Source organism: Pelobates fuscus, chromosome 5 (assembly GCF_036172605.1).
Source record: "Pelobates fuscus isolate aPelFus1 chromosome 5, aPelFus1.pri, whole genome shotgun sequence".
Taxonomy (NCBI): Eukaryota; Metazoa; Chordata; class Amphibia; order Anura; family Pelobatidae; genus Pelobates; species Pelobates fuscus.
This window is the reverse complement of record NC_086321.1, coordinates 126,203,864-126,348,042: the sequence shown is the minus strand read 5'-3', so window position 1 is coordinate 126,348,042 and position 144,179 is coordinate 126,203,864. Positions and strand designations below refer to the sequence as shown.

The window sequence follows — 144,179 nt, the reverse complement described above, 5'->3', positions numbered from 1 at the left end:
TGTCATTATTTCATGATACTAAGACTGCTGGACATCCTGGTATTTTTTTTAAAACGGTGTCAGCTGTTTCTCTGTATTTTTGGTGGGATTCCTTACGAAAGGATGTCACTGACTATATAAGTGCTTGTACTACTTGTGCCTGTATGAAATCCTCTCATAGAGTTCCTTGTGGGCTGTTGCATCCGTTTCCTGTTCCTGAGAGACCTTGGTCTAACCTATCAATGGATTTTATTGTTGAATTACCCCCTTCGAATGGTAACACAGTCATCCTGATGATAGTAGATCGATTTTCCAAAATGGCTCACTTTGTGTCTCTTCGCAAGTTGCTCACATCCAAGGAACTGGCTCTTATCTTCGCTAGAGAAGTTTTTCGGTTACATGGTATTCCTGTATCTATTGTGTCCGATAGGGGTAGCCAATTTATTTCCAGGTTCTGGAGAGCCTTTTGTTCGGAGATGGGTATTTCTCTCTCATTTTCTTCCGCTTACCATCCCCAGTCTAATGGAGCTGCTGAACGTGCCAACCAGTCTCTGGAGCAGTACCTCCGTTGTTTTGTGTCTCACCATCAGGACAATTGGTCTGACCTGCTTCCTTGGGCTGAATTTGCTCGGAATAACGCCACTCATGATTCTTCCGGCAAAAGCCCTTTTTACGTTGTCTATGGCCAGCATCCCGTTGTTCTTCCGGCTGCATTCTCCTCACAGGGCATGCCAGTTCTGGATGAGCATTTGGCTGGTTTGCGTAATACTTGGGAGCAGGTTCAGCATTCTTTGGTGGACTCTGCTGCGCGCCAGAAGGTTCAGGCTGACAAGCATCGCAGAGCAGCTCCTTCCTATGTTGTGGGGGACAGGGTTTTGCTTTCCACGCGGAATATTCGCCTCCGGGTGCCTTCTATGAAATTGGCTCCCCGCTTCATTGGTCCTTATCAGATTATACATAAGGTTAATCCTGTTTCTTATGCCTTGGGTCTGCCTAAGAATCTGCGCATTCCTAATGTCTTTCACACCTCGTTGTTGAAGCCTTACGTACGCAACCGCTATACCCGGCATACTCATCCTCCCCCTCCTGTCTCTGTGGAGGGTCATGAGGAGTTCGAAGTGTCTGCTGTTCTTGACCCTCGTTTCCTTAGAGGTCGACTTCAGTACTTGGTACATTGGAAGGGTTATGGGCCTGAGGAGCGCAGTTGGATTTCAGTTGATGCGGTCCATGCTCCCCGCCTTGTTGGTTCTTTCCATTCTCGTTTTCCTGCCAGGCTTGGTCCTACCCGCCCGGAGGGCGTGTCCTCAGGGGGGGTACTGTAGCGTTACTTACCTTATCCGGGGGCCGGCCGCGGTCCTCTCTTCAAGCCGCGCGTGGTCCTGCTGCTGCACGAGCCATGCGCGGCTCATCCGACAGCTTCAAATGGAAGGCGGGCAGTGACCGCGAGAAGCGGTCACGTGTCCCGCCTGAATCCAAGAGCGCGCCGCGAGTCTTGGGCGCGCTCTTAAAGAGACAGTGGGAGCCTAAATTGCTAAAAGGATCCCATTGGCCCCTGTCATGCCACACTCCCCATACACTTACCTTTTGGGGGTGTTGATATGACAGGAGCCAATCACGTTAGTTTAGAAGCTATTTAAACTTACCTTTTTTCCTTAGTTCCTTGCCCTATCGTGGTTTCTGTTTCAGTTCCCTTTAGCGCTTGTTGTGTTCAGTTGTGTTCCTCCGTATTTGACCTTGGCTTTGTATTCTGACTTCGTTTTCGCTTTATCCTTATCTGTTCTGTTTGCCGGCTTGCTGTTTCCTGTGTACCAGACCCCGGCTAGTCCTAGTTTACGCTGTCTCTTTGTGCCCTTGACCTCGGATCGTTCCTGACTCTGTACTCCTCTCATATACGTCGAGTCCGGCCATTCTAAGGTCCGGTAGACGTATCTCTCCTCTGTGTTGTCTTCTGTTCAGCTGGATCCTGCGTGTAGGGGTATATTCACGTTACAGTTTCAAACTGATTTGGCAACAGCCTGTTTGGGAGTCCATTAAGGCTTTGTGCCTGTATAATATTCTAGCTGCCCACCACCGAGGCCTAGTCCGCTATCTGAGTACGGGAAGCAACCAATCTCCCAACTGGATCAAATAATGATTCCAGTCCACTGTAACAGCTCTACTTTTTCCCCTCCCTGTTCGACCAGTTCACTCTGCGTGTACTTGAGAATTTATTTACACGCTCCCAGTGTGTTTGCTGGTGACATTACAAGCAGAGTACCCCACATGTGCAACCATACAAGTCGCCTCCAAACACGTGTGTTTTGTGGGTTACTTGTGGGGTTGCGTATGTGTGATGCTGCTTGTGATGTTGGGTTCCTGTATGTCAATGTATTGAGTTACAATTAATTGTCTTGTTTTACCTATTGCACTGCGCTGCACAATATGTTGATGCTGTATAAGTGATTGTAATAATTGCACTTGTGTAAGGAGGCTGTATGATGTATAGCACTGGTGGAGATGCTGCTTGTGATGTGTGTATAGGGAGGCTGCATGAGGTTTTGCATGTGTGGGATGCTGCTTGTGAAATTGTGTGCATACAGTGAGGCTCCTTGTGGGTATGCATGTGTGTGGGGCTGTTTGAAGTGTAATATGTGAGTGGAGAGGGGCTGTCGTATGTGTGTGGGATAGAGGCTGAAGTAGGCGTTTGGGAATACTGGGGCTGTAGTGTGTATTGGTGGAATAATAGAACCTCTACTATGTGTGGGTGATATAGAGGCTTCAGTATGTGTGTGCATGATGGGGATATGGACTGTAGTAGGTGCATGGGGCCTTAGGTACTGAAGTGTGTGCATGGGTGGATAGTGGGTGTAGGAGTGATATGGGATGTATCAGGTGCTCCGCGGTATATGTGCTGTAGTGGGTCCATTGAGGGATAGGGGATGTACTGGTCTAGGGGTGTAGAGGGCGAGTTGGGTACAGGGAGAGATAGAGGCTGAGGTGTGTGCAGGAAGGCATAGAGGTTGTGGTGAGTACTGAGGGGGAAAGAGGCTGTGATGGTTGTTGAGGGGGACGGGGACTGTAATGGGTGTAGGAAGGCATTGGGGATATGGTTGGTGCAGGGGGCATAGGGGCTGAAGTGAGTGAAGTGGATACAAGGAGGCATAGGTCTCATTGAAAAGGGAGGGGGAGACTTACTGTGCAGTAGGTTGCAGGAGCATCCTGTAATATGTGATAAATTATGTCTTTCTGATTTGGGGGATATCTGATCTTCCCAACCAAAGACTGCCTCTAGCCCTCAGCCCATGACTGATCTGCCCGATTAGTCAGTCCGCTTCACACTATTCTATAATTTTACTTTAGAGAGTTCAAGAGGTATTTTTTTTTGTTTTTGTTTTTTTTTATTTCAGTTATGTACATTTTATACTTTTACATTTGACTATTTTAGCCCATTTTGCTATTTACAAAAGGCAAATTCAGCATTTTCGTTTAGTTGTCTGATGATATCAGTTGAATCTACATAACATTGGTGATTCTGCTATTTATAAATGGCCATACTGCCTTTATTCATTTTTTCTAATTCCATTCATACAGACCAGGGAAGAGCCGGATTAAGATTGCCCAGGACCCTAGGCAGAATTCCAGATTGGGGATCCCTCCTAAAGCCTTGGGCTCTGTTTTTTGAGTGGTGTGTATGAGGAGGAGGCTGAGAGCTGGGAAAGGAGTGTAAATGTTCTGATTGCGTGTTGTGTGTTCAGTGGCTGATTTTTATATATGGAGGAGTCTAAGTGTGTATGTGTGGGGGATGACTGAGTGTTTTGTGTGTGTGTGTTGGGGAGTCTGAGTGCCACTGAGTTGTGTGCGGGGATCTTTTACTCTCCTCCTGCTTAGCTTTTGGCATGATGGGCTGTTATCCTTGATGGTCCAGTGGATAAGCTGTGAGCTGGGGAGCAGATTGCATCTATATGCCACCTTACAATTTTCTCCTTAACAATTAGTGTTTAAAAAAACTGACTGTGAAAATAAAATCACCACCTGATGTCTAAGGATGTGACCTCCGTGTGCCTCTTATATGTCTAGTTCACATTGTGTTTCTACAAAGATACTGTAGAGTACATGGTGCATGTGATAGAACTATTTCTAGACAGATATTCTTGGATACATTTGGCATAACCTAATGTAGATCGTAAAACTCACACACAGTTCCATGATGATATAACAGGAGGAATGTGACTGGTATAATGTTTCTTTGCACAGTTGGAATAGTTATTTTTGTAGAGCAGTACTGATCAGCAGACACCCAAGGAACAGGATGCAGGGAATGGAAATAGTACCCACGTTTAATTTGGTAGAAATCAGCTCTTAGAAATCAGCTTTTTATCTATATCTACCAAATTGCATGCAATTCCCATACATGTCAGCTCTAACATACACTGCATGTGGACACCTCTGGTAACTATTGAGTCTAGATCAGTGGTTTCCAAACTTTTTAGGTTCAAGGTGCCCTTAATATTTCAGTATTTTTCCAAAGCACCCCAAGTCAGAATTTCTAGGTTGTATATCTGTACAGTGCTGCAGCATTTACTGGCGCTATAGTGTAATGTACAGTGTTGGTGTTTGAACGGGTGCTTGTATATAGTTATTGTGTTTTAATACAGGGGTGTGTTTGTATGTGATGTTTGTGTTTGATTGCAGGGGTGTGTCTGAATGTAATGTTTTAAATGTGTATTTACATTTGTGTGAAGTATTTGTGTTTGAGTGAAGGGGTATGTGGTGGGACCGCTGCCTAACTGTGAATTGCCCTCTTCTATGTGAGGATGTGCTCTCCTGGAATGTGTGTTTCCCCTTTGCAATTTTTCCCCTTTCTGTAATTTAAATCATGCAAATTACTTTTTAACCACACGGAAGCACTCTGACATCGCCATTTACACGTTGTCTCAGGAACCTGTCATAATCACCCCTTCTTTGGTTACGTTTTACCAGTTCCAACCAGTGCCGGACTGGGGATTCCAAAGCAGCCCTGGAAAAAAAAAAATCTATGCCAGCCCCCAAAGTCATTGCGCCATATATTGTCGCATGTAATATGTAAGGCTATGTCTTGCCACCCTAAATAATATATATATATATTGCTTTTTCCAATATAAAATATTGGTCCTTTCAGAGTAAATTTTTTAATTATACTGTAAGCATACTCACATGCAGACACAGACAATCTCACTGATATATGTAGCGGAGCTGAAATATTAAAATCCACGATCTCCGCTGGTACAGAAGGTAATCCACAGTCAAGCGCTGAAAAGTAAGGCAATGTCCCAAATCCCCCAGTAACCGGACGAAACACAGTTCTGGGAGTCAACTGACGTGTTTATTCACAGCTCCAGTATTTATGCAAGTCCCCATGCAAGGGGTTTCCATACTGACATAACAGGGGTAATACAGTAGGGGACTACATGGGGGACTTAACATTCTGGGCATTTCTTCCATCAGGCACTGCTGCACGAGAGAGATACTCCCACTGGGATACACCGTTAAGTGGATTATCCCTCCGTGCAGCAGAACCGGCATTTCACATTTAAATACATAACTTTCTCATAATTCACCTTATTTGCACGAATGAACGTTCGGAAGATAGCTGGGGTCTGGGGGTACCTTTCGTAAGAATACTGCTCAGATCCCAGCTAAAACAACCGAACGCCGCACGAAATAGACTTTGCCATCGAGTTCGTTTAAAACTACCGAACACCGATGGGGCACCTTAATAGGAAACGATTGGAACTCCGGAATGGCCTGGAAGTACAGCGGAGTTCGTGCCGTCGAGTAGCCGTTTCCAGTTCCAGGCGCTCGACGACCAAACACTGCTGAGGAGACAAAGGATCCAAGGTGGTCGGGAGTCGAACGACGGCCACCTAGGAGAGCCTTTAAGCGCCACACGTCCCTCTATGGGTGGTCTATCAGGGGGACCCGCATTCATTTCATATTTTCTATAGTACCCCGCCGTACCCAGAAAGGCCAGTACTTGGGTCTTGGTCCTAGGGGTGGGCCACTTGGCAACAGCTTCAATTTTGGCTGGTTCAGGTTTCTGGTGTCCGCTCCCCACCCGGTGACCCAAATACTGCACCTCTGCCATCCCGATATGGCACTTACTAGGTTTCAGCGTCAGCCTTGCCTCTCCTATACGGTCAATAACGGCCCCTATGTGGTGTAGGTGTTCTGCCCAGGTCTGGCTATATATGGCAATATCGTCCAGGTATGCGCATGCATATTCCCGGAACCCATCAAGTAGCCGATCTACCATCCTCTGAAAGGTCGCCGGGGCGTTTTTCATCCCGAATGGCATGACCTGAAATTGGTACAGGCCAAACGGGGTGACAAACGCCGACTTGGGGATGGCATCATCGGCTAATGGAATTTGCCAGTATCCCTTACATAAATCTATGGTCGTGAGATACTGACCCCTAGCCATCTTATCCAGCAACTCGTCTATCCGGGGCATCGGATAGGCATCAGACACCGTTTTGTCATTTAGCCTCCGGTAGTCGACACAAAAGCGTGTCGTGCTGTCCTTCTTAGGTACCAGCACTACCGGCAATGCCCAGGGGCTATCTGAATGTTCAATAACCCCTAGCTGCAACATCTCTCCAATCTCTTTCTTCATATGTTCCCTGACTGCTTCAGGGATACGATATGGGGTCTGCCGCATAGGTAGCTGTCCAGGGGTCTCAACCCGGTGAGTGGCTAGTGGAGTGTACCCAGGTAAATTGGATAAGGTGGCCCCTTTAGCCGTGATCAACTCTTGTACCTGGGCTTGCTCCTGAGGGTTTAGCCGCTCCCCCAGTTGAACCCCCGTGGAGGGCTCCATCTGGTCCTCCCATTCTAATAGGTCAGGTAGAGGCAGGTTCTCCTGATCCTCAGAGGCTGAGGCGCAGATTGCTGCCTAGTCCTCTATCCTCTCATGGTAGGGTTTGAGCATATTCACATGGAGCATGTGTCTCTTCCCTACCCCTGAGCAGGGGCCAATCACATAGGTGGTGTCACAGCGCTGTTCCACCACCTGATATGGGCCTTGCCAGATGGCCTGCAGCTTGTCTGTGCGGACAGGTTTCAAAATCAAAACCTTCTGTCCCACTTGAAAGCTGCGGTCTCTGGCTCCCCTATCGTACCAGCGGGGCTGGCGTTATTGGGCCGCATGGAGGTTGGTGCGCACGGCCTGGGTTAATGCCTCCAGTCGGTCCCTGAACTCCAGCACGTAAGATACAATGGGGGTCCCATCTGGGCTACTCTCTCCCTCCCAATGCTCCCTAATGAGATTTAACGGCCCTCGCACCCTTCCCCCAAATAGCAATTGGAAGGGGGGAAAACCTGTCGACTCCTGGGGTACCTCTCTATAGGCGAAAAGCAGATGGGGCAGGAAGCACTCCACGTCCTTATGAGCCTCTCCAAACGTACGGAGCATCTGCTTCAGGGTACCGTTAAACCTTTCACATAAACCATTGGACTGGGGGTGGTAGGCAGAGTTTACTATCGGCTTAATGCCACATACCCTCCATAGTTGTTGGGTGACCTCGGCGGTGAACTGGGTGCCCCTTTCGGATATTATCTCTTGGGGAAACCCAACCCAGGCAAATATTTTCATTAAAGCTTCGGCTACCGTCTCCGCATGAATGTTGGAGAGGGCGACGGCCTCTGGGTACCGGGTGGCGTAGTCCACTACGGTTAAATATATATCTCTTCCCTGAGGGACTGGGCTTGGGCAGGGGCCCTACTATATCAACGGCCACCCTGCTAAAGGGTTCTTCAATAATGGGCAGAGGGCATAATTTAGCTTTGTGGCGGTCACTTCGTTTCCCCACTCGCTGGCAAATATCACAGGAGGTGCAGTATTGCCGTACATCCTTAGAGATCCCGGGCCAGAAAAAGGCGTGGGTCAATCTGTATCGAGTGCGTGTCATTCCCAGATGCCCACACAAGGGAATGTCATGGGCTATCCTAAGCAGTTCTTGCCTATACTTTTGGGGTACTACCAACTGTTTGGTCGTTACTGTGACTGACCCCCCACTCCCCTTTCTGCCATACGGTATAATAGCCCTTTCTCCCAGGTATACCGCTCCCCCTCTAGCCCGGCCTGATCTGTGCTCACTCTATCCCTGTACACCTGCAGTGTGGGGTCTGACTTCACCTTCGCCTCAAATTGGGTGGGGGTATCCCAGGTCATACGTGTCAAGGGGGTGTCATGGTCTCTTACCTGAGCCTCAGTGTGTGCTTGTGGAGCCGTTGTGCGCGCCCAGGGCCGGATTAACATAGGGGCTGATGGAGCTGCAGCTCCAGGCCCAGGCCCACGGAATAGGGGAAGGCAGCAGGGACATATGGGGACACTGAGACACATGTGGACACTGAGATGAGACACTAGGGGACACTGATACATTAGGGGACATATGGGGACACTGAGACACTAGGGGACACAGACACTAGCGGACACATGGGGACACAGACACTAGGGGACACTGAGACACTAGGACACAGACACTGGGAGACCTGGGAACACTGAGGAACTTGGGGACACTAGAAAACATGGGGGCACTGAGACCCTAGGGGACACATGGGGATACTGAGACACTAGGGGTCACTGAGACACTAGGACACATGGGGACACAGCCACTGGGAGACCTGGGGACACTGAGACACTTGAGGACACTGGAAAACATGGGGACATTGGGACACATGGGGATGCTGTGAGACATAGTGACATTGGGAGACATTGGGACACGGAGACACTATGTTCCCATGTCCCCCAGCCAGTGTCCCTATTGACTCAGTGTCCCCAAGTCTCCCAGTGTCTGTGTCCCATGTCTCTCAGTGTGCCTAGTGTCCCTATATGTCCCAGTGTCCCCATGTCTCCCTAAGTGTCTGTCTCCCAGCCAGTGTCCCCTAGTTTCCCAGTGTCCCCTAGTGTCCCTAGTGTCTTAGTGTCCCCAAATGTTTCAGTGTCCCCATGTCCCCAGTGTCTGTGTTCCTAGTGTCTCAGTGTGCCTGGTGTCCCCATGTCTCCCAGTGTCCCTATATGTCCCAGTGTCCCCATGTCTATGTCCACAACTGTCCCCATGTCTTCCAGTGTCGACAAGTGTCTGTCTCCCAGCCAGTGTCCCCTAGTCTCCCAGTGTCTGTGTTCCCATGTCTTAGTGTCCCCAAATGTTTCAGTGTCCCCATGTCTCCCAGTGTCTGTGTCCCTAGTGTCTGAGTGTCCCCGTTTTAACCAGTTTCCCTAAATATCTGTGTCCCCGGGTCTCTCAGTGTCCCCGGGTCTCTCAGTGTCCCCATGTCTCTGTGTCCCCAGTATCCTAGTGACATGGGGACACACTGGGACACTGGGAGAAATGGGGACACCGACACTGGGAGACTAGGGGACTGGGCAACATGGGGACACTGACACTGTGATACATAGAGACACTGAAACACTGGGTGACTTGCGAGACAGACACTGGGAGACAGGGAGACACTGGGAGCAATCCATCTATACAGCAGAATCAAACTGTGAGTAGTTTGTTGGTGATTTTACTGGATTTTCTCTGATGTCACTCCTTGTCATTTACATCATGTGATGTCACGCATAACTAATTAATTATACAAATGATTAAGGCTGGTATTTTTTTCCAAGAAAGGTGGCAACCTTAACTACTCTTCACATACTCTTCACATACTCTTGCTTAAAGGAGCACTATAGGGTCAGGAACACAATCATGTATTTCTGACCCTATTATGTTAAAACCACCACCCTGGCCCCTTCTTGCCTCCCTAAATATAGTAAAATATTACTTGTATTCAAGTCTGCAGCTGCTGGCTCAGAAGTGGTGGTCTGAGCAAATTACAATACTTCCCCATAGGATTGGCTGAGACTGTCAACTAGGCAGATCAGGGGCAGAGCCAGCACAAGTCCAACATAGCCCTGGCCAATCAGCATCTCCTCATAATGATAAATTGAATCAATGCATCTCTATGAGGAAAGTTCAGTGTCTGCATGCAGAGGGTGGAGACACTGAATGGCAGTGCTGCACACTAGGCAGTACTGCCCCAGGAAGCACCTCTAGCAGCCATCTAAGGAGCGGCCAGTGGAGTTATTTTCTCTGAAAAGACAGTGTTTACTGCAAAAATCCTGAATGGAATGATTCTACTTACCCAAACAAATACAATAAGCTGTAGTTGTTCTGGTGACTATAGTGTCCCTTTAAGTTTGGAAGCTTAAGAGGGATGTATGGGAACAAAACTTGTGTGGACTGGCTGACATTAAAATTAGTTAAGTTAATGCAGACGTTGGTCTCTCTAACACTGTGGCATGTCCCCTTTCTTCTACACTCACTACATACACCTTCTCTCTGTCTCAGACTATATACCAGGAACTTCTGCCTGCTAGTAAGAAGGTAAGGAGACAAGTGGACCAGCGAGTGCTAGGGGACAGTCCTTAGAAAGCATGGAGTGAGCGCATCATTAGACACATTTATGTCAAGCTCAAGGTGCTGCCTGCATAGTATGCCCTTAGTTGGACAGCCTGCAGGATTGGCAGGCAGCCTGACATGAATTCATGCCAGACTGACCTTCCAATTCTTTGGACAAACATGCCCCCTTTTTGGGCATGTTCACCACATTTGGCAGGTCTTGTCACGTGATTTGCGCCAGTGGCACACCCTTTTACCCCACCCATTGACTTCCTGCTACTTGAAAGATGAAAGCATAAATTAGAGAGAAATTAGCATAGAGTATGTGTTTGTTTCCCTCCAGCACCATCTCCATCAGATACATGACGCTTGGGAGGTATGACTGTTTTAGTGTTTTTGGTTGATAAGATTATGTAATTAGGCCCATCATAATTGTCAGCACCAGGCCCACTGTGCTCTTAATCCGGCCCTGTGCGCACCTGCTGCCGGGTGGTCACTAGATGGGCTTCCTGGTGTGGAGCCTGGGGTACAAAAACAGAGGTCATCTGGCCCAAGTCATTCCTTAGCACAACATCCGCTGGTAACTTCTGCATCAGGCCCACCTCTACCATCCCCTCCCCCGCACCCCAATCCAAATGTACTTTGGCAGTGGGTAGTCGGTACACTGCTCCCCCTGCAACTCGTACTTCCACTGATCCGCCGGTGTGTGCTGAATCAGGAACCAAATGGGGTGCTATTAGGGTTAAAGTAGCTCCTGAATTCCTGAGCCCCTGGACTTCTTTCCCCTCCAGGGTCACTAGCTGGCGATGATGCTGTCTGTTGTCCGTGGCTCGAACCGACATCACCTCATGCAGGATTCCCAAGGGTTCGTCGGCTTGAGCGGCGGGCTCCATTTGATAATCGTGGGCAGCAGCCCTTGGTGACATGTTCTGTCGAACTTGGTTCCATGCTTGTCTGCTTCGGTTCTGGGTACACTCACGTGATATATGTCCCCACCGCTTGCAGGTGTGGCATTGTATGTTAGCCCGTCCGTTATATTGGGAGGGTGGTGGTGGATTCCCCTGAGATGGACGGAAAGGGGTTGCTGTGGGAGCGGTAGGCGGTAGAGTACTGGGTTGCCCCGTGGGTCGAGGGTAACTTCTAGGTAGGTGCCCATGATGCCTCCTCGCATCAAAATGTTGGTCAGCTAATCGGGCTGCTTCAGTTAGGGTGAGGGGTTTTTGGTCTCTCACCCATTCTTGTGCCTCTGGGGACAAGCCGTTAATGAATTGCTCTAACAGCATCAGTTGTCGCAACTCCTCCATAGTGGTGGCTTGGCTGGCTTGTATCCACCCCTGTGATACTTGATCCAGCTTGTGCGCCCATTCGACATGCAAATATTTCTCCGGCTTGCGCAGGCCTCTAAACTTGCGCCGGTATGCCTCCGGGGTAATGGCATATCTCTCTACTATAGCTCTTTTCACTTTAGCGTAATCCTTGCTGTCCTCTCTGGGTACAGCACGATATGCTTCTGCTGCCCGACCTGCCAGCTTGCCTGCCAGTAACGGTACCCATACTGTCTGTTCCAAATCATGTAAATCACATAGCCTCTCAAAGTCTTGTAAATACCCATCAATCTCATTCTTCTCCTCGCAAAACATCTTAAAGGCATGGTATGGGATTTTGGGTTTTACCTGGTTGCTGAGCGAAGCATTAATGGATTCTGCTCGGGAGGGTGCATTCTGCGGACTGTGTGCCATCACGTACTCCTGCACATCCGCCATCACCACGGACAGCATGTCCTGTGGTACAGGCTGGGGTAAAAATTCCAGCCTGGTCCTCATTTCCCTCTGGTAGAGGGTCTCTTCCATGGCTGATGGGGGTGTAGCGCTGCGAGCGCTGTCTCCTTCCATCAGTTCGGCAATCAGCACAGCTTTGGATTTGTTCCTGGCTATCTTACCCCTGGCTTCTAGCAGTTCCTTTAATGTCTGCCGCTTTAATGTAGAATAATCCGTATCCATTCACTTCTGGGTTTGGTTCTTTGGTTGTATTCTAATTGCCATTCCCTTTTCCTGTTCGGCAGTTTAAATTGCCTGAATCACGCTTTTCGGCTTTAAGGTTGGATCCCGTCGCTTGCCACCAATTGTAGCGGAGCTGCAATATTAAAATCCACGGTCTCCGCTGGTACAGAAGGTAATCCACAGTCAAGCGCTGAAAAGTAAGGCAATGTCCCAAATCCCCCAGTAACTGGACAAAACACAGTTCTGGGAGTCAACTGACATGTTTATTCACAGCTCCAGTATATATGCAAGTCCCCATGCAAGGGGTTTCCATACTGACATAATAGGGGTAATACAGTAGGGGACTACATGGGGGACTTAACATTCTGGGCATTTCTTCCATCAGGCACTGCTGCACGAGAGAGATACTCCCACTGGGATACACCGTTAAGTGGATTATCCCTCCGTGCAGGAGAACCGGCATTTCACATTTAAATACATAACTTTCTCATAATTCACCTTATTTGCACAAGATAGCTGGGGTCTGGGGGTACCTTTCGTAAGAATACCGCTCAGATCACAGCTAAAACAACCGAACGCCGCACAAAATAGACTTTGCCATCGAGTTTGTTTAAAACTACCGAACACCGATGGGGCACCTTAATAGGAAACAATTGGAACTCCCGAACGGCCTGGAAGTACAGCAGTGTTCGTGACGTCGAGTAGCCGTTTTCAGTTCCAGGCGCTCAACGACCAAACACCGCTGAGGAGACAAAGGATCCAAGATGGCCGACCGCCGCGTGGTCGGTAGTCGAACGACGGCCACCTAGGAGAGCCTTTAAGTACAATGTACAATGTTGCAATCGGTTAACGAGCGCCACACATCCCTCTATGGGTGGTCTATCGGGGGGCCCGCATTCGTTTCATGAACAGCCCGTACCGTTGCTGTTCGTGAAACGAACTACATGAATGCTAGTGGCTTACGGCTGCTAGCATACGAATTCTATGGGCAACACAATACACATTCAAGTTATACATACATCACAACAATACATACAGACAACTTTTGGCTACATAATGTCCAGTATCCTAGAAGTAGCTAGGTTTGCCACAATATACATAAGGTCATTGACATAAAAATACAAGCTCACCCAGTAGCAGGCACACACACACACACACACACACACACACACAAGCAAGAACACTCACTAGCAGACGCGCACACACACACAGCTTAATGTAGTGGTTCTGGTGTCTATAACCTGTCCCTGCAGGCTTTCCAATGTAAACACTGACTTTTTAGAGAAAAGGCAGTGTTTACATTGCTTCCTAGTGACAGACACTCAGACGGTCACTAAAGGAGCTTCCTGTGTCAGTGCGGATTGGCTGAGATCATCAAGCTTGATGATCTCAGCCATAGAGGCAGGGCCAGTCGAGGGGAGACCAGCACGACGTGGGGGAAAAAAAAAAGGTGAGAAAAACACACATGCCATGACAGACACACACCATGACACAGACAGACCGTGACACAGACACACACATACCATGACAGACACACACCTTAAAAAAGACACACACACACACACACCTTGACACACACACACACACCATAACACAGACAGACCGTGACACAGACACACACACCGTGACACAGACACACATTACATGACACAGACAGACACACACACACACCATGACAGAGACACACACATACCATGACAGACACACACATATACCATGACAGACACACACATATACCATGACAGACACACACCTTAAAAAAGACACACACACACACACCGTGACACAGACACACACACCGTGACACAGACACACATTACATGACACAGACAGACACACACAACATGACACACAGACACACACACACCATGACACAGAGAGGCTCTGACACACACACACATAACATGACACAGACAGACACACACACACCATGACAAACACATACACACACCATGACACAGACAGACCGTGACACAGACAGACACACAGTACATGACAGACACAGACACACATTGCATGACACACAGACACACACACCATGACAGACAGAGACACACACACACACCATGACACAGACAGACACACACAATGACACAGACACACATTGCATGACACAGACAGACACACACACACCATGACACAGACAGACACACCATGACACAGACAGAGACACACACACACACACACACACACCATGACACAAACAGACTTACACACACACACACACCATGACACAGACAGACACACCATGACAGACAGAGAGACACACACATAATGACACAGACACACACAATGACACAGACACACACACCATGACAGACAGAGACACACACAATGACACAGACAGACACACACACACACAACATGACACAGACAGACACACACACCATGACAGACAGAGACACACACACACATACACTCACACTGACACACATAATTGCTACCTGTGTGCTGGCGGCCGCATGGGGAGCTCTGATGGCGGCCGCATGGGGAGCTGGCTCTTCTGGTGGTCGCAGAGGGAGCTCTTTTGGCCGCAAGGGGAGCTGGCTGTTCTGTCTCTGTTCCCCCGCCCCAGCGTGCAGCTTAATGAGACCGGGGCCGGAATATGACATCATATTCCGGCCCCGGTCTCTTTAAGTAGCAAGCAAGAGCGGGGGAGCAAAGACAGAACAGCCAGCTCCCCCTGCGGCCTCCAAAAGAGCTCTCTCTGCGGCCGCAGGTCAGCCAGCTGTCTGCCCCGCCCCAGGTGCCGACGGCCCACCAGGAAATTTCCCGGTATCCCGGTGGGCCAGTCCGGCCATGGTTCCAACCCACAGAAACACAGAGTCCTTGGGAATCTCCTGAGTGTAATTCCTTAAGAATGACACTTTAATGGTTTTTATAGAATATTGTATAACATTTCGCCAGTCTCCACCATAGAAGGCGTGCGCACGAGGTGTGCCGCGTGTTCCTGGACACACCCTAGATTACCCATGTGTCCCGGTCTGTCCTGGGTCCTGGGCACCTTCATTCCAGGACTATGTAATGTCCCAGAATGAGCTGGGCCCCATATTAGTGAAGAGGGGGCCGCTGGCTTCCCTACTATGCCAGCGCAGTGGGCCCCCATTTGCTTCCCGGCGATGGAGATGTGCGAGGGGCAACCCTGCCTACCTCTCTCCCTCTCTCCCTCCCAGCGCGGTGAGGAAGTGAGGTCACACGCAATGACGTCACTTCCTCCCAGCGCTGTTTGCAGACGACCGCACGTGAGGAAAGTGAGAGGAGCTCCCAGGACCAGGTAAGAGGGGGTTGGAATCTTTATCATGGACTCACTAGTACTAGTAGTGATTCCATGATAAAGATTTCACCCCTCTTCCTCTCAGTGAGTCAGCAGTGGGGGGGAATAGACATGAAATGGGGGGCGGGGAAATGGACTGTGTCTGTGTATGTATGTATGTAAGTATGTATGCAAGAGTGTGTATATGTGTATATATATATATATATGTATGTATGTATGTATATATGTATGTATATATACGTAAGACAGAAAGGTTCCTTGCACTCACGCTTTCCTATTCAATGCTGGGTGCAAAAGCCAGCTGGCTGTTATCCACATAGAGTATCCAAAATGATGGCTGCACTCCTCTGTCTCCATTAAAATCCAAGTAACTTTATAACATATACATTAAAATTAGATCAACGTTTCAGCCCCATGCTGGGCTTTCTTCAGGATTCAGAGTATCAGCTGTAGAAAGGAATCTTTAACCGATTTCAAAATGGCTTGATTTTATCTTATAAAGGGCCAGTTGAAGAACTACATACCTGTGTTAAAGATACACAGACACTTCTCACAAAAATTTCGAAAATACAATTTGATGTACAAAAGCCAATTCTTATAACTATGGACGTGGTAAGTTTATACACTGTCATCCCCCAGGAAGAGGGTGTGGATGCTATGAGAACTATACTCACACAGGCCAAAAATGATCAAGGACCACCCATTGTCCTAGAATTACTCATGTTGACGCTCCAAAATAATAATAATAGTTTCTACAAGTGGCAGGCATGTCCATAGGGTGGCAATGGCCCCCATGTACGCCAGTTCATTTATGTATGTTTATGAAGAAAATTAACTTCTGTCACAATATGGGCATTATATAGTGAAGTATTTTTGCTACAAAGATGATTTGCTCATTATATGGTCTGGTACGCATGCAGAGGAGTCTGCCATGGTGGAAGAGCTCAATAAATTATCTACGCCAGTTAGATTAACAGCGGACATCAGTCATCAGAGTGTTCACTATTTGGATTTGGAATTAAAAGTGGGAGAACATCAAATCGAATATTCCTTATATTCAAAACCTACTGACTGCAACATGCTACTACATGCCCAGACTGCACACCCCCATGCACTCAAAAATTCCCTCCCTAAACCACAATTTCTTCGTGTTATCAGGAATAACTCGAATACAGATGTGATGGAAAGACAATTAGAGGAAATGAACCAAAACGTTCTCAATCGTGGTTATAAAAGCAACATCCTTGAAAAGCAAATTAAAAGAAGCTAGAGAAGCACATGCACCTCGGAAAGTTGACGCTCCACAGAGAATTTTTTTTCCCACGACTTTTCATCACCCTTCAACCTCGGTGGCTAAAGTCATCAGGGACAACTGGCAAATGGTCTCTACGGATGACACACTCCCCAAAGTCTTCAAAGAAGCCCCACTCATTTGTTTTAAAAGAAACAAGAACTTAAAAGACATGCTGGTACAGACTGATCCAGTGAAAAGTTACACTAAAGCATCTATGACAGTTAACCGAGGATCTGTCTGATGTCTCAGCTGTGTCACATGGGCGTATGTTACAAGCTAAATTCTTCAACCATCCACATACTAATAAGAAGTATAAATTAGACACACGATTACGTGTAAAACACCATATGTTGTGTATAAGCTGACATGCCCATGTGGCTTGAACTACGTGGGCAAAACAGAGACCCCATTATGTGAAAGAATACGTGGACATCGTTCAAGCATTAGACTGGCTTAAAGAGATGGTACGTCTGATAAATCAGTAGCGAAACACTTCTTGGCTGAACAACACCCTTTGTCTTCTTTAAAGTTTGTAGCCATTGACCACATACCACAGCCCAGAAGAGGAGGTGGCAGAGGCCGTATGTTGCTCAATAGGGAAGCATACTGGATTCACAAACTTAATACAGTGTCCCCTAGAGGACTCTAATTTACGTTTAGCTTGTGTATTATCAAATTGTTCATACTATCTTATGTAGTGTCTGGTATAGTTATATTTAACTATATATGTATAGATTATACATTCATTTATTTTAGTAATTTTAATATATATAGATCCATGTTATGCACTTTACTAACTTTCTAGCACTTTAAAACACTATAGGCACTTTATTGCACTATTATAAGCACACAACAGCACTTTATATTTCACAGAGTTAGTATAAGTACCTTTTTTCACCACATAAATTTTATGCATTATACCCAGATTGTACCTAACCAAGGTTCCTGTATCATATATATCTATTTGGATACATCACTGTATCACTTTAATTGCTTTCACTTTTAAAGCTTCCACTTTGGTATTGCAAGTGCCATAATAATACTACACTATCTCTGCATTAGCATTTTATGTTATATTAATTGGTTGGCATGTGCCAGCTTTTTTCTATCCATCTTTTCACTTTTCACAGCTTCACCACACTGATCGCTAGTTTCGATCAGTCTGTTGACACTTTGCCCGAACAGCGTCTTCCAGCGTCTCGCGGCAATGTTATTATGTTGCCATGTGTCAGGGTACCTGAAGTCTCTACCTCGGAGGAGGTTAGACTTCCCGACGTCCGTTCTCTCAGCGGGGCTGATTCATCCAATCCTCACAGCTCTCATAGTCATTCCCACGCCGGCCACGATAACCCCACTTCCTTTTATGACACGACGCTCAGGAGCCGACGTCATGACAGTAATCACATCCCGACCTGTCAATCTGGTTCGGAACAACGAATCAGGGCTCGGCAAGGGCGGAGTCATGAATTAGAGAACCAGGGTATAAAAGAGGGATGTGTGTAATGGTTCATTGCCCTGTCGTGGTTCTAGCTTGTCTGGTTCCTCAGTGCTCTCATGTTTATCGTTCTATTTGGTTTTGACTCGGCTTGTACTATCGTTCCTGTTTACCTCTCGTGTCCTTTGACCTCGGCTTGTCTCTCGCTTACCTGTCCTCTCGTTCCCTCGACCCCGGCTTGTCTCTGACTATTCTCTGCTTTCTCCTCACGTTAGTCCGGCCATTCTAAGGTCCGGTATACGTACATCTCTCCTGTTCGTACTCTGCGTGTTGGATCCCTGTCCCGATCCTGACATTACGACAGGGCCATGGATCCTGCAGGTACAAACGCTCAGCTTGGTTCACCTGACTCAAGGTTTGAAGCCATGGACCATAGAATGGACCAAATGGCTCTAGCGCTGCAAGCATTACTATCCCATCCGAGTAATCAAGCAGAGGAGATGCGTACTCCATCTATCTCTCTTGCTAACACAGGCCTAGAGGTAGCCACAGGCGGAATTTCTTCCCGTGTTACTTCTCCTTTACGGTATGGCGGTGCTCCGGATACTTGTCGTGGTTTCCTAAACCAGATAGGAATTCATTTTGAATTACAACCCGGCGCCTATCCTACAGACAGGGCGAAGGTTGGATTCATAATATCGCTACTCATTGACAAAGCTCTTAGATGGGCTAACCCTCTGTGGGAAAATGATAATCCAGTAGTCTATAACTATAATGCGTTCATTACTACGTTTAGGAGGACTTTTGATCCTCCAGGGAGAAAGGCCAGTGCTGCTAGATTACTATTACGTCTTAGACAGCATAGTCTAACCCTTGTGGATTATGCACTAGAGTTCAGATCCTTGGCGGCAGAGGTCAAGTGGAATGAACAAGCCTATATAGACGTATTTCTGAACGAGGTTGCCACAAGGGATCTTCCTGAAAATTTAGAGGAATTAATTTCATTTATTTCTCGTATAGATGAACGCATGAGACAGAGGCAGAACACTCGTGATTATGGCTATAGACCTTCCTTAAGACTAACTCCCGCAGTTCAGAATTCTGAATCTACTATTCTAGCTCTCCCAGAACCTATGCAGATTGGTAACACTCACCTTTCAGAGAATGAAAGACAATATAGGAAAAGGGAGGGTCGGTGTATGTATTGTGGAGTAGGAGGTCACCTACGCCTTAATTGCCCTAACCGTCCGGGAAACGCTCGCACCTAAGTTTCTCCAGAGGACAGGCCTTGGGTGTTTCTATTTTGTCCTCTACATATGATTACAGGGATCATAGGCTACTATTACAGGTTTCTTTAACTTGGGAAAAGGGAGTACTTAAAGCTATGGCATTAATAGATTCCGGAGCAGCTGAAAGCTTTATTGATCAAACTTTTGTCAAGAAACATGCTATCCCATCTCAGTTAAAGGAGAACCCCCTGGCCGTTGAGGCCATAGATGGTAGACCGTTATTAGATCCAGTTATTTCTCGTGAAACTTTACCAGTTAAACTAACCGTTGGTATTTTACACGAGGAGGAGATTTCTTTCATGCTTATCTCATCCCCTTCAGTTCCTATAGTTTTGGGGTATCCCTGGCTTAAAAAGCATAACCCTACTATTGATTGGGAACAAGGTGAAATAGTCTCTTGGGGTCAGGGTTGCCAGAAAGGTTGTGTACGGAAAGTCTCACCGTTGTGCCTAGTGGACACACCTAGCAACTCTAACAAGCCCACAGATTTACAGATACCTTCCCAGTATCAGGATTTAAAGGCAGTCTTTGATAAGAGGAAGGCTGATACTTTACCTCCACACAGGTCCTTTGATTGTAAGATTAATCTCCTACCTGGTACTATGCCCCCGAGGGATAATGTATATCCTCTATCCGCTAAGGAGAACTTAGTCTTAGAGGAGTACATTCAGGAGAATCTAGACAAAGGCTTTATTAGGAGGTCCTCTTCTCCAGCCGGAGCCGGTTTCTTTTTCGTAGATAAAAAAGACGGCACACTACGGCCTTGCATTGATTATCGGGGCTTGAACAAGATAACAATCAGAAATGCTTATCCGATTCCCCTGATTACTGAGCTATTTGATCGCCTGAAAGGTTCTAAGATTTTTACCAAGTTAGACCTGAGGGGAGCTTATAACTTGGTGAGAATTCAGCAGGGTGATGAATGGAAAACGGCTTTCAATACCCGGTATGGCCACTATGAGTACACGGTAATGCCCTTCGGGCTTTGCAATGCTCCTGCTGTATTCCAGGACTTGATTAATGAGGTTCTTAGGGAATTTCAACATGAATGTGTTATAGTTTATTTGGATGATATACTAATACATTCTAAAGAGCCTGAAATTCATCACAAACAAGTCAGAAGGGTATTGCATAAACTTCTACAGCATTGGTTGTACTGCAAATTGGAGAAGTGTAGCTTTGACCAATCTCAGGTAAATTTTCTTGGTTACGTTATTTCTGGAGAGGGGTTTAAGATGGACCCTGTTAAACTCCAATCTATCTTGGATTGGCCATTGCCCAAGGGACTCAAGGCCATTCAGAGATTCATCGGTTTCTCGAATTACTATAGGCGCTTCATTAAGGGATACTCGTCTATTATCTCTCCTATTACCAACATGACTAAACAGGGTGCTGATACTAAGACATGGTCTCCAGAAGCGCTTGTTGCTTTCAGTACTCTCAAGGAACAGTTTGCCTCAGCACCGATATTAGTCCATCCAGACACATCTTTGCCTTTCTTACTCGAGGTAGACGCCTCAGAGACAGGTGTAGGCGCTATTCTGTCCCAAAGGTTAGGTTTGAATAAACCACTGCATCCATGTGGTTTTTTTTCTAGGAAATTGTCTGGGCCTGAGAGCAGGTATGATATTGGTGACAGGGAACTGTTAGCGGTAATTTTGGCCTTAAAGGAGTGGAGACACTTGTTGGAAGGGACTTTACACCCGGTTACTATTTTGACGGATCACAAGAATTTGTCATATATAGGGGAAGCCAAGCGATTATCTGCCAGGCAGGCTCGTTGGTCTTTGTTCCTTACTCATTTCAACTATGTTCTCACTTATAGACCTGGTTCTAAGAATTCTAAGGCCGATGCATTGTCCCGCCAACATGAACCTTCTACTATGCCTGATATGTTTTTTTCTTCTATAGTTCCCAAGCGTAATATTATTGCCAGCACTAGCATTAAGATTCACTCTCCGTTGCTGGATGAGATTAAGAAGTTACAACATCTGGCACCCGGACCTATTCCGGGGGACCGTTACTTCGTTCCTCCTAAACTCCAACTGGAACTTATGCAGTGTTTTCATAACAGTAAATTTGCCGGACATCCTGGCATACGCAAGTCATGTTCTCTGATTTCTAAAGATTTCTGGTGGCCTTCATTACGTAAGGATCTTAAGGAATTCGTCGGGGCATGTGATGTCTGTGTGAGGACTAAACAACCTCATACGCTTCCATGTGGGCTTTTGCAACCCCTAGAAATTCCTGTGAAACCATGGTCCTGTCTGGCTATGGACTTCATCGTTGATTTACCGGTTTCTAAAGACATACGGTTATCCTCACAGTAATTGACAGGTTTACCAAAATGGCTCATTTTGTACCTCTGCTTAAATTGCCCTCTTCTCCCGAATTGGCTGAAATTTTCGCGAGGGAGATTTTTCGTTTACATGGGATTCCTTCTGAAATCGTTTCTGATAGAGGTTCCCAATTTGTTTCCCGGTTTTGGAGATCCTTCTGTTCCCAGCTTGGTATCAAATTAAATTTTTCCTCTGCCTATCATCCCCAGTCCAATGGGGCTGCCGAGCGCACCAACCAAAAGGTTGAACAGTTCTTGCGTTGTTTTGTTTCTGAACACCAGGACGATTGGGTCGGTCTGATTCCTTGGGCGGAGTTTGCGCACAACAACAGTGTTTGCGATTCTACTCGTTCTAGCCCCTTTTTCATGAATTATGGCTTCCATCCTTCCGTTCTTCCGTCGTCCTCCCCCTCCCAGGGGATACCGTCGGTTGATATTCATGTTGCCAATCTGAGAAAGTTGTGGGTTCAGACTCGACAAATCCTTGTTCATAATTCCATGTTGTCCAAATGACACGCTGACAAACGCAGAAGGGTGGCTCCTGTATTCTCTCCGGGCGATAGGGTATGGTTGAGTACCAGGAACATCCGCTTGAAAGTTCCTTCCATGAAATTTGCTCCTCGTTTCATAGGTCCTTACAGGGTTCTGTCTCGGATAAATCCTGTTGCATATCGTCTGGCTCTTCCGCCTGCTTTACGCATCCCGAACTCCTTTCATGTTTCTTTATTGAAGCCTTTGGTATGTAACAGATTTTCCTCCACTGTACCTTCCCCTCGTCCTGTCCAGGTTGAGGGTCAGGAGGAGTATGAGATCAATTCCATTCTCGATTCTCGGATTTCTCGGGGGAAGGTGCAATATCTTGTGGACTGGAAAGGATATGGTCCTGAAGAGAGGTCTTGGGTGGTCCAGGAGGATGTGCATGCTCCTCGCCTTCTCAGGGCTTTTCATGCTCGCTTTCCGTCTCGCCCCGGTTCCTTCCGCCCGGTGGGCGTTTCTGAGGGGGGGGGGGGGTACTGTCAGGGTACCTGAAGTCTCTACCTCGGAGGAGGTTAGACTTCCCGATGTCCGTTCTCTCAGCGGGGCTGATTCATCCAATCCTCACAGCTCTCATAGTCATTCCCACGCCGGACGCGAGAACCCCACTTCCTTTTATGACACGACGCTCAGGAGCCGACGTCATGACGGCAATCACATCCCGACCTGTCAATCTGGTTCGGAACAACGAATCAGGGCTCGGCAAGGGCGGAGTCATGAATTAGAGAACCAGGGTATAAAAGTGGGATGTGTGTAATGGTTCATTGCCCTGTCGTGGTTCTAGCTTGTCTGGTTCCTCAGTGCTCTCATGTTTATCGTTCTATTTGGTTTTGACTCGGCTTGTACTATCGTTCCTGTTTACCTCTCGTGTCCTTTGACCTCGGCTTGTCTCTCGCTTACCTGTCCTCTCGTTCCCTCGACCCCGGCTTGTCTCTGACTATTCTCTGCTTTCTCCTCACGTTAGTCCGGCCATTCTAAGGTCCGGTATACGTACATCTCTCCTGTTCGTACTCTGCGTGTTGGATCCCTGTCCCGATCCTGACACCATGGATACGCGAGTTACGTCATTATGCAGTTCGGTATTGATTGGACAGCACTGCACATGCGTATAGCAATCAGCAGGACACCGGCCGGGCTGTCACACCAGCTGGGGTGAGTTTTTCAATCATTAAATTTCCCTTGTGGTATATAAGGTTGTGTGTCACTGTACATTACATGTTCGTTTGTTTGATCCTGAAGAAAGCCCAGCATGGGGTTGAAATGTTGATCTAATTTTTAATGTATATCTAATAAAGTTACTTGGATTTTAATGAAGACCGAGGAGTGCAGCCATCATTTTGGATACTCTATCTATATACGTGGCGTGTGTGTTTGTGCTTTAGGGTGCACACTCTAATGCAATAGGCTGCGCACGCCTCTGGAAGATATTAATCAATATATCCTGAACTCCAAATTATCGTATATCACAGCTTCTGATAGCTCGTCTTTAAATAAAAAGATAACTTTTGAAAAAGTGAATTGGGCTTTATCCAATTTGGAAAAGTATAAAACTCCAGGTCCAGACAGATATAATAATCTTTTTCTTAAACTCTTCAAAGATCAAACAACTCCACATTTAACAAATACCTATAATTATGCAACCCAAGTAGGATCCTTTCTTTTTTATTTTTTGACCAGATCAAATATCTTGCCCATCCTAAAACAAAAAAAGTGCCCACTGACGTAATGAATTATAGACCTATATCCCTTATAAATATTAATGTTAAATTCTATGCTGCTATTTTAGCTGCAAGAATCAAGAAAGTGTTACCAGTTATTATACATTCAAATAGGCTATGTCCCTGGAAGAACATCATCCTCTGATATTCGAACTATAAACATCTTAGATAATGCTTTTAGTGAAAAGGTTCCATTGTTGACCCTGTCGGTCGATGCTGAGAAAGCATTCGATAGGATCAACTGGAACTTTATAGAAGATACATTAGAACATTATGGATTTTGTGGCTGGATTAAGAGAGCAATAATGGCACTTTATGTTAACCCTTCAGCACGCACAGTGGGTATGAACATTTGTTTCCCATGGTTTCTTTTGAACTACGGTACTTGTCAAGGATGCCCTCTCTGTCCCATTTTGTGTTTAATGACAATTGAAACTCTAGCAATCAATATAAGAAATAACATAAACATTTCCGGCTACAAAATATCAGACAAAGAATTAAAAATCATTCTTTATGCAGATGATATTTTAATGGCTCTAACAAACCCCATTATATCTATTGCAGCTCTTATGGATGAGATCAAAACTTATAGTAAGGTATCCAATTATAAGTTAAATTTTAACAAATCATTGATACTAGACCTTAATCTAAATAAAAGAACCAAATGAGATAATAAAGGACCACTATAGTGCCAGGAAACATACTCATTTTCCTGGCACTATAGGGTCTCTAGGTCCCCCCCACCCTCAGGGCCCTCCTCCCACCGGCCGAGGGACGCTGAGACAATCCCGACAGGGTATGTACCACCCCTCCACCACACCAAACCACTGCTTCCCCGAAGCCCCGTGGGTTCCACTAGATGATTTGGGAGGGGGTAAAGTGGGGGAATTAGCGACACGGGCCAGCCGCCCAGGAATCGCCCACCCTGGATCATAACATCATCCCCGGGTCGATAGCGAGGTTTGGGCGGGGGAAGGGGAATTGGGACGGGATACCCCCGAGGATTGATGTTTCTGAGACAGTCCCCGGACAGTCTTCCGTATATGTGAACTGCTGTCTATCACAAATCCTGGGGGCCTCCCCGGAGGGTGGATGTCAGGCCCTCGGGCCTACGTAGAGGTTTGAATATCCTGCCTGAAAATTAACTAGGACTGGCCACCGAGGGGACCTGATAGGGACCGGGAGGGGAGAGATGCAGTCGGGGAAGGGGGGTTTGTTGGGGAAAGACACGCACCCACCCCGCCCCGATGGCCCGAAGCCCAGGATACGTCGCCTACCAACACCTTACGACTACCTGGCCGGACGGGGTGCGGGGTGACGGCGTCTCTGGGGGAACCACGTAATAGCAATGTATAATATGTGCCGCTATGTTCAAGAGGCATCAAAATGGTGCTATTTTTCAGTTAAGCTATCATTTTACCTAGCACGGTGTACACCATGTTCCCGTTCTGTTAACGTTGCACCGAGCAGGTGCTGTTTATTTCTCCTGATATCATTTTACCTGGCGATATACATAATCAGTACGTGTATTGTTTCTATTGCACAGGATAGTGGTAGTATAATTCTCATGTTATCGTCCTACCCAGCGATATGCATAATCGATACAAATATTGTTTCTGTTACACAGGATAGGGGTAGTATATTTCTCATGCTCTCATCCTACCCAGCGATATGCATAATCGATACATACAATGTTTCTGTTGCACAGGATAGGAGTAGTATATTTCTCATGCTACCATTTTCTCTAGCACTATGCATAATCTGTACATATATTATTTTGATTGCACAGTATAGGAGTTGTGTATTTCCCATGCTATCATTTTAACTAGCAATGTGCTTAACCTGTACATGTATTGTCTCTACTGCTCAGAATAGAAGTTGTACATCTGCTAAACGGTCAGTCTACCCGGCCAAATAAACTATGGGCCCTTTATACAACACACCACAGATAGGGAAGCGGAGGGAGGTAGGACCCCAGCTGGTCGCGCCTTTCTGTGAGCCCCGGAGGGGAGGGAGTAAGATAGAAACCCGACGCACTGCCAGCTGACCGTAGGCTTCGACGGATGTCGAGACAGAATAGAACTAAGCCTGTGGAGTCGGAGAACCCCACAGAAGAGAGGGCCGCAGACTTCCGCGCACTAGGCGTGACGAGACCGGGGGGGGCGACTGCTCCCCTTACGACCCGGGACGGAAGGGCCCACACGACAGACAAATTTGTTCCTATAGCTGACACCACTGGCGGGGAGGGAGCCGACGGAGACTGCTGACTACACAACCTACACAGAGGGACGACACACCCCGTAGGGAGCCCTCCGCGCACCCCACGCAACTGACCTACTCTGTAAATACCGGCCAGAGTTCGGAGAGACGACCCTAAGACGGCCCCGAACAAACCCAACTGACCGAGGTTCGACGTTGCTCTGACTACGCTCACGGACTTTTCAACCCCAGACGTTCACACTTCCCCAGACAACCCCCCCTCTTCCCATCCCTTTCCCCCTAGCCCACGCCGCTCCTGGGTGAGGACCCGGTATCAATCGGGCATGGCACAGTTTCGACCGGCACAGCTTACACTGTGGTCGCACAATGTTCGTGGGCTCAACATACCCGAGAAGCGTGCGCAACTTCTCCGTAGGCTCTGGGCAGAGAGGGTGTCCGTTGCGTTCCTGCAGGAGACGCACTTCAGAGAGAGAGATGCGCCGACACTATCAGATAGGCGCTTTTCGCAAGGCTATTTTGCAAATCACCCAGACGCTCGGAAAGCAGGTGTGACAATTTTATTCGCACACACGATACCGTTTAATCTCACAGACACAAGCAAGGACCCGGGTGGTCGATATATCTTCCTTAAGGGTACCATTGCCGACATCCCATATACTTTTGCATGCGTATACAGCCCTAACCGTAAACAACATGTCTTCCTGGCCAAGACCCTGGCCAAACTTGAGAGGTTCCGGGAAGGCCTACTGGTCATGGCTGGTGATCTCAACGCCCCGCTCGACCCAAATGTGGATTCTTCAACCGGCACAAGCGCAATCCCAGAACACTGCCTGCGCGCAATGCGATGCTCCTTAGCCAAATCAGGGCTCCAAGACTGTTGGAGGGTCGCACACCCAGAAGATAAGGACTTCTCGTACTACTCGGCGGTCCACAAGCGCTATAGCAGAATCGATTATGTATTTCTGCCTCAAGAACGACTGACCCACCTCCAGGACGCGAAAATTGGAATAATGCATCAATCCGACCATGCGCCCATCCTGATCCGGATGCAATCCCCGCTATTTAGACCAGCAGAGCGTCACTGGAAACTCAATGAGACCCTTCTGGACGATATGGAAGCCAGGACATCGGCCTGCCGGTCACTCACCGACTTCTTTGACACGAACGCCACGGAGGACATGTCCCCCCTAACGCTGTGGGAGGCCCATAAGTGCGTCATCCGTGGACACTTTATAGCCCTGGGCTCACAACGGAGGAAAAACAGGAGCAAAAATATATCCGACCTCACCAAAAAGATAGCCAGTCTAGAGGACTCTCACAAAACGTCCGCGGACGACGATGTGTACCTACAACTCACAGAAGCCCGAAGGGCACTGGCCGATCTCCTGTCTCAGGGCCTGTTACACACCCTGCGGAAATCCGCGAGATTCTTCTATGAGCATTCTAATAAGAGCGGCAAGCTTTTAGCGAAAATGCTCCGGGAGAAGAGGAGATCGCAGCACATACATAAAATCCGTAACCCACAGGGACGATCCACAAGGATGCCGGAGGGAATCATGGAAGCCTTTAGGGAGTACTACAAGGATCTCTACCATCAGTCCCAGGCCCGAACAGGAGACGAGGCGAGACTACACCTCCGGAGGGTGTCGGACTACCTATCGCAAACCGTCACACGCAAACTCACGCCGGACCTCGCGGAGGAGTTGGATGGACCCCTGACTCTGATGGAACTCACGGCAGCCTTGAAACACTCAAAACCGCACCGAGCACCGGGCCCAGACGGCCTCCCGTTGACGTACCTGCGGACGTTCCAGGAGATTCTTCTGCCTAGGCTCCTAACGAGCCTCAATGCCATACGCGACGGCGGAGCCTTTCCTTCAGACACCCTAGCGGCAACGATCACGGTGATCCCCAAGGAAGGGAAGGACCCCACGCTTTGTTCCAGCTACAGGCCGATCTCTCTGCTCAATGCCGATTTGAAGTTGTTCACCAAGGCGCTCTCCTTGAGAATATCCAGGATTCTACCGGACTTAATACACCCGGACCAGGTCGGCTTCATCCCAGGGCGAGAAGCTAGAGATGACACCATCCGCGCACTAAACGTTATACACTATGCGAGATCCCAGGACCGGGACACCGTGCTACTCTCGACGGACGCCGAAAAGGCGTTCGACAGAGTAGACTGGATATACCTGAATGAGACGCTACGGCATTTCGGCCTTGGGACACATATGCGCACCTGGATCTCCGCCCTATACTCGACACCGACCGCTAGGATCCGTGTGAATGGGGGCTTGTCGCAGCCATTTCCCATACGCAACGGGACCCGCCAGGGATGTCCCCTGTCCCCCCTCCTGTTTGCCCTCTCCCTGGAGCCATTCCTGGAGGCGGTCAGACGGGATGGGGGCATAACGGGGGTCCGCATAGGTAAGGTAGAACACAGAGTGGCAGCGTACGCCGATGATATGCTGTTCTTCCTTGAACAACCCTTGATCTCCGTCCCCAACCTTCTACAAGCATTCCGCAGATTTGGACTAGTGTCCAACCTGAAGCTCAACCTGGATAAGTCGGAAGCTATGCCGATTTTGCAGAAGGAAGAAGAAGTCCACCTACTTAGTGCCCAATTCTCCTTCTCCTGGTGTGCAGAGAAGCTGCGGTACCTGGGCACCTGGCTGCCCAAAAACCTATCACAGGTCTACCAGCTGAACTTCCTTCCCCTCCTAAAGCGCATAAAGCAGTACCTTCAGCGATGGACGACAAGCTACATCACTTGGTTTGGCCGTATTAACGCGGTCAAAATGAACGTGATGCCGCGGCTGCTATATCTCTTCGCCACCTTGCCGATCTCTATACCACATTCGTTCTTCAAGGATGCGGATTCGACCATTCGCAGGTTTGTATGGAACCACAGAACCTCTCGCATCCGTAAGACAGTCATGGAACGCTCTAAGTTGGCTGGCGGGTTGGGACTACCGTCGGTTCAGTCATATTACCAAGCCACACATCTGCACAGGATAGTAGACTGGCATGTCGGAGACAGCCCGAAGCAATGGGTGGCCATGGAACTCCAGCAAACACAAGGCCAGTTTCCTTCTAAACTGTGGTTGGGACGAGCCACCTTCCCAGAGCTACGCGTAGACAACCCCATGATTGACGCGACCCTCAAGACCTGGTGCAAAACCCGCCACACTCAACAACTGACTACCTCGCCGAACCCCCTGACCCCTATCACCCACAACCCGGAGCTGGCAGGAGGTTTACCCCCAGCAGCGTTCCAGGGCTTTCAGCAACCCGATTGGATATACGTGGGCCGATGGTGCTCAGGAACAACACTTAGACCACTACCCGACTTATTGGGAGATACACGACCCACACAGTTGGACGAATTCCGCTACCATCAGGTGCGGACGTATGTAGCTAAAATTGAGGGTCAGAACCACCTCCACAGGCAACTCACTAGCTTCGAACGGCTTTGCACAAACCGATCTCACGTTGACCACGGAGTATCACTTCTATACAAGACCCTTCGAGGGAACTTGGACGATACCCCCGTGGGCTACAGAGGCAAATGGGAACGGGAAACCGGTTCGCAACTCACAGACCAAGAATGGGACAAAATCGTACTGCTTACTCATAAATGCTCCATTAGTTCGAAGGTCCAGGAGACCGGTTATAAACTGCTGTCCCACTGGTACCGCACGCCTGATATCCTGAGACACTTCACCGACAACAACAATGGCTCATGCTGGAGATGCAACTCGGCTGTGGGAACGACCTTGCACATATGGTGGTCATGTCCCCGACTGGCACCATACTGGCGGCAGATTAATGCAAAAATAAAAGAAATCACTGGAAGCGATCTCCCCCTACTGCCCATGACGATGCTCCTACACCACACCTCAGTCCCCACCAGGAAATACAAGCTCTCACTGACCATCCATATGCTAAACGCCGCAAAGGCGCTGATCCCCTTGCATTGGAACAGGGCGTCGGTGCCCACCTTCAGCCAATGGGTTGACAAGGTAGAATCGATTTATGAGATGGAAATAATGACTGCGTCCCTGCAGGGGCGCTCGGACAAGTGCGCCCTACAATGGTACCCGTGGAGGCATTATATTTCTGCGGGAAGAGCATGAGGACACAGGGGCATGCCGGACTCCGGGAGTTGAGCCCAATGCGGATAGACGTGTGGCCATGACCGTGCACTGTCCGACTTAGAGGCTAGTACACGCCCGGGGGGACCTCACCCGGGCAGTTGGCCTACAGCTTCACAGACCCCTACCCTTCCCCACTGACACCCTAACCCGACACAAATACCTCCTACTGCGCACCCCCCCTTCCCCGACGTCCCAGACGAGAGACGAAACAACCCGAAGGGTTAGGTACTGACCAGGGAATTAGTCGCCACCACAGTAAGGCAAGTCTAGGCTGCCACCTCCCACCGACAGGACTGTTCCTGGCACTTACCGTACCGTTAGGTTCGATAGCCCAATTGGAGGAGGGAGGTCGAGAAACGGCCCTGATAGAGGTCGGACTACCCAAAGTAGAGTCAGGACACAGCTGAACCAAGAGACAATAGAACCGGACCGATAGAGGAACTAAGCAACAGACTATAAGGTTGGAGACTGGGCAGGACACAAGATAGCTATCGTAGGCAGTTATCCGCGTACATGATCCTACCATTACCAGAGCCACGCAGAAAACAGCCCTAGGAGAAACCTACCTTAACATTGTACCACACGCACCCACTAGAACGTTAGCTCAGGATAGCATACACCCGTATGGTCTCTAATCTCTGCGCACACACACCAACCCTGACGTATAGGGAGATGGGTGGAAACCTGGTCTGGAGGGTAGCCCCGCAAAGCAATGTGTCCCTACATACTAGGACACGACCTCCCTTCAGGAAAGATTGTCCAGGTGAACCTGAACGTCAATTAAACTAACCCATACTATGTACAAAATGCCAACTGCAAGTTTAACCGTTTCCATATGTAACCGATGTACCAAACAAAATTGTACCTACTGTGCCTACTGTTGTAACCTTTGAAAATTGAATAAAAACAGATTGACACAAAAAAAAAAAAATATGCATACACTGTCTACGTGTATTTTAATATTAATATATACATAATTATATATATATATTAATATCAAAATACACGTACAATGATATTGATTAAATATATATATAATTTTCATTATATATATATATATTTATATATAATAAAAAATAAATAAATATATAAATACGTTAAAAAAAAAAATAAAAAAATAATAAAAAATAAATAGATAAAAAATATATAAACATGCGTAATTTCGTTCTAACTGTATTTTAAAATTAATATATATATATTGATATCAAAATACATGTAGAACGAAATAATATATATATCTATATACATAAGTATATACGTATATATCACTATGTATATACCTATATATAAATAAAAATAATTAAAAAAATGATATACATATATATACACACATATATATATACACACATATATATATAATAATTCTACGCATATATTTATGTAATAATTTTACATAATTAGGTCATTTTATTAATTACAATTTGCAGGACCTGCCTGCCAACCCAGGCCAAAAGTTCAGGGAATTACATTGTCTAGCACTATATTTAACTCTGTAACTTTCCAAGACACCATGAAACCTGTACATGGGGGGTACTGTTTTACTCGTAAGACTTCGCTGAACACAAATATTAGTGTTTCAAAACAGTAAAATATATTACAACGACGATATCGTCAGTGACAGTGACATTTTTTGCATTTTTCACACACAAATGGCACTTACACTGACGATATAATTGTTGTGATACGTTTTACTGTTTTGAAACACTAATATTTGTGTTCAGCGAAGTCTCCTGAGTATAACAGTACCCCTCATGTACAGGTTTTATGGTGTTTTCAAAAGTTACAGAGTCAAATATAAGGTTTGCGTTTCAGTTTTTTCACATTAAAATTCGCCAGGTTGCCTTTGAGACCGTATGGTAGCCCAGGAATGAAAATTATCCCCATGATGGTATACCATTTGCAATAGTAGACAACCCAGGGTATTGCAAATAGGGTATGTTCAGTTTTTTTAGTAGCCACTTAGTCACAAACACTGGCCAAAATTTGCGTTCAAATTAGTTTTTTGCATTTTCAAATATTAACACTAACTTTGGCCAGTGTTTGTGACCAAGTGGCTACTAAAAAAGACTGGACATACTCAATTTGCAATACCTTAGGTTGTCTACTTTTGCAAATGGTATGCCATCATGGGGGTAATTCTTATTTCTGGGCTACCATATGGTCTCAAAGGCAACGTAACCAATCTGGCGAATTACAATGTAAAAAAATGAAATATGTAACACGCTATATTTGACCCTGTAACTTCCCAAAACACCATAAAACTTGTACATAGGGGGTACTGTTTTACACGCGAGACATCGCTGAATACAAATATGTGTATTGTATTGCAGTAAAAGCAAACAGTATTATGACATTCACAGTTAGAATGTCACGTAGAACTAAAAAAATTTAAAAAATTCTTATTTTCTCCCATTTTTTAAATATTTTTTTCATATTAAATTATGTTCCATACCTAAATATTTGATGTTAAACGAAAGCCCTGTTTCCCCTGAATAAAATGATATATAATAATGGGGGGTGCATTTAATATGAAAGAGGTGAATTATGGTTGGACAGACATATAGCGCAAATGCCAGGTTTTGTTTACGTTTTTTTGGATCACAACTTGTACATTTGGCTGCGGTCTTAAGGGGTTAATAGATGTAATTTGGTCCTGGAAATAATGAATAGAATGTTTCCCAGTGAAGATCATCTGTGCTGGAGATGTAAATTAACTACAGGTACTTAACTGCATGCATGGTGAAATTGTGCTAGGATAAAGGATTTATGGGAAACAATTTATAGTGTTCTAAGTACAATCACTAAATGCAAGGTAGCAAAATGACCTGAGGTTGTCCTACTTCCTTTAAAATGGCCTATTATGTCTATATTGAATGAAATGATTGTAACTCATTTATTTTTAGCAACAAAGATAGTTATTTCAAGACATTGGAAAAGTGAAAACTATATTGCCTGGTCATTAATTAAAAATCAAATTCTATTTCAAGTTAAGATGGAACAATTGATTAGCGAATTAGCGAAACGTAAGCAGGACCAGAAATAAATCTCTATGGAATGTATGCCTGGAAAAAATGAATAGCAATTTAAATACATTCAATTACGGAAATACTTGCTAATCTCCCTGGACATGGAGTCTACCATAGCCACCCTCTCTCCATGGCACAACACAGTAAGATATATGTGCTTTGTTTTTTTCTTTTCGTTGTTTTGTGGTTTTGTTATGTAAGATGCGTTGAAGTTTTGTCGTCGTTTTGAGCTATTTAGGATACAAATGGGATATGGTTACAATAATTGAAGTCATACAAACCATGTCTATTTTATGGATGTCTGTAAAAAAAATTAGAAATATTTTTGAATAAAGAATAAAAAAGAAAATATTGATATTGAGGAGTGTTACAAACAGATAAAAATCTTCAAGAGTACCCTTCCACACTACCATGTCATCTATATATCTGACCCAAAGGTGTATCATGGGGATGTATGATGAAAATTTGTCTGACTTAATAACCACCTCTTCCCACCAACCTAGGTGCAGGTTGGCAAACGATGGGGCACAAGCTGTCCTCATTGCAGTGCCCGGCACCTGGTGGTAAAATTTGTTGTTGAAGAGGAAATAGTTGTGTGAAAGGATAAACTCAAGGAACTTCAAAATTCAACTCGACTGTGATTGGTAGTCTGTCCCCATTTTTTCGAGGTAGAATTAAACATGTTGGATACCTCCTTTATGAGGTATTGAGGAATACAGAGATTTCACATACAGACTGCAAACTCCTGCTGATTCGGGAAAACTCAGATCAGAGAGAAGAGCCAGGGTCTGCTTAGTGTCTTGGATGAACGAGAGTAGAGATTCCACTCGTGAGATTCCCAAGGACTTTGTTTCTGTGGGTTGGAACTGGTTAAACGCAAAAGAAGGGGTGATTATGACAGGTTCTTGAGACAAGGCGAGAGCTTCTGGATTTATTGCCTGAAGACTCTTCAACCTGAAGAGTTAAACAAGGGCTTCTCTTTTGCACCATTTAATTGGCAATACATTTATAAATACATTTTATTATTGGATTCTCTTCTATCCAACATTGACATTAATTTTGTTCTGGTCACTTGTCACATCTGTATATGACGCTCAGACAGCATACATAGATATGTACGTTAATATCTTACTTTCATGTCTAACACTTCTATATTTCATCTGATGCTTACACTGGACTTCCAATTTTAAAAGACTTTCTTTTTTTTTTTTTAAAGTAGATCTTTATTTGATTTTGTTAAGAAATTTTTTTTACAATCGATATCAGAACACATAGATCATACAAAATACAAAAATAGAAACAATTACTACAATAGTAATAGACAATAAACCATTCAAAATATGCCATGTAGCTTCTATCATACTTCATTCATAAGTCATACATCCATACAAAGTGGGAGTAAGCCGCATCATTCATTAGGGTATCAATTTTATCTATTAACATTTCTATGTGTACATCACCGGGGTTTAATAAGATTGCTCACTGATTTCCAAGAGTTTTAGAAATTTTTTCCCCATTTCATATTTCTGTACATTATCCTTCCTCTTAAAAAGCCCTATCTCATTTTTAATCTGAAGTGTTAATTGTTTCTCCCAAAGTTTACCCTCAATTGTCGTAGAATTCTTCCATCCTCTTGCTATCAAAATCTTTGTTGCCATAAAAGAATGACAGACCAAAAATTGTTGGTATACTAATAGATCCGGCTATTGGAGATGTAGAAGGGCCGTTATTGGAGATTGTTATATCAGAATTTTATCCCAAACATACAATTTTCTCATCCCATAGATTCTTAATGAATCTACAACTCCACCAAATATGAATAAAGCTTCCCAAGTTGCTTCCACATCTCCAACATACTTTAGATTCATTGTGATCCATTCTATTTAATCTATTAGGCACTAAATACCAACGATAGCAAACTTTATAATGTGTCTCAAACAGGGTGGTATTGTGGACATTCCTTTTTAACTGTGTCAACATATTTCCCCATATTAATGGGTCTATTTTTAGATTACATTCTTTTCCCCAACTTTTTATTTGTTTGGACCTTATATTTTTGGGGATCGCTCTTATCAGAGCATAACAATTTGCCATATTTTTCCGAGAGCTATTATTTCCAAAGATCTGTTTTATGAGGATACTACTAATTATATTACTCTTGGCAAGCGATTTATCTATAAAGGATTTTATTCTTAAGTATCGAAAAGCTTCTGCCTGAGAGAGGCCAAATTCAGTAGACAAAGTTAAAAAATCTTTGATTTTATCTCTTATAATTATATCATCCAAGTTTTCAATTGTCATATCCTTCCAGAATCTATTTTTAAATCTGGCATTAGTACTTCTAATATTTCTATCTTCATAAACCCAAAAATATTTCCCAAGATTTTTAATTTTTTTCTAATCTTATTCCAATCATTCAATAGATATTTTAAGATTACACTACTGACTTCTTTCCCAATTTTCTTGGGGTGCCAGATATACCTAATTAATTCTTTTCCACTTAGGGCTTGGGTCTCTAATCCAAACCAACCAGATTTTTCCGAATCTTTTTTAGTTAATAACTGAATATGGAATATAATAGAGGCTTCATAATGGCTTATTATATTCGGAAAGTTCACCCCTCCTTGCCCTATAGTATTTGTTAGTTGGTCTAAACTAATTCGAGGTTTTTTCCCCCTCCAGATAAAGTTTTTAATAAGCCTCTGTATTATCTCCAACCATGGCACTGGGATTTTTAGAGGAACCATTCTAAAAAAATATGTCCATCTTGGTACTATATACGCGTTTATCCTTCCCACCCAACTAAGAAACAAGGGATTCCATTTTTTTAACGATATCCCAGTGGACTTCATAAGCCTAGTGAAGTTAGTCTCCACCATTTTATCCAACTTATCCGTTAATATTACCCCTAAATATTCAAAACTACCATTCGCATCCGTAAAGCAATATGTCTTCAAAAATTCATTTTTCCACTCTTTGCTACAGTTCTTAAATAACACAATTGTCTTTTCTGAATTTATTTTATAATTTGAGATAGTACTAAATATTTCTATTTCCTTTATCAAGTTATCAATTGATTTAATTGGGTCTGTGAGAGTCAAAATGATATCGTCAGCATACATGCTTATTTTTAATTCTCTATCAAAAGTTGGCACTCCCCGGATGTCCGAGTTTTCTCTTATTCTAATTGCTAAAGGTTCCATTGAGAGGATATATAAAATAGGTGAAAGTGGACACCCTTGCCGTGTGCCATTTTTCAAAGGAAACCAATCTGAGCATAAATCTATGCCCACTACCCTCGCCATAGGATTTTGATAAATAGAGCCTATTGCAGACACCATCCATCCATCTATGCCCATTGCCCTTAACACCCCCATCATATATCCCCACCCGACCCTGTCAAAGGCCTTTTCTGCATCCAATGACAGGGTCAGGAGAGGGATTCGCGTTCTATCACTCCAGTCCAGAACATTGATCATTCTTCTTATGTTGGTACTAGCCTGTCTAGTTGGGACAAACCCTATCTGGTCTCTATCTACCAATTCCATAATTATTTTTTTCAACCTATCTGCAAGTATAGATGAGAATAGTTTAGAATCAACGTTAATAAGTGAGATCGGGCGATAGTTCTTTAGATCTTGAGGATCCTTATCTTTTTTATGAATGGGGATTATATTTGCTTGTAATAGTTCTTTGGGGCCTGTACCTTTCAGAGAGATTTCATTATATGTTCTAGTCAAATATTCTGCTAAAATATCTCCATATATCTTGTAAAATCTATTGGTCAGACCGTCTGGGCCCGGGGTCTTATAATTCACTAGTTTTTTAATAGCACCTGTAAATTCCCTAATTTGTAAAGGGGCATTAAGCATTATTTTTTGGTCCTCAGAAATCCTGGGAAAATTAATTCCCCTCAAGTAATCATTTATAGCTTCTTCTTTTGCTTGATTTGGTAAATTATACAATTTTTCATAGTATGTTTAAAACGCCTTTGCTATAGTTTCTGGTTTTCTACAAATTGTTGACTCGTTTCTAATGCTGCTAATCCTATTTTTTACCATTTTTTTAATTTTTGAGTTTTTTTGTTAGCCATTTATTAATCTTATTGTTATCATAATAAAAATTGGATTTCAACCTCTCTAGATTTTTCTCTATTCGTTCTTTCTCCATTTTTTCTATTTTCATTTTAATCTCAGAGAGTTGTTTAGATGATTCGTTATTTAACAATCTTTTATTTCTTCTGGCCAACAGATAGTATTCTATATATAGTTTTTCTCTAGTTTGACCTCTTTCTCTTTGTATCCTTTTTTTGAGTTTAATTAGATACCCCCGTACCACAGCTTTAAATGCACACCATACAGTGGTTATCGGGAGTTCTTCTGAAATATTCTCTCTAAAGTATAGTTGGATCAATTCTCTAATTTGTAGTTGGTCTTTATTATTCTTCAGAATACTATCGTCTAAACGCCAAGTCGTATTAGGTCTATATTTTTTGACATTATTTATGACAAAGATAATATAACTATGGTCTGACCAGACATTCTCCTCTATATATATGATTTTTATTTGTTCTACTAAATTAGCTTCCCCCAGCACAAGGTCTATTCTGGAGAGTGAGGAATGTACCCTTGAAGTGTGCGTATATTCTCTTTCCTCTGAGTTAAATACTCTCCATATATCCAGTAAGTTATTTTCTAGAAGTGTATTTCTCAAGATCCTAGCTTGGTTTATCAAATATTTAGTTATGGGTTTATTATTTTTTGTTTTTTTGTCTAAGACTGTATCCACCACACAGTTGAAGTCTCCCGAAATAACTAATAATCCTGTTTTAACTTTGTCTACTTTTTCCATAATCTCTTTAAAATATTTAGTTGGTAGTACATTTGGGAGGTATACGTTTACCAAAGTGTAAACTTTCTCCTCCAACTTACATATTAATATTTGATACCGTCCTTCTATGTCTACTTCTTCATATATAATTTCTCTATTTATTCTTTTTGAAAGGATTATGGCTACTCCTCTTTTCTTTTTCTTATTCAGGGCGGCTTGTGAGATTATCTCATATCCTTCATAGGTCCACCTGATCTTATCTTCACTTTTCCAATGTGTCTCTTGCAACATCGCTAAATCTATTCCTTTTTTTTTTTTTTTAGCAATTCTCTCATCATAGCTCTTTTATATGGGGTATTTAGCCCCTGTACATTTAGTGAAATACACTTCATGCTTTGTGCTTTTCAAGTGACACCTATTCCAGCTGCCGTCCCTCCCACATCATTCACACACATCTGAGCTCTCATATTACAGAGAGACCCATTCCCATTCATTCTTACTTGTTGTTGCAAGAGATAATAAATATTAATTATCTCTTCAACCTGTAAGCCTAGACAATATCTCAAGTGCTGTCTAGGGCTAAGGTCTATCTCTGACCTTAAAGTGGAAGCTCCTTGGGGGCACTCAGAACAGTCTTATATATTTATGAATACCAATCAAAGGTTGCCTCTTTTTACAGAGGAGTGTGTATAACAAAAGTGCTCAAAAAAGTCAGAAAGTGATTTACAGGCAGCTCAATACACTGGTGTGGAAATATCCTCTATTCCACTGAATAAATTTAGTAGATATTGGTGCGGTGTAAGTGACAAGGACCTACACCTATAAGTAGAGCGCTCAAACACAGATAAATCTTACCAAAACGTAGTCTCATTCAATGGTAAAATATGGGGTACATGTCAAAGTAAAATACAGAAAATACAATATAGTGTAGATGGTACTGAAAAATGGCTTCACAGTGATTATAATGATATCGTGCTGAATATTACACTCACATTTCAAGGAGCCTGTATATAGAAAACACTGGCTCCGTATCAAGGCTTGTGTGCTGTTATGGTAGCACCACCCTCCTACTTCGGCTTGAAGAATTTCTCAGGAACACGAAAAAAAGGGAAGAAAGCAGACCAATGTGTAGACTTATGGTGATAAATGACACAGGTATGTGTTCAATAAACGGGGTGCTCACCTGGTCCTGAGCCTACGAATCCCGGCTCTAGGTTTGTAGGTTTTGTGCCAATTTGAATGGGGATGGCACTTCCCCTGTGAGGATTCCTTGGAGGCTCCAAAAAGGACTTGGATGAGGTTTTGAATGAAAATGGTGAATTTATTGGTTTAAAATAAACATAAAAACAAAGATGATAAAAGTCCTCAAATAAAAGTCCTTTAAAAATTTTTTAAAGGACTTTTATTTGAGGACTTTTATCATCTTTGTTTTTATGTTTATTTTAAACCAATAAATTCACCATTTTCATTCAAAACCTCATCCAAGTCCTTTTTGGAGCCTCCAAGGAATCCTCACAGGGGAAGTGCCATCCCCATTCAAATTGGCACAAAACCTACACACCTAGAGCCGGGATTCGTAGGCTCAGGACCAGGTGAGCACCCCGTTTATTGAACACATACCTGTGTCATTTATCACCATAAGTCTACACATTGGTCTGCTTTCTTCCCTTTTTTTCATGTTCCTGAGAAATTCTTCAAGCCAAAGTAGGAGGGTGGTGCTACCATAACAGCACACAAGCCTTGATACGGAGCCAGTGTTTTCTATATACAGGCTCCTTGAAATGTGAGTGTAATATTCAGCACGATATCATTATAATCACTGTGAAGCCATTTTTCAGTACCATCTACACTATATTGTATTTTCTGTATTTTACTTTGACATGTACCCCATATTTTACCATTGAATGAGACTACGTTTTGGTAAGATTTATCTGTGTTTGAGCGCTCCACTTATAGGTGTAGGTCCTTGTCACTTACACCGCACCAATATCTACTAGTCTTATATATTTAATTATATTATATATGCAGCCATTATTTTCCTTCCCTCTCTCTACTCCCACGCAGTGAGAGAGGGAGAGAAAAAAAAAAAAAAACTCCCTTTCCTTCCCCTCCCCCCTTTCTCCCATTATCTTCTTTATGCCACCCCCCAATTTGTGCACATAGCTTTATATCCATCTATCTATTTATGTTAAACTCCTGTGTTCGTCTACTCACTTTATCAATAATCCTCCATAAATCACTAATTACATCTCACAAATCCATTAGTGAAACTATAATATTTCTCCCTTGATACTTAAGTAATCATATTATTTTACCATTACTCCCTTATCTCACCTTATCCATACAAAGTGTTATATTATCGTGTTCAGTTATGTCCCCTAACAAACTCCATCTATTGTATATTATATTTAAGAAATCTCTTATTAATTTATCCATTATTACGTATACATATCAAAATACCGCCCCTCAATTTGTGCAATAACATTATATCCATCTAATTATTTATGATACCTCCTGTGTTCCTTTACTTACTTTATCAAAATCCTCCATAGATCCCTAAATACATCTCACAAATCCATTGGTGAAAATATAATATTACTCCCTTGATACTTAAGTGCTCATATTACTTTACCATTACTCCCTTATTTCACCTTATCCTTACAAATTTTTCATTCAAATTATATCCCCTAAAAATATATATTTGGGAAATCTCATATTAACTTATCCATTATTACATATCACATATCAAATATCGCATTCAACATTCTTATTAACCCATTTAAATAATTATTTTACCATCATTTAACATTTCCCCCTCATGTATTCCACTCATTTAAAACAGTTGTATTTGCCAACCAATCCCCCCCGTGTGAAAATTTTCATAAACCAACCCAACCAATTCCTAACATTAACTCATTAAGTGGGGAGAGCGGAGGAGAAGGGAAAAAAAAAAAAATTCCCTTTCTTTCTCCCCTCTCATCACTTTCTCCACTCCTCTTCCCTTTTTCGCCAGAGCACTTGCATGTTCTCTCCTTATTACTTAAATTGTTGAGATGTCCATTCTTCTAATTCTTTTGGGTTCAGAAAGACTTTTCTTGTGTCATTCCAGTTTATTGTAATAGCCTTGCCTGGTCCCCATCGATATCCAATATTTCTTTCTTTCAATGGTTTCAATTTTTCAAAGTAGGTTTTTCTCTCCATTCTTACTGCTCTGGATAAATCTTGATAAATTTGAATATCTTTGAATTTGTCATCTTCTGAGAATTTTTTGTTTCTTATTGCATTTATTATTTGCTGCTTAGCAATCAGGGAATGAAGAGTGACAATCGTATCTCTAGGAAGAGCATTCTGGATTCCTTGGGGTTTCTTGATTCTGTATATGTTTTCCATACACACAGCCGAAACTTGAGGTTGTAGATTTAATGCTGCAAACAGACCATTCAAATAGTCCTTGATTTTGTCATGAGAAATGGCTTCTGGGATATTTTTTATCCTTATATTTTTAGCTCTCATTCTTTCTTCCATCATATTTACTCGGTCTTCTACATTTTTTATTTCCACCTTTACCTTAGTTTGTTCTTCTGTGATTAGATTATAATGGTTAGCTATTTGTTCTTGACTTTCTTCCACTTTAACTATTTTTCTGTTGATTTCTTCCATTTGTTTTGTCATTTGGGCAGTACTATTTTCTAATTCTTTCTTGAAAATTTCAGTTTGATTATCTAGACTTATCTTTATGAAGTCTTGGAAATTAGTTATTGAGCCTCTTTTATCTTCCAGTATTGATTCGTCCAAAAAAGATACTTCCTCACTCTGTTTATTATGTGGTGAGAAAAAGTTTGAGACAGTTTTTTCATTTTTATTATCTTTTTTGACCTCCTTGTTTTTTTTAGAGATCTTTGGCATCGCCATCTTTACTTACTGTTGTATCAAGAGAAGAAAAAAAAACAAAAAAAACAATAAGGAGAGAGTTCAGAGACCTATCTTTTTTTTCTGTTTCCTTCTATTTTTCCTTCTATTTCTTCTTTCTTTCTCCTCAAGGGTCTGAACAATGTTTACTTGTTTAATTTTTTCCACTTTCTCCCTAAAAAATTCTCCTCTTCTTTCGCTTTCTTGAACAATCAATTCTTGTGGTCAGTTCTTGTGGTCATAACCTTTTTGGAGTATTAAACCCCTTATTATATTTTGACCTTTATGCTGTTTTTCTCATCCAATTTTATATATCCTATTATTTACAAGATTATTTGCAAGAGGTCCAATAATGCCAGTCAGGAAAATCAAACGTTTTTAAATTCAAATCTATGAACTTGCAGTTCCAACAATTATATTTTTAGGGGGTGTCAGCCACTTCATCAAAGTAAACCAAACAGAAATTATTATAGTTATTTACCAGCTGATAGATACGCTGATACATTTTTCCTCTTCTTTCTCTTTCTTGAACAATCAATTCTTGTGGTCAGTTCCTGTGGTCATAACCTTTTTGTAGTATTAAGCTCCTTATTATATTTTGACCTTCATGCTGTTTTTCTCATCCAATTTTATATATCCTATTATTTACAAGATTATTTGCAAGAGGTCCAATAATGCCAATCAGGAAAATCAAACGTTTTTAAATTCAAATCTATGAACTTGCAGTTCCAACAATTATATTTTTAAGGGGTATCGGCCACTTCTTCAAAATAAACCAAACAGAAATTGTTATAGTTATTTACCAGCTGATAGTCAAGTATACGGCAGGATATCCAATTGTGAATCCACACAGCATTTGTGCTTTGTATTTAAATATACCCCGAGTCTTCATCTCCTCATGGTTGCGTCCGCTTTTCTCCAGAGGGCAAACAGGGCAGCTGACGCTTTTCGGTTTCCCGACGGACTCAGCATAAACGCCATTCCCTCGTGGCTGCACCTTCCTCCCGTTCCGTTACCCCCATTAAGCTCCACCTCCTGGTGCGCGCGCTCACGTCACGTCGCGCTTCGTCATCACGTCCCTTTTTAAAAGACTTTCTTAACCCCTTAAGGACACAGCTTCAGAAGCTTGTCTTACGCTTAATGACACAAGCAATTTTTGCATTTTCTTGCTGTATGCGTTCGACTGCAATTTGCATCTCTCTCGTTTATTGCACCGACACATATTATATACTGTTTTTTAAAGGACATAACGGGCTTTAATTTGATGTAACATATATATAAATGCTTATTTATTATTAAAAAAATACAGAAAAATGCAAAAAAAATAGAAATGTTGTGTTTTTTGTATAGTTTTTGCAATAATAACGTGTGCCTAATTAGTGCAGGTTAAAGAAAGTAATTAAAAATAAATTTATTTAGTTGTCCTGATTTACAGAATATATAATGTGTCTGGGATTTTAAGTTTTTTTTTTTATAGTTACAGGTCACAAAGCACAAGGAGTAAAATAAACTTTTAATGTGGAGCGATTTTAGAATTTGGTATGTTTGTCTTGTAAGCTTAATAGCCATAAAAGAAAACAAAATTGCCACACAAAAGTATATATTTATATAAAGTAGACATCACAGGCTATTTACCTAAGGTTGTTTTGACACTTTCTAAGTAGCCATTTCACCGCCAACCTCTGCTAAATATTGGAGTAAAATGTAGTTTTTTTGGGTTTTTAGCACACAAACTTATAACAAAGAACTTCTCATGTGTATTTTGTAAAGTTGGTGTGTGCTATTCCTGTACAAAGTTTTATTTTGTGTTCAGTTACTTCTGCTGAGTACAACGATACCCCCATTGTATGTCTTTGGCACTGTTTTGTGAAGCTACAGTGCCATATAGGAGACCTGTCCGTTTCAACATTTACAGTAGAATTTTGAGAGGCGTATTTAATGAGCCTATGCTTCAATTTGGGGTATTATAACAGTTTGACTGTTCATAAAAAACCCACAAAGGCCTACCATTTATAAAAGTAGACACTCCAGGGTATCTCATATGGTGCATATTGTGCCTTAACATGCCCCCATTCTTTCACCAATATATGCCAAAGTATGTGGTAAAAAATAATTTTGGGCATTTTTTACATACGGATTACATTTTTGCTGGGCATTTTGTACATTTCATATGTGCCACTAAGTTCAAACCCCCAAAGTATGCTCAGCTAAGTCTTCTGAGTAAAACAATATGCCCAATGTATGACCTAGACACTATTTTGTGAAGTTACACTGCTGTAAAAGAGACGTAACAAGTTAAGGTTTTTAAGTGTGAATTTTCATGGAGGGTTTTGATGCGTCCGTGTCCCACTTTGGAGCACTTGAGCAGGCTACATATTACAACTACACCATAAAGGCAACCATTTCTTAAAGAACACATCCCAGGGTATTTCAAAAGGCATATTTTGAACCTTAGCGTGGGATAATTATTCCGCTAGCTTGTACCAAGTGTAATGGTAATAAACTTTATTTGCCTTTTTGACACAAAGTAAATTTGCACAGTATATTTAGCAAATTGTATGTGTGCTACGACTGTAATACTTCATATGTTGCTCAGCTATGTCGACTGAGTACAGAAATACCCCCGTATGTACCTTTGCTTGGTATATGTGGACATTGGAGGGGCACATTTGGGACACAGCCATTCCAGTTCTTTTCAAACTTTGAATTTTTACGCTGTGTCCATGTCCCATTTTAGAGTATTTTACAAGGCTATATAATCCAATTACACCATAAAGGCATACCATTTCTTAAAGAAGACATCCCAGGGTAATTCAAAAGGCATATTTTGAACCTTAGCGTGGAATCATTTTTCCGCTAGCTTGTACCAAGTGTAGTGGTAATGAGCATTTTTAAATGTATTTTTTTACTTTGTAAAACTTTTTTTACTTTGTAAAACCCGTTTTTAAACTTTTTTTTTTACTTATTAAATGTTTTACACTATCTTAACTTTTTTTACACTTTTAAAATGTTTTCTAAACTTTTCTTTTACCGTTAACTCCCACCCACCCCAGCTAGCAAAATATATAATTATAAAATATTTAAATTAATTAATTAAATAAATTGAACCCCTGAGGGATAGAAAAAATAAATAAAAGTTAATCCTCAGGGGTTAAAACAAATTAGATCACAGTATAACACTGTGATCTGTATTTTGATCACTGTAAGCAGTGATCAACTGGCAGGGAAGGGGTTAATTTTTATTTAGACTGGGTAAAGGGGGGTGGTATTTTTTTTTACTTAAACATTACTAAAACATTTAAAAAAAATTGTATTTTACCTTTTTAAAGCTTATTTTAAAACTTTTTTTTCTTTTTTTTTGCTGTGCATGGTTTAACATTCGTATATCAGTAATGCCACAACAGCATTCACAAACAGATTACAAGCACTTATTCACTAACTGCTGAACAGCATCAGAGAAAACGCACAATTTTTTTTGGTTAATAATACAAGCTAAATACAAACTGGGTAACTACGTCTGTCATTGTGAATTATTTGTCGATTAGGAACAGTAGCTTAAGGTTGATTTTTGTTATGTGTCACCGCTTTAGTGTCATTGATATGGTTATGCATGACCATGCTTAAGCGAGGGACATACATTTTGTTCAGCAACAGCATAACATGCAGTAGGTAAGACATTAAATTAACGTTTCAGGTTATGATAGATTATGCAGTGCTGACTAAAGAGAAGTATGCAGTTCTATTTTGGTTTCCAGCTTAGCTAATATTTTCATTAAAGCAGGGTGCCACCAGGCAGAGCATCACACATTCCACTATCTCCCTCAGTACGTATTAAGCTTAAACAAGAATTAACTATATACAAGGTTATATGCAGATGTTGTGTATGTTAGTCAACGCATACTGTACATTATGCTTCATATTGTGAACGGCTGGGGTCACAGCCAGCTCCAACTGAGCACAAAGCGTGAGACAGCGGGGTCATAGTCCATGCCTAGGTGTGGGGAGAGTTCTTGGAGATTACTCTATGAGATCCTATAGCTCCGCCATAGCTTCCCAGTTGATGGGCATCTTTGAGTGCCGTGCCTTGGAACCTTGGTTTGCAGTCGAGGGCTGTAGCACCGTGCGGTCAATGGATGTGGCTGCTTTCCATTTATTCTTCCAGCACTGATCGTCGATAGAGCTTGCTCGGTCTGATGTGGCCCGGAGTGCGCTTCGGGTATTGCCGCTTTGACACAGGTACGTGGAAGAAGTGCTGGCTGAGGTGGTTTTCGCCTGTCAGCATGCATGTGCCAGTGTTGTTGCGTGGGGGCTCAAGAGCCTGAAAGGACCTCCTGTGATATCAACTCAGGTTGTGTGTGTGTCTCATAGGGATTACCGTCCCAGTCAGCAAAGTTGCTGTGCAGCCGTGGGCCATTTTGGTGAGATGCAAAAGCGGTAGCCCACCCGGTGGGGGCCGGGATGACCCCCCCAGCCCACGGGGGGGGTAACGGGACCTGGAGTGTGCCAGGCAAATGATAGTTGCTGTCGGGGCAGAGAGCGAGGCAGCGGCCGTCCGCCCCACTCCCTTTCCGGTTAGGCCTCAATCTCCGAGCCCCAGAGTCTCTCACCAGGACCTAGAGTCACCCTGCTCCGGGCGCCCCAGCTACACCGGGACACTCCAGAGCTTCTTGCCATGGACCCCCGGGTCAGTATAAGCCGGGTAAGGTGGGTATATACCCTGAGTTTCTTCGATTCCTCGGGGAGCCCTTGTGATATGCAGCCCGACCCTGCCCCCTTATTTTAAAACTTTTTTAATGTTAACCCCTAGTTAGTCTAACACCAAATTCCCCAATTCCCCACTAACTTCCACCCATCCCAGCTAGCTAAATATATAATTTTTAAATATTTAAATTAATTAATAAAATAAATGTAACCCCTGAGGGTTAAAAAAAATAATTAACCCTCAGGGGTAGAGATGTCCCGAACAGTTCGCCGGGAACTGTTCGCCGGTGAACATAGCTTGTTCGCGGTCGCCGTGGCGGGCGAACATATGCGATGTTCGGTCCGCCCCCTATTCGTCATCATTGAGTAAACTTTTACCCTGTACCTCACATTCAGCAGACACATTCCAGCCAATCAGCAGCAGACCCTCCCTCCCAGACCATTCCACCTCCATGACGAATAGGGGGCGAACCGAACATCGCATATGTTCGCCCGCCGCGGCGACCGCGAACAGGCTATGTTCGCCGGCGAACAGTTCCCGGCAAACAGTTCCTGGCGAACTGTTTGGGACATCTCTACTCAGGGGTTAAAGAAAATAAAAATCAGATGACATTAAAATGTATACCCTGCCAATTGATCACTGTAGGGAAGGGGTTAATTTTATTAAAACAGGGGAAAGGGGGGGGGGTGGGATTTAACTTGAATTTTTTTTTTTTACACAGGGAGAAGATCAGCAGCACTGATCTGTCTCCCTGCACTTCACACAGAACCCGGAAGTGCAGGGAGGCGGAAGGTAAGTACATTGAGCACATGTGCTCGCTCTGACATGCTGTCAGAGCGAGCACCGGTGCTGGGGCAGCCCGATCGGGTGCTCCCGGTCTGCCTCTAATACAGAGGCAGACCGGAGCACTGTTAACCCCGCGATCACTGCGATCGCGGCGATCTGGGATTAACTTTAGTAAATGACGGAAATTTTCCGTCAACGGTCCTTAACTGAAGGACAAGGTTGACGGAAAATTTCCCTCCGCGGTCGGGAAGGGGTTAATATCTTTCCTCTCCCTATTAGGGATATATACTTTAAGATTGACTGAACTCTTTACATGATTTTTGGCATTAGAGGAGTTATTTTTCTTTGCTTTCATGACCCTCTGGCATTGGAGGGGTTAATTTGTTGGTTCTAATGACCCTCCTCCTCTTTCTCTGCTTAATGGCAGTCCACCCCCTTCCAATCGGATACACAGCTGTTACTGACATCACAAAAAGGCCGGCTTCATTTTCCCTTTAAAAGGAGGCAAGATTTCAGTCTGATCTTAGCTCTTGACAAAGGCGCATACCAGCGCCAAAATGTGCATCGAACAGACGCTCCACTGGTCATTTTTAATACTTGTACAGCTTTTGCATGCCTTAACAACTTGCTATTAGTATAAATCTTAACGGTCTCCCTGGGCAAATAGGCAGTTTCTAGTTTTAGGCTGTAGTTGGTGAGTTAGTATCGGCTCTAATTTAGGTAGATGATAGGCTGCCTTGAAGCAGCAGTCTTTAGCTTATTTCACACTGGCTATATCTAGTTTATGAGGGGTCACCCTGAAGCATTTATTAACAGATTTTTTAGCTATCTTTTCTATACTATTGGCCAGTGGCAGAACTACCGCGGTCGCAGGGGTCGCAGCTGCGACCGGGCCTGCACTCTATGGTTTGAGATAATATGGTTTCCCCAAAAATTCCCTGTTTTATCTCCAAGCAAATTTCTGTGACCACAAGGGGTTTTGGGATGCTACAAAGCACAAATATCGTCATAAAAGATTATCTCTGGGATTATTTTGTTTGTTCTTATTACTTCTGGGTTTTAAGTTACCTTTTGAGAACCAGACTTAGGTTTTCAACTACCCTGTATGAAACATAGGAGTCATGCCCCAAATAATTGTTTGGTACCCTCATTTATTATTAATAGTTGAAAAGGCCACTTATGACCCCAATTTTATCTCCAGACTCCCAGTTAAGACTCTTTAACCCCTTAAGGACACATGACGTGTGTGACACGTCATGATTCCATTTTATTCCAGAAGTTTGGTCCTTAAGGGGTTAAGGGTGTATGCTTATGTACAAGGTGACTTTTTAAGTTTTAAAAAAAGTATGTGCAATATTGATTTGTTTCTTCTAGTAGAAGTGTGGTGAATGCATGTAAATGTCTCCCTGTATGCAATAACTGTGTAGTGTGTGCTGTGTTAATCTGTATCAAGAGTTCCTGTGTGAATAATGTCCCTCTATTTTTGTCAGCATTTCTGTGTGTGTGTGATGCCATTATGAATGTATGTCGGTGTTCTTTTGTATGCATTCATGATTCTATGTCTCCCTACACCATCTAGTCCCCACATATATCTATCTCCACTGGGATGTGCATGGGGAAAATATTTGGTTCGGCAATTCAGAACTTCAACACTTTGCAACTTCGGTACTTCGGCATTTCGGGACTTCGGCACTTCGGATGTTCTCTTGCAGCTGCTTAGTAGATAACTCCCTAATTCCTACGGTATTAGGGAGCTATCGACCAAAAGGTTGAAAGACCTAAATTGGTCTTTCAGCCAAATTTACTAATACTTAGTAAAAATTACTTAGTATTAGTGAATTTTTCCCCTACTCGCTATACCGCGAGTAGGGGCATGTCTAGTACACAGTGAGAAGCCTGTGGCTGCTTGGTGTAAAAAGCTCTGTACAAGAGCTGAAATGTTGACCGTTTGGAATTAGAATAAAGAAGATCTTATCTTTTTTTTTACCAAATCTTGGAGTGCCGGTATTTCTTTCAATATTTATATATATATATATATATATATATATATATATATATAAAGATGATAAAGATGATAAAGACCTGAGGGTCGAAACGTCGATTTTTTCACGGAATAAACTACTTTAAACAAGTCCTCTGGAGTGCTCTACTCTTTTCCTGGATATATATTTACGCTTTGCAGCACCGAGGCTTTTTTTCCCCTTTGGATCTACTTAAAGGTAGAGTGCCAGACTCTGAACATTTTGTATATATATATATATATATATATATCAAAATACACTTCACTAAGAATGACATTAAATATAGTTAAAAACTCCTGTCACGTACCTGATTCCAGCGCCGATGCATTGCATAATGCTTTCCTATGGGGTTTTGGGTGACGCTGGATGTCCTCATGCACAGTGTGAGGATGTCCAACATCAGTTAGACGATGCAGCCTAACCACCCATAGGTCTCTCTAGTGGCTGTCTGGTAGAGGTGGAGTTAACCCTGCAATGTAACTATTGCAGTTTATCAAAAACTGACATAATTACCTTTGCAGAGTTAAGGGGCCTGGGTCACTGCACCAAGACCACTTCAATGAGCTGAAGTGGTTTGGGTGCCTATGGTATCCCTTTAGTCACTGAATACAAATAAACTGTGCAAATCTAGGAACCACCTAAAGTTTGCACCAGAGGGCGCCAGACACCCGCTAAATTAGTGATAATTTACCAGTCCTGCAGCTGTAATGGATAATGCAAAAACTCATATAAAAAATAAAGAGAAAGGGATCATAGGGTAATTAATACACTCTCTTATTCACTTGGTTCCTAACATTTTTCTGTACTTTTTAACTGAATAACAAACTGTTGCAAAACTAACCAAGTCTGCTATTGTTGCATTTTTTTAAATTTGTTTTTACTTTAATAAAGTGTTTAATGAATAAACATTAGCACAGTGAAATAACAATACTAAAAACAATTCTCCATAGAGGATAAAATCTATATGTAAGTGGATGCAATGTGTTTCTTATTAAATAAATACAAATATATATTACAGGACGTTGAAGGGATATACTCACAGTTAGGATCAGGGTTAAAGAGAGCGGGTAAAGGTTAAGTGGAAAAATAATAACGTAGGAAAAAGAAAAGAAAAAACCCAAGAGGAGGTTAGTAAATTCAGTGATAGGAAAAAAAGATATGTTGAGGGAAAAGTTTTAAAACCAGCAGTGCTGGAATAATTACCAGAAATATTGGTAAGTACAAGTGTAAAGCAATTCATACCTCTAGAATGTTATTGCTGTATAGGAATTCCACGTCTTTTACATTTTTCATTATTCAACTGTTTTGGACCATTCACATCTGGTCTAGGATACAGGTGCAGTCATTCTCCTCCAGTGTAGTGGAATTAAAGATATGGTAATGCTGAACATGGTGGATTTTTTATATATATTATTATTATTATTTATTTTTTTTGTCAATCTTTCTTTATTCTTTATTCTTTATTGAAGCATATGAGATGGGGTACAGAAATAAAGAGAGGGAAATGCAAAAACGGTTTACAATAAAGGGTTAGTACATCGATAGCTTTGAAAAAATTACATTTCCTGAGTGATGATTTTTTAATTGTGTTAACTTGTCGTGTAACAAAAGCGTGTTGTAGCTAGTGGCTATGCCTATCCTGATAGACTATTAGAAAGTAATCTTAGACTATGCAATAACTTAGGCACGTAGTAAATAATAAAAAATTATGCTTGACGTTGCTAGATTGGTTATGGTAGGTAGTTAGATCCACATGACTAGGTACATGCTAACTGGGTCATCGCTGTAGACACTTAAGTAGATGGAAATCCTACATTTGCATATAACAGCTGCTCTTAACATTTGCTTATAACAATTGCTTTATCATCTTTACATAGTATTTGCAAGAGAATCAGTATGTAGCCTAAAAGCAGGTAAAGCAAAACATATGGCAAACTATGTGTGTTCGCTGATTAAATCTTAGAGCTGTAAAAATGCATATGCCTCAGAGTCTGCCTCTGGGTTATCGTTTCACAAAGTAATAAGTAAAATAACGCTTTATAAAAATGCAAAAGAAATGATAAGTAAAATAACGCCATGAGGGCGAGTGGGCAGAGAGACTATTAAATACGGATCATGTGTATTAACCACACAGGCTATTAAATATTTGCACATAACATTACAGTCTCGTGGGTGGTCTGCTGCGGTGTGCTACTCAGGACTTACCCCTCGCGGATCAGTCTCAGGGACAGACTCAGCCCATGCCAGCAGGGGACACAACACAGTCTCTGAGTTCAGGGGCCCACTGCCTGTCATCTTGCCACGACATGCTCCGGTAGGTTGGGGCTCGTAGCTTGTGTGTCGCGCTGTTCAGCCTTTTAGGTTTCTTCAACATCATTTTGAGGCTTGGCACTGATCTACTCCTTCTCCGCCGCCATGATGGGAATCGCGCAGCCGGGGATGCTTGTTTAGGTGGAGAGCTTTTGGGTAAGTAGTTTTCTTTGCGTTCGCTTTCCCCTGTGAGCAGTACCTCGTGGTTGGGAGTGTGTTCCTGGTGGGTGCTCTCTCGGGGCTTGTGCCTCCGTTTGCCTTTCCACCAGTTTCCTCCAGAAGGCCGCAAACACGGCATCCAGCCATGTGAGAGCGTCAGGTCGCTTGTGTGCTGCTCGGTGTCCCTGCCATATTGTGCGTTGGTTAGAACCGACCGGCCGTCTCACCCAGGCTCAAGCTTGTAGGCCTCAGGCCTCTACCGGGTTACTTTGGTGCCGTTGGGAGTCTTGTCGGGTATCACCGGAATCCCCATCGCCTGAACAGTGCTGCAGTCATATTTTCAGGTCGGAGTCTGCTTGAGGCCCGCCGTTAGCTCCGATATTTCAGCTCAGAAGCAGGAGCTCAGACGAAACACGTCTGATCCGACTGGCGGTCAGGCCCCGCCCCCATTATTATTATTTTTGACGATTATATAGCACCAACTTTTTCCACAGCGCTTTACAATATTATAAAGGGGGAATTTTAACAATAAATGAGACAATTACAAAATGTTACAGGAACAATAGGTTGATGAGGACCCTGCTCAAGCGAGCTAGTTTAATAAGTTTCAATATATTGTGTAATTGGATTGCAGCTGGTTCAGCATGGAAGTATTTTTTTTATAGTTGACTTTGCATTCCCTTTGTGACACTATAGGCTTTTCATAAAAAAAATAAGCCAACATCTATTGTGTTGAGGTGGCTTAGGAAGCTGAAACTGCAGAACCACTGTGTTAAAGGGACAGTTCAGGTATCATAACAACTTAATCTTCATGAAGTTGTTATGGTGCATGCTTACCTCAAGGTGTTAAACTGTTCTCGAACTGTTTAACCCCAAAGTTGCCTACAACGCCACAGGCGGCATCCGGCATCTGAAATTTTAGTTTCAGCGGTCAGCTGACACATTTAGGCAATCAGTGACCTCTCATTCACAAAACAAGCTTGAAAAGGTAAGTTTCTTTCTAAGCCACTTTTGGCTTAGAAAATGTCAGCTGACTGACTTCAGCCAATCAGAGGTAACACTCCTCGGCAGCATTCTGCGCTTCCCGACACTGAGATTTCAGAAGCCAGATGCCGTCTGGGGGTAAAGGGGGTGGAGTTAAGATTGGCGCTGGAGGCAACTTTTGGGTTAAACCGTTTCAGAATGGTTTAACCACTTAAGGAAACAGCGCGCTAGGCGGCCTCCTGGCACTATAACAAATTAATTTAGATTAAGTTGTTTTGGTGTCTGAAGTGTTCCTTTAACCTCCCTGGCAGTAATCCCGAGCATGGCTCGGGGTTAATTTTCAGTACCAAAAACGGTAACCCCAAGCCATGCATCTGTCTTCCGGGTTCCCTTTCCCTGCAAGCGCGGAAATTAAAAACAAAAAACAAATACACATAAAACATAGTAATACATTGTGATGCATTGTAATATGTTAGGATTACATTACTGTATCAAACCTTCTCACCTCAGTCTTGTCCCAGTGCTTTGTCCAGTGTCCTGCCTGCGCTTTTACCGTTCTTTCTGCCTGGAAACTTGAGAACATCCATGGCATCCAAAAAGCGTCCCTTTAGGTCCAAAGTGGTTTTAGACCAGCTAGAAAACAGCGATAGTGAATTAGAATCACTTGTAGAATTAAGCGATAGTGATTCATGGAAAAAATCGTCATCAGACACTGAAATTGACGACAGAGACGATTCTGCGACTGAGCTCAGTGATGTGCGAACTTGGTGCTCTATTGACTGTGGTATGGATCAGGCAGCGCCCCCAAGATTCCCATTTGCTGGAGCATCTGGTATGAAAGTAGACGTTGAACACAACAACATCTTGCTATACTTACAATTATTTCTGACCGATGAGGTTATTGAAAAAATTGTTACTAAGACAAACCGGTACAAAGAGCAACAATTAGCTACTCTGCATCAGAAGTTTTCAAGAAGCAGAAAGTGGAAAGCAGTGACCAAAGATCACATTTGGAAATTCCTGGGACTAATAATACTTCAAGGGGAGGTGGGGAAACCCTGCAGAAGTGGTATTTTCCCTGATCATGAAACTTTTACACTTCGAAAACAACGAAGAATTTGATGAAACTACTCATCCTGCACCAAAACTAAAGAAAATTTGAAGTATCTCAAACGATTCTAACAAATTTCCAACGGAGCTATGTGCCAGAAAGAGAGATCAGCATAGATGAAAGTCTAATGGCCTACAAGGGAAGGCTGAGCTGAGTACAATACATTGCATCAAAGAGAGCACGATTTGGGGTAAAATCTTACATGCTATGCGAATCGTCAACTGGCTACATTTGGAATTCAGTCATTTACACTGAAAAAGGAACAAAATTCAATCCAAACTACAGCCACTATGGTATGGCAACATCTTCTGTTCTTTCACACATTGAGCCATTGCTAAATCAGGGCTATTGCGTAACAAACTACATCTTTTATACGTCTCCTAAACGTTATAAGTTTCTTCTGCAAAACAAAACAGATGCCTATGGAACCGTTAGGGCTAACTGGTGCGACATCCCGCCAATGTTTGGCAATAAGAAGCTGAAGACTGGAGAAATGGTTGCCTGGTAAAAAGGCAAAATTATGGCACTGCAATGGCGTGACAAGAAAGATGCGTGCCTAAGGAGTACAGTTCACAATACCTCCACTGTTATGGTACGCACGAAAGGTGGGAAAGAAATCATGAAGCCACAAGTAGTGATAGACTACAATAACACCATGGGAGGTGTCGACAGAGTAGACCAAGCAATGACATTCTACCCAGCAATAAGGAAACGGCAAAAGAAGTACTACAAGAGGATCTTCAGGCGTCTTATTGAGCAATGCTTGTGGAATGCCTACATACTGTTAAAAAAAAGAGTGACAAGCCTGAGGTTCATTCTGACTTCATTTGGAAAGTTGTCGAACGTATCTTTGTGAAGCACCAAACACCATCAATGGCTGTGAATAGAGCTGGACGTCGTGCTGTTGGCGTTGTCAACCAAGAACGCCTGACTGGTCGTCACTTCATGGACTACATCCCACCAATCGAGAAAAAGTCAGCACCTACAAGGATGTGCGTGGCTTGTTGTTCGAAGCGAGATGACAGTGGAGAGAAAATTAGAAAGGAAATCAGGTTCCATTGTCCTGATTGTGATATTGGACTTTGTGCAGTCCCATGTTTCAAAATTGTTCATACCCGGGATGTTTACTAAACCAATATGCAGTGTCTAGTATTACAGTGACTAGTTATATTGCACCCTTGTTAGGACAAATTTCTGTGTTTTTAGGTTGATTACATTAGTAATTAAATTTATTATTTTTTATAGTTATTTATATTAGAATTTATGATTTCGTGTTTCAAACTTTATCATACCCGGGATGTCTACTAGACTCTTGTTTGGAACAAATTTACATACAAAACAATGTACCGCTTTAACATTCAAAAATACTAACATAATCGGACCGCCGGGGAGGTTAAGCTGTAGTGTTCTGGTTCTTAAAGTGCTCTTTTAAGAAACTGAGAACATAGACAGTATCTGTGCACTAAAACCACTTCACTACTGTTGGGGAACCCTGGAATATGATATGTTAGACCAGGAAAATGGGGAAAGACAATTGAGTAATGATGAACTGTGAGATAAAATGTACTGGTTTTTATTTTGTTAAGGGCCATGACCAGCCCTTACTTTGCCCAGGTATAGGATAAGTACACAGAAAAGGATCCCCCTTGTTTGAAAGCAGTGCATGTGAGCCAGTAATTACTACATGTTAAACTGTAAGAATGTCTAATAATCTCTCTAGCTGCAGTCGCACGCCAGTTACGTTTGTAGTGCGGCGCGTGTTACGCACGTCACTTCCTGGATTCCGAGCCGCTGGTTGTTTATAGCAACGCTCCCAGACAGCTGCCATGGCTGCTTTACAGAGCTGGCTCATTGTGCTCGCTATCCGCTGGGCAGTGCCGTGCGTGTCAGAGAAGCCAGGGGACTCTACCTACCTAGATATAGCCGAGATCGAGGAGTGGGAGGACACGGCGATATCTTTACTGATGGACAACGAGACCACCCCCCTGGAGGGCACCTCAGTATCCCCCTATAACACAGAACAGGATCACACTCCGACATACTACGCTACTACAACAGCAGCCCCACACACCACTGAACACACTGACCGAGGGCACTCTCTCACTGAGACTCCAGGGACCAGCACCACTGAACACACTGACCGAGGGCACTCTCTCACTGATCTCCCAGAGACTCCAGGGACCAGCACCACTGACCGAGGGCACTCTCTCACTGCTCTCCCAGGGACCAGCACCACTGACCGAGGGCACTCTCTCCCTGATCTCCCAGAGGAGTCTGCTGTTACCCAGCCCCCATTCATCGCCAGAGACACTGAGCTGTCAGTGCAATCTCGTGCTGTGACCCTCCCCTCCCCTCTCACCAATGGTAAATTATAGAAAAGCTTGGCTTTCGAGCAGCAGTGCTTGACTGAATGTATTGATGTAATTATTTAATAAATTCTAATAAATACATGGTTATTTACTGAAACCTAAATTGTCTATAATGCAAAGTGAATGTAAGATTTTACACCAAAGTAGCCGACTGAAAGCATAGCGCATATGTAGATTTTGGCCCAATATTTTGAAATTCACTTTCAGAGTTATTTATTAAAGTAAGAGTTGTGGGGAATTCAAAGTGAATATCAAACGTAAGGCCAAAATAGCTGAATTGGAAGGAAAAAAAATGTTGTCAGCGAAGCTTCCACTATAATTGTTTTGGTCTAAAGTTTGAAATTCAATTTAGCTTCCTGACAATTCAAACTTTAGTGCATAATCTTCTTTAGATTCCTGATAGCACTCACTTTGGTTCAAGGAACACTAAAGTCACCTAGATCACTTCATCTCAGTGAAGTGATCTGGGTGCAATGACTCTGTCCTTTTTAAGGAACACTAAAGTGTTGAGCATCAAAACCTGTATTCCTAATGTTTTAACGTCCTTGTCCCTAGTAATATAGGTCCCCTGTGTGTCTCTCAAAAAATAAAGCTTTTTACTTAAAGCCGTTGTCCAATCAAATGCACCTTATTGAGGAGCATTGGGGACCAAATGCCCATGCGCAATGCCGCCTCATAGGAAAATAGTGACTTAATGCTTTCCTATGGGGGCTTTTGAGTCATGTGACTGTTTTACTTAGTCAATACAGCGGAAGTACCTTCAGTATCTATCAGTGCAGCATTCACTGAAGGTCTGTTTAACCCCTTAAGGACACATGACGTGTCTGACACGTCATGATTCCCTTTTATTCCAGAAGTTTGGTCCTTAAGGGGTTAAACGCTCAAGGTAAACCTTGCAGTTTCTGAAAAACGGCAATGTTTTACCTTGAACTGTTAAATTGACAAGACCACTGCACACATGCCACTTCATTGAGATAAAGTGGCATCACTGACTTTTGTGGTCTTCTAACTCTGCAATATCAAACAACAGATTGCAAAATAAAACATCTCTAGTGACTGTAGAGGCATTTCCTCTACAACAACCAAGTAGAACTCACTAGAGTGTTGTTGCTGGTCATAAGAAAGCATTGACTTCAATGCTTTCTTATAAGAAGTGTTTTTTTCAGGTTTTTACTGAAAAGGATAGTGCAACTGGGGTACTATAGCGTTGACAATACAGGTTTGTATTCGTAGTGCTATATTGTTCCTTTAGTAACACAATGTGATCCCCCCCCCCCCCCCCTCAAGATTCTTGTTAATTGGAATAATAGCTAAACATGCTTGCTTCTTGTAGGTGTAAAACAATATGGATTTACAAACATGAGGCCAGGTAGTATGTAAAACATGGAATAAAGTATGGAAAAATAATCATTTTTTTCTTTGCTGTAACTGGATTCTTCATTTTGTTCCTAAAGTTTCCAGTCTGTGTGTTTGTGATCTGCTCGTGGACCAGTGTGATGTAAACTGCTGTTGTGATCCAGTCTGCACTGCTTCGGATTTCAGTGTCTTCTCTGGATGTTCAATTTCTGTTGTCACGTAAGTGCGCATGTATATGTGTTGAGTTTGTTATTTTAATATACTTCTAAGCATGTTTTTTTTGATTCACGTGGTTATTCAATAAACTCTGAAATGCAGTGAATTGAAATTCAATCTTCAAAATGTAAGGTAAACAATAAGCAATATGTAATTATATCGGAGTTGCCAAATTTCTTCAAATTATATATTTTGCCATGTAGATTTCAGTTTGCTCCACATCATATTTTAGGTAAATAACCACATATCTAAGTTTCTATTAAATGTCTTGTAGGGATAGTTGCGCCAATTTGAAGATGCTGCATATGAACATTTCTAGACTATCGTCTTTTTTTTTTTTTTTTTAATATTCTTTATTTTTAATGCCCAGTGAAACAGATACGTAGTGACAGTGATACACGGTGCAAAAACAACGCCATTAATTACATACTAACATACATTGCACAAAGTTTTTTTTCAATTCTTTATTTTTCATTGTGTAAGTAATAACAATGCCTCTTACACTGCCACGACAGCACATGCAAGCATATTTTGACACGGTTGTACATTTGTATGACAGTTTGGTCTCGGCACAATTTTTAAAAAATTATAAAGATAGACAAGTTGTTATACCAGGTTTGCTGCAGGTCTAGTCAATTTATAGCATTTAACGTTTTACAAAGAAGAGAGGTAATAGACGTGACCTGCATAAAATAATGATTAGCACTCTATATGACACGTTGAAGTTACACGGGATTAAGTCCCAGGCTATAGGTCTCTATGCATTCTGCCAGTGCGTTAATATATTAGCTAGAGCATAATAGGCACAAGTGGAACATATATGTTGGTAAGCATGTTAAGCAGTATTAGTAGTACTAGGAGATAGGTAGTATGCAATTGTGGGTACTTTGGTTGTCATTTGAAAGAAGTGCTCATATGCCCTAATGAAACTACAGATTTTTAACTCAGGAAGAAAACAACAAGTAATGAACGACAGGATAGCATTCGTTTTTGTGTGACTGTATGCCATAGTCCATAGTTATCGTGGGTGGCCATAGAGTTTGTACAGTTTAGACACTTTACCCAATGCCTGCCTGTGGGTGTACAGTGTCCTGCAGCCATGTTGCTTGCCACAGGCTTACCCGGCTCACAGTGGATCGGCAGGTGGGAGCTATCGGTGGAGGAGTTCCACCCGGTGCCTTCTTGGTGATGTGCCTTCTGTTGTATCCCCACCGATGTCGCGGCGGTCTCTCAGAAGGGTTCCCGCCTTTTGCTCTGTAGCAGGCTGGGAGCGTCGTCGTCCCGGGGCCATTTTCCAACACTTTTCCGCTTGGGGATAGCTTGTCGATGGCGGGAGCTGGGTGATGGTACGTTGGGCAAGGCGACTTTTGGCTTGCAGGGCTGTTCCCGTTCCAGTTTGTCAGCTAGTTTTTCCCAAAATGCTGCAAAGATGCGCTCTAGCCGCTTCAAGATATCCGGCTCCTCTGTGCCGTGGCTTGTTATCCATGTGGCGTCCGCCATTGTAGTTTGCCCAGTTGTTGCGGGCTGTCCGCGTTGTCCAGTCGGCTGCCCGCAGTATGACCGGGCTTTCTCCCATGGTTGGACCGGGATAACACCGGTCTGGGGGGGGGAGGGGGGGGGAGTGTCGTGTCTCCCGGGTCGCCAACGAGAGGACGGGTAAAGCGTCCGTCTCTCCCCAGATCCAGTGCCTGCAGGCCGCGGTTGAACATCTCGGGTTGCTGTGCACCGATTCTCAATCGAGAGGTATCAGGAGATTCAGTGAGGCTCTCTGATCTCAGGTATGGCGAGCTCATGTAGATGCGAGCTTTTAACATTGAGTTTTGGGCGATTTTTCAGTTTTGGCTGCAGGAGCTGAGCAATAGTGTGTCTACTCAGGAAGCCAGTCAGGCTCCGCCCCCCATCGCACAAAGTTTTAGTACCCCACAAAGCTGAGCTGTTTTTTTTTATGAAAAGTTGGGTAAAGCATACATGACGGACAGTGCTAATAAACAGAAATGGCACAAGTATAATTCTAGGCTTGTATGGTAGATAGGATTAATTTTGCTAGGTTAACACGGATGAGTAATTTATCCACTGAGATCAAATATATCACTATTCTGCACTTGCATTTAAAAGGAAATCAAAGAAGTAAGGTTGATACAGCAAGCATCATAGAGCAGACAGGCTTAATAGCTCAGGGACAATACAGGGGAAGCCCCTATTACTCATGGGAGGTCAGGCGATGTCTGTTCTGCAGAGCCGCTGAAACAGTGCGTGGGAGCCTTATAAGGTCAGGATCATGGCAGTGTCCAGTACGGCAAGCAGAATCTCATGCTGGGGTCTTGGTCTTGGCCTCTGTTGATTTCTCTGCCATGGAGCATCAGGAGCTTCTCTAACTGGCGTCCGCTCAGCTCAGTGGTCCGGCCCCGCTCCCCCTAACTATAGTCTTTTTTTTTTTTTTTTTTTTAAATAAATATTTTATCTCTAAAATGTGTGATGACATGAATGTTTAAAGGGGCATTTTCACTTGTCAGTTTTTAATATTATGTTTAGTAATCCCTTATATTTAAGTAATGTGTTTACGGTATGTAAGGTCTGAGATACAAAAAATAAATTAATGAAAATCACTATTTGGTAGATATACAGCCAATGAAAATATGTATGCATTTAATCATGCATTTTTTTCCATATAGCACATATAAAGAAAAAAAATGCATTCTCAGCAGATCTCTTACCTGCAGCCTTTGAAAGCCCTCCGCTTCTTCTACAGCACAGATTTTCTTTTGCTGTCCAATCACAGACTTGCCAATGTTGCTCAACGAGAAGCCTTTGCAAGGTATGTGCTCTGGGCAATTGCTGCCTCTTGAGGTTAGTTCCACTGAGCTAAACAACCAGGAAGTAACAGGACTGATTATCTGACAGCCAGGGGTGTAAGAAGGTTAATTTATAAAAGTGGCAATTTCTAGTGAAATTTGCCCTTTTTATAAAATGGGGGAAAATACATACTCCTCGCACTTAGCAAGTTAAAGTGCTTTAGGTGTTTGAAGTGTTCTTTTAAAGGTGTACACTAAAGACCATAATCACTACATCATTTTATAGTGGGTTTGGTGACAGCATTCACATTTATTCTGTGTGATACCAATTTTTAGTAGTTTGACAGTAATTGAAGGACCCACGATGCCTGTGGCCCAGCCCCTTTTTCGGTATTTGGCTAATGCAGGTGTTCTACTTCAGAGAGCCCCAGCTAGTAATGCCCAACCAATAAATCCCTTCCAAATCTGGATGAAATCAACATTTGCTTGTGCAGAAATGTAACTTCTGTAATAATAGTATGCTGAGCAAATGACTGGGCCACGTACTCAATGGGGACACCTGGGTTGTGTCCAACTTGACAGAGAACCTGTCACGGTTGCCGTTACCCTTCCCCCCAGGAAACAAGATACCCACAAAAGTAAGGGTCCAAAAAGCCGAATTACTGGACCTTAGAGTGTCCATATTTAATGTATTACAAGAAAGAATCGAAGTCAAGAATAGCTGAGGTCAGGAATACATAGATAAGGATACATGAAAAACAAGCCAGTTTAGGATACCAAAAATACACAGGTCAAAATACAAGCCGGTTCAGGAAACCAGAAATACACAGGTCAAACTACAAGCCATGTCAAGATACCAGAGGTTAACAGAGTCAAAACGAAACCAAGGTCAAAAACAGGAACTCAAAAGAGTTGCAGGAGCACTAAACATGTTACTGAACAGAAACCACTATAGGGCAATGAGTAAGGGCCAGAACAGACTTTAAATAGGTTCTCATTGGTTCACATCATCTCTGCGTCTCCAAACAACATGGGGTTACCTAGATGACACAGTCCCTCTAAGGGCGTGATGTCATGACTTTCACAATTTATTTTAAGGGGCTGTAGTTCGGGCCACGTACCAGCAGAAAGAGTCGTTTGCGGGACCAAATGTGAGTCTATTTCGTATGCAGGCTACGTGGTCACTCAGTCTGCTTTTTCAGCTTTTTGCAATATGAATGGTTCACATCTAACATTACTTTACGCAAATATAATAGTCACGTGCCATTGGGGATATGATGGAAAAGCTGTCTTATTCTGACCCAGCTACGTGCTGCAGATTCAGCTTGTTTTTGCAGTAATTTGGTTTGTTCCACTTCACTCATCTGGTGCGTAATGGTGTTGAGATCACTGTACCCGTCCTGATGCTGCCATTAGCATAGAACAATAATAATATATTATTTAGACCTGGCAGTGTTTTTTTCCACTCCTCTATTTTTCAGTTCACATTTCAATTGAGTGTCTTAATTGTACAACACACTGTGGAAAACTGCTGCAGTTATTCACTGGCTTGATATATGACTCTTAATTGCAAATCTGGGAAACAAATAGCATAATTTGACCCAAATTGAAATTCAGGTATTCACTAAAAGCAAATTGAGACGATATTTGGAGAGTATCTCTGAGTGTGCAGTTATCATTTGAAACAAACGGATGGCTACTAAAAATAAGCCAAGATGTTTCCTACTAACTATAGGAATTCAAACATTTATCATACACCAAACTGACACATTCAGAGATTACTGCTTGCTTGCGGTTTGTAGACCAAATAACATTTAGTTTGCTATTATAATTTACTTTAAAGGACCACTATAGGCACCCAGACCACTTCAGCTTAACCCCTTAAGGACCAAACTTCTGGAATAAAAGGGAATCATGACATGTCACACATGTCATGTGTCCTTAAGGGGTTAATGAAGTGGTCTGGGTGCCAGGTCCCTCTAGGGTTAACCCTGCCTGCTGTAAACATAGCAGTTTCAGAGAAACTGCTATGTTTACCTTTGGGTTAATCCATCCTCTAGTGGCTGTCTCATTGACAGCCGCTAGAGACGCTTCCGCGCTTCTCACTGTGATTTTCCCAGTGAGAAGACGCCAGAAGACGCCATTGAGAATGCTTTCCTATGGATTGACTGAATGTGCGCGCGGCTCTTGCCGCACATGCTCATTCAGCCGATGATGTCCAAAGGAGGAGGAGAGTCCCCAGCGCCGAGGGAGCCCGGCGCTGGAGAAAGGTAAGATTTTAACCCCTTCCTCCAACTTCAGCCCGGCGGGAGGGGGGCCATGAGGGTGGGGGCACCCTCATGGCACTATAGTGCCAGGAAAACGAGTTTGTTTTCCTGGCACTACAGGGAGTGCAGAATTATTAGGCAAATGAGTATTTTGACCACATCATCCTCTTTATGCATGTTGTCTTACTCCAAGCTGTATAGGCTCGAAAGCCTACTACCAATTAAGCATATTAGGTGATGTGCATCTCTGTAATGAGAAGGGGTGTGGTCTAATGACATCAACACCCTATATCAGGTGTGCATAATTATTAGGCAACTTCCTTTCCTTTGGCAAAATGGGTCAAAAGAAGGACTTGACAGGCTCAGAAAAGTCAAAAATAGTGAGATATCTTGCAGAGGGATGCAGCACTCTTAAAATTGCAAAGCTTCTGAAGCGTGATCATCGAACAATCAAGCGTTTCATTCAAAATAGTCAACAGGGTCGCAAGAAGCGTGTGGAGAAACCAAGGCGCAAAATAACTGCCCATGAACTGAGAAAAGTCAAGCGTGCAGCTGCCAAGATGCCACTTGCCACCAGTTTGGCCATATTTCAGAGCTGCAACATCACTGGAGTGCCCAAAAGCACAAGGTGTGCAATACTCAGAGACATGGCCAAGGTAAGAAAGGCTGAAAGACGACCACCACTGAACAAGACACACAAGCTGAAACGTCAAGACTGGGCCAAGAAATATCTCAAGACTGATTTTTCTAAGGTTTTATGGACTGATGAAATGAGAGTGAGTCTTGATGGGCCAGATGGATGGATTGGTAAAGGGCAGAGAGCTCCAGTCCGACTCAGACGCCAGCAAGGTGGAGGTGGAGTACTGGTTTGGGCTTGTGGGGCCTTTTCGGGTTGAGGATGGAGTCAAGCTCAACTCCCAGTCCTACTGCCAGTTTCTGGAAGACACCTTCAAACATGATTTTCATGCAGGACAATGCTCCATCACACGCGTCCAAGTACTCCACAGCGTGGCTGGCAAGAAAGGGTATAAAAGAAGAAAATCTAATGACATGGCCTCCTTGTTCACCTGATCTGAACCCCATTGAGAACCTGTGGTCCATCATCAAATGTGAGATTTACAAGGAGGGAAAACAGTACACCTCTCTGAACAGTGTCTGGGAGGCTGTGGTTGCTGCTGCACGCAATGTTGATGGTGAACAGATCAAAACACTGACAGAATCCATGGATGGCAGGCTTTTGAGTGTCCTTGCAAAGAAAGGTGGCTATATTGGTCACTGATTTGTTTTTGTTATGTTTTTGAATGTCAGAAATGTATATTTGTGAATGTTGAGATGTTATATTGGTTTCACTGGTAAAAATAAATAATTGAAATGGGTATATATTTGTTTTTTGTTAAGTTGCCTAATAATTATGCACAGTAATAGTCACCTGCACACACAGATATCCCCCTAAAATAGCTATAACTAAAAACAAACTAAAAACTACTTCCAAAAATATTCAGCTTTGATATTAATGAGTTTTTTGGGTTCATTGAGAACATGGTTGTTCAATAATAAAATTAATCCTCAAAAATACAACTTGCCTAATAATTCTGCACTCCCTGTATAGTGGTCCTTTAATTTGTGTGATCTTTACTGCCATCTAGTGGTGAAATGCAGTTTACTGTACTTTATGAAGGTCATATTTGTTTACGTTTAACAACAACAACAACAACAAAAAAACTACAGCAAACATTATATTTACATATATCTACTTCTAATGTTAGTGTGCTGATTTATTGAACTAAACTTGCCTCTCACTTAGCGGCATTCTCGTCTTGCTGCAGCCGCCACTCCTCCTCCTTCTGAGTTCATTTTGAAGATGATTTTAGGCAACTTGGTGTCCAGGCTGTAGTGGTTATGATGCTTAGAATAGCAATGTAATATTAATTTATAAATGTGGTTACTTCCTGTATCTTGTTATATGATTATTTTAATATTCGATTAATAAGATGGTCAGACTATAAGCGGAGACTAACAACACATTAGCATGTTGTTTGCTTTCTTTTCCGATAGATGGCGCACATATCTCTCCAGTGACTCATCTGTGTTTATACAAAAATTATATGATACTGCAAGCTGCACTGTCATCTGCTAGTTTTTTCTAACTTTATGTACATAGTGTAACTAATGTCTCCTATGTGAACTCTGTCATGTGATAAGAGTGATTTTCTGTAGAAAAGACGTTGGAAGTGATAAAGAAGTATTAGAAGGTGAAAGCATTGATTGTATCAATAAAACATTAGACCAAGCCCTTATTGATGTTTCTGCTATGCAGCATCCTTATACCAGTCCCCCCCTTCTGTACTAAATCCCAGTCGTCCCCCTCTATACTAAACCCAGGCCCTTGTTTAAAAAAAATAATAACAATATTAGCCAACAAGCAGACTCCACTCACATTGCTGCTGCAAGTATGCGACTCTGGACCTGGAGTCCAGCCTCTGGTATTCCCCCCAATGGCGCCATCCGCACCCTGTGCCAAAGCAGATCCTCCTTCTACTCCTTGAAAACCTGTGAAGGTGGAGAAGGTAATTTGACGTGGCATTTCATGCCTCCATGCACCTCCAGGTCCTCCACTGTCCAGCCGCGGCCATCGCAACACTCTCCAACAGACAGGATTTGTCTCATTCCTAGGCTTAAAGTTATTTATTCTTTTTTAGTTATTCATTTATTTATTTATTTATTATGGTTTTTTTTATACTTTTCTTTTTTTTTTGTCAATCTTTGTTTATTAGAATATTTTTCAAAAGTATTAAGTGGTACAGAAAGTAGAAATAGAATAGAATTTAAACAACACATTAAGGTAAGTAAATACATCCTTCAGGCTGCTACCCCCATCTAAACGTACACATCAGGGGTTATGTGGCTGGGTATTTACGTGCGTTGGTGGTTGGACTTTTGCATGACCCTTAGTTGTCTAATTCGCTAAGGTTTACTGCGCCTCCTTTGGAGGGTCTAGGGGGTATGGAGGTGTTACAGTTCTATATTTTCTGTCTCTGTCCTACATCCCAGGGCTCCCCCTGCCTTTTCCCTGTGTTTGTTTGTAGCGTGTGTCAGGTGTCCCGGTGTAGTGCGGATCATGTGGATAGCCCATCTTCTTCTGTATTAACTCGTCTGTTCTCTCTACCTATTGTCTGTCCTATGTCACATGCCCCTAAGGGGTGTTATGAGACTGTCTAACCCGTTCGTGCATGGTATGTTTGCCTCCAATTTACGCACCCTCAGATAGAGTCCCCACTATGTGTCCGAGGTGTACCTTGCCCCCTGTGCTTTAGGCGCCTGAAGGAGGAGTGAGATGCCGTGCTGGTATCATTGGTCACTATCAGAGTGTCAGCCATGGATTGAGTTATCGAAAAAAGGCGGATGTACCCTAATAGGTAGGGTCGATAGGTAAGTTCCGCTGTACGTACGTGAAGGAAGAGATAGAGGGAGAGGCACAGTGAAATTAGTGATAGAGAGAAAGGAAGGGGGTGAGAAACAGGCTGGGTTGAAACGCCCGGTCCCGCGGGCCGCCCCCGCCCATCACGCCGCGAGCAAGCCCAGGTCCTCCACTCCTCCTCTTACCCGGCGGGTTTGTTTTCTATATATATATTTAAATATAGGGTAAATTGCGTAAGAGCCGGGATGAGGACAATATGTTGAGGTAATTGACAGTTATAGGGTAATACCTGTACTGTGTTATAATAGTATAATAATATATTGTTAACTGATAGGTCGATTGTTTTGTATGTTTTTGTTTTATCTTACTATAATGACAGCTGGTACAGACAAATTCGTTGGCATATTATAACATTGGTATGGAAACGGTAACATAGCACATTTTTGTTTTTAAGAGTCAAATTATGTAACAAGAATAATAAGCTGGTCTGTGGTGCCGCGACAGCATAACAAACATAACAGACATGGTAGATATCAGTTTCCATTGCAAGGCATATTACAGGAATGCACATTTTTGTGATATAGTAATCATGCTTGTAACATGGTGTTGTAGGAGCCCTATTCATTAATGATACTCGCAGATTATAACAAGTGAAAGCTTATGCAGGGCGTGCATGGTAGTGCCACAGAGGCAGTCTATGTGAGGTGCTCAGACATGAGTTGTATAAGTATGCAATATGATGCATGTGTATGAGTCGCAAGTGTGAGAGGGGCGCAGGGCTTAAATGAGGCGCCAGGCAATCCGACCCTTCAGCTCGATAATGGCAGGTGGCAAGCTCTCTGGAATTATGACAAGTGGGCTAGTGAGACATTATGATGCTATCCAAAAGATTAGTTAGAGATTGCAAAACAAACAAGAATGTTAAAACAATGAGAGTCCCGGGTGGTTGTAGTTGCGTGCACCGATAGGTAGTAACTATCCTCTGGCACAGAGCAAATATAACTTCGGTGGTAACTATTCTATGGGGGCGTAAGGAGAGAAAGGGACAATAAGACAGGAGACAATTGAACCCCTAAGGTATAATCAGGGAAAGTAGGCATAACAGCAGTATGCCGGTTTGTTACAAGTGTCCCGGTTCACCCTATACCAGAGGTCGGCAGGCTTTCAGCATATGTCTGGGAGCATTCAGAGGCGTTCCTTGTATCAGCCATCTCTTGTGTTGCTGCTTTACAGTCCCAGCTGCGAGCAGCCGCTTGAGTTGGCCTCCCGACTTGTCTGCATGCCTGTCCCTGGTCTTGTTGTGCGGGCTGCGGTGTGTAGTCTCGTGAGTGTGCTCGGTATTGCGAGCCGCGTAGACCCTTCCACCTTCGGGTGCCGATATGCCAGGCTTGTTGGAATCTGCCCCTCCCGCTCTTCCCCCTCGTGGGGGTGTTGCCGGGGCCTCCATGCTTGCCGGTGCTCCGATGGGCAGTAGTGGGTGCATGCCCCTTGGGTGTGATGGCTTGTTGTTGCTTTGTGGTCTTTAGACCTGTCCCGGTCGCGGGCTGCTTAGGGTGTACGGCCCTGGCTGGTTGTCGTGCCGTGGGTGTTCTGGGTTCTTCCCAAGGTTTAGTGGCTGAGGCAGCCGGTGCGTACGTGCTAGCTTAGCCCAGAACTGCTCCCACATGGCTTTGAACCATGCATTAGAGGCTGCCTCCCAGTTGCTGGGGGTCTGTTGCGGTGTTTGAGTGATGATGCCATCGGCCACTTTGCTTAAGCCCCGTGGCTCCCTCTTGTCTGCTGCGCGCCCTAGTGCAGCGCTTTGCTGTGGCTGCACCGCCATCTTGTTTGGGCCTGGGCTGCCCTGTCTTGCGGTAGGCGTCGTCGCTTGAGCAGGCTGTGGTGTGGGGGTGATTTGTCCCCAGCGAGGACCGGGATATCCCCCACCGGTCCAGGGGGGGGCAGCAGGGCAGTGTCAGGTCCACACTTACGAGCGGGTCCCATGCCGGGAAATCGTCCGTCTCCCCCGGGCTTCAGGCTTTGCTTGTGTATAGGCTGCATGGACGGTCTGGGTTGTTCCTCGTTGTTTCGGTGCCGGACCGGTATCATTCTGTTGGTCATTCGTTTGTGGGTTAGTCTGTGGTCACCTTGTGCTGCCAGCATCAGCGGGTCGGTCAATAATTGCGTGCTTATGTGCTGCATGGCTGGAGCTCTGGGAATGTGCGACCGGCCATCTTGGCTGTCAGGCCCCGTCCCCCTGTTTTGTATGTTTTATGTAACATTGTGTCAAAGTGAAATTATTGTGAAGAAATTTGTACTTATATGAGTTTTATGTATTTTGTGATAAAACCAATAAAAAATATTTAATATTAAAAAAGCAACATGAGTGTAGATAAGACACAAGTTTGTTAGAAAATAGACACCATTTTTGCAGAGGGTCATAAATATCTTTCTGAAGAGCAGAGTGAGGGGGGAGAGAAGGAGAAGAATTTTATATACCAAGAGATAGATAAGATAGATATATCTTGGTATCCAAATTTAGTAAATGTGGGTGGAAGTATGCATATCTTCTAGTAGTGCTGATTGCGGCATTTATGTGTTGCCAACTGAGGAAAAATGATTAAGTGTACCTTGTATTATCTCTGTTTGAAGTCTCCTTTGATTCAAACAAAGGTTGGGAACCGCTAACTGATTCTACTGTTTGCATTTGTGAAGCAAAAAAAAATCCTTAAAATTGAATTGTAATGTCCCATCAAATGTAGAGATGGTAAATATTCTGGTTGCCTACCACAAGGTGGCATAGATATAATTTTATGTACATTAGATGCAAATGCTTACAGTTGCATCAACTATATAACTAATGGAATTTACCATCAAAAAACAGTTTCATTTTTACTTCATAGTGTTTCATTTAAAGTCATCTCAATACCAGGTGCTTAATATTTTTTTTTCTCATCTAATCTGGAGTGTTGGCTAGTAACACTGTCTGCTAGGCACTCAAGTATTAATAAACAACCATAACATGGTCCCCTTTTGGACACAGTGGGCGAATGACCTTCTACTCTGTCACACATTCAGTGGCGAGGAAAAGTATGTGAACCCTTTGGAATTAGTTTTTCCCTTTTGGATTAGAGGCAGTCCACAATAACAGTGATATGCACCAACACTTGACAGAAAGGCAGGCAGTCAATTAGATTGATTTAGAAGTTAAGCTCCTCCTAATACTCCACAGTATAAAACCATACACAAACCCTCAAAAAGGTCTCCATCTTGTTCCATACTTAGACTATTGGCTCCTCACAGCTTTCCTTAAGAGAAAAACTTCTACAGGATATAGGTCAAGAGACATCTCAAAATTCCTGAAAATCATCAAATCACAGTGCGCTCAAACCAGTGCAATTGGCCCTCCTAAGTTTAAGGAAACCTCTTTAGGGACATTAAATTCAAGTCAGATTGGATAATGTGACCACAGTTGCATATCTACACAGGCAAAGTGGTACTCTGTCTACCTCATTGGCAAGGTTATGTACCAAAGTAAGGCTTTGGGGTCCAAATCTGGATTACCCTTTTAACTTAGCAGGGATCCACCAAAGGGCAAGCTATTTGAGCAATTGGCCATTCTCCGTATCTTCTTGCACCATGTAATTTTGCTCTCCCTAATTTAAAGTGGTAATCAAGATGTGGACTCCTTGCTTGCTGTGCCTAGAGGGGTATCGGCTATACCTCACTGACGAGACATGGCAAGGCTAAAATGTTTGTCTGGGATTGCTGTATCTCTCATGGAGAAACGGCCTGCATTTCGGATCTGGACCACCCTTTTTGGTGGGATCAGTCTGATGTGCAAATGTCTTAGGTTTTCTCTGTAATGACACAAGATGAGCTAAGATCTGAGCAGGGACTCACCAGAGGGCAAGCTATTTGAACTGTTGTCTGTTTTCGTTTTATCCTCTTGCACCATGTTTTTCTTTTTATTTATTTATTTTATGCTGTAGTGTCCTGCTTTCTATTGTGGGCCCCCCCCTGCAGTGTGGGTATTTGAAGGGGGAGTATTGCTAACCTTTCAGCCCTTGCCATACTAGTGTTCATCCTACTGCATTGCATTGAGATGAAGTGGTCTTACAGTGTTCTTTTAGTTCACAAACACACCCTTTTCTGTTTACCAGAGCCATTCTGGAATCCCATAGTTAGTATTTATTTACTTTAGATACATCTGCAGATTTCTTTTTTTGTTGTTTTTATTTTACTTTATTTATTGTTATGCTTTGTATTTGTTTTATTCATGATATAATGTTTTTATTTTTTTCATTTTATACAGAACTGACAGTCGTCTATGTGTGCGGAAAACTGTTCTCTATTCAATCAACTCTTCTTCTGCCACTCCACAGAGAGTTGTCCAAAATGTAGACATAATCAATCCAGATGTTTTCTGCATTCAAGCAACAAACTGTATGTACTTGTATTCCTATACTAAAGAGACATTGTTGGTTCTTCTGTCGTGGTTAACTTTTCTTTTATATAGAATACTTACCAGGAGATCAGAATTTTCATCTAAAGAAGCAATATTATTTTTTGTAATTATATATAAAAGGCATTAATCAAATTTTATTGTCTGGAGTAAGAGTCCGTATGAGTAGCCGACTGATGTATCAGTATCAAACCTTGCTCGCCATAGATGTCTTGAAAGATAAACTTCAAGATGCACACAATGGTTACTCCATCTTTTGGTAGACTCTGTGTGAGCTAAAGAGCACAGAATACAGATTGGATACAAAGCAGAAACAAAGGAATGTTCATTAGATTTCAATACACTTAAAGGTTAGCAAAGAGTCATGGGATGTGTAGTTCTTTAACACCAGGGGATCTACTTTTTTGGACTTCATGGAGTCTAGATAGATGTTTTTAATTCCTTCATAGTCAAGTAAGGGTTTAGCATCTTAAATGGACTGGCACAATGAGAAGACTGTGTGTGCTCCATACTAATTTGTGTAAATAGTGTTTGGTTTTATTTTGCTTTTATTATTGTGCATTTGTTTGTCCTGGAATGTATTGTAAATATCTGTTTATTAAAAGCAGGAGGCATTGTATAAGAAAGACATACTGTGTAAATATTTATTGTTTGCACAGGTGTCTCGGGGATTTGTGTGGCATTAGCAAAATTGATATTGGTCCAAAACACCTTTTTACACTTTAGAAAGACAAGTTTCTGATTTAGTATAAAACATTGACAGGGCGTGAAAACCATGCAGGTTTTTTTCTCAGGAGATTTTAGAGCTTCCCCACCCTCCTCCTGAGAAAATGAGCTCTGAAAAAGAGTCCCCAAATAAATATTTATTTTTAAAAATAAACATTTATTTGTCTCGAGTCTAATCGAGAAGAGATATATACGAGTCATGATGTGTTGAATATAAGATGTAAATATTAACATTTAACCCATTTCAAACTATGCGATAGCTCGGTCGATATCACAGGTTTCCTTTCAGGCATAGTCAACTGAGCTTCTTGTTAGAATTCAATCAGTTCATTACTACTTAATTAGGTAATAACATCTAGATCCCAACTTGGAACTTTAAAAGCTTAAAACATATCTGTCAGAGGTTAGATAGCAGTGTAAAAGTTATCAATGGGTTACTCCTTGTATTCAATTCTGAACAGTTTATTTTTTTTATTTTTTTATTTTTTTTTTTAAATTTGCATTGTACACCTGTCTGTCTTTGCACAGCCATATATATCATAAATTTTCATTTTACTCCCATGGTACAGTTGCAAGAAAAAGTATGTGAACCCTTTGGAATGATATGGATTTCTGCACAAATTGGTCATAAAATGTGATCTGATCATCATCTAAGTCACAACAATAGACAATCACAGTCTGCTTAAACTAATAACACACAAAGAATGAAATGTTGCCATGTTTTTATTGAACACACCATGTAAACTTTCACAGGTGGAAAAATTATGTGAACCCTTGGATTTAATAACTGGTTGAACCTCCTTTGGCAGCAATAACTTCAACCAAACGTTTCCTATAGTTGCAGATCAGACGTGCACAACAGTCAGGAGTAATTCTTGACCATTCCTCTTTACAGAACTGTTTCAGTTCAGCAATATTCTTGGGATGTCTGGTGTGAATCGCTTTCTTGAGGTCATGCCACAGCATCTCAATCGGGTTGAGGTCAGGACTCTGACTGGGCCACTTCAAAAGGCGTATTTTCTTCTGTTTAAGCCATTCTGTTGTTGATTTACTTCTATGCTTTGGGTCATTGTCCTGTTGCAACACCCATCTTCTGTTGAGCTTCAGCTGGAAGACAGAGATGGCCTTAAGTTCTCCTGCAAAATGTCTTGATAAACTTGGGAATTCATTTTTCCTTCGATGATAGCAATCCGTCCAGGCCCTGACGCAGCAAAGCAGCCCCAAACCATGATGCCCGCACCACCATACTTCACAGTTGGGATGAGGTTTTGATGTTGGTGTGCTGTGCTTCTTTTTCGCCACACATAGTGTTGTGTGTTTCTTCCAAACAACTCAACTTTGGTTTCATCTGTCCACAGAATATTTTGCCTGTACTGCTGTGGAACATCCAGGTGCTCTTGTTCAAACTGTAAACGTGCAGCAATGTTTTGTTTGGACAGCAGTGGCTTCCTTTGTGGAATCCTCCCATGAAATCCATTCTTGTTTAGTGTTTTACGTATTGTAGATTCGCTAACAGGGATGTTAGCATTTGCCAGTGACTTTTGTAAGTCTTTAGCTGACACTCTAGGATTCTTCTTCACCTCATTGAGCAGTCTGCGCTGTGCTCTTGCAGTCATCTTTACAGGACGGCCACTCCTAGGGAGAGTAGCAGCAGTGCTGAACTTTCTCCATTTATAGACAATTTGTCTTACCGTGGACTGATGAACAGCGAGGCTTTTGGAGATACTTTTATAACCCTATCCAGCTTTATGCAAGTCAACAATTCTTAATTGTAGGTCTTCTGAGAGCTCTTTTGTGCGAGGCATCATTTACATCAGGCAATGCTTCTTGTGAAAAGCAAACCCAGAACTGGTGTGTGTTTTTTATAGGGCAGGGCAGCTGTAACCAACACCTCCAATCTCATCTCATTGATTGGACTCCAGTTGGCTGACATATAACTCCAATTAGCTCTTGGAGATGTCATTAGTCTAGGGGTTCACATACTTTTTCCACCTGCACTGTGAATGTTTACATGGTGTGTTCAATAAAAACATGGCAACATTTCATTCTTTGTGTGTTATTAGTTTAAGCAGACTGTGATTGTCTATTGTTGTGACTTAAATGATGATCAGATCACATTTTATGACCAATTTGTGCAGAAATCCATATCATTCCAAAGGGTTCACATACTTTTTCTTGCAACTGTATGCTATGAAATGGATGCCAAAGTTTGCATGAGAACCTAGAGCATCACATGGTGCCCTGATAACAGAGGTCCGATGGAGAGAGAGAGATATATTTTTATTTATGTTTTAGTTATGTTTATTGGTGCTACGTATGCCACTATGAACTTCAGTAGTGTCTACTCTGTAGAAAGTGTAAGGAATTTTAAAGCTGGCCACGTTATTCACCAAACTCCAAATTGTAACTCACTCCAACTCTCCTATAGTTATAGTTTGGCTATTGTAGTCTCAAATTTGCTATTTCAATGTCAAGTTTAATGAATAACCCATAAATGTATTTTACAGGTTCAATACTTTAAGTAAAATAATAATATTAAAGTAGAGGTATACAGATCTAAATGTTGATTGATTTACTATGCTTAATACATGCTGATTGGTTAGTTATCCTTCATACACCTATATATATGCTTTACATGGTGTTTGCCTTTTCCTCCCTTAGATGAGCCAGCGTTGTCCTTTATTACTCCTGATGTTCCATCAGAGTCTAACTTTGATAGTCTGCTGAAAGAGTTTGGGGGAAATGTATTTAATAATGAAGAGAACACTGCAAATTTTGTTGGCTCCACTCAAGCACGCACAGCCACAAGATACGAGGTAAATACGTGTGTATTTTCATATTGTGCAGGCCTGTGGAGCGCACAAGCCCTATGGTTACACAAGTCCATTGCAAAGATGGAGGGTACCGTGACAATACTGCTCAATCTCAGTACTCATAGTGAAAAGTGTGGGAATAGCTTAACTACGACATTCAACTGTGTCCCTGCTCAGAATGCAACCTGCTATATGATTATCATCTGACATGATACACTAAAGAAGCAGACAACAAATAAATGTTGCATTGTGAGTGATTGTGAGGTGAGTTATTATAGGTTAAAGAGGGCCCTGCTCAAACGAGCTTACAGTCTATAGGAGGTGGGGTATAAAACACATTAGGACAGGAAACCGCAGTCAAATTATGTGGGAGTGAAGCAGAGCTGGAGGAGAAAGAGGAGTGCTGCCATTTAGGAGAGAGCAAGAGCATTTTGTGTACTCAAGAATGCCCCAAGTGCATTTACACAAACAAGTCTGGTGCCTAGTTCATTCATTAAAGGAACACTGTAGGGTCAGAAACACAAACATGTATTCCTGACCCTATAGTGTTAAACACACCATTTAGGTGGCTGGCCCCTACCTTAAAAGCAATTATAACATACCTTATTTACAGCGCCGCGCTCGCCCCGACCCAATCCGCCTCATTATCATCATCAGAATTGCTGGGCAACGAGGCGGGATGGGGCCGGGGCCAAACATCATTTTAGCCACTCAGCACCTCCTCATAGAGATACATTCAACCAATGCATCTCTATGATGAAAATTCATCGTCCCAATGCAGAGCGTGGAGATTCTGAACGGCAGGGCTGCTTACTGTGCAGCCCTGAGCCAGGAAGCTTCTCCACTGGCCATCTGAGGAGTGGCCACTTGGCGGTGCCCCTAAAGTGGTTATAAACACTGCCTTTTCTTTGAAAATACAGTGTTTGCATAGAAATGCCTGAAGGCAATGATCATACTCACCAGAACAAACACATTAAGCTGTAGTTGTTGTGTTGACTAGAGTGTCCTTTTAACTGGTAATGCCATAAACTGAGACACACCACATAAAAAGACTGAGATCCTCCTCAAATACCTCTTCTTTATAAGTCCTTAGAAAATGAAAACATCTCATAACCCCTACCATAAACAAAGTGCTTTGGCAACGCAGGTATCTACAATATTGACAAAATGAAAAGGGGAATTAAAATCTCTCTATTTTACTAAAGTGAATTTAAAATGTAAGGGTAGAGTAACTGAATGCATAGCTTGCTTAGAGAAATTTTTCAGGTCGGCTATTTCGATTCTAATGTTGAAATTCACTTTAAATTTTCATTTTAGTGAATAAGCCTGTCAAATCTCTACAACATGAAACATGATTTTGGCTTCATTACTGATATCATCTGAAAAAGCAAGTCGGTGATAAAAATGTTGAGAGGGAGATTCGTTTACAGTATTACACAAATAATGAGCAGATAAACCATCAGAACGGAGTACTCCTCTCTGAACCAGGAAAGGATACTTTAAATGTCGTTATTATTGCAGTTGATTAAATATGTGTATATACAATATAATGCATGGTACAAGTCTTTACATTTTCAAATTTCAGTTTAGAAATCAGTAATGATTTTCATTGTGTTTTTATTTTTTTTTTACATAGTATGGATCACCGATCTTAACTTCAGACTCTTTCTTTAAACTTCCTACTCCACTGGGTACCAACGCCTGCACAGATAATAGTCCTATAGGTAAGATTTTGTACTTTCTATTACTTAAAACTGAACAATAGTTCATACTATCCTGGATTTATGAGAATAAAAATCCACTCTGATGTTTCCAAAGAGATTTTTCTGGATAAAGTTGTCCATGCCTTCCTGTTGGTAGTCTTATAGCCTAGTCTTGACCCAGTTGCTCACAACATTCATACTCTGCTTTACAATATAGTGCAAGCTACAGTGGTTATCTAAATGTACGAAACACATCACAGTAATGGAATCTGGTAAGTAGTAGGTTAGAAAATAGGAAAATGACTATGGCACAGCTAAAGAATTGGGCTCCTTACTGCCAAAACATGTTTTGTTTTTTTAGGCCAATCTCTCTCCTATCACCTTTCTCATGCTTTGTTCCTCTTCTCTTTACACATCCATTAATGGTTGCCCCCTCTCTGGGTCCGGGGGTGTGATACACATTGAGCACAGTCTAGTCATTTGTGGTCCAGAGACGCTAATCTTGCTAGACCTCCTCTGAGATTTGTGTATCCCACCCTACTCCTGTATTTACCTGCCTGGATAGGCACATACGAGTACCACTCAAGTCGCTACTGAAAAATTTACATCTACACATTGTTACGGCTCCCGGCCAGCCGCACTGCGTGTCTGTGCCCGACCGGCACGACCGCGCCGATAAAGCGAGCTTACCTGCTCGTCGGGGAGCCGGGAACCGCTCCTCCACATCTTCTGGGTAGTGTGCCCAAACCAAAGATGGCGCCGACCATGCGGTCGCGTCCATCAAAGGCACCGCCCCGAAAAGTTATACAGACGTGCGCGTGACACCACCTGACCAATCAGAGCCCAGAGAGGGATATTTAAATCCCTGATTTACCCCAGTACCCTGTCGTGGTTTCCAGTTCCTGGTTTCCTGAGAGTGCGTTTTTCCCTGTGATATTGATATTCTGGTATTCTGATCTTGGCTGTTCCTGGTTATTCCGATTTCTGGTTCCCTTGATTTGGCTTGTTTAAACGGTATTGTGTATTTCTGGCTTCCTTGACCTCGGCTTTCCCTTTGACCATTCTCTATCTCTAATATATTAGTCCGGCCATTCTAAGTTCTGGTTTACGTTCTGTCCTTTTATTTCCTTTCTTATTTCTATGTATAAGTTTACATAGTTTCTGCGTGTTGGACCACACTAGCAGTTGTGACACACATATGTAAATGGAAAGTTTTCCTTTATTGTGGTTTTATGCAAAAACGTCTTGGAAAATATTGTTCTCTTCAATGAAACCTGTGTGTTTCTCTTTCTGATAATTAGGAAGTTGGAACCTGTAAGTCCCAGATTTTCTATTGACCTTACTGTTTAACTGACTCTTCGCATATATCTTGTCTGCTTTCCAATAAAAAAGATATTTACCAAAAAAAAAGAAGTGGCGGCATCAAACAGGGTTGGAAATTATGATAGAATCTACCACAACAGTTATGTTGGATAGATTCTAGTACAGAAGCCACAATGGGCCTAACCCAGTGGTTCTCAAACTTTTTAGGTTCAAGGCGCCCTTAATATTTCAGTACCCCAAGTCAACATTTCTAGGTTGTATATCTGAACAGTGCTGCAGCATTTACTGGCGCTATAGTGTAATGTACAGTGTTGGTGTATGAAGGGGTGCTTGTGTATAGTTATTGTGTTTGTGTTTGTATGTAATGCTTGCGTTTAATTGCAGGGGTGTGTCTAAAAGTAATGTTCACTTTTAAATGCGGATGTACATTTGTCTGAAGAATTTGTGTTTGAGTGAAGGAGTGTGTTTGTATATATATATATATATTTTAGTTTGAATGCAGGGGTGTGTGAATGTAATATTTGAGTTAGATTGCAGGAGTGTGCTTGTATGTTGTGCTGGTGTTTGCTTGGATGTATGCACATACACTACCACATACATACTTACTTTCATATATTCATGCACATTAACTCACAGATGCATATAAATACACCTACACATACACACAAATTCATATGGACCGACACATACATACATATAGATATACACACATGCACCCTGACACACACAAACATGGATACATGCCCACACCATGACACAGATACACACACTGACATAAAAACACACACTTGTACACAAACTTATTCACACACTCATACTCACACACACTCACACACATACAAGTGATTTCTTTTTTTAATATCTCCAGCCACCCTCCTGTCAGCTTACCTTATGTGCCAGGAGGGTGGCTTGGAGTCCTGCTGCTGGTGGGAGTGAGGGGTCTGGAGCTCTTCAAGCTCCTCTCCCCTCACACTGCCGCTGCCTCCTCCCGCGCTGTCTCCCTGCAGGATGCTGGGAGGAAGTGACAGCCTGTACCATATCACAGAGAGCATAATGCTTACCTTTAGTTGTCTAGGTTACAGTGCACCAAATCCCATGCAGCAGTTATCATTCAACACAGTCATATTTTGTTTTGCTTGAGAAAAGACACAGGGATACTTAATATTTTTCTTTCCAAAGGAATCAATACTGTTAAAAATATTACTAAATTATTTATCTACAACCATTCCATAGATTTAAATGGTTACCTCTGTAGAGAAATCATTTGGAAAGTTTGTCTTTTTTTCTAACAGTATTGAATAATTTTAAAGCTAATTCACTTGAGGTCTTGTTAGGAAGGGTGACACTAAAAAGATATGGACATGTATAATCATGCTTCAGTTTTTCTCCTATTCAATGTTTAGCTCTATTTTGTTTACCTGTTCACAGGTTTCCTCATGAATCAAGATTTCAAATGTAGTCGAAACACAGCGATAACTCAATGTCCTACTGTATTATCTCTTAGGACATACACAGATGTTGGCATTTTGACTGTAAGTATGCAGGAAGTGCCTCACTCAGTAGTCTGATTTCTTTAAACATAATTCCAAATATATACTTGTCAGATCAAACACATGTATTTGTTTATTTATTACAGGTGCCAAATTCTCAAATTGTGGTAAGTACAATATTATTATTATTATTGCCATTTATATAGCACCAACAGATTCCGTAGCGCTTTACAATATTATGAGAGGGAGATTTAACTATAAATAGGACAATTACAAATAAACTTACGGGAACAATAGGTTGAAGAGGACCCTGCTCAATCAAGCTTACATTCTATAGGAGGTGGGGTGTAAAACACATTAGGACAGGAATTTGCAGTCAAATAAGGTGGGCTGCTCTTTAGGAGAGAGCAAGAGACGGGTATGTGAGGTAGAGGTTACTCTGAGAGGTCATAAGCTTTCCTAAAGAGATGGGTTTTAATGCACTTCTTAAAAGATGCAAGACTAGTGGAGAGTCTGATGGCGGTAGGCAGGCTATTCCATAGGAAGGGAGCCGCCCGCGAGAATTCCTGCAAGCGTGAGTTGGCCGTACGGGTGCGGACAACGCACAGGAGGTGGTCAAGGGCAGAGCGGAGAGACCGAGAAGGGACATACCTATGGATCTGTGAGGAGATATAAGAGGGGCTAGAGTTGTTCTTTATAGGTGTGAATTAGTACCTTGAATTGACTCCTATAGCATACAGGAAGCCAATGTAAGGACTGGCAGAGGAGTGAGGTGTGAGAGAACCGACTAGAGAGGAAAATCAGTCTGGCCGCAGCGTTCATTACGGACTTATTTTATGCTTTACTTGAAGTCAAGATCAAATAACAGTTTTACAGCAGGAAAAGTAAGTGCACATGTCAAGTATCCACTTGACATCATTTTCTTTTTTAATTTTAAAATGTAAACCACATAGGAAGGAAGAGAGAACTCTGGCCGTGCATGCGCCTTCGGCTCCACTCAGGAGCTGATGGCGGGGGAGGAGAGGTCACCAGCGCCAAGGGAGCCTGGCACTGGATTAAGGTAAGTGGCTGAAGGGGTTTTAAGCGCCGAGGGAGGAGGGCTCTCCAAGAGCCTATAGTGCCAGGAAAACAGGTTTGTTTTCCTGGCACTATAGGATCCCTTTAAGCCAGCCAGCGACAATATGCTTACCTCAGCTGGCTGAAGCGCAGCACCTTTTGGCAATTCAGCAAGCACTCCCTTCGTCTCTCAGAAGATTCGCTTTCGTGGGCTAGGAGTCAACTGCGGTAGATACCCCACACCCTCATAGGGTCTTGCAGTAGAGGCATTGTCTACCTCGGACACCGCAACCCGCCGAGAACAGTGCTTTGGACTTTACCCAAGTTCAAGACAGTGGGGATATGGTGACAACTTGTGCAGGCCTGGGGCTGGTATGATGCGGTTACAGGATTCCGAGATGGCTATAACACACAGCTGACCATGCATAGGCCATTACTTAGCAGGATCATGGGTTCATACCGTTTTATTTAGTGCCCTCAGCTTAGCCTTTGATTTGTTCAGCCTTTTGTTTTTCCTATTCATGCTACCAAGCTTACTTGTTCTCTCTTAGCAAAATGTGGCCTCCAAGTGGCATATCTTGTGGTCATACGCATTCTCTGTTTTAGTTAGATACCACCACCTCTAAGTCTCTGCAAGGTGCAAATTAATTGTTTTATTCTTGTTGTTTACTTCTCCTTTACGTTGCCTATATTATCTTACATAACTTTCATTCCCTGCTTCTTATAGCAACATACTCATAAGTACCTGTGACTACCTGTTCATGTTCTGGGTGGTTAGATCTAAGTGGATGAGATCAAATCGTGGCTATGTCTAAATTGTTCAGTTGCTCAAGAAATATTTTCACGAAATTGTGCAATTCTCTCATACATGTATTAATGCAGATGTTATCACTTATATGATATTCAATCTATGTATTTATCGCATATTCTGTGTAATTACCATCACCTCAATAAAAATGATTTGCAAAAAGAAAAACTTTTCCTAAAATGTAGTTGGGGGAATTATAAGTGGTTCTGATGTTTCAACAACTAAAACTCCTTCCCTAACATAATATTTTTGTATTTTAGATTAATGTTACAGTAACATCTGTTACTCTGAAATCACTAAATGGGACTCTCACACCAGGAAGTATTGCTGATTTGGATAACACTACACAAAATTGCAGCTGGGTGGTTTTGGAGGTAAGTTCTTTATGTTTATATTTTTGTATTTGTATTTTTTTTATTTTTTTTTATATGTATAAACTATCATAGCTCAAAAATTCAAGTCCCATACTACTACCAAGGCCTTCATTTTACTTGCATACTAATAGATGGTTATAGCTCAATATTCCAATTATTTAGGCACTGCCAAGTTATCTCTGTTGCACCTTACCACCTGTTGAAGGGGTACTACAATCATTACCAGTGTGAGTCGAAATGTGTACTTCTGCCCACACACAAACAAAACAGTCATGGTACACACCCGTTTAAATTAAAAGTAAATTACATGCCATCTATACATGATGTTAGCAGAAATAATAGTAAATGTATTGATTGGAAAAAAGAACCTGTTTAAAAATAGGCACCTCCCACACATCAGGTCTATGCTGAAGAACTGACTGACAGGAGAGAGCAGGAGAACCCTCCTTCATGTGGTTCTCATGCTTTCAAGCACAGCAACAACAGAACATTCACTATGGTTAATATGATGAATCTGTAGCCAATACTTCTAGTTCTGGCTAGAGGAGACTAGGCCCAGCGTGTCAGCATCATGGAGAAAGATTGCCAATCCTATCACATTGTGGGTAGGACAGGAAGTATAACACCCACTGTATCTTAATGTTTATACTCCCCCCTGTGCCCCTTGTCTTTATATTTATTATGTTTTTTTCTTTGTGCCGGATCTCAATACTTGGGCGCTGCCGTTTTGTTCTCCTCTGTCCATGATGTCTGCAGTTTGCCCTTTTGTGGGATTATTGTGATTGATGAATTGTGGGTAAATTATCTTTGCAACTGAAATGAAACTTTGTTTAAACTGCAGCCATTGACACAATTTGTCAAAGATCATGCTCCCTATAAGAAAAAATAGTCCCTACATTTTCTTATGTTTAACTAACAAAACTAAGGTGAATTTATAAAAACAAAAACAAAGAGAAGGACAAATAACAATTAAGTTGAAACTAAAACTTACAAAGTGACAGTGTTGCTTTAATGGACAACTGTCATCAAATTTTTACTTCTTGTTTTATAAAACTGAATTAGATTTAAAGAAGCTTAATAATTTCTATTGATAATATTTTCTAAAAATAAATAACTTTTCTTGCCTAACTTGCCTGCTGCTGCAGGCTCACACAGTTAGGTTGAGCAGCAGCTGGTCAGATACCAATAGTATACATAATCCTTAAAAAAAAAGTAATTAAAGGACAACTATAGACACCCAGACCAGTTCAGCTCAATGAAGTGGTCTGGGTGCCAGATCCCTCTAGTTTTAACCCTGCAGCTGAAAACATAGCAGTTTCAGAGAAACTGCTATGTTTCACTGAGGGTTAATCCAGCCTCTAGTGGCTGTCTCACTGACAGCCGCTAAAAGGCACTTCCACGATTCTCACTGTGAAAATCACAGTGAGAAGACGCTGAGCGTCCATAGGAAAGCATTAAGTAATGCTTTCATATGGGCTGTTTGAATGCACGTGGCTCTTGCCGCGCATGCGCATTCAGACCTGACATCGGCTGGGGATGGATAGTTTCCCAGCACAGAGGGAGCCCGGCGCTGGAGAAAGGTAAGTGGCTGAAGGGGTTTTAACCTCTTGAGCCCAACAGGAGGGGGGCCCTGAGGGTCGGGGGGACATAATGACCCTATAGTGCCAGGAAAACAAGTTTGTTTTCCTGGTGCCAGGAAAACAAGTTTGTTTTCCTGGCACTATAGTGCTCCTTTAAGTATTGTTTAATTGTAATGCATTTTTTTTTTTTAAAGCGTGAAGTGCATGGATGACATTTGTCCTAAAGACTTTACATTCTAAGTACAGTATCATTTAAAAATAAGTATTTTTAAAATATTAATGTTAAGCTATATTTTTGAAACTTTATTTAAAAAATATTTTAAAATAATTTTATTTCATTTTTATGCTATCCCTTCCAGGGTAGTTACTTGATGACCTATACACAACAAGGTACAATTACAAATGTCACAACTTCTTTCACCCTGGGAGCAATCGACAGTTTGGTGCTTCCTCTACAGCAAAGTTTTCAAATTCGTTTTACTCAGGTATGTAATGTATTGTGAGAGTGTGTCTGTCAAATCAGTGATAATCTGTTAGTCATTGAGTGTATGTGTGTCTGTCAATGTTTGTGTGTCTGCATGTGTGTCTGTCAATGAAGGACTGTGTGTTTCATACCAGTTAGTCTGTGTTTGTCATTGAATGTGTGTGTGTGACTGTTAGTTTGTGTCTGTCAGGTGTGTATGTCAGTCAGTATATGTGTATCTGAGAGTGTGTTTGTGTCAGTCAATGAACGTGTGTGTTGGTTAAACAGTGTGTGAGACAATGACTGTCAGTGAGTGTATGTGTATCTGAGAGTGTGTTTGTGTCACTGTGTGTCTGTCAGTTAAACAGTGTGTGAGACAATGATTGTCTGTCAGTGAGCGTACGTGTATTAGTTAGGATATGTTGTCTGTCAGTGTAAGTGTGTGTGTGTGTGTGTTGGTTAAACAGTGTGTGTGCCAATAAGTGCGTGTATGGCTCAGTAAGAGTGTGTGTGCTTGAAATGATTAGGTCCGAAGAGGAAAAGATGGAGCTTTAAAAGGAAAAGGTGGTGCCTAAAGAGGAAGGTGCGGGTCTTAATCAGGATGAGGTGCGGCCTTGACAGGGAGGGGTGGGGTTAATTTAGATTAAGAGGTGGCCAAGTTTAGTCATGCCTAGGGAAGCACGAAACTAAAATACACCACTTGGCGCAGAGGGACATTATAGAATTAGGAATTCAGTTTTGTATTATTAACACTATAGTTTTCCTTTAACCCCTTAAGACCGCAGGACGTACTATGCCGTCCTTATTTAGATGGCTCTAAAATCCGCAGGGCGGCATAGAACGTCCTGCGGTCTTATGTACTTACCCGGTCGCCGGCTATCCCACGCCGGCGATCGCGGTATGGGGGACTTACCTGGGAGCCCAGGGAGTCCCCCTCCATCCTCTTCGGCCCCCCAGGGCCATGTGATCGCGAGGTCCTTGCGAGGACCCCGCGATCACATGGACGGCATAGCCATCCATGTCAATGCCAGCAGGGGGAGTGCCTGTAATGACAGGTACTCCCCCTGCTGTCTGAAATTCAAATAAAATCTGTTAAAACAGTGTAAAAATAAGATTATATATACTTAGATCATATATATATTTATTATATATATGATCTAAGTATATATATACACATATACACATATACACATAAATATACATACACTGTCTACATGTATTTTAATATTAATATATACATAATTATATATATATATTAATATCAAAATACACGTACAATGATATTGATTAAATATATATATAATTTTTATTATATATATATATTTATATATAATAAAAAATAAATAAATATATAAATACGTTAAAAAAAATAATACAAAATAAATAGATAAAAAATATATAAACATGCGAAATTTCGTTCTAACTGTATTTTAAAATTAATATATATATATTGATATCAAAATACATGTAGAACGAAATAATATATATATCTATATACATAAGTATATACGTATATATCACTAAATATATATATAAATAAAAATAATAAAAAAAATTATATACATATATATGCACACATATATATATATATATACACACCTATATATATAATAACTCTACGCATATATTTATGTAATAATTTTACATAATTAGGTCATTTTATTAATTACAATTAGCGGGACCTGCCTGACAACCCATGCTGAAACTATAGGGAATTTAATTTGCTAGCACTATATTTAACCCTATAACTTTCCAAGACACCATAAAACCTGTACATGGGGGGTACTGTTTTACTCGGAAGACTTCGCTGAACACAAATATTAGTGTTTCAAAACAGTAAAATCTATTACAACGACGATATCGTCAGTGACAGTGACATTTTTTGCATTTTTCACACACAAATGGCACTTACACTGACGATATAATTGTTGTGATACGTTTTACTGTTTTGAAACACTAATATTTGTGTTCAGCGAAGTCTCCTGAGTATAACAGTACCCCTCATGTACAGGTTTTATGGTGTTTTCAAAAGTTACAGAGTCAAATATAAGGTTTGCGTTTCAGTTTTTTCACATTAAAATTCGCCAGGTTGCCTTTGAGACCGTATGGTAGCCCAGGAATGAAAATTATCTCCATGATGGCATACCATTTGCAATAGTAGACAACCCAGGGTATTGCAAATAGGGTATGGTTTTTTTTTTTAGTAGCCACTTAGTCACAAACACTGGCCAAAATTTGCGTTCAAATTAGTTTTTTGCATTTTCAAATATTAACACTAACTTTGGCCAGTGTTTGTGACCAAGTGGCTACTAAAAAAGACTGGACATACTCCATTTGCAATACCTTGGGTTGTCTACTTTTGCAAATGGTATGCCATCATGGGGGTAATTCTTATTTCTGGGCTACCATATGGTCTCAAAGGCAACGTAACCAATCTGGCGAATTTCAATGTGAAAAAACTGAAATATGTAACATGCTATATTTGACCCTGTAACTTCCCAAAACACCATAAAACCTGTACATAGGGGGTACTGATTTACACGTGAGACATCGCTGAATACAAATATGTGTATTTTATTGCAGTAAAAGCAAACAGTATTATGACATTCACAGTTAGAATGTCACGTAGAACTAAAAAAATTTAAAAAAAATCTTATTTTCTCTCATTTTTGTAATATTTTTTTCATATTAAATTATGTTCCATACCTAAATATTTGATGTTAAACGAAAGCCCTGTTTCCCCTGAATAAAATGATATATAATAAGTGTGGGTGCATTTAATATGAAAGAGGTGAATTACGGTTGGACAGACATGTAGCGCAAATGCCAGGTTTTGTTTACGGTTTTTTTGGATCACAACTTGTACATTTGGCTGCGGTCTTAAGGGGTTAAGAAGGGATGGAAAAAAATGACATAGAGAGAGCAGAGTAGCAAATATCATTGAGGTGGTGCTTTGAAGTTCATTTCACAATAACAGATGTAATAAAAGAATTGAGAACTAAATTAGCAATCAGTCACTAGAGTAACTTGGTATATCTGAAAAACACTCACCATCGTGAGTAATTCATAAAAACCTATGTAATTATAGAAACAAGCCAAAACTCTGTTCTGTTAAATTAAATATCCTGTATATAGGAGTCAACTGAGGGACAGGAGGAAGAATTAGTCATATCATGCAGCATGCAGGAGCGACCCCAGTAAGAGGGGTGCCTATGCATGAATATTGCCAAAAGCTTAAAGGGTTACTCCAAACAAAAAACAGAGTAAGTAAATTTAAACTTGAAACACAATTTTAAACCATATCTATTTGTGAATTTGTGGTTACATAGTTACATAGCTAAAAGAGACTTGTGTCCATCAAGTTCAGCCTTCCTCACATATGTTTTTGCTGTTGATCCAAAAGAAGGCAAAAAAAACACGAATCCGTTTTGCACCGGGGCCCCATGGATTGTGTGTACCCCGCTGTTTGCAAGTATTTATCCAATTGCTGTTTAAACATCTGTATGGACTCTGATAAAACCACCTCTTCAAGCAGAGAATTCCATATCCTTATTGTTCTTACTGTAAAAAATAAAACACACCTTTTTTTTGCATTAGATGACATCTCCTTTCTTCCAGCCTAAATGTGTGACCTTGTGTCCTATGTATAGCCCTGTTTATGAATAGATTTCCAGATAATGGTTTGTACTGGCCCTGAATATATTTGTATAATGTTATCATATCCCCTCTGAGGTGCCGTTTTTCCAAACTAAAAAGATTTAAATTTTTTATCCTTTCTTCGTAAAAATGCTCCATTCCTTTTATCAATTTTGTAGCTCGTCTCTGCACTTTTAGTGCCATGATATGATTCAGGTGCCCAAAATTGCACAGCATATGCAAAGGTTGGTCTTACCAGCGATTTTATAAAGATGCTAAATTATATTTTCATCCTGAGGATTTATGCCCCTATTTATACATGACAAAACCTTACTGGCCTTAGCAACTGCAGATTGACATTGCATATTCCTGCCTAATTTGTTGTCTATAACAATTCCCAAATCCTTCTCGTGTGTGATGATCCCTAATTCATACTCCTTTTCTCAATGTACACATATTAATGTTAAACAAGCATTAGGTTACTGTAAACAATCCATAAACAATGTGTATAGTTATATGTTTTAAATATTGCCCTCAGCTGTAGTGATATAGGTTTATATAAAGGAAATTTGAAATAAATACATTTTTATGGTCTTTAGGTGATTCATTTTCTCAGTTCCACTTGGACTTCATACAAATGAACCTTGAGCTATTTTGAAAGGGTCCTGCAGCAAAGGCTTGTCTCTGTGTAAGATAACTGATGATTAATTGAAAAGCCAGTTTCTCTATTTCGACCTGTGAAATCATTAACGCTACCAAGTAACTGTTGCTGCTTGAACATGGTACTGTTTACCAATTTGTGTTGCTGGTGTAAGCTGAAAGGAAGGAGGTAGTCATGTAGCACTGATTCAACCTTATCTCACAATGCTTTTAAATCAAAGTTTCTACCATATATTCTTATGTTACAGGAAGGAACAACCCCATCTTTTCTCAGTGGAAATCCTGGTTACGTGGTTGGCTTACCTCTTCTGGCGGGATTTAAATTGCCACAATATCCTTTTTTTTTTACACCATCTTATCTTTGTAATATGATTTTTATCTATTTCTTGACATGTTCAATTTAGAAGAGATAATTCTTATGTGAAATTGTCCCTTCCCAGTATTTTCAATAGTATCTTTACTTGTGCTTATATTTAACAAATATGTATTTGTGAGGTGTGAAAAATAACATTTAAATTCCTTGTTTTCTCGTAACCTTCTTAGGCCCTCGTCAATCATTATAAGTTCTGTCCTTTGCACCCGTGGTCAGCACAGGGAACGAATATATAGAGAAGAGGAGGAAAGACACATTTTTTATTTCTCCTCCTCTTTTGCCTGCTGTACCCTCGCTGCACCTGGTCGGAATTTTGTTGTCATGACATTTGCTAAATCTTTGATATAAGATTTAAAAGAAAACCAAGCATCACATGAAAAATGTTCCTTATTGTATTACCGACTTTTTATATAACAAGAATGTTCATGTTCCAAAGATAACCCTATGTGTGAAACAAGAACAGTGTCATCTTTGACTCTCTATGATTCGTTATGTGAAAGTGTTTGGGGTTGACTTACCTTTGTCATTACCTTGATATGGGTCAGTGAAAGAATCCATAGAAAGGAGTGTTAACGTTTTCCTGTAGCGCGGAAATAAAAATCCATACAGAGGTTAACAAATATAATACCTAAATCTCAGGTGTTGGATAAATGATTTTCTCTTATATAATTTTATTTATTTTTTTTAAATGGAGGTATTGTACTAGAATTTGGCTTATTGCTTATACCGGTTAACGTTAAAATACATGGTGTAGTCGTAACAAAGGTGTAAACCAAGCCTGTTAAACTCGTGGCCCACAATTATATGTTTGTGGCCCAGTGAGCCGCGAGTTTCACATGCTTACTAAGGCAGAGTAGGCACCTGCTCTCCCCATATTGCCGGGGGAGAGGAAGGTGGCGGCAGCGAGGGAGCTCAGTGTTCCTGCTCCTCACTGCTCGCGACGTCATTCCAGCACCCGGCATCATTACAGAGGGTGCGCGCGAGCAGTAAGGAGCAGGAAGACTGAGCTCCCGGGAGGAGATCCTCAATGGACCCCAGGGATAGGCCCCACATCATTTTTTGTTTGTTTTGTTTTTTAATCAAGGGCCAGAGTTTAGTAGAGTCGCGGTGCTGGGATTTAGTTCAGGGGGGATGGGGGGGGCTGAGAATTAGTAAAGAGGGGGGGACTGGGGTTTAGCAGAGGGGATGCTGTTTTTTTCTTATACTGTACTTTTCAAAACAAACCTACGTTTCTATAAAAATTTAAGGTTTTTTTTTTTTTTGCAGCCCACATAAACTTAAACCTTGTTTATTTGGCCCGTGCTAGCCTTCGAGTTTGACATGCTTGGTGTAAACTCTGGTTTTGAACATGTTCTGTGAAAAATGCTTCATTAAGTTGTTCCACAAAATAGCTTATTAATGGGGCCTGCTTTAAAAATAGAGTAAATGTAGCAAATTCCATAACTGATGCTCCTTAACAAAGCTTTTATAAGTCTGGTATTATTCAGAGTACAGACCGATTCGGCCAACTGACCCTGTTGAAAAGCTCAAAGGACCAAAGCTGCTTGGCTGAATATGGCAACAGGGCAACAGTTTTATTTGGTTATAACATGGTGTCTGGTTGCATATTGCGGTAAGTAACTAATACATACTTCTAAATAGCTTTCTCATTTGACTGGAGAAAAAAATCTATATTTTGTAACCCAAGATATGTTACTTCATTTGTAACTTATCATTAGCTGCAAAGAAACTGAGCGTTGGGTGTCGGAAGAGCCCCAGTTTTTAAAGAAAGACTCAATGTACCATAACCACTACAGTAAGGTGTTTATAATACATATATTGTCTGTTACTTTTTGGAAACGAAATGTTTATTAATGGAGAATTTAAAGTATAACATCTAATAATATTGCTTCAGATGATTAAAGGGACACTCCAAGCACCAAAAAAACTGTTTAATGAAGAAGTCGTGGTGTATAGATTATGCCCCTGTAGTCTCACTGCTCAATTCTCCGTCATGAAGAGTTACCGTATATACTCGAGTATAAGACGAGTTTTTCAGCACATTTTTTGTGCTGAAAAACACTAACTCGTCTTATACTCGAGTCAGTTGTCTGTATTATGGCAATTTACATTGCCATAATACAGACATGGACCGGGGGCTGTCAGGAAGCTGTTACTTACCTTCACAGCAGCTCCTGTCAGCTCCCTTCTCTCTCCTCCGTCCGTGCAGCTCCCAGGTCAGCTCCCTCTGCAACTCTCGCGAGAGCCGCGGGGTCAGAGCGTTGCCACGGGTTACCGTGGCAACGCTCCGTGCGGCCGCGAGAGTTGCAGAGGTAGCTGACCTGGGAGCTGCATGCACCGGAGAAGAGAGAAGGGAGCTGACAGGAGCTGCTGTGAAGGTAAGTAACAGCTTCCTGACAGCCCCCTCCTACAGCCCATCCACTGGACCACCAGGGAGTGAGAGCCCCCCTCCCTGGCCAGCTAACAAGCAGGGAGGGGGGACGATACAAATATTAATAATAAAACAAAAAATAATTAAAATAATAACATAAAAATAATAATACAAATAATAATAAAATAAAAAAAAGTTACCTAAAAAAAATAACATTTTAAAAAAATATTAAAATAATAATTAAATAATAATTAATAAAATGCCCACCCCCCACCAATGCTCTGCACTCATACACACACACTGCACATACACACACTGCACTGCATTCATTATAAACACACTGCATTCACACACACTGCACTCACACACACTGCACTCATATACACACACTGCACTGCATTCATTATACACACACTGCATACACACTGCACTCATACACACTGCACTGCATTCATTATATACACACTGCATTCATACACACACACACTGCACTCATATACACACTGCACTCATTTATACACACACTGCATACTCATTATACACACACTGCACTGCATTCATTATACACACACTGCACTCATACACACACACACATTGCACTCATACACACACACACACACTGCACTCATACACACACACACACTGCACTCATACACACACACACTGCACTCATACACACACACTGCATTCATACACACTGCACTCATACACACACACACTGCACTCATGCACACACACTGCACTCATGCACACACACTGCACTCATGCACACACACTGCACTCATACATACACACTGCACTGCATTCATTATACACACACTGCACTCATACACACACACACACACACACACTGCACTCCATTCATTATATACACACTGCACTCATACACACTGCACTCATATACACACACTGCATACACACACACTGCATACACACACACTGCATACACACACTGCATACACACACACTGCATACACACACTGCATACACACACTGCATACACACACTGCATACACACACACTGCATACACACACACTGCATACACACACACTGCATACACACACACTGCATACACACACACTGCATACACACACACACTGCATACACACACACAGCACTCACACACACACACTGCATTAATTATATACACACTGTAAATAAATATTCAGTTAATATAATTTTTTTAGGATCTAATTTTATTTAGAAATTTACCAGTAGCTGCTGCATTTCCCACCCTAGTCTTATACTCGAGTCAATAAGTTTTCCCAGTTTTTGGGGGTAAAATTAGGGGCCTCGGCTTATATTCGGGTCGGCTTATACTCGAGTATATACGGTAAATTACTTTGTTTATACATTTTATTTTTGCAGCCCAAGCCATACCTTGGCTGAAAAATCACAAAGACTTCCTAGATACCTGAAAAAGAGCCTAATTTGTTTAGCTCTCATTTTTGCAACTCCCAAATTGTAGAGAATTGATTAGTGAGACTGCATGGGCATGTTCTTTACAGCAAAACTGCTTCATTAAGTAAAGCTGTTTTTGTGCTTAGGGTAAAAAAATTTATATATAGTTTCTCTCCACTGAATACTAAAATTGAACGTCATTACTGTGCTATGCAGTAAAGGAAAATGTATTGGTGTTGCAAGCAGTTCAGTGTAACCCATCTTATTGCAAATCCATCTCCTGTATGTGAAATCACTTTCCATTTCCTCAGGCTGGGGGGGTTTGGGGTAGGAAATCTTCATTTCTAAAGAAGATTGTGCCATTTAAAGAGAGAGTGCTATTCAGTGCATATTGGCAACTATATAACCTCTTCAGTTGTTTTAAGTTATTACATAGCTTAGTAATGCACCCACAAGGGCGTCAGAGGAAGGAGCTGCACATGAATAGGCAAAAGGCTTTGTGGTTTTCCTAACAACATTTTGGTGATCGCTGTAACGCTGCACGTGTATTTTGTATTCAAATTCTTCTATACTTCTTACAACACTTTGAGCATATTTTTTTTACATTTAGTTTGAGTGAGGGGTTATTGTTTTGTTGTTGGGGTTTTTGTAAAAAAAAAATGTTTTAAAGAAGCAGTTGATTTTTAAAATTGTGGGTTCTAGACTCTAATACTTGGAGATTCTTTTGGTTCTGAAATGCATTTTGTCCAAATTTGGGCATTTAGATTAATTGTAGGTGAATCATGAACTAACTGAAATGCGCAATGGTTGAGCATGTTTGTTTTTAATGCGATTCTGAATTTCACAGTAACATAAAAAAAGACATGACTGACAGCAAAAAAAAAAAAAAAAAAAAAAAAAGAGGATTGGTAGTCACTTAATACTAAATAAATAGAGATTTTATTCACAGATTAAGTGAGTAATAGAGGGGGAGAAAGGGAGGAGCAGCCAGAGAAAATTATTTATATATATTATATTGCTATAAGCTCACATATATATTGCTATAAGCTCACTGGCTGAATTCTTATCTTATTGCCAGGTGCAAGCCAGAGCTTTCTGTATCCAAACGAGGTAGAGAAATAGTTGCACGCACGGTCTTCTATAAAATCCAGTATATATTTAAAATTAGGATCAACGTTTCAGTAATTTCCAGGACTTTCATCAGGATTTCCCCTGATTAAATATTTTTTATCACATGATATGTGAACCAAATGGTGGGAAAATGTCCCTAGCCAGTACTGCAAAATAAATAAATGGCCAATTCATTCATCCATGGCAGATATGTGTGTATGAGTAAAGGGGGCCAGTCAAATGTATTTAAACCCAGGACAGGCCTACAGAATGTGGCAAGCAGGATATAAGCAGTAATGGGTTCCAGGCCAACAGAATGTGGCAAGCAGGATATAAGCAGTAATGGGTTCCAGGCCAACAGAATGTGGCAAGCAGGATATAAGCAGTAATGGGTTCCAGGCCAACAGAATGTGGCAAGCAGGATATAAGCAGTAATGGGTTCCAGGCCAACAGAATGTGGCAAGCAGGATATATGCAGTAATGGGTTCCAGGCCAACAGAATGTGGCAAGCAGGATATAAGCAGTAATGGGTTCCAGGCCAACAGAATGTGGCAAGCAGGATATAAGCAGTAATGAGTTCCAGGCCAACAGAATGTGGCAAGCAGGATATAAGCAGTAATGGGTTCCAGGCCAACAGAATGTGGCAAGCAGGATATAAGCAGTAATGGGTTCCAGGCCAACAGAATGTGGCAAGCAGGATATAAGCAGTAATGGGTTCCAGGCCAACAGAATGTGGCAAGCAGGATATATGCAGTAATGGGTTCCAGGCCAACAGAATGTGGCAAGCAGGATATAAGCAGTAATGGGTTCCAGGCCAACAGAATGTGGCAAGCAGGATATATGCAGTAATGGGTTCCAGGCCAACAGAATGTGGCAAGCAGGATATAAGCAGTAATGGGTTTCACGCCGCCTAACCTTCCCATGGTCTCTGAAATAAGTCTTTAATCTCTCGGCAGAGATCATCTCCTTATATTTGCATCATATGCCACTATATTATTTGTTCTGCATTATTCTTGTACTGTTCTTACATATGAGAATCCTCTGTCCTACAATAGCTTTGTCATACTTGTAAAATTTGTTCTACCAATACCTCAATAAAAATAGATTAACAAAAAGGAAAAAAATGAGAAGTCAGATAAACAATATACCGTTATTATTATATTCACAAAAACACACTTAAAAAAGAAAGCAAAAAAAACATGTACAAGGTTATTTACTAGAATGAGAACTGTCATTGTTATTTGCATATATCAATTCATTATAAATTAGGGTTATTCCTTATACTATCTCTATTGCTGGTCTGATATAAGTGAACTTTTTAGTATTTTCACTAATTTAGCGTAAATAAAGTGTTGCGGTATTCCTTTAAATTAGCTGTTCTGTTTTGTGGTAATGGTTTGCTTTCAGTATTAACTCCATGTGTTCAGAATAATTTATTTGATTATTTTATTTTTTTAAAGTCTTAGTTACTCTGAAACAGCATTTTGCCAACTTGCAGCAGATGTTGTCCTGAACGTTCTAAGAGACCAGCAGTTCCCAGAATATGTAGCCTCATTTGGAAATTCTCAACCACAGAATGTGTTAGACTGGGTGCCGATTGTTGATGTTACTGCTGTTACTCCTACAGAAGTGGTAAGATCTCTGTGCTGTAATCTTGTCCTGTTATACCTTAAAGTGACACAATAGTCACTAAAACAACTTTAGCTAGATGAAGCAGTTTTGGTGTATAGATCATGCTCCAACATTTTTACTGCTCAGTTCTCTGCCATTTACGAGATAAATCACTTTGTGTAAGTCACATGCAGGGAGGTGAGACTTGGGCTGCAAAAGCAACCTTCCTAAACACTTCCTTCAAAGAGTCATCTAATGTTTACACTTCATTTATTGCAAATTCTGTTTAATTTAAAATGTATTATCCCTTGCTCTGTTAATAGCTTGCTAGACTCTGCAGGAGCCTCCTGTATGTGATTAAGGTTCAATTTACAGAGCAGGAGTTCTTAATATATTTAGTGTCCTGCTAATATAATATCAGGGACACCACAAATTGAGTGGAGGTGAAAGATCTTTAAACTCTTTTTGATGGAGGGTTTTCTGAAATTCCACGTTTTTGATAGAGGTATTTGTGGCACTTTTGCAATGTGTTTGTTCCACTGTACTTTCAAACTTCTCTCTCCTAGAGGGGCTGTCACAACAATATTGCTTTTGAATATTTTATAAAGAGATTTTATGAATTAAGCATGTTGACTGTATTATAAATTATTTTGGTTGCATTGGAAGTTCAAAGTAAGGACAAAAATGTCTTATGGCCAAATCCTAGTTTCACAAAACATGACAATAGATGGAGATTTTCACAGTGGTTGCAATCAAGAGCAGTGGCAGTATGGAACCTTCCCACAGATTACACAAGTGGGTCTAACCAGTCCAAGATTTAGGGATTACCCAGTTGTGTCTAAGGTGTTTTTACAAGAAGGAAGAAAAAACAACAACCCACTTTAGACACAACAGGGTAATCACTAAATTATGGACTGGTTGGGGGGTACTTGAGGACTGGGTCAGGAACCCCTGCTATAGAGAATACCACAGTCTCTCTCGATCCTCAATAGACCTCAGTGTTGTACTCTTGCACATGTGAGAAAGTCAAGTAGTGACGCAACTCCTGGTAGATGAAGCACTTGGTAGAAGATGGATGGCTCCTGCAGTGGCCAACTTCAGGTAAGTACACTGATCAGCCACCACATTAAAATCACTGACAGATTAAGTGAATATTGTTTATTATATTATTTCAATGACACCTGTCAAGGGGTGGGGTTATATGGGGAAGCAAGTAAACAGTCAGTTCTTAAATTTCAGCATGGTCAGAGCATGTCCAAAACGGCAAGTCTTGTGGGATTTTCCCAGTAGGCAGTGGCTAGTACAAAACAAAAGTAGTACAAGGAAGAACTACCAGTGAACCAGCATCAGTGTCATTGGCGCCCAAGGCTCATTGCTGCACATGGGGAGTCTCTTTCAATAACACAGAACTACTCTAGCTCAGATTGCTGGAAAACGTAATGCTGGCCAAGATACACTGTGTGTTCTGACACCTTTCTATCGCAGTTTGCTGCGTGTAGGGCTACGTAGCCACAGACCTAAACTGACATAATGCTAACACAGCATCATGGTAGATATACTCCACAATCATGATACTTTTAGCACATACATTTTAAAATTTCCAGTTGGAGACAAAACTTTTGTTTTATGGCTTGTTAAAATGGAAGCAATAGCAGTTAAAGTGGGTGCATGAGAACGTTCTTAATCACCCTGTAAAGCATTCAAATCTGAAGCAATCACTGGAATCTATATCAAGCAGGGTCAAATGCAGACAGATTCAAAATACATATACAAGTTATAGGACAAATATTGCAGTGAGTGAATTAAAGGTTTTAAAGCTAAACCTTTCTAATTGAAATAAAAGCGGGGGTGGGGTGTTTGTAGAAGGTTGCCATTGCTGTACTCTATTGACCCTAGTAATGTCTTGGCCAGTAAAATTTCAACAACTTACATATATATATACATGTAATATGTATCTTCTATTTTGTTTTAGAACACGTGTAAAATGCCAGTGTCTTTAGAACTAGAAGTGAGATGGACTAAATATGGATCATTGGTTAATCCTCAAGCACAGATTGTGAATGTTACACAAAAGATTACTTACAATGCTATCCCGGTAAGTAGAAAATTATTTTTTCAGCAATTTTTTTCTAGAAATTGTCCAACTTGGATTGTTGAAGCCTGCAGTTTGTTTATTAAAAAAATGTCTTAGCTATCTTTGGCTGTCAAGTGTATATATGAATGTGTGATGATAATGCAAGAGTACAGTCTGAGTAACTGAGCACTCCAGGGCAGACAGCCCTAACATATAGCAACCATATTACTTTATCAAACGCTAACATAAATATTTACAATGTACCATTTGTATAATTAGGGTGAATGAAGATGTCATGTCTTAATACGTGACAAAATTAACATTTATGTCAAAATAGCCAAACTGAAAACCACTGATTTGGAGATTTATTTTTTTAATTACCGTGCCAAAAGCTTTAAATTCAGTTTGGGGTTTATTTACTAAAACCTATTCACTCTTTCTACACTTTGATGACTTGGCCAGTAAACCCGGTTGTGGCAAAGATTAATCCTCATTTGTAAGCTGGGTGCTAAACAAATAATCCATAGACTATTTGTTTAGCACCTGTACCTGACTGTTAGGGTTGATTGGGAGACTTACACCAAATGCATTTGCACCGTGTATTCATTTGTTGACTGACAAAATAATGGAGTGATTTGCTGTATGCCAGCATCAGCTCTGCATTTATCAGCTCCATAATCCAGGCTTTAAGTGCAATGCAAATGTAGGATAACCTAGCCTTTTGTACTGTAAATGCATGCATTTCTTGTAAACAGATCAAATATGACCCATATTAAATTTGTCCTGTTGACCACATGGATGCGATTTATAATGTGTTGAACTTCTAATACCTAACAATGATAATCTGTACATTCACTCTGTATATGATTATTAATGGTTTCCCCCTCTTTATAGACAGCTTTTCTTGGAAGTGAAAAACTTGTACAGATCTTCTCTTCCGTCACTTTTGTTGATGTGTCTGCATCCGCAGAACCTGGTTACAAAGCTCAACCAACCTTTGATGCCAAGCTGCCCTTTGATTTCTTCTACCCATTTGTATAATTAGCAGGTAGCACATTAGGTTATCTGATTTAGCTCTGTAAATATTAATTGGTAGCTGTAAATGATTACAGTGGGAATTATCCTGCTATGTTTAAGTGCCACAAAGACAGGATTTAAGCAATATCTTAACATTAAAAACATGACAATGATATGTTGTGTTCTAGCAACATGATCCATAACATGGACAGAATGAATGCAAAATGCAAGGTTACTTTGAAAGATGTAACCGTCCATAGAGATATACTTAAAGGGACACTATAGTATCAGTTATGCAAATGTGTATTCCTGACACTATAGTTCTAAAACACCATTTAGGTGGTCGGCTCCCTTTCTCCCTATTATTCTTTATAAAACACCAGCAAATTCTGTAGCTCTGTAAAACTAATTTACTCACCTTTTTCCAGCGCTGCACAGGGCTCCTCGCATCTGGCTTTGGCCCAGATCAGCTTCCTTGTAGGAAAGCATTGGATTGGCTAAGATTGTCAGTTCTGATGGTCTCACCCAAAGAGGAGGGGTGGGGGCAGGACCAAAACCCAGCTGGCCAATCAGCATCTCCTCAGAGCGGAGCCTGGAGACGCTGAACATCAGTGATGCACACTCTACAGCACTGACCCAGGGAGCACTTCTAGTGGCCATCTGACTGTCACTAGACTAATGTAAACCCTGCCTTTTCTCTGAAAATGGCTGCAGGAACTGACTATACTCACCAGAACAACTACAATAAGCTGTAGCTTATCTGATGACTATAGTGTCCCTTTTAAAGCCTGACAGGGGTATGTACAGCATCACCAAAGAAAGAATGAGACCCTACATTCATTATAGCTTGTAGGTATGTGTACATTGCTGAACAGTCTTCTACATAGACAAGTATGCAGAGTCTTCTAAGAAAGCGTAATTCCCAAAGCTGCAGTCATGGAGTAAAGAGTTCACCTGGGGAATTTGGAACAGTCTATTTTGTAAACACTCTCAGGACCACTGCGGCAACTTTGTACACATCCTTGGAAGGTAAAAGTTACAGGTCTTTCAAAATTCGTCACCCGTTTGAAGTGTAAGGAGAGCTGGGATCGACTGCTTCCAATTAGAAAAATTTCTCCTTATATTGCACTAAAGTTCGTAACAGCCAGATTAAGACTCCATTGACCCTGGGAATATATTATGTTTACATGAGGCCATCTCATTACTTTTGTACTCTTACCTTATATAGCACACTTAAACAAAAAACAATCCGTAAAAACAACAGCACTAAAGCTAGATCTGCTTTAGCTTGCTGCAGAAAGTGACAATTTCCACTCTGCTTATTATGTGGAAAGCCGTAACATACATCTAAAATGAAAGAACAAACGGGTCAGCGCGATCGCACCACAAAAAGAACTAAAAAAGTCAGCTCACCTAAAAGATGGGGTACCCTCACAGACCTTAAAATGTCTCATCAAATGACATTAACAGCTTAGTGTTTGTGTACGAACGTGTGCTTGTGCTTTAAAATTTATAATAAAATGACTAAATAGTGCAGACCAAATAGATATAATTTTGAGTTTCCCTGCTCATGGAATGGCACAGTCACCCATTAGAAGCACAGCAGTACTTCTTTATTATGCTTCTCCTTGGTAATGCCGTATCACCAGAATATTTACCTATACAGCATGCACCGGATTAAAGACTTCACTCAAGCATGAACAAGCAGTTGTATGTCTGAGAGACACGGTCCCTTATAGTTTGTGTTCAATGTCCTAAAGAGGTGAAGACATATGTTGAATGACGAAACCTTACACTTGAAGAGGAACTGCCATTTCTCTGAAAGTGACCGTTACTCTCTCATCCTTGGCTCAACTGCATTCCTCAAATCAGGAGGTGCTTTAAAAAAAGTAAAGTATAAAAACCACACCTTGTATGTGGGTGTCAGCACTCTTTGATGCTTCAGACCCACTTGAGCATCTGCTTTGAAGGTGGCATACAAGTACATTCCTTCAGTAGTGTTGTAGCTCCATAACCAAACCTGTACACACAATCACTATATGCCTAGCATACCCATACATTGTTTATAAGTTATAAACTTTTTTTTTCCCCCCATAATGAAAGGATGATCCCATATCAGTTAGCTATTGGGTTATGCAAAAACTAGAATAAATGGCTATGCATCTTTAAAAAGGTATATCACTGACACTAAACCATATAAAACCAAATAATGGTGGACACTTTCAGCATGTGCACCAAGAATCTAAAAATAAATAAATATATAACTGCTGGTTTTCTACTAGAACAAATTGTCAAGAAGCCTTGAGTACCACTGTTTTGTTTAAACATGTGTAAAAATCATTTTTATTTATTGAGAAATTAATATGTATTTTTATACAATAAAGCTAAATCAAAATATACAAATGTTGCTTCTTTTTTTTTTTTTAACATGATGTTCATTAAAATAGAATTAGACATAAAATATGGGCCAAGAAAACGCTTACTGGAAAAAAAAAAAAAAAAAATCAAGAATGTGCTGCTTCGGATGAATCCGGAATTAAATTATGTTGCTGTAGTACTTTCTGTAGTCTGGAAATCTCTTGCTCCTGTGGAAAATTGAAATGAAAAATACAACATTTAATGCACATTTTTGTAATACTTAAGCATGGCGTTGCAGAAGTGTGAACCATACTTTTCAGGAAGTTCAACTAGACTAATAGCTGAGAATCATGGGCAATTTAGTTTAACCATTTGCAGTGTGTGGGTTAGCATTAACTTGTGGAAGAAGGCAATGCTCCAAGAGAACGTTCAGACCATCATTGGGTGATAAAGCACCATTTTACTTTACTTCTCACCTCTACGATGAGTCATGGAACACAAAGTGCTGTATTTCTAGACTTGTTTAAAATGAGAAGCATTCAGAGAGTTGTATTGTTTGCTTCTACAAGTGATGCGTGACTAATAAGCCAATAAACAAGTTATAAGAAACAGCAGTTCTATATACAATTACTGTTCTTGGATATCTAATATAATTAAAATTATGTATTTATTTTTCTTATTAAATTTATTTACTGAAATTGTGGGAGGGGAATTTTTTGTTTTTGTTTGGAGACTATATGGCATCCCTTATCCAATTTTTTTTTTTTTTTTTTTTTTATAAAATCAGATGTGCTGCTCATGGGTATGTATTTATAAGGAACCCAACCAAGTAGGTAAATGCAGTAAGAATGGAGGGAGTCATTATGTATACTCCCTCACTGCCAAGAAATCTTTTTCTATTGGTTTAATGCGGGAGCCAACGCAGTAGGTAAGTGGGGCTTAGGAGGTGATATCGTTTTGGTGGCATGCATGTCTATGTATTTACTTGGCTAGCAAAAGTACAAAACCTACATGTGCAATGCCAGAAAAAAATGAATAAAAAGTTAAAAATGTCCCTCAGAACTCATAGCCACAGCCAGTCAAATGAATACTAAAGTAATTTAATACTACCATTTTATGGCTTAATGCAAACTTTAATCTCACGTAAGACAACTTAGCTGTTTCAATATGGTAAAACAAAAACAACCCATGACATCATTAAGTTAAAAATTTCGATTAAAAAAAGAACTAAACCTGTGTTACCTGTTCAGAACACTGCTGTTCCAGTTGTGAGACTCTCGCCAGTAACACATCTTGTTTATGTTTTAACTTATGGATTTTGTCTTCTGCACGGCTCTTTACAGACAGAATGACACCTGTGGATTATTAAATATTCTGCTTATTAGAAATCCTTGGGCATAGATTTTGTTTGGGAGAGGGGAGATTGTCAAACCATTTCACAGCTTTAGAAACTTTAGAAGCTCCCAGAGCTAGCCTTAACTTCCACCTTGCCCCACCCTCTCCCATGTAAAACTAAAATCAGAAAAAGGCTGTGAGCAGGATGGAAGTAAGGGATTAAAATACAGGACAACCAGATACATCTAAAATTCAGTAGACAGTGGTTCTACAATTATGTTTAATCCTCCACTGCAGGGGTGTTCAACCCCTGTCCCACAGACACATTTCTTCTCATGTATGAGTTAAATATGAAGCTTCAATCAAAATATCAACTGGTGCATGTCCCTTTTAAATCACATTGAATCTTTCAGATTAAATTAAAAGTGCAAATTTAAGACCCAAAATGTAAAGAATTTCTGAAATTGCACTCTGCACTCCTCAATATGTGTCTGCAATCTCTCAGTTCCAAAATTGCAGCTCGTCCTAGGGAGGGTATAAATTTGCACTAAAGTACTTTGATGTGCATTGTCCCCTTTAGGGCCATAGTTGTCAAAACACACTTGCCTTAAATGGACAATATAGGCACCCAGACCACTGCAGCCGATTGAAGTGGTCTGGGTGCATAGTACCAGGTCCCTCAAACGGTAATTATAGCAGTTTTTAAGAAACTGCAAAAATTACCTTTGAGGGTTAACTCCACCTCTAGTGGCCGTCTACACTGGTTTTGATTACAGTAACCCCTGATCCAGCACCACATTCTTCTTGTAGCTTTATCCTCCATAGTTCAAGTCAGTCCTACTCACTGGGGAGGGAGATTAGGAAAGGTGGACATGAGCAGCACTGAGGGTGCGTGCCGTCATTGGCTGTCTGGCACTAAGTGTGCACAGGATTGTCAGTAGCCCCAATTATGTGGCCAGGGGTGAAGTTACAGCTCTGGCAGCAGAGAAGTTGAACACTGCAGTGTTTCATAGCAAAAAGCTGCACAAAAAGTGGTCTTGGTTCCAAAATTGGAACCAAGACCACTTCAAAATCAGGAAAGTAGTCATAGTGCTTGAAGTAACCCTTTTTAAATAATTAATTTATATGGCTAAAAGTTATAACTGCCATGACACCGTACTTTGCGCCTTCATTTAATGGAAGGGGGAAAAAAAAAAAGCTAAGTAAAATATTAGATTGCTATATTAAGTTAAAATTTATATTGGTCATTTAACTCAACCAATGTATATTTTGTGGAAGAGGACAAATAAATGAATAAACACTTACCATTCACTATCCTGGCCACTCGCCAAAGCCGAAGCAAAATCAGTAGCCCAACTGCACTGAATACATCTTCCCGAGAGATATAGACAATGTCAATGATGAAGGAGATTATCACAATAACAGCGTCAAAAACTTCAAATTTGTGATGGAAGAATTCTAGACGGAAAGCATATAGCTTTGCAACAATTTCCACAAGAAAAATGCTCAAGACAGAAATACTCAAATAATGGAAAATCTAGGGAAATAAAAGTCAAAACAAAAATAAAGTTAGAAGGATGCTTTGTCAATCACACATCTATAGTAGAAATGTACTTTAGGAATCTTTTTGCCAGCAATGATGGCTAACCCCTGTATAGTGCAAAGTTTTGGGGACTACAATTCCCAGGATACTTAGCCAGCCTGATGGATGACGTATGTACCATACTATTTTCTGCATTGATATCAATCACAGATGCTAATCATGAACGTATCCAATTAAATAAAATGTACGGTAGGATTCTACAGACATGGGTTTTGCACCCGCTGAAGAGCACATTAAGCCTAATTCCTAATATTCAAACATATGTTATAAGTTAAACTGAGAATAAATGCTTGTGTAGGCTGACAGCAGCACAGAGTATACTCTTAGTTGTATTCAATACTTATCCAAAACCAAAAAAATCTTGTGTAAGAAAGGGGCGGGTGCAGGCTATGGTGCTTAGTGTGTCCCTAGAATTCTTTATTTTACAAATGTGTTTTATGATCATTGTCCAGGATTAGAATTGTATCCGCTTCAGATAAATAATGAATGACAAGAGAAGAAACCCAGGTGTGTCTCTTCGATGGAGAAAATGCATGGTGGCTCTCTACCACAGAATGGAGTGACCCTTTAAATTTCATCCACATTCACAAAATGTCAAGAGTTTGCTATAAGCAGCTTTAGGACAGGACAGTTTTGGTTAAGATACAGTAGGTAAAATATGTATGTTTAATAGGATGCGGTTTGCATGCTTGCATTCAAGTCCTTTTATAGGGGTGGAGAAGGCAGTCTATTAGTATGAAGAGGTAGACTCAATATGCAGGCCTTTTGGGGGGAGGTAGGGGTTAAGGAGCAAGTGTAAAGAAATGTAATAGTAATAATAGTGAATTTTAGAGATGTTTAATACACAAACATTTGAAGCTTACCTCTGGTATGATGTGGTCAACTTTTTCTACAAGCAATTCTAAATCCAAAAGGATCTCAACGAGGACAAACAAAGCATCAAGAATAACAAGACACACAATGGCAATCTATAAAAGAAAAGAAAAAAATATATATATATCAACAACCATTCCATAGTATCAAGAAGCAATCGTAGTTTGGCACAATACAAAGTAGTACAAAAGATAAAACCTAATAATACAATATACCAATATACAATTTCTGTCACATATGCAGATAAACAAAATTATACGTGCAGACGTACCTCTAAAGAACTAGGATGATTTCCCATTCACTAGGTAAAGCAATCGACCCATCCCACGTTAATGATCACTAATCAACAATTGTGTTGATTTAGAATGCCGACCTCTCAAAACCCAACACATGTCCAGTTACCCTACAGAGACTTGATTTCTCCCACTCCTCGTTCATCTTTGTATTGAATGACTGAAAGACTTCTGCTGGGTTTAGGCTGTTCCTGGACCCTTTCACGTAGCAATCCCACATGTGCCAGTTTGTTAGGAGTTTGTTCACATTTGAGTGCAACGCTGCAAATTTAATTTTGTGTTGGTATTCAGAGTTCTGAAAGTTACATCTTCTACAGATGGAGGTTATTTAGATAAAGCAATTAGAGAGAGGGCAGCTATACGGGCAGTGGTAGAACTAATGTAGAGAGGGCCCTGGTACAAGAATGTTTTTTTTTTTGGACCCCTATCTAGAACAAGAGTGGTGAAAAGATAGATCACCAGCTGGCATAGTATTGTGAAAGTTGTATGACAGATGGGGATCTACCATTTGCCCATTCTTTCAGGGTTGTATTTGTGGGCAGTATTTGTTCGTTTAAATGTAAGTATGTCTTTGTATAGAGTATGTGAGTGCATGTAGGTGTGTATTTGTATGTAGGGTTACCATTGGAATGTAGCGGTGTCTGTAGTGTTTGAATGCTAGGGTGTGCTAGCAAATAGTGCTGGTGTGCTTTTGTGTGTAGTGCTGATGTTTGCATACAATATTAGCGTTTTAATACAGGGGTGTGTTGGTATGTAATGTTTGCATTGTTGTATTTGGATGTAGTGTTGGCTTTTAAATGTGGGTGTATAATGGTGTGTAGTATTGGTGTTTGAGTGAAAGGGTGTGTATGTATATAATTTTGGAGTTTGAGTGCAGGGGTTTCTTTGTATGTAATGTTTGTGTTTTATTGCAGGGGTGTGTTTGCATGCTGTGTTGGTGTCTGCACATACATAAACACACATTTTCATATACGCACTGACACATACACAAACAGGTATACACACATACGTCACAATTTATTTACAGCCAATTAGCTTAACTTTGTCTGTAGGAGGGTGGCTTAATGGAGGTGCTGGCTGAGGCTGATATGTGGCAGCAGCTCACTCGTTTCTCCTCTCTATTTTTCCACTCCCTTGTGGCGCGCTCTCCATATAGCTGGGAGGAAGTCACAGGCTGTCACTTCCTCCCAGCTGGCTGACATCACAGGGGCCCAGTAAGGCTCTTAAAGAGCCAGGCCCCTGCTGAGGGATATCCATCGAGCTGGGCTAAGCCCCCGAGTGTTCTGAGTCCCGGAACCCTGGAGGGTGCCCGTCACTAGGGCCCATTACTCATTCCTATACCTCTGCAACTCTCTTATTGCCACTGTCACCTCTTCATCTTTTACTGAACCCATTCTTCTGTGTTTGATATATTATATCATATTCATAAGATTATACATACAATTCCTCAAGTAAATGTGTACGCTCTGTAAAAGTCAAACTGTCTGATGATAGTGGATTTAAAAAGAAAAATTATACATAAACCCCGACCTCCCCCCCCCCCCCCCAAAAAAAAAAATGGTATCATTATACATATCATATACTTAACAAAAGCTTGTTTCCACTCCCTCCAAGATGGCAACCTCATATTTGATTCATACATGTTAACAACCCAGCTAGTCCATGCTAGATTGTGGTTTGTGTTCTATTATATGATAAAAGTGTAATTACTGAATAGCAAGTTTTGGTAAAGCTATATTGTGGAAAACCTCCTAGAGCAACCCGTCCAAGGTAGAAAGATTGAAACATTAAGCAACTCATGTTCCTCAACTTTATTTTGCTTTTTTACAATGGCATGATGGACTACAAAGAATACAGTTGGACAAAATCACACAGGCCAGTATTTTACTTTGGTGATGACAACCGACAGTAGCATGGAATAGGAGTTGGTAATCTTTCGGTCAACATTGCTGATAGATTATATTGGGTGTTCTAATAAAATATGAGCTGGTGGCATCTTGATGTCCACATGTGGTACAATTTTTTCCACTAGACTCTTAAGATTAAGTTATAAAAAGATGCTACTCTCACTGTACCTGAAATTTGTGGCTGCTGAGGAGCCATTTAAGCGCATCCCTGAAGGTATAGGCAGATGTGAAAGGGTGGGGTTTCTTTTCTACGTCCTCGTCATGCTTCTCATCTTCCGCATGGAATTCCTTGTGTTCTTGGGGGACATCTCCCACAGACGTAAAGTGGTCAAGATAGTTAGCCATCTTTGATGTGTTACTTTAAGCACATTACACTATATAGAACAAGAGTAGTATTCCCAACCTAAAAACAAAATAAAAAATTCCAAAATAGTCAATAAAACACCAACAGAAAGGTGTGTGCAGATATTACCTAGCATAAAATTAATCCATAGCTGCCAAAAAATATAAACAGATAGCAAATGCTTGGCTGGGGGGACTGATTCACAAGAACCATATTTAAGACTTGGACACATTTTTAATACTAAAAACCAAAGAGAACGTTACCTGCGCTCTGGCCTAAATCCCCATGTACATTTTGTAATACTGATTTTTTTAAATGTATTTATTTTTTAAATATGGGCATATGAATTATATTGTTGTATGTACAATAAGACATTCACATATTTTTAAGGGCTCAAAATTAATCAATCCAAGGTTAGATTATTAAGGTTTTGGGGCTTTTTTTGGGGGGGGGGGGAGGGGTTGTTGTTTTTTTAAGGAGTACAATATGGGGGGGAGGGGAGGAAGAAAAGCAGTACAGGTTAAAGGCAATCATACACTTTGGCTTGAATGCAATTTTCGTTTTACTTTTTTTTTTTTTTACTAAAATCAAAGTACTAAATAAAGAACAGATGACATCATTTAAAAAAAAAAGAAAAGAAAAAGGAAAATTGTCTTTTTTTTTTAAAAAAACCACACACCAGCTATTTATAAGAAGCAAAATAAATAAAAATGTTAATGACTGCTTATATTTAAAACTCAAATTGATGTTGATTAGTGTCTTGCAAAACTAGTTATTTTTTTATGATCCATACAAAGCTGATGTTTGTACTGTAAATAGCACCAGGTCATGAATGCATGACATACGCTGTAAATTATGGTTTAGAAAGTCATTAGCTTGAAATACTAAGTACACAAAACAAAAACCGAGACCTGAGGCGTCTTCATGATGCGGTATAGGAAATTCCACTTGTCTGAGATAAGAACCGGTATATTCATAGATAGTGTTCCAATGATTCCATAAAACTAGTGAAGTATTAGGGCAGATATATTGTAAAAATAATGCAGTCTGAATGGTTTCTGGGCACAGCTAGTGGCAGCGTGAGCAGATGCAGCTTTAAATTAGGTTTTACCCTATTCATATCAACTTTGACCATCTACTTATACACACACACACACACACACACACACACATCAGGTAATCCGTTTTCCAAGAGCAAAAATAACCAAAATGTCAAAGACTATTCCTCTGTGATAGAGAGGACTTGTTCTTGAACACTCATAAGCCAAGATGGCTTCTCATCCACCTAGAATGACTGCTTTTAGAGATGTCGCGAACATAAAATTTTCCATTCGCGAACAGCGAACGCGAACTTCTGCAAATGTTCGCGGACGGGCGAACCGCCATAGACTTCAATAGGCAGGCGAATTTTAAAACCCACAGGGACTCTTTCTGGCCACAATAGTGATGGAAAAGTTGTTTCAAGGGGACTAACACCTGCACGGTGGCATGCCGGAGGGGGATCCATGGCAAAACTCCCATGAAAAATTACATAGTTGATGCAGAGTCTGGTTTTAATCCATAAAGGGCATAAATCACCTAGCATTCCTAAATTGTTTGGAATAACGTGCTTTAAAACATCAGGTATGATGTTGTATCGATCAGGTAGTGTAAGGTTACGCCCGCTTCACAGTGACAGACCAAACTCCCCATTTAACGCACCGCAAACAACCGCAAACAGTCCATTTGCACAACCGCAAACTCCCCATTTGCACAAGGTTGGATACCAAGCTAGCCATGTCCTGTTCCTTGTCCTCACTGATGTCATTGAAGGCCTCTTCCTCCACCCAGCCACGTACAACACCAAGGGTCCCCGAAAGGTGACAACAAGCCCCCTGTATTTTTTTTTTTTTTTTTTTTAATGTACACTACTGTTACACCAGATATGAGTTGCACTGGTGTGACACTGTGCCCTGGCAGGCCCTGAAATGTGTGAAGGAAACTGACTATTATTTTACAGTCAAATTTCTAGTTTTTTTCTTTTAATATACACTACTGTTACACCAGTGATTGGCCCACGTCATGCCTACGCCCCTAAAACGTTCGTGTATGGGGGTGCTGGAATGACGTGGGCCAATGGGAGCCTGAATCAACTTTTGGCTCCCACTGCCCCTTTAAGAGCGAGCTCGTGACTCGAGCCGTGCTCCTAGTGCCAGGCGGGCCACGTGACCGATCACTGCGGTCAGTGCATGCGGCTGAGTCAGAAGAGGAGATCAAGTCGCATGCGACTCGTGTGGAGGCAGGAGTGATCCAGCCACGCGCGGCTCAAGCTTAGGAGCCAGGTCGGTCCCAGGATAAGGTAAATACAGCCACAACCACTTATCCCAATCACACACCTTTCCTAACGTCCTATCCCATTAAATGCATATTACCGCGTATTTAATAAAACAGATAGACCCCCTACTTCATCCAGGTTACCGATCGATGGTTCGATATTCTGAGCCCTCTCTGATTTACTGTACACGACTATTCGATATTCCCACAAATTTTATATAGCATTTTATGTTTGTTTGAGACCACCTTAAAAATATTGGAAATCGCTAAAAATCATGATCACTATATACTTTCTCTACAAACCTCTAAAACGAACCAAACTACTCATCCATACCTTTTCACCCTCTTTGCATGAACCCGATTTACATATATTACTAATATGTTACTAATATGTTAGTATATTACTAATATGTTTCTGAACATATATATTATATTATTCACTCACTCAATCTCTGGGCCGGCCTAAGACATCATGCTGTCTAGGTCCAACGATAAATGACTATGGGGGATAATGTATAATAAACACAGGTTACTGGCTATGGGGGGGATAATGTATAATAAACACAGGTTACTGGCTATGGGGGGGGGATAATGTATAATGAACACAAACAAAATAATATATATATATATATAAATAAAAAGAATGCAGCTTCAGAATTAATCTAAATTGTATGCTGTCTAGCAGGTGGGAGGGTCTGGGAGGGAGGGTCTGCTGCTGATTGGCTGGAATGTGTCTGCTGACTGTGAGGTACAGGGTCAAAGTTTACTCAATGATGACGAATAGGGGGCGGACTGAACATCGCATATGTTCGCCATCCGTGGCGAACGCGAACAAGCTATGTTCGCCAGGAACTATTTGCCAGCGAACCGTTCGGGACATCACTAACTGCTTTCTTAACACACGTTATTTAGTTCTCTCTTCAGAGGTCTGCAGGCACCATTAACCGCACAGAGCAGGGAACTAAACTGTTACAAAATGGAATATCACATATTTGGGGGAAATTTATAAAATGTTCTAAAAAGTGATAGTTAAATACGGACATTAGTGTTTGAAAAGTGATATATGAAGTGACAGCTTTTACAGAAATCTCCATTCAGAAGACATCCAAAAGTGGCAGAAAGAAAGAAGTGAAAATAATTTTTCTGTCGGGAAAAGTGTTTGAAAAATTGATAAATCGAGATGCATTAACGAAAAAATTATTTCCAAAATTGATAGAGCACAAAAAAATAAAAAATAAATAAATATATGTCCCCCTGTGAATGACATTCACAAGTTATTCTCAGAGGATAATGCTGAAATCCATGGTGGAGCTATACATTACACTAAAGACAGCCGGTTAGCCTGTTAATGCATGTAAACGAGATTGATGCCTGGAGCCTAACATGAATGTAGAGTCAAGGGAATTTCGGAATCAATTAATGCAGCTAGGGTACCCCAGTTAATGTATTTATGTACCTACCTCACAAGTAGGACAACTTAAAGGGACACTATAGTCACCAGAACAACTACAGCTTATTGTATTTGTTTTGGTGAGTATAATCATTTTCTTCAGGCTTTTTGCAGTAAACACGGTCTTTTCAGAGAAAATGCAGTGTTTACATTATAGCCAAGTGATACCTCCACTGGCCACTCCTCAGATGGCTGCTAGAGGTGCTTACTTGGGCAGTCCTGCCTAGTGTGCAGCACTGACATTCAGTGTCTCCACCCTCTGCATGCAGACACTGAACTTTCCTCATAGAGATTCATGGATTCAATTCATCTCTATGAGGAGAAGCTGATTGACCAGGGCTGTGTTTGAATCATGCTGGCTCTGCCCCTGATCTGCCTCTTTGTCAGTCTCAGCCAATCCTATGGGGAAGCATTGTGATTTGCTCAGACCATCACTTCTGATTATGTCAGCAGACAGGGGCAGGTCTGAGGCAGACAGGGGCAGAGCCAGCATCTTCAGACTTAAATAAAAGTAAGATTTTACTATATTTAGGGAGGTGGAGGGGGGTTAACACTATAGGGACAGGAATACATGTTTGTGTTCCTGGCCCTATAGCGTTCCTTTAAGAAACATAGAATGTGACGGCAGATAAGAACCTTTCGGCCCATCAAGTCTGCCCAATTTTCTAAATACTTTCCTTAGTCCCTGGCCTTATCTTATAGTTAGGATAGCCTTATGCCTATCCCACACATGCTTAAACTCCTTTACTCTGTTAACCTCTACCACTTCAGCTGGAAGGCTATTCCATACATCCACTACCCTGTCAGCAGTGGCGTACACATGACCCATGGGGCCCCGGTGCGAAAATTGATCCGTGGGCCACCCCGCGCTTACTCTGTGCCCAGATCACATCAGCTCAATGAAGTGGTCTGGGTGTCAGGTCCCTCTAGTTTTAACCCTGCAGCTGAAAACATAGCAGTTTCAGAGAAACTGCTATGTTTCACTGAGGGTTAATCCAGCCTCTAGTGGCTGTCTCACTGACGGACGCTAGAGGCGCTTCCGCGATTCTAAGACACTGAACGTCCATAGGAAAGCATTGAGTAATGCTTTCCTATGGGCGGTTTGAATGAGTGCACGGATCTTGCCGCGCATGTGCATTCGGAGCTGAGAGGTGGAGGGATCCCCAGCGCCATGGGAGTCCGGCGCTGGAGAAAGGCAAGTGCTGAAGACACACACACACACTCTCACGAACAGAAGCATACACACTAGCTAACAGACACACACATTTACTGACAGAGACACACTCAGCGACAGACATACACACTCACTTACAAAACATGCACTCTCACTGAAAAAACACACACTCACTAACAGACATCAAAGACTCACTAACACACACAAACACACTCACTGACACTCACTAGCAGACACACACACACACACGTTTTTTTTAAAAATTTAATCCCCCCAGCCTCCTTACCTTTTGTAGTGCTGAGGGGATTCCCTGGGGTCCAGTGGTGCTGCTGGGCGGCCGGCCAGGCTGGCGCGCGAGGGAGCACTCTCCCTGGCTGAGTGCTTCCTCTTCAGCTCCCTCGCGCGCCAGCCTGACCGGCCGTGGGGTGACAGCAGGGTCCCAGTGGGTACATACTGGGTCGCAGGGGCGGCCGGGCCCCCTGGTGGGCCGGGCCCGGTCGCAGCCGCGACCCCGGTATGTACGCCACTGCCTCTCAGCAAAGTAATACTTTCTGATATTTTTAAACCTTTGCCCCTCTAATTTAAGACTATGTTCTCTTGTTGTGGTAGTGTTTCCCTTCTTTTAAATATACAAGTAGTCTCCTCCTTTACTCTGTTGATTCCCTTTATGTAGTTAAATGTTTCTATCTTTCCTCCAAGCTATACAAGGCTAGTGGGCTAAATGGCACCTGTATTGCAAAGTCACCCCAAGCCCTGTCTCCAATGAAACTATATCAGTTTTTCAAACAATGCCAAAAAAAAAAAACATAGGGGAAGCAGGCCTACCTACCTGAATTCTCTGCTCTGATAATTCTCCTCAATTAGTGCAGAAATAAACTAAACTACAGTTTAAGTAGCTCTTACTACCAGTCACAAACCGATGAACCGACGACCTTCTTGCAGGGCCGCTATCTCTCATAATATACTATACTCGACATGCTGTTCGTGTCACCTTCCTTTTTGTTCTGTTCTAAATGTGAGTTGGTAAGTCTATTTTGATCAGACGTTCCCTCGTTGTACAGAACATGGAGACTGCCTACCTTTTTACCCTGTTTGGATGAGGTCTAGATTTTGTGATGCATGGCATGTTGTAACTCCTGGTTGTCTCCATTTCATCCTCTATATAAAATCAGTCACTTTACTTATGTCACTGGTTTCACGGCAAATAAAAAAGAGGGACTGTGACACACATGGCAGATATATTAAGTGGATGCCCCGATCAGCTCCACTCAGTAACCTCTTGCTGCCTATGCGCACAGGGGGCCCAGGGGGCACGCCCACTCTCCCGCAGCCACAAAACTCCGCTGATTCTCACAAAGGCCTCTGTCCCCCGTCCCGTCCCCCACGGACCGGCGGGGGGTTATCACGGTCCACACTGAACTGGCTCCCAAGCTGCCACTGGCCCCTGCGGCCCTTCAAAGCCCACATCTCGACTGCACTGGGCACGGTAAAATGGTGACTGAAACCCGCAGGTTAAGGCCTACACTCTCTCAGCATCTACACAAGCGGCTGGACGACATAATCTGCTGCTTCTGGGAGAAACTGGAGCAGTGCGCTGCCAAACTACCCCCTACTCATTGCTGGGAAGCGGGGGGGGAATGGAGTAGAACAGGCTCATCCCGGGCAAAGCCTCATGCCAAGCACCAGCTATCCGAGCCATGCGCCCATCCAGGTCAGTGGTCATAAGTAAAGTTCCTCAGACAGCGGCCACAACGCCGGAAGGACACCCGCCGCTGTCGGCGGACCATGATCAGGACCTTCCGCATAGCCCACAAAGGTAGAGACCCGGCCTCTTCAAGCCCTCGAGTCTGTGGACCACGGCTGCAGACCTCACACAAGGCCTGGAGCTGGGGGGAGGCCTACGAAGCCTCCACGCTCTCAGATACTCCAGGTGCCCGCTCCTGTGATGCCCGGCAGGGGAATCAGGTCTGAATTGCAGAGTGAGGATTGGGCTACAACAGCTGCCTTAAACCCGTTGCCAATCTTTTCTGCCTCTGTGTCGGGGCATAGCCTGGAGGGGACTTCCCATCTCGTAGCGACTGTTGGAAGTCATTTAATGACTTGCATGACTGTCCCCTGGATTAGAATAGATGGTGTTCCACATTGACTGTCCTAGCACCAATACAGTCTTACAGTCTGCAATGCCCTAGTCTTTCATATATTTGCACCCTGTTATGCTGTTACATTGTTTTATGTAGACATAGGGGGGGGGGGCATCAGTGGTATTGCTAGCATGTTATATTGCCAGTTCTGTTACTCACACTAAGCCTAGTACGTGACATATTCAGCACGCTATTTTTAAACTCCATAGACACGAACACCCTATATATGAAATCGTAACAATTAAGAGCGCAGTCTAACGTAACATACTGGGCTACAGTTCTAAGCCTGCTTTCATCATATTATTCCTATACTGACATTGATCACCATGTCTAGCGCACATAGTTCTAGCCTATGTATTTGCTACATGTACCTAGCTTGAACCTATTTAAAAAAATAAATAAAAAAAAAGCCCATTTGATATGTATTCTGCAAGTATTGGATACCTCGAGTTGCCTTGTAATCAAATGTGTTGCATTTCACAAAAAAATAAAGAATAAAAAAAAATACTAAATGTGAAACAGAATAAGCCTCAATTGTAAAAAAGGAATATTCAATTCCCAGGGTGCAGGATTCTAAATCAGTGCCATAGACTACTTTCTCTGTTTAAAAAGATTGTTACAAAGTAGGCAGATATTCGTATAAGTTTTGATGAGTTCTAAGCCTACTTAGCCAATTAAATCACCAACTATTTTTCTATTATGTACAAAAAAATAATATTTTCCTCAAAAAAGCACAACAACAATCTACAGGCTTATAGTTACATCTGCTCACAGACTAATTTGCATATAAAATATGGAAAAACTTGCCCTAGTATATTTGATATCATATTAATGCATTTATTGCACATAGCTAGCATGTACATTTTTCATACATGGCGTTGATTACATATCAGCTGATCACATGTATCAGCCATTTTTCTGCTCCTGATAAGCCATTTAACAGTTCAGATTGATTTAATTACAGCAGTTAAATGCTTATTGGGAGACCCAAACAGTCTCAGTTCACATATTGAATCAGAAACTTACATTTTACATTGAAAATAAGACTTTGGCAATTCAAATCCATTTAACGCTTACCTACGTTCTCCAACACAATTACATAACTCATTTCCATTCATTTTAACTGACCCTGCATTACAAAAATCATGACCACAGCTACTCTCAGTTCAAGACACCCGGCAGTTAGAGTTTTCAGAAATATACCCAGACGAAAGAATCAAATCCATATCCTTCCAAGGTCCCAAATACAAGAAGCTCAAATTCAGCACTTCGATATCCATTTATGGATGATTGTTGGCTCCAGACAAATGTGACACATGCAAATTGGGTGCTCTGTGAATTCCAGAGGTTGTCCCAAGTGGATTCCCCATTGAGTTCACATACTCAGCTCAAAGGACATTTACAAAAGCTATATTATAAATCAAAGATGTTCTTTGCTACCTCAAATTTTCTTGCTAGAAAACCAAGCAATTTAGCCCCTTCATTACATTAAAATGAACCGACATATGATTTTTCACAAATTAAACTTTAGATCAATGTGCTACTTATATATTAAAATATGCCGAGGTGACCCACTTTCTAGCAAAACATTGTGTGACTGCATACATGTACGTACACCCAAACGCACAAAATAATTGTAGTTTATTGATTTGCTCAATTTAAATTGTTGAATGTAGAAATAAACAGTTAACAATAAATACAACTACTCTGAAAGATTATTGATATGTCCAGGGTATAAATTTACGGCTTAGTTACACCCATGTTCTCGTGGTGAGACAGTCTGTGACAAAGCAGAATACTTACTGCTATCATAGCAGGAAGTGTGTGTGTGTGTGAGAGAGAGAGAGAGAGCGTGCGCGTGTGTGAGAGAGAGAGTGTGAGTGAGAGAGAGAGAGTTTTGCAGACGACAAGGTCAGAAGCAAATTTCCTAATATTAAAAGGAGTACTCCAACCACCATAGCCATTTCTGCTTTTAGAAATAACCATGGTTGTTGGAATCTGTATGTCTTGCTTGAAACACTGCACATTTAGATCTATTTGAACTTTTGTGCCAAAGGGCTAATTGCACCACTGGGACACACACACGTTAGGCAGACCGGAACTCTGTTCTGCCTACAATTGTGTGCAAAAATTACAACTGTTAGTGTACACAGTGTGCAGTGAACAGATGATCAGCCTAATCTTACCTACCTCCAATTTTTAATTTAAGCTCCTCCACACCATCCCTGTCTCCCTACATCCACTCGCTCTTCCTCTGCCTCTCATCCTCTGTTTTTGGTTTTCCACTCCCTCGGTCCACCCGCAGTACCTCCCTTCACTCTTCGGCTCTGAGCCAGAAGAATGATCTATTCAAATGTTTCTCCATAAGTACATTTTGTCTCAGAGTATGGAAATTTGACAGATCACTTGATTGGTCCAAATTCGGACAAAATTGCAGTTCGGACCAAAACAAATATCCAATATTGTAACAGGGTTGATGTTCCAGGAGGGATAAGCCAAATGGCTAATGATTTAGGTAAACTAGAAAAATAGGTCAGAGTTGTGGCAACTGACATTTAATGTGAATAAGTGCAAGATAATGCATCTTGGACGTAAAAACCCAAGGGCAGAGTACAGAATATTTGATAGAGTCCTAACCTCAACATCTGAGGAAAGGGATTTAGGGGTGATTATTTCTGATGACTTAAAGGTAGGCAGACAATGTAATAGAGCAGCAGGAAATGCTAGCAGAATGCTTGGTTGTATAGGGAGAGGCATTAGCAGTAGAAAGAGGGAAGTGCTCATGCCATTGTACAGAACACTGGTGAGACCTCACTTGGAGTATTGTACGCAGTACTGGAGACCGTATCTTCAGAAGGATATTGATACCTTAGAGAGAGTTTAGAGAAGGGCTACTAAACTGGTTCATGGATTGCAGGATAAAACTTACCAGGAAAGGTTAAAGGATATTAACATGTATAGCTTGGAGGAAAGACGAGACAGGGGGGATATGATAGAAACATTTAAATACATAAAGGGAATCAACACAGTAAAGGAGGAGACCATATTTCAAAGACGAAAAACTACCACAACAAGGGGGCATAGTCTTAAATTAGAAGGGCAAAGGTTTAAAAATAATATCAGGAAGTATTACTTTACTGAGAAGGTAGTGGATGCATGGAATAGCCTTCCAGCTGAAGTGGTAGAGGTTAACAGAGTAAAGGAGTTTAAGCATGCGTGGGATAGGCATAAGGCTATCCTAACTATAAGATAAGGTATTTAGAAGATTGGGCAGATTAGATGGGCCGAATGTGACGGCAGATAAGAACCATTCTATGTTTCTATGTCTCTAACTCTAGTTATTTCCATGCATTGACACAGCTATGAATACTTTGATTTTAGGAAAGCCCCCGTCTCCTCTTGTACCACGTTCCCAGGAGAGCTGGCCCATTGCCTCATCTCTCACATGCTTTGAAGAGACTAAAAGACCTGTGGAGGGGCCTAAGAAGCAGCCTCATGCCCAGAGACTATGAGCCCTATTTTTATTTTTTCCAAAGTAACTGCAGTAATAAAATCAAGCTAGTCAAATAACATTCTCACCAGGCTAGGCGAGATTAATAGGTCTAATATATGTAGTTGCTCTAGAATTATCAAGCTACCTAGACATGGATATAATAGATTGTAAAACAAGATAACAAGTATGTAAGTCCAGAGTTGATAGGTAAAGGTAAAGCAATCAGGCGGTACAGAACACCAGTAATAGCGACTGCAAATGTTGCTGAAATGGCTGAATGGCCAGGAATCTCGCTTGCAGCTACTCCATTGTGAACAAGCTCTGTGAGAGTTGAGGAAGGACACAGGGTAGCTCACTCTGAGAAGGTCCCCCCCCCACCCCTCCAGTGTAGAGGCAGAGACACTAGCTGCAATATGCAACCCTCCTGAGGTCTGGAAGGGTTGCCTCCAAAAGAGTGAAAGAGTCCTCCAAGCATATTGCAACGGGCAACAGTTAGGATGAAGACTAAGCTAGCGTTGACTTTCTTTCCCCCCCTCCCCCTAATGCTCCAGTTGCATGGCGACAGTCTAATAAGTCTGCAAGGAGGTCCTTACTGCATTGTGTGCTAGAGTCCCACAGTGGGTCTGTCACATAACTATTTAGGGAGCATACATCTAAGTTCAGTGAGGACAGTTTCCTTCATCTCATATCATTAAATGTGGTGATGTTCCATCACATTGTGGTCAATGGTTTTGAAATCTAAATTAAAACTTCAATACATCCATTTCATATATTCTTATTTTTTAAACATGGATCTTACTCAAGAGAGTGCCTTTACAAAAATCCATAGGAAGTTTCATCAGGTTGTGGTTATAATGCAATAAAGTAAACACACTTCTCAAAAAAAAGGAAGAATATTTAGGAACTAAATGTTAACATCCCATTAAACAGTGCTGTAGGAGCTGTTGGCACATAATATTGTATCAGAATGTCTTTCCCATGATGACCCTCTAGCACTCTTTACATATTTTAGATTCAGTCCCCCTAGTTTTCATTTAAATTATTATTTTTATATATTTTAGTCTGAGTTGTAGCTTCAGACAAATGAGGGGGCAGCAACTGTACATTCTGAAAGTATTCAGAACCTCACACCCCCCGCCCCTCCCCACACATTTTTTCACAAAGTAGCCAATACTTTGCCTCTGCATATTTTCTTTGCCCGACTTTCTTTCACTCTGGGCAGAGCTCCAGTGTTAACCTTGACAGCCTTCACCAGTGATACTTACTTATGCCCTCCACCCTTCCAGGGGTATGGGCCCGCCAAAGGTAGATCTCCAGCGAATTCTGTCCTGGGCCTTTCTTTCTAGTTGACTACAGGTGTAGCCCATCCTTGTGATGCCAGGTGTATTTTGGAGGGCCTCTTCTTTCCTTGGGGGTACCACTTGAGAGCCTGCCTGGTGATGTTGGTTGGCGGTTTGCGTAGAGTATGCCCTATCCAGCCCCATCTTCTCTTCCAGATTTTTGCAAGTCCGTTGCCATAGGTTGGTGTCACTGATGGTGTCTGATCAGCTAATGTGGAGAATCCTTCTAAGACAGCTGTTGATGAATGTCTGGATCCTTCTGTTGGTGGTTTTGGTTGTCCTCCAGGTTTCAGCCCCATAGAGCAGTACTAACTTCACATTGGAGTTGAACAGTTGGATCTTGGTGGTCAAGGTTAGCTCTCTGGAAGTCCAGATTATCTGGAGCTGGATGAAGGCAACTCTTGCTTTGCCAATTCTGGCCTTGACATCTGCATCTGTTCAACCTTGCTGGTCAATGATGCTGCCCAGGTAGGTGAAGCACTGTACTTCCCCCAGGGGACATCCATGCAGGGTGATTAGGTTGATGTTGCTGAAGTTGGTCTTAAGGATCTTGGTCTTCTCCTTGTGGATGAGGAGTCCAACCTGTGCTGATGTAGCTGCCAACACACTGGTCTGCTCTTGCATCTGCTGCTGAAAAGTCCAAGTTATCCAGTTGACTCCACAAATGTGCTATAAAATCAAAAGATTTTTTCCGAACCTGCAAAACATTTGCACGGATTGTAACAAACTCCCAAAGTATGTGTTAGTATATAATGAAATCCTTCTAATTAAAATTACACAGAATATTTACATTAATGCCAAGACCAACAAGTCAGATTCAGTTCATTGCTGCACTGCAGCTATGATTTCTGCTCCATTCTACACATTGTGTCAATTCACAACTTGGAAATTTTGGCCTACATTTTGCAGATTTGTTCAATTTACCTTTTAAGTAAAATATTCCTTAAGATATATGATAATATATAATAATTATTGTAGGAATCCAGATTCCATGCAACCAAGATTTCCAATATCAAAAACGCATGGCTGCCGACTGCAACTGCATTCAAATTAAGGACTTAAATACTGAAGATTTAATTAAAAGGAACTCTTTCATGATAAAAATGAATATGTTTAACGGAGGGTTCTCTGGTCTATTTAAATTCAGCTCCCCATTACAAGTTTAAAACCAAACACTTGTAATTCAGTCTCCACGAGTAGGTGCTCTGCCTCCACTGAAGTAATCATCCTTGATGAGGTTTTTTTCCATCAAATACTTCTCAAAGAACAGTATTAGTGACCTAAGCCATTTGCACAGCAAAGACTGCATGTGTAAGAGAACACTCTTCTAGTGCAAACATAGCATTTCCTCAGAATCAGCAATGTGTTCACTTGTGAAAGAAAAAGGGGCACCACAAAGATTACTTTAAAGGGACACTGTAGACACTGAATCTGTACCTGAACTGGTTATAGTGTCCATTGGCGCCATGCTCTCATTGTGTGTTAAATAATTGCTACAATGAGAGTCTGCAGCAATCCACCCCCTTAGTGCTCCTGCAGCTGATGAGGAAGTAATAACATATAGCGGTAAGATAGTAGTGGGTAGCTGTGATTGGCTGAGAGTGTAAGCCAACTGCTTGTAGCCTATGACAGCGCCCATTGCCATTATGAATGGGTACGACTAAAAGGAACTGTATAATTTCCAGAAGTGTGTAATACTTCCAGAAGGGACCTGGTTTTGAGTGGGAAATGACCCTTATTCAGGGTCAAACTGCTTGAAGATAAATATAAAATTGAATGGAGTGAAGGTGCCAGGGGACGCCAGGCACTATAATAATAATAATAATAATAATAATAATAATGTTATACATAGACAAACAAATGATAGGCAACTGAATATGAATGAATAGAAAAATAGGATTACAATAAAGCTTAGTATAAAAGGGCTGCTTCACAACACAAAAGAGCACTTAGAAATTTATTTAACAAAAGAAAAATATACGTGTGTAAGCGCTCCAAAAGACTCAAGCATAGTTTCAGCACAGAGAGATATAATAATCTCAACTACAGAAATACATCACTTTTAAATAATAAAAGAATATAATAAATATATGAGAACCACTGTGTCTATTGTTGTCCAACAATATGTTTACAGCAGGAACGCTGTTCCCGCTGTTCCTGCAGGCACTCGTGGCAGCAAAAACATGCAGCCCACAAATGCCCCCAGTGTTCCCCCTGTCGTGGGTGTGGCACCAAGAGGTGGGCGACTGTCTCCTGGTCAGAGGCGGCGAGGGAGCTGTGTTCTCTCAGCTCCCTCTCACCGCGCGCCGTTTGCTGATGCATCAGTAGACTGCCTGCACGGCGAGAGGTAGCAGAGAGAACACAGTTCCCTCGTCGCGTCTGACCAGGAGACAGCCGCCCAACCTACTGGACTCCAGGGACAGGTCCACACCAGCTCTCCGGGTAGGGAGGCTGGGTGGACATTTTTTAATTTAAAAAACATAATTTGTGAGCGTACGTGTGTGCACGCGTGTATATATATATACACACTATACACACACACACGTGTATATTATTATTATTATTATTATTATTTTTTTTTTTGGGGGGGGGGGGGGGGGGTGGGGGGGGAAATCTTGGGAGAGTTCCCACAACTTTATTCTCCAGGACTTGACCCCTGGGTAATACACAGTGTAACTCCCAAGTTGTTACAAAGTAACTTTGATACATGCAACTAGGGAATCAATAGGCTTGGCTGTAGGTAAAAGTGATATATAACATATAATAAGAGCTTCAGAGAGTATAATCATGTGACACTCAACCAACAAATCAATGGGGGACTGACCAAGGTACCCTGAAGTTGTCATCTAAAGGACTGCAGACACCATAACCACATCAATATGTTGAAGTGTTTCTGTTGTCTGGAATGTCCCTTTAACCCCTTAAGGACCAAACTTCTGGAATAAAAGGGAATCATGACATATCACACATGTGTCCTTAAGGGGTTAAAGAAGCCAATTTCCCCTTAGAGGAAGATGATGCAGTGATTCAGCAAATGTTTTTCCCCTCTCCTTCCTTCCTCATAGTTTGCAAATTAAAGCATAGCTATAAAAGGTGAACACTTTTTTATTATTATTATCATCATCATCCTGCATTGTTACATGCATGCCTGAAGCATTACTAGCACTCACCCAGTTTAAAACCCAGTATTAAATAGAATTCTGTATAAAGGTCATTGTAAAATGTAACTAAAATGCTAATTACTGAAGTAATCATCAAGAAACGTTGATGCAATGGAAAAAATACTGCTTTTTGGGTTATTCACCAAAGTGTAGAATTTTAAATGTAAGTCAAAAGAGCCAAACTGTAAAAAAAGTTAATTTGAAATTTCCAACCAGCCACAATAACCCTGATACTGTGCTATTCTTTGGAATGCAAAACAGAAGAAATTTTGAAGAAACTAAGTAGGTAAAAAAAATTATTATTTTTTTTTTTAAAACAGATATAAAAAGAAAAAGGCTAATTATTACTAAACAATGATTCTAAATTATTTTTGTATTATTGCTGAAAATAAAAGATTACATGCAGGACAATGCAGGTTTCCGTTATTGTAATGCAAGTAAATACCACTTTTCTGTGCATATCGTAGCTTATGTCTTAACAGTTATCTTTCTGTCCTGTTTGGGAGAAATGACCATACATCTGCCAAGACAATTGGAAATTTCAGTCGTTGAAACCAACTCAGAATGCATTTTGATCCCCAGCACTTGCACAGAACTTCAGGATTTAGGAACATAAACTCTATTACAGTCTTTTGTTGGACAAACTAGAATGCGGTCCCAGAATTATTCTTTAGAAAACCTCACCTTCATCACAGATCATAGAAGTTAAAACAGTTTAAGCAAGTTAAGTGATGATGGTGCATGGAGTAGGTGTGTGCAGCGTTTCATAGTGAAACCCTGCATATATAGTTTAAACGCTTTGCTTCAAGACATGTAACGCCACCTTCAGCAGCATTGTTGGGATGTCATTAGCCAGAAATTAAAGTTACCGAGAATCCACATTGGTCAGCAAGGAACTCTAGTTCCGGGCTGGCCAATGTCAATTCTGTGCAAATTTCATTGCACAAAATATTATTCATTGGCTGAGAGTAGTCAGCTGATACTGTCAGCTAATGAATGACTCTGGCATCGACACCAAATGTCACCAAACCAGCAGGGAGACTCGGAGCCTGGCAGGGACCTAGTTAAGAGAGGACAAACCTTTTTAAAAACGGTTTGTCCCATTACCAGGGTACTCCTGACAAGATACCCACTACAAGATGTTTGGAGTAAACCTTCAACACTAAATGCATGTCCCATCATTTAAATCAGCATAGGCTTCTGAAAACTAATGCCTCACTGAATTGTTATACTTCAGACAATTGCCCATTTAAAAAAAATGTTTTTAAATGTTTGTTTCTTTGCACAGTATCACCTTCCCACCTTTGGACACGGTCTGCATATGGACTACTACTCCAAGTACAATTTCCAGTCTTTTTGCTCTCTCTGCACCAAACAGTGGGTTAAAGAAACAAGGAAATGGCGATTATGTGGACCAGACATTCTTCTTGAACATGTATGTATAAAGAATATATAATTATTCGTACATGTACACTCATGTTTTTATTTTAACTATACATGTAGGTATTGCCAAAACTTATACATCTGAACCATTATTCACAGCAGTCTTAGCGATTGCACAAATGCCTATTTTATGGATATTAAATATCAACAAAAAGAGTGCTAGAGAAGAAAATATGAATGTTTTTTATGGAATGTCAGATATTTCTTTAGTTCTATATGGAAACACATGTTAACTAAAGACAGCATCAACTAAAGGGCAACTGTCATGTCCCAAACAAGCTATGCTCATTAGATTCAGCATACGATTCTATCTATACATTGTGCTAGCAGTTTTGCCAGCACATTTATAGAGTAGGAGAAAAAAAAAAAAAATCTATTTCAAAATAGTGTTTTTCTCCCAGCTGTCAGTCAATGCCTTGGCGTGCCAGGGCACTCACTAACAAGGGAGAGCAAAAAAAAAAAAAATTCCACAAGAGGTTCATCTGCTTGCCACCTATGGCAACCACAGCGCATGCCCAGCGTGCCAAAGTCATTGACTATATTTGCCCTGCTTGGGGGTGCGTTCCAAGCAGGGCCAAAAAAAAAGGAGACTTTGGGAGGAGCGGCGAATGGTCCAGAGGTGGGTGTTACACAAAGAGTTACACCCACAAAGTGGCACTGGAACACAGGAAAAGTGAGTGAATCTTTATATATTTTGCATTTAATATGCCATGTATCTTTATTAAATATGGTGTATTTTAGGTGTATGGAAGAGATTTAAGGAAAGTTGTTTTTCTCATAACAGATTCACTTTAAGAGACTCTAGTAAAGAAGCCAAAAAACAGAGGTCATATTAAACCGTGATCGTTTGAAAATAGCAGAGAGCAAATATGGCCAAATTGCTTTAAATAGGAAAAAGAAACCACATTTATTAAAATATGTCATGACATGACACATGCATTCTGTTTTGAGGTATGTAGAGAAGGATCTCTTAAAGGACTTTAGGCTTGGGGAAGATTTGAAAGTGTGTGGGAGGTAGACTAAATAAAATGCTGGTAATGGATCGGAGGTTATAGGAGGTAGGAACAGCATTCTGCTCCGGTAGGGTGGGAGCTTCCCAGAAATGCTCTTCTGCACAAAACTGGAAAGATGAAGGGTGCATCTAGATTTCAGCGACAGCCAGTTTAGTTCTTTTAGTATGTCACAACAATGGTTGGTCCTGTAATTACATTGTAGCACAAATCGTCAGAACGAGTTATACAATGTATTGAGTTTATTAATGTGGGATTGCGGTGCAGGTGCATATACTACACCCCCATAATCAATGATAAAATTTAGATGCAAGTTTTTCTATGTGGAGGTCAAAAGATAGATTGGGGTCTAACATCATACCCAAGTATTTGAAAGAGTGGACTGCGGTCAGTGTGCTATTTGATTTTGTTTTGACGGATAGGTGGGAATTGTGTAATTTAGGTACTGTTCCAAAGATTATTGTGACAGTTTTGTCAGTGTTTAGGAAGAGTTTGTTTTTTGCGATCCACTTTTCTACCTCTGTAAACTGGTCTTGGAGCACAGCTTCAATCTGCGGCAGATTGGATTTGCTTGCATAGATTACGGTGTCGTCTGCAAACATTTGAGGATTAGGCAGAATATTTATAAATAATGTGAATAGTGGGGGGCCGAGAATGGAACCTTGAGGAATACCACACGTGACCGGGAGAGGAAGCGAGTCGCTGTCAGAAATGGACACATATTGTGACTGATCCAATACACATGATCGAAACCAGGTTAGCGGACAATCACCAATACCTGATTTTTTGAGTTTGTGCAGTAGAATGTCGTGGTCTACTGTGTCAAAGACCTTTGCAAAATCAAGGAAAATAGCTCCAGTTAGGTTTGCTTGTTGTATACCAGTGTGGGTGTCAGTGCAAACTTTTAAGAGGGCAATTGTAGTGGAGTGATTTGGGTGAAAACCTGATTGATCAAGGGTCAGATAGATAGTTTGATTGTTGGTAATACTCACATAGTTGCGTATGGACGCATTTTTCTAAGATTTGTGACAATACTGGAAGCAATGATATTGGGCGATTGTTAGAACCAAAGTAGTGTCACCACTTTTATGGATAGGCACTACTCTTGCAGTCTTCCAAAGTTTGGGTATGTATCCAGACACCAAGAATTCGTTAATTAGGGTTGTGACAGGTTTAGCAGTTGCCGGCGCACTGAGCTTCAACAGCATTGCTGGGATTTGATCAGGTCCAGACTGGTTTTTCATTTTTAGATTATTAAAGGTGTTTCTTAAGGACACTATTAGCTACAGGTCTAAAAATGAACTTGTGTATACTGGGTCTTTGCAAATTTAGTGGGGCCTGATCCACATTTGAAGTTTCAGGATATATGTCATTTATTGGCTTGGCAATCAGGGTAATGGAGCATCTGACAAAATAATTGTTAAAGGCATTTGCTACATCTAAGGGAAGTTGCAGGGTTTGGTTATCCACTTTGACAGTGGAGGGTTGGGAGTGGATTGGGTGAGTTTGTAATTTATTTATGACTTAACAAAAGTTTCTAGAGTTTGATAGGTTATTGTTCAGATTTTCGGAGAAATATTGGGCCTTTGACAATTTTGTTTGGTCTATGCATATATTTCGCCATTGTCTATATGCACAGTGACCGTTCATAGAGCCAGTACGCTTGAACTTTGATCACAATGAATTCTGAAACTGGTACATTTGGATGAGGTCAGCTGTGATCCAGTTCAAATGTGCCCCTTTCACTCTCACCTTACGCAGTGGAGCATGCAAATTCCGAAAGAATTCAACTGCACAGTCTAGATCGGGGAATAGGTTTAATCTGTGCCATGGGAGGTTCTTGATGTCATTAAGAAAGGATTCAAGATTGCATTTTTTGAAGGACCTGGTGATTTTAACTTTGGGAGAGGATTTAGTAGCCTTTATTTTACGCACGCAGTACACTAAACAGTGATCACTGAAACGGTTGGGGAGAACACCTGCCTTCTTGTACTCGATCAGGAGAAGTGAAGAGAATCCATTCAAGCAGGGTATGGTTATGGCTTTAAGTGTTTAGGCGAGTTGGGGAGGAGATTAATTACATTAGCTGCAAAGTCTTAAACAGTGTGCAAGAACTATTATTTTTAGGATTCCGCCAATCAATATTAAAATCTCCAAAGACCAACAGTTCACTTTTTGGGTTTTGAGCTATGGTTTCACTAAGGAGATGGGCTATATCAGGTAGGGAATGCACTGGGGAGCTAGGTGGGCGGTAGACTCCTGTAACAATGATTGATTTACTGCACAGGATCTCAATTGTGACAGAAAGGAAATCAAAGGTGGTAGAAGGGCTAAAGTTTTGTAAGGGGGTAAACCTTATGGAATTGTCAGCATAAATGACAGTGCCACCTCCTCTTTTTGCTCTGTATTCTCTAGGACATGAATACCACTGTATTGCAATGGCAGAGTCAGTAATTTTTCGGTTTGCCACGATTCAGAAAGCACAATGATTTTGGGCTTGCAATGCGAACACCATGCTTGCAGTGCATCGATTTTTGGTAGTAAGCTGCGGATATTACAGTGTACAAAAGAGAGGCCTTTTTTTGCTGGAAGGCTAGGAATGGAATCTGTTGGGGGACCAGGGTTAGAGTCCACATCATTTGCAAGGGCAAGTAACATGAGTAATAGGAATTTGGACATAATCTTAGTTTGGTAGTATTGCAATTGTAGGATTTTATACTTTTGTCGGGTGGGGGTGGGAGGGCTTTATTTCAACACTCTCCACCAACACTTAGCAGATAAATTACAGCAACAAAGCAGGCCATGGTGTATAGGAATTTGGTTCTCAGATTGTGGTGAGTGTTGCTTCAGAGGGTAGTGGTAGGAACATAACAGGAGTGTGAAGAGGGTTACAAGGAATATTAACACGGTCAAATTTGGAGCCATAAACAGGAGGGGATGAGATGAAAACTAGAATGAATAGATTACAAATAATGCATATAAGGTGAGGGAGTAGTACTTGCACTACACATTTGGCTAGGTACAGAACACAAACATAAATGCAGCAAGCACAACAGTGTGTGGATGATAAAAAAAAAAAAAATATTTTAGACTTTTCTTTCAAGTCCGAAGTAAAAAGTTCTAAAACAGAACATGCACAGTGTTACTCACTAAAATCCTAACTGCTGGAAACCGAAATTTGATTTGTAAAATTGGGACTAAAGTAGCCAAGCAGTGACAGACAAGTTAGAGAATTCTTCACGAAGAACTACTTAAATCTAATGTGGAGTTTAATGAAGAGTCCCCTAAATTGTGAATTGTTCAGAATTATTTGAGATTCAAAGTGAATGTCAAATGTAAGGTCTAAATAGACAGCCTGAACACATGACTTGGGGGATTATCCCAATTAGGCTATATTGGTCTAAAATTTTGGATAAATATGATTGGAAATGCCTACATGTGTTCCATAGTAAAAAAAAATAAACCAAATTTTAATTTATAAGCTAAGATTTTAATTTACAATACACGCTAGAATCGGAGAAGAGGTTTTCTTGCAATTCCCATAGGGGTGGTGCTGCAAATGCATTGGATCAGTTGGTGAGGGGGCCACGACAGGGATGGGTTCTTAGCTTCCCTATTCAGAAGACCAGGTCAAAGATAAGGGTCAATTGTAACCTTCACAATAATGGTGTTGAAAGGTCCAAGACCAGATTGTTTGTAGTAAATGAACACATCAACCACATATGCATCAATGTTCCCCTTTCATCACACCCTCTGGTATAAAGAGGCGAAACGGAGAGATAAATATTAGATAGAATATGTAGTGGGTTATGTATGCTTTCATTCTAGACCACGCTTCCCCAAACTCCGGCCCTCCAGATGTTGCTTAACTACAACTCCCATGATTCTCAGCCCATCTATTTCATTCGTAGAATCATGGGAGTTGTAGTTAAGCAACATCTGGAGGGCCGGAGTTTGGGGGAAACCTGTTCTAGACCCTCCACTACATATGAGATCAAGCACATTTTCTGACAATTACATTTCAGCAACATCATTACAGTCCAGTTGCCTGATGTTATACAGCACACATCATTGATTGGGCTATTAGTAAAATACATGGACTATGATTTGATGGTTACTTGTACTTTTAATATATATTAAAAAAAAAATTGTATATTGTAATACCTTTTTAATTGGACTAACAGAATTTTTTAATGACAAGCTTTCGGGAGAAACATCCCTTTCTCAAGTCTGAAGCATTTCTGAGCAAAGTGACACATAGAATTCAAAGTTGAGTTGTGATACAAGGGTTAAAGCCACACGAGTGCAGATAAGACAAGTTTGATAGAACAGATACCATTCTTGCCGAGGGTCGTAAATATCTTATGCGAAGATCACTACATACATACATACATACACATACATACATACATACATATATATATATATAATATGTCTAATTATGGGTTGGTAAAATTATCAAATATATCTATTATACCAATGCATGTATTTCAGATTTTCCTAACAAATCAGTTATTTCAATAACTAAACGTCGGCATATATGGTAATCGCTAACATAAATAAATAAAGGTTGATTTTAAAGACGCTGCTTTGTTCTGGCCTGTTTTTAAGAACATGTGACAAAAACTGTTTGCATGAGAATACCATATATTTTGCTTGGCACTTTGAAACTATACGTGACAAAACATGTTTCCTTAGGCACATTTTTAAGAGTTATTTCAATTCTTTTTTATACATAAAGTTAAAACAAACACCACACCAAAACACCTTATAGCTAAATAACTGCTAAACGCAGCGCATCACAAGATGCTATAAAACAGACCAAAGCAATGAGACAAAGGGGATCTCTTATTCAGGAACCCAAGATAAAGTTGGTGCTGTATAAATAATCAATTACAATTAGTAAACTAGTCATGTGTGGACTCTGGTAAGAATCCTAATCTGTGTCTTGTTAATTAACATCGAAGGTCAAAAACTACCTACACATGTACATAACATATCAATGTATTTCTATTTTATTTTGAGGGAGAAGGGGGGACAAAGACCTAAAGAGGAAGCTTTCAGTGACTTTTGACATTAATATGCCTTGGTATACAGCCTCTACTAAACACTGCCTGGCTGCAAAAATGTAAGTACATCAATTTGGCAATTCTCACCAAGCACATTGAGCTCCCAAATCTAATATTCACATCCCAGTTTAATATCAGAAACTAATGATAGAAGGTAGAAAACATGTTGCTAAATATGATTAGATAATGGCAAAAAAATAAATCTGTTGGTTAGAGAGAACCAAGACACACAGTAATACATCACAGTCCTCTCCCCCAATTGTATTGCAAGCAATGTTACATAATGACTGGATATGAATTTGTATATAGTTGTTGCAAATGTTACTACTAGAGAAACACCAGAAGTTATTTAACATTATACTATGCTACTGTTAAGACAACAATGATTGCAAAACCTTAGAATCAACCAATCCAGCCTCGAATCTTAAAATAGATTTGAAATTATTAGTTTTTTAAAATAATAATATTGCACATAGTTAAGCAAATAAAACATCAGCTTAATCTTACCAAGAATTATCCCAATACTAAAAATTCTACACAAAACAGCATGAATCTTTATTTTTTTTTTTTTTTTACAGAAAGGTTAAGATTATAAATCAATCACGATGGATTCATCAAAGTCACTTGTGATGTCAGGGCTGAAGGCAACATAATTCCTGACTGATAAAAACCAGCTCTGAATTATCATGTGTCATGAATCAAAATTATTATTTTTTTAACCGGATCCAGGGGTCATGCAAATCTAGTACTTTCATGTCACAGCATACAATATAAAATCACATACTGTACAGATGAAACACAAAGAATACAAATGATTTCCACATATTACAATACATGCAAATACGTTAAGAATTCGATTCATCAGAATACCTGCTTTGTCTCACTGAGTTACTGAAATAAATAGAATTCTAGGACTCGTAACCAGCTCCATACTGTACAAAGCATGGAGGCTCCTAATTGTTGTCTTTTGCCATATTTTTTTTTGTTTCTGAGAAGACAGATACATTGTTGCTGACTATCTAGAAGATTTTTCCCTGCACTATTTTATAAACTTGTGATGAAATTGAATAATGACTAGTTCTATAGAGGCAGGCTCAGTGTCAGGAAGTTTGGAGTTAAATGATCCCAGTAAACAAGACTTCCTTAGTTTGCTGTGTGAGAGGGCTGTTACCCCCCCTGTGACCCTCCCTAACTGCACCAATGTATCCTATATCCCTGTCTGTCCCCATGCTGGCTCCCTGGGCAGCATTCCATGGCATCTTACTGGTATCCTGCTTCCATGGATACAGCTCAGCCCCAGCCTGCATGCTGCCAGTCCCTGTATCAGCTGGGATGGGATAGACCCTGCACAGCACTGGGTAGGCTGTCCGCGGTGCCCTGCTGGTATACTCACCGCCCTGGCAGTGAGTGGGTGTACGGATGTATGGGAGAGATGTTACCCGCTTGGTGCCACACACAGCTCTACACACGGTCGGCGTTACTTCGCCAATAAGTTTGAGCTCCGCGCATGAATACCAAATACATTTTTTCCCCTCTCCTTCCGTTCAAATCCGCCGTTGCCAACACAGTATGGCCGAATCACACACAGTGAGAAAGTAGTTCATTCTCCTCCTATCCCTGTTACCTGACACAGCTGGTTTGAAGTTACTGGTTTTACAGTGATTCTGTGTTTTGGCACCAATGTTAATGGATAAATTGACGGGAAGGAGTATTTGTGAGGTTGAACTCCCATTTAATAAACAATGTTTATAAAAAAAAATAAAAAAATCAAAATTTTAGAATGGGATGCATATGATCTTTTAAACTAAGGGATTATACATTAAAATCATAACAAATTGCACTTTAAAAAAACCTTTTGCTGTGTTTAATATGTCTGCCAATTGCTGCACCCTATTTTTGGGTTCTAAGTCCCAGTATAGCTCTACGAAGTGTGCCTCTGTCTATGACTGGCATGAGATGTAGTTAGAATTGTCTTGTCATTTTTACATTTATGTTTGTATATATATTTGTTTTTCAAAGTACAGAATTATAATGTAAATTTCACAAAGAGAAACCATTATTTACACCATATTCCATTTCATTCTGCAATCTGCAATCACTCCATATTCTGTTTAATCTCATATTATCCAATATTCCATTATTCGCCTCTTATGCCATTTCACTCCATATGCAATTATTCATTCATTTTACCCCACATGCCATTATTCCTCTCATTCTCATATATTTGAATTGGCATTGATCTGTGGAGGCTGCACAGTTGGGCTGAGGAATTAGAGATTGAAATCTGTATTACTACATTAAATGTGCAAAACAAGGCATTTCTGCTTTGAGCATTGGTGGGGGAACCAAACCCTAATTTTTCCTTACAGTTCCTCCTTATAAAAAAATAATAATCTCAAGGGATAAATCTTCTCATCCCCTTTACATCCAACACTCATGCCATACGTATGAGAATATTTTCTTTATAAAAGGGGCAGTAATGACATTTTCTTTATGAAAGCTGTAGTGGTTATGGTTCCAGGAGTTTTCTGGCGCAGTCCCATATTAAGTAGTCTGATCATTTTCAAACAACTATACATTTAACAGGGTCCCTTAGGTGTCTAATATATCTAATATACCTGTTCTAATATATCTAAAGTGGAAGTTTGCCTCTCGCATTGGATATATTAATTTTGTCTAAGTTTGGACATAATTCATTGACGATTCCCGCAGGCAATGAATTGTGTCACAACATAGGTAGAATCAACTAATGAGGACATAAGGACTTTAACAATCCCTTGACTTCAACAATTGCAATCTCAGAGAGACCAGTGGGACAGTACCAGGGAACTCCTGGCATCATAGAGCTGTAGTGGTTATGGTGTTAATACTGAACCTTTAACCCCTTAAGGACACATGACATGTGTGACATGTCATGATTCCATTTTATTCCAGAAGTTTGGTCCTTAAGGGGTTAAAGGAACACTCCGATCCTGATGTAGTGGTTATGGTGACCTGATGCCCTACCAGTGTAAGTAATTAAACCATTTAAGAATGATCACTTCCTTTGCCCTAGTTCAGCTCACTGGCTGTGTAAGAGGCAGAGATATAGGAGATTGGGTAGATTATGTAGATATAATAGATTCACTTTTTAGGTTATTTTTCGGGAACTTTTCCTATTTGTGACTTTTTTCCCATTATTTGTGCCAAAATATTCATTACTGCTCCCCTCCCATTATGTTATTTTCCCATTCCATTTTCACTCTTTTATTTTGAGCCACAGATTTGGCACATCTAATGTATAAAAAGAGGTGTAACAGTGCACCATGTCTTTATGACAAATGTTTTCGCCACTGTCATGTTGGCGTGTTTCCTGTGATAGTTAAACAACTTCAATGTTCTTTTTTTCTAAAAAAAATATTTTGATTTGTGAATGTGCCTTTATATTCCTAGTAATATCACTCATGTACCGTAGTTTAAAAAAAAGGAATACATTTGATGACAGATTAGTTTGGCACACTACTGAAAAGGAGGAAAAACTATAATAAATAGGTGGAGTAAGAGCTTTATGCATAAGATAATCAGTCCAGTTTTGTGAGCGTGTACCAACATGAAAGTGAATGCAACACTTTTTAAATATAACTCCATCATTTTCAATTATTTTCCCACTGCATAGGGCAAACAAACCTACTTGCCAGAAGAGATTGCTGCTTGCCAAGTCTACAATATGATACTACCTGACCGCACTACACCCATGGTAAGGAGAGAGGAGGATGGACACCGATCAAAAAGCCTGAGTTTATTTTTGTCTCTGTCCTACCTGGTGAGCAGTTTTGCTAAAAATAATAATAAAAATTAAAACATGATAGGAGAAAGGGCAGAGGAAAATATATCAAAATATAGTGTAGTCTTTCTTTTCAATCAAATTTATTTCAGTGTTTTATTTTATATTGAAAAAGTATGCAGTACAGAATGAAGACAGAGAAACATTGGGGAATGTGACACCTGAGCCTCTGTTTGTTATGATCCTTTTGTTTGTGTGATTTTGTGGTTTTGTTCAGGTGTTTTATATATAAAAGATAAAAATAAAAGATAAAATTCCAGGACTTTTTATTTTAAAACTCATCAATCTCTGTTTAAGTGAAAGTGGCACATGTTAGAGGAAGGTTAATTCTTCAACTTGAGCATCAGTGTATATTAAAGAGAATGTTTACGAAATTCAAAACATACTAAAATCGTCTTAATATTTAATTTTATCATCTTGGGATGTCTGCACTCTAAAATATGCAATTCACCTTATCTGCAATCGATAAGGTAAATCGCACGCAGCAATATGAAAAAATGTTGCATACCATTGCAGGCACCCTAGAGAAGTATGAACAAATCTGGTCCAGATGGACATAGAGGTCTTGTGGCCAACTTGAACATTTCCCGTGACATAGACAACACCACTACCCTCTATCTAACCATACGAGTGACCACCTGTCGGGCCCAGCCCCCATAAAAAATATGGGTGATGAGCCTGTGCTCTGTACTACTCCAAAATGATATAGTAGAGCAAGTATCTCAACTTTTTTGTTTCCTTGTTACCTTTTGAGTTTCCTTAAGTATTCTTATGTTTAATATGGTTGTATAATTAATATTGTGCACTATTTCTTGAGAGTACCTCAACACGTAAGGGTATAAAAACTGTAGGGTTGCAATGGTCTCCCGTGACTTACAGAGTGTAACATGCCTCATAGATCCCAACTGTTGTTCACAACTGAATGTCCCCACCAAGAGGCCGCTGACATTCAGGTTCTGATTAGCGAATATATAGGGAGGTATGTAATAATGAAACGACATTTAAATAAAACATGTACCCACTTTCTGTAGTGGCACAGCAGGGAGAGTTTATCCTAAAATAATTAAATGAATGCTGTCCTATCTCTTCTTTATTGTTGTGTCTTCCTGTAAAGCCACATGTGATAATAGAATTCTTTAATCCCACACATGATCTAATTACTACGTGCCTTCTTTGAGTCCAGCCGGTAACAATGTTCTCAGAATTTCATTATTCGAATGTATGTCGGTGAGACTCTGAGCTAATATTAAACTAGTAATTGGAAAACTAACTGATAAGCTTTTATTTGTAGAGTTTTCTTGACAGAACACTGACAATGTCTAGGATCAATATCTCAAATTTACCCAAATACTTAACTTAAAAGAACAACACGTGGGGGCGGGGCCTATACTGTGCTCCCGCACAAATCTGGCAATCTGAACATACTAAAGCCGGTTTCAGCGAGACAAGCAAGGGATCTGAGCACCCACTGGCCCCCCATACCGGGAGGAGTGCAGTGGGGTGTTTCGCGACCCGACCGAGACCCGCTGGTATCGTGGCAGAGACTGCGGCCTGGCATGCATCGGAGGGGGGAGACGGCCGCTCCCACGACCCGGAGCTGCCTAGACGCTGTCCACAACACAAGCAAGCCCCATTCCCCCCCCCCCCCTCGGACCGGTGGGGGTGATCCCAATCCACTTAAGAGACACAACGCAAGCAGGCAGAAGAGCGAAGTGACATTGCAAGAGCAGAGAGCGCGCAGGGCACTCCACACAAGATGGCAGATAACGCTTGTGGCAATGGAATCAATGACAAAGCACCCGACATAGTGACAAACCTGCAAAACCACTTTGAAGCATTCTGGAGGAAGCTGGAGTACATACTACAAGGGCATCAAAATCATACCTCAGAGAGTAATTCACAGATGCCCTCCCGATCCGCTCCTCGACCTCCAGCAACTAATCCACGTGCTAACCCCTCTGCACAGAGGCAGCTGAACCCCAGCAAAAGCCGCACCATGTGACCTCGACGAGCTCCTGCATCCACGCGACGCAGACACGGGAGGAGGCTTAAGTCAACCCCAGTGGCAAGCACCCGGGGACCCTACCAACGACAACGTCCTGAGAGACAGGAGCATGGTTCCGGATCGAAGTGGAAAAACCCCAGACTTCAACTGCGGTACACAGCACTACACCCCAGCGAACACCTTACCTACTCCTGGCACATTGCCATGTCTGAGCTGCAGGCTCTCTGGACACTGACTACACCATGGGGCTATGACCTACCCCGAACAGGCAAGGGTTAACCAAGCTTCAGGTCCTACCTTCTCAGCAAATAACCACCATCAGGGTTATTGTTATTGTATTTCTATTTTTTTTATTTTTTATTTTTTTTATTTCTTACTACTGGGCCTCGACACGGCTATCACGGGACTCTAGAAAACCCGACCCTTCAGTTAAGGTCATCTTTGTACTGTGATGCTAGGGATAGTTATTTTTCATCCTCATGCAGAAGTCCCAGTTAACGCGCGTTAAGTAAGATTCCTGGTTATACTTTTGCCTCTTCTAATCCTACATCTTAAGCATTACCCACCAGGCTCTATATTTAGTTTTCACAAAGGGAGCAGCACCCCAGACAGGCACAATGCACTGGGGTTGCCAGCCTCTTTTGATTTAATTTGAGTCAAATTGCAGTGTCACTCCTAATCTGTGTCTTCTGCATAAAAGAAATCTATAAAAGATATCTTCCTTGCATATGGTCGCCTATTGTCTGATTAACGCTTGGGCAGCTATGTATGACAGGCACCCTACTCTACATAATTCTAAACGTGTATAGCCTGTGTATAATGCCAACCAACTTGTATATCAACTTGATTCTTGCATCATTGTCTCCCAACGTATAACTACGTACACACTGAACTAGCCTTCATGTCATAATACATGAAAATGTGCATTGTGTTCTCAAAGATGTATAGGCTCCATGTCATATCTATGTTATAGCAACCGAGTTACTTACCAAAGCTAGCCTATTATACTTAATGTCGATAGAATCTCAATCTATAAACTGCCTAAATAGCATGATTTAAGCTTGTTCCTAAATATAAAACTAATGCATTGTACTACCATACCCCAATGCTCTCCATGTTATGTACTCTTTGTTTTGAAATATGCATGTGGATTGCCTTTGGGGTACCACATGTCTGTATGTTATCCTCATATGCACTGCAAAAATAAAGAATAAAAAAAAAAAAAAAAAAGAACAACACGTAGTGGTTATGGTGCCAGGAGAGTGCTGCCCCGTATCGGAACTCTGTATAACTCAATGTATATCAACATGTTGCTTACCTTTGTACCTATGTCATGTGTGCACCTTTCAATAAAAATAAAATATAAAAAAAAAACAAAAAAACAATATGGGACCTGCAATTAGTTTATCCTCCTTTGTGGTTTAGGCTTTTTAAAAATGTCGATTGTGGGATAACATAAGGTCAATTGTGCTATAAAAAGTCAATACGCTTGGTAAATTTCTAGTTTGTAAAGAGCTCAAGGCACAAGATGCACAAACTCAAGAATAACAGCCAACAATGGAATGTCAAAAAACAGCCTATATTTTTACTTTTTTAGATAAAGTTTTTGTACTAGCCCATATTGAAATATACAAGCATTCAGATAATAGAGGCTCAGTCTCCAATTTAATATTAAAAGAGCAATAACAGAACCAGAGGTGGCACAGAGTTCACCAAATTATGCAACCAAAGCCTTTCTTGCAGTAGAGCCTAAACTCCAGTCAAGTGTTCCCTAGTGGGTCAGTCTTTGCTCAGGATCTTGCAGTTGTAGTATCTTAAGGGAGCAGTGACAGCCAGTTGCTGCTCCCTAGCGGCATTCTGTTTTTAGAATAGGTTTAGCAAGGGTGGCTTTACTTGTTCTGTTTTAGTGATACAATTGGGGTATATTCTTTAACTGTCTATTTAAGCTATCATGATAAAATGATCTGTGCTCACTAATCTCGCTTGTGCTCCTGTACCTGCCCTGCAACGCAATTAACGTCCATTTGCCACGTGACCATGCTCTGCAACTGGTTTTGGACTAGTTTACAACTTCCATCTCCTCAGAGCCTGCTTCTTTGACAGACACTCTGGTAATCAAATTAAAACAGCTTGGCTTCACTCGCTCTCTTCACTTTAAATGTTTCTATCATATCCCCCCTGTCTCGTCTTTCCTCCAAGCTATACATGTTAAGATCCTTTAACCTTTCCTGGTAAGTTTTATCCTGCAATCCATGAACCAGTTTAGTAGCCCTTCTCTGAACTCTCTCTAAAGTATCAATATCCTTCTGGAGATATGGTCTCCAGTACTGCGTACAATACTCCAAGTGAGGTCTGTACAATGGCATGAATTTAAGCTTGCTCACCTTTAGTAGCTGTCTTCTAGTATTAAGCCCTCAAAACCCAACATAGGGAATATACCTCTGCCACTTATAAAGTTGCTTGAACTCAGGTTGTATTGCAGCCACACCTCAAGATTCCTGCAAGAAGTAAACTTACGGGCTATATCAATCATCTGCTGTTGATGGAATTAGGCAGTTTCACACTCAGCTCACCTTTGAAGCCCTTCTTGCATCAATTTTATAGGGAAAATCCTCATATTTTACTATATTGTCTCTAAGGGGCTCCAGTAACCAATAAGAGGGTTATTTCTCTGTGTGAGGTACGTATGTACTTACCTTTTCTGTGTGTGTGTGTGTGTGTGTATGTGTATGTGTGTCTCATGGGCCCATGATTATTCTCTGCTGCTACATATTGCCAGTAAAGATATCACTGTAAACATTACTTTATTGTGTAAGATTTCCTAAGCCATGTGATGGTGGTATGAGGGCATTATCTGGCTGGGATCAATGTGTTTGTGGTTGAGTGTGGGATTTTGAGGAATGGAGGCAATTATAGAGGTGGTGTGATTGGCTGAGGATGAGATGGATTATAGGATGGGGTAATGGGATTGGGCTGGAGGTGATGAAAAGATTATAAGAATGAGAATATGATGATTATGGGGCTAGAGGTAATGAGATTATGAGACTTGGAGAAGTAAATCATGGGGGAATGTGAGGAGATCAATGGGACTAGGAGGTGAAGTGTTTTTGAGGCTGGGGTTTTTGTAGTTGTGAGTATTGGATGGGTGAAGAGAATAACATACTCGGGTGATGAGAGTTTATGGATGGAATGAAACTGGATGAAGACATTAAAGGAATGGGATGAGGGATTTATGGTGATGGGGTAATATAATTGGAGTTAAGGGTGGCGAAAAATTACAAGGATTGATTAATGTGATTGAGGCCCAGGGGACTTTGGAATGAAGTTAATTGGCGATGAGGTAATTAATGGGATTGGGGTAATGTGATGGGGTGCTGAGGAAAATGAAAGAGATGGGGTCATATGATAGGGAATGGGGGTGAAATTATGGGTCTGTATGGAATAGGAGGTGATTTAGAAGCTGCTTGGTAGACATTGTTGTGTTCTCTTTAAGCAAGCATATTCCAAATCTTTCCATTAATGCATTAAGTGGAAAGGCCCTCAAATTCCCATTACTTCAATGTGGGATTGTGTTTAATGAACATGTACTCACTTCATCAAGGCGTAGATTTACAATGTGTCTCTAACGGCATTTTTTTTTTTTTATTCTTTATTTTTGGTGCAGTTTCAGCAATACAGATATAGGCATATGTGCCACAACAGTAGTCTGACTGCATTTTTAACTTTAAATGTATACAGATTTCTGACAACTTTACTTAAACTTGATACATGGCAAATTCACTTTCAAAACGATTGTGTGCATATTTGTAAACAAAGGTATAACGAGCAAACTTAACAAGTGTGCTGCTGACATGAAACAGGAATTTATTCAACGTGATTAACCACCAGTCATCTTTGGGTAAAGGTTTGTGCTTTCACTTTACCTAAAATGTTATAGAATGTGAAATCATTTCCTCTCATACTCATATGTGTTGTTATGACAGATTGACAATGGGACCAAAATAATTCTTCAAGTTTGTCCTTTTTAAACGTTATAATAATTAACAATGCTAATGGAAACTGTATTACTGGGGTACTTTATTTAATGTTTTCTTTGCCCATGTGTGTATAAAAAAATAAATAAAAAAAAAAGGTAAACTATATCACAAAAATCCAGGCTTATTCTTATTAACAAAAAAATGAGATAGCACAATATAAATGACACCATACACTAGCAGTAAATTGCAAGTGAAACAGGGGAGACATGGCAACCTTTTACCTGGGGAGTAAAAACAAATAAATGGCCTTTATTTGCACAATTTCACAGGTCTGTGTGTAGAATAGATGGTCATAATTAAACTGCACATATGATGTATGAGCTTTGCAGATGGAGGCTGTTGGAATGCTGAGGTGTGACATCATATATCCCAGCAAGCTCTACCAGCATGACATGTGCATTAAGATAGAACACTCACCGAGATCTATACATGCCTAACTGGTCCAGTTTGTTTTCACTAACTCTATTGACTATAGTGTTTGGTCTCACGCTTTAGCTACTTGTAAACCCTTCCACATCATATATAATCATAGTCTGCCAGCCACAGATAATGGCGTCTTACAGGAAACATCCCAGTGGACCAGCAGTGAGATTATGGGACACCATCCTAAGCACAAACCAATGTCCTGAGCTAATCCTGCAGTGCTCACCTAACAGATATCCCATTAGCTTTTAATCAGCAGAAGGCTAATGCTAGTAACCTGAGGGGAGTCAATTACCCCTGCCACCCATCCAGTGATGTAAACGCACATCGGCATTTGCTATGGTAGACATAATCGAAAACAGAGGTAAAGATTGTAATCTTCAGTTGCATACTAGCAATGTTACCAAAATAAGAGTGTAATGTACTTGTAACGCTAACAGACTGTGATGACATTTATGGTATGACATTGCTTAAAGTGTTGTATACACAAAGATCTCATGGATATCAGATTGTTCTTTGTTTATACAACACTTTAAAAGACAATAAAAATGCAAAAACATTTATGGACCTTCTCATAAAAGGTCGGTAATTTGAGCAATAAACATTTTGAAAGTGATAAACTCTGAGAAGGCTTTAATTTCCTGTATGATTCACACAACAGCCAAATAGAAAAGGCAAGGCACCACATTTTAATTTATCACTCATTTTATATATAGGTGTATAAAAAGCACTTCTTATAATACAGATTTTTTTCCTTTTTTTCTTGTTGGGGTGGCTCGTCGTGATGTTAATATACATATATATTATAATTCTTCTGAGTGTCAGTAAGAAATATCCATACACATCAAACTTAACATTTATGGGGATTTTATGTGTTGTGGGGTACTTTTCAGATTTTATGCCTGGAGATAATTGAGTTATTACTTTAGTTGACACAATTATCTCACAGGCAGAGAGGAGGGAATTATCTGTTTTTTATTGGGAGTGTCACACTTTGTCATTGTGTTATTATTGGTTGTAAACTTTGTGTCCCTGTCCCCAACAAGGTCCATGTGGGAGTGCCCCTTGCATGAGGACTTGCATAAAAGCCAGTGTGGCACCCATTAAAATTATTCCTGTTGTACCCTTCATGAAGTCTAGACTCATGTTTGGGTAACTGTCTACTTGCTGGGGAGAAAACTACTTGGATGCTGCATTTGCCTGGAACCGTTCTAATCTACACCAGAACTGCCAGCTATAATCACTCAGCAGTTCGGGAGGAAATACGTGAACAGGGTTGTGGCGAAACCAACCTCGCCACTGGGCATTGGAGAAGCCTGTTTGCCCGCCTCCTGCCTGCTGACTATGGCCCCTGGGAGATTTGGGCATATTGTATTTTATTATGCTGCTGCTGGCCCTTTAAGAACCATCTGGGGACATACTGTGGAGTTACTGGGTGGCCACCATTTCATGTATCAGAGGCACATGGTCAGAACAATGGATGAAGCACATGGTGAGAACAATGGATGGCGGCCATTTTAACGGTGCCATCTCGCCGGTATTTGGTGCACAAAGACATCGTGCAGTAGTTTTAAACTATACAACAGGGGACACATTATACATTAATTATTTTTCATATAGCCTGTATATGTGATGCGGAATCTGCATTAAACTGTATCTTCCAAACTACTGAATGGATCTAGGTGAATTTTGGATATGTGGTTCACCCAGATCCCCCGGTTCCGAGGATATCCTTTATGGGGTTATTGCATGTTTTGGGGTCCCTGTGATATGTTTTATAAAACTGTATTTCTCTGCCTGTGATAATTATATCACCCATTGTGTTCAGTAATCATATCACAGGCAGAGAGGAGGATTTTGTGTGGGAGTGTCTGTGTGTATTGTACGGATTGATTGGTTGTATTTCAAAACCCTGTGGGCAGTACTATGTTTGTGGATTGTGAATAAAAGAGGCTGTATGTGCTAGTACAGTCAGTTCTGCTTGACCTCAAAACGAAGTGTCGTCTCGTTATTGGGGGAATTGGATTGTATGCTGATTGCCAGGAGTGTAAGCTGATTGTATGCTTTTCCTGTTCAGCTGTTTACAGCATTCCTATACTTGAGAGCATTCGTATGCTTCTCCGGTTTGGTGGTTGTGGTGTTTGCTGCAGTGCTTGGAGTCCTCAGGAAGCGCTAGGAGCATCCTTCAACGGAGGTACCCAGTCGGGGTGCCCGTCGATCCGTTACAAGGGTATCTACTATACCAGCGTTTGTAACAATAGTATAACCTATATTGTAAAAAATTCCAAAATTTTAACTTATCCTTACAAGATCATGACCTCCATTTACAACTGAACTTTCAAATCATATATAAAACCATCTCCATGTGCATTTATCAACTGGAGATTTCAAGCATGTGAAATCCATAATCACATTCAGTCTGAGGGACAGAGAAATTCACTAGGACAGCAATAGTTCACAAGGAGTCACTACCTATGGGTTTTGTAGTGCATGGAGTCCATCCTATGGGTTATGAAGGGTGGGCATGAAGCAGAGATAGGCGCTTAAGTGTCACATACAGATTTTTATATACAAAGAGTTATGACATGGAAACCACGGGAAATTATTACGGAGAGGAACATGTGAGGACTGGAGAACAGAGGATGTGCTATGTATGCTGTATATAAGAGTATTACAGAGCTTCTAAACAGTAGTCGGGGTAGACAGAGTTTAATCAACACCCAGGAATCAAAGCCAAAGGCACTGGCGTACATACCGCGGTCATGGGGTCATGTCTGCGACCGGGCCCGGCCCACCAGGGGGCCCGGCCACCCTGCGACCCGGTATGTACGCCAGTGTGGCCATCCTCTTCTCCTGGGGGGCCCTGGTGTCACCGGGCTGGCACGCGCGCGAGGGAGCACTCTCCCCTGAGCGCTCTCTGCCCAGCTCCCTCACGCACCGCAGTGATGCCGGAGCCGGAATATGACGTCATTCCGGCTCCGGCATCAGTATGCGGCACACGAGGGAGCTGGGCAGAGAGCGCTCATGGGTCCCTGCGTGGGGGGGGGGGCACAGATCAATTTTCGCACCGGGGTCCCATGGGTCGTGTGTACGCCACTGGCCAAAGGGAAATGTAAAAAGACAGAATCAGCGTAGGTGACCTACACTGTCACACATGTCATGTTTCCTTAAAGGACCTCTCTAGTGCCAGGAAAACATACTCGTTTTCCTGCCACTAGAGTGCCCTGAGGGTGCCCCCACCCTCAGGGTCCCCCTCCCGCCCGGCTCTGGAAAGGGGAAAAGGGTTACAACTTACCTTTTTCCAGCACTGGGCGGGGAGCTCTCCTCCTCCTCTCCGCCCCGTCGGCTGAATGCGCGCGCATTCAGCCGGTCACATAGGAAAGCATTTACAATGCTTTCCTATGGACGCTTGCGTGCTCTCACTGTGATTTTCACAGTGAGAATCACGCAAGCGCCTCTAGCGGCTGTCAATGAGACAGCCACTAGAGGATTAGGGGGAAGGCTTAACCAATTTATAAACATAGCAGTTTCTCTGAAGCTGCTAGGTTTATTAAAAAATGGGTTAACCCTAGCTGGACCTGGCACCCAGACCACTTCATTAAGCTGAAGTGGTCTGGGTGCCTAGAGTGGTCCTTTAAGGGGTTAAAAAATGCTTATTAAATTAAGACCAATTTTGATAAAGTTCATGAGATAGAATCACACCTCCACTATCAAAAGATTCCAGAGTTCAATAAAGTCCAATTTGACCCTAATATTCCTTAACTTTGAGATCTTTCCTTTTGTTGAGAGGTTGATTCCTGACTTCTCCTTTTTTGTTTTAGTCTATCATGCTCCCTACCTCTCATTTCATTTGACAAATAAGCAGATACCCTCCTCTCTTTCTAAAGCTATACATATACATACAATGTTTCTTCTTTCTAGGTCCCCTTATTTCCATGTCTTATGAAACATACATTTTGACTACAGATACAATTCCACTTGGTTTATCTATTGCCTATCTAAAATAATTACTTCTGTATACTATGATGTCATAACCAGTTTGTGTGCTAGTGTTTCAGTGACCACAATGCTGGACCATAAGATAACAGACAGATAGAAGTCTGTACCAACTCAAAGGCATCGACTGCCTTTCTGTTTAATTAAGATGGATATATCAGAGACAACTTCCGCATTGTGTATGCTACAGGAACCCTCCCCCACATTCCTCAACTGCTAATCCAGTGCAGGAAATATCTTTTAGTCACAATCCAAATTTGGAGAACTGAACATTAAGCGATCCATTAGAACCAGTCAAAAATAAAACAAACCAAGGACTCTTACAACCTTGCATTGTTGAAAATCTAACCTTATCAATGTTAAGTTAACTTAACAAAACAATTAATAATAAAAAAAAACACAAAGCAACCACCCACAAAGATCATCCTAAAAATACATTAACTATTAAAAGTAGTATTGTGCTAAAAATATAGATTTGTTTGCCAAAAAATATATATTTATTGAATTCTTTTAAAGAAATACCAAAAGCACGGGGGCGGGGCCTGACACTCATGGTGATCAGACGTGCCTTGCTTGGGCTCCTTGCCTGGACACGACTTTAGCCTGGATTCTCGCCACATTTCGCCTCCGAAATGCAACCGGTGAACACATACCGGAG

General features: G+C 41.4%; 2 protein-coding genes across 2 annotated transcripts; one reads left to right on the top strand and one right to left on the bottom strand.

Moving 5' to 3' along the window:
* The first annotated feature begins 56,268 nt into the window (after positions 1 to 56,268).
* TCTN1 (tectonic family member 1) lies at positions 56,269 to 98,381 on the top strand. The gene is made up of 14 exons (XM_063454244.1): positions 56,269 to 56,843; positions 58,303 to 58,423; positions 71,192 to 71,322; positions 74,729 to 74,883; positions 76,517 to 76,604; positions 79,335 to 79,438; positions 79,543 to 79,563; positions 81,521 to 81,634; positions 83,574 to 83,699; positions 88,222 to 88,304; positions 89,818 to 89,958; positions 94,690 to 94,861; positions 96,813 to 96,935; positions 97,809 to 98,381. Exons 1-14 carry the CDS (start codon positions 56,306 to 56,308, stop codon positions 97,953 to 97,955), a joined length of 2,064 nt encoding a protein of 687 aa, XP_063310314.1. The 5' UTR covers positions 56,269 to 56,305; the 3' UTR covers positions 97,956 to 98,381.
* A 1,910-nt stretch (positions 98,382 to 100,291) lies between these two features.
* On the bottom strand, positions 100,292 to 130,738 carry HVCN1 (hydrogen voltage gated channel 1). The gene is made up of 6 exons (XM_063456978.1): positions 130,631 to 130,738; positions 106,469 to 106,703; positions 104,091 to 104,195; positions 102,930 to 103,161; positions 101,532 to 101,644; positions 100,292 to 100,516 (listed from the first exon to the last, which is right to left on the bottom strand). The coding sequence occupies exons 2-6, from the start codon at positions 106,643 to 106,645 to the stop codon at positions 100,436 to 100,438; spliced, it is 708 nt and encodes a 235-aa protein (XP_063313048.1). The 5' UTR covers positions 106,646 to 106,703; positions 130,631 to 130,738; the 3' UTR covers positions 100,292 to 100,435.
* Between the last annotated feature and the right edge of the window lie 13,441 nt (positions 130,739 to 144,179).

Coding starts and splice junctions, on each gene's coding strand:
- TCTN1 (XM_063454244.1), top strand. CDS start 56,306: ATGGCTGCTTTACAGAGCTGGCTCATTGTGCTCGCTATCCGCTGGGCA. Junction 94,862..96,812: donor CTGTTACTCCTACAGAAGTG/GTAAGATCTCTG, acceptor ATTTTGTTTTAG/AACACGTGTAAAATGCCAGT. Junction 96,936..97,808: donor TTACTTACAATGCTATCCCG/GTAAGTAGAAAA, acceptor CCCTCTTTATAG/ACAGCTTTTCTTGGAAGTGA.
- HVCN1 (XM_063456978.1), bottom strand. CDS start 106,645: ATGGCTAACTATCTTGACCACTTTACGTCTGTGGGAGATGTCCCCCAA. Junction 104,196..106,468: donor TCAGCAGCCACAAATTTCAG/GTACAGTGAGAG, acceptor TTTCTTTTATAG/ATTGCCATTGTGTGTCTTGT. Junction 100,517..101,531: donor AACAGCAGTGTTCTGAACAG/GTAACACAGGTT, acceptor AATTTTCCACAG/GAGCAAGAGATTTCCAGACT.